Raw genomic sequence first — 133,506 nt, forward strand, 5'->3', positions numbered from 1 at the left:
ATTGTCCACCACTGAGGCTTCCATGCCTACACAACATGGATGCCTTCTGGTGGAACCCAAAGAATTCTTCTTGTAAACTATTTGCCTCAAATTTAGTCTTCTCATCATTTGAATCATATGGAAAATCAAAGGGGTTTTGTCTAGGCAACGAGCTGGATGGTGCAGACCCAGGAGTGGTGATAATCCCAAATCATGATTGGAGTCATAAGGAACACCAAATGGATTATACTTGGTAGTGATAGGTGGAATAATAGTAAAAGGAACATCAGCACTATCCAGGTCGATAAAATTTTTTTCGGTAATAAATCTCGAGTTTTTATGAGAGATTATCTTGAAATAGATTTCTTTGACACATGACATGTAAGTTGAAAATATTATCTTTTATTGAGAACAACGACTGATTTAAAAATATTTCAACAATATTAAAAATTAATTTGATCGAAACTAATTTGAACAAAAATAAATAGTATACGAAGTAAATCATCATTTTAGAATACATAAAAAATTACTTAAATACTACTATTCAAAATACTAAATACCATTAAAAAAAAATAAAAATGATGCAAACATATTTGTAACACACAATATCTATCACAAAAAAAAGTTTTTTATGAAGAAAAAAAATTATGTCAGATATTTACCGTACTGTAACTATTTCAACTAAAGAAAACTAATTGTCAAACTATTTTTTGCCCAGAAATATAATAATTGAGAATTAATCCGACTTAATTACTACAGTATCCACTAATGCATTAATAAGCTAAGTTCTTGGAAACATCATAAGCTTAAGTTCTTGGTCCCAATGAAGAAGAAAACATCATATGACCTTAGATCTTAACTGGGGAGGTACTAACATCATATATTAACAACCTCAAAGTCAAACACTGCCTTTCAAAGAGAAAAAGAAAAAGCATCAGTCCTCGGCATAATCAGTTGGATCTTACAGGTATTACCCCATTCTACTACAAAACATTCAAATATTATACCATCAACAACAAAGTACTTTGTATTTAGTAATTTAGCATTATCTATGTTGATAAGCAAAGAAGAAACACAGGATGGGGGGAAAATAATTATAAAGCTCAAACTTCATGGTTGCTGAGTTCTAACAAAAAGAGAAGAAGTTTCACAACCCTAAAGCAACTAAACTTCACATTCACACAGTAAGAAGTAGTCTGAACAGAATTTTTTTTTTATATATCCTTTGTACAAACCAACTAAAGGATATTCATGTAGCATAAGAATCTTCGTCATCTGCTGGAGTTTGGTCGTCATCATCAGGTGACTCCTTTTTGGCATCCCTCTCATTTCTCTCTGTCCATCTAGCCCATACCCACCTTAGGATAAGGAACCCACCAAGAGCATAAACCTGGAAAGGATATTTCTACTTTAATGGCAGAAAATAAAACAAAGGAGAGAAACTAAAGATATCAACCAAACGAATTTATAAATTCTTTAAAGATCTGAAACTTTAGTGCATAGAGGAACAACCAGAAAAATCTCAACATAATTTACAGACTTAGTATCCTCATTCTTGACTTCTCTCTGGTTCGCAGGATTTCCGAAACTTGCTCAGAGAAATGATGGCGTATAATAGAAGACCATTTTCCTAAAGCAAACAGTTGATGGATATAGCCATCGAGGGTTCGGCCAGGGGCAAGGAAAATAAGGAACTAGATTTTTGAACTGAGAAGAAAAAGGGTCCAGGACTCCAGGTCATAAAGGAAAATGATTAGCAAAAGACTGGGGATAAGTATTGCAATGTATCTTCATTAGTATAGTAACAAACACACAACAAGGAAAGGCCAAGAAGTTGCTATTATAATATAGAGAATCTTCCACATATATCATCACAGGTAAAAAGAGCCAAACTAGTATTATGAAAACAGTATATGATAATGGCACTGAAAGGACGATATCACAGACAAGTAACTGTAAACTATTGTGCAAATGAACATAAAAGAAAAAATGTCCACATGTGTGTATGGGAACCTAGATTTCCAGAAAGCAAAAGTGTCCTTGACAGCTAGTTTAGTGCATTTTTCCACAAGCTGGCTAGTGAAAATATCTTAATTGTGAAGCATCATTTTTTCAGTTAGCATCTTTGCACCTCTATGAAAAATTGGACTGAATAAATCAGTTAGAAACATTGTCATAACGGAAGAAACCCTTTTTATATAGAAACATTAAAATATGAAAATATGAAAAATTTGGTGACTAGAACTGAAAATAATATCACTGCAAATTAAATAAAAACAATATACAGAATAAAAACGAACTGCACCTATTAAGCAAGAAGTTTTGGACCAAAGTTCCTTTGGGTCAAGCATCTTATATGCAGACATGTATCTTTTATTAGCAAAATCGCAAGAAGTTTTGTATTAAAGTTCCTTTGATTCAAGCATCTTATATGCAGAAATGTATTTTTTCCAAGGTAAACGTAAATTTTATTAACCAAATCCTTGGGAAATAAAGATAATACACATACAACCAAAGCAAACAAGCAAAAGAGGCTACTGATGAGCTAGTTACGGAAAAAGAAGAAAATAATTGGCTCTGACTTTGCTAGACATTCATCAATGAAAGCTATAAAGAAAAAGAAAACCATAATAACTATAACCTCTGGCATCTAAATCTGATAATAAAATAATACTACCCCTCAAGTTGACAAAGCTGAAAAATCAAAATCTCTGAACATGTAAACATGCATTAGCATATATGCAATATGGATTAGCTAAGCTAGTGTAAATAGATGGTTATCTGCTAGGGCCCCTGCAACACTATGTCCTTTCTCCATTTCGATCAAAGCATCATTTTGCCCCTTTTAGGTACTTATTGCACTCACAGTTGGTGTTAAACTCTTTGCTTCTACCCCAACTCCAGCACCCAACCACTAGTTTTAAATTTTTCATAGAGGGTTCTTTGCAATGTAAGGCCGCAGGACATATGATAAAAAGCTCTTTTGCTTTCGCCGCTACCTCCGGTGACTCCAGAACCACTAGTCTTTTAAGTATTTTGTAGTAGGTGCCTTCGCACGGGCTTGACCCTCATCTCAATAAACACAAAACTCTTGCTTCTGCCATCCACCTCCAGTATTAAATCGCCAGTAACCCCTAGAACCACAAAGTCCTAAAGCTAATCTGCTGAAAATGCTAACTATGTGGAATAAGAATAAAAAAACAAATTTAGTAGACGAATAATATTTTCAATTCCATGTTTAATTAAAAATAGGAATAAAGCAAAGGGACGGTGAGTATTAGGAACCTTTGTATTGGTCTCCATCCTGATCTAAAACTATTTGCTCCTGCTCCCATTTCCAGCACCCAATGACCACTAAACACAAGCACTCTCACCCTACTCCAACTCCAACTTTACAACATTCTACTAGTACTACTTCTCATCTAATTACTTTCCTCTCATGTTTCTTTGTGTACAAAATTTCCACACTAGTAGCAGTAAAATTTTGGTTCGTAAGCTTCTCTTTCCATCTTATCCTAGCACCCGTAAATGTATTCAGTGGGACCAACGTGTATATTATTAAAATATGACTGAAAATAAGTTTAGAAAAGTGAGTTCTTCTGAGCAGATATTGCATTATCCCATCTTAAAAAACGAATAGGTTCACGTTAAACTCCCTAGAGATACAGAAAGTTATTTCATCATTAATCATTTACTGCCCTGTGATTACGATTCTTAATTAGACGCCTGAACTATACCAGATATCAGTGGTTCGATTACAGAATTGAAAAAGGAAAACAGGAAATCTTAGTTTATGCGCTTAACAGCACTCTACACCTAAACAAACTCCTTGTAGTTTCTCAACACCGAGCGTATCAAGATAATTACTTTTGACCTTTTCTGGTCACAGCTTGCTCAGGAACCAAACAGAAAAAATAAAACGTACCTGCCAGAGAACTACAGGATTAGAAGTCCTTCCCGCGCTCTCCTCGGCCTCCAACCCCAATGGTTCCGGAACTTTCGGGGCAACATTCGGGAAAGACACCCTCCCGACACTGGTCTTCCCACTCTCGCCCTCGCCATCGCCTGCTATTGGAGCTTTTGGCTGCTTCTCCTCTTTCAACTTAGCATCCGGGTTTGGAAGTAGGTTAAAGAACGGCAAAGTTTTGAAATCGATCTTGGGAAAGAAGGAAAACAAAGGTTTAGGCGATGTTGTTCTCGCGTCTGCTCCGGTGTCTTCAGCCATTTTTCTTGAGGTGGGAGTGTAGGAGATTTCTGCAGAGTTCTTCTTGTCTTGAACTGTTGGGTTTTTTGAAGGCTAAATTTTGAAATGAAGCTCTGTTGTCCTCTGGTTCGTTCGAGGGTTTTTTTTTTTTAATTATTATTTTTATTTGTTTTAAATAAAATAAAATAATAAATATTATTTATAAGATTGTAATTTCAAATAATTCATTTTAAATTTTTGGTAAATCATTTATTATTTTTTATATTTTTAATTAAAAATATTTGAAATTTGTAATGAATTATGAATATAATATTAATTTATTTATAAAATGATAAAAATAAATCTTCAAAAGACAAAAAATTAATGAAATTAAAATAGTGTATTGTTGGTGGACTAATTATCTTTTAAATATGAGAAAAATAAGTAAAAGAAAATATTTTAATAATATTTTCTATTCATTTTTAAATATTTTAATGTTTTATATTTTTAATAAAATAATATAAGAAAAAAATTATTTACTAATTAATTAAAATTAATGAATTAATTACTGTAGAAATATATGTAATAATTTATTAATTTAATTTAATTTATTTTTTAAATTGTTTTTAAAAATATTAAACATATTTAATTATTTTAATTTTTGCTATTATAAAATGTACTAGAAAACAAGCAAATATTATTAAAAATTAAAACATCATAAGTCCTTCAACGTACATAAATTATTGAATTAAGTTTGTCACATGAACATTTGGTGTTAAATATAAATTGTCTCATGCATTTATATTAGCTTATAATTACTAATAAATAAAAGGGTATAACCAATAATTATGTGCATATATATATATAAATAAAATAAAAATTATTATATTAATTATAATATTTAATAAATTGTACTATGTTCGTAAAGCATTATAATAATGCTTCAATAGATTATAAATAATTTATATATATTATATATATTTAATCTCAAACTTTTAATTTGGATTTTCTCACTTGACGACAAAAGACGAAGATATTTTAATAAGGTCATATTAAGAAAATTAACAAATTAATTAAGAGAAACAGAGAGTCAAAGATCATTGACTTTCACCTCGCTTTCTCTCTCTCTGTAATCCAATAATTTTCAAAGTGCTTGTCACAATTTTGCAGAAGAAGTTTCCTCTTCAGCGCTACCTTCACCATCACGTAATTGGGTTTTTTTTTTTTTAAATTTTTTTTTCTGGTGTTTGGACGTGAGGACAGAAAGGTGGGCAGTTGGTTGCCATTGACCCGTCAAAGGAGTCGCTATTGACTTTTCAACTAAACCCTAGAAGATCGATCCATCGAAATTCCCCTATTTAGCTTCCTTCTCTCCCTCTTTCTCTCGCTCATCTACGTTAATTTTGTAAAAACAAAACTCTGATCCATGGCATCGGCGTCGCAATCGTTATCTGGGATGGTTCCCAATTTGAAGCTCTCTAGGTAAGCTTTTCTAGTTCGGTTTTAAACCTGGAATTTTCATTTCCAGTTTTATGTTGTTGAGCTTGTATTGGGATCAGTTTTTGTTGCTATTGTTCTTCCAATCTTCTGTAGATTGATCTCAAGATATTTTAACCTTTGTTTTTTAACATTAAGGTCTGATTGTGGGGCATGTTTAAGGAGACGTGTAATTTTGGATGTGTGTCTTTGTTTGAAATGACGAGGGATCATAAAATCGTGCTTTGGATAACCAAGGGTTCTACATTGGATTTATGTTTGAATTTGACAGAAGAAGGAAAATCTATTGTTGCTTTGAAGAAATTGTTAATGGATAGCGCCAAGATAAACGAGAAAAGAAAAGTCAATGGTTGCTGGTTAAAGTTCTTTGGGTTGATAAATTCGATTCTACCATGCCTGTGAGGCAAGGTGTTGTGAGAGAGAATTATGAATGGATAAGGTTTTTCTAACAGTTGAAAACACGGAGGCACCATGCCTTGGAGGCATGGTAATAGCACTCATTTGGCCACCTTGCTTTGTCTGTATTGTTATATTATTTTCTGTAATGAGTTAATTTTATAGCATGTAATTATCCTAGGCTAGTGGCACAGAGCTTTCCTAATGTTCTTCTATTTATAGGTCACATCGCTTGCCATCACATTCATGTGAAGGATTACCTGCTCTCTGTAAACCTTCATACAAAGCAGTTGCAATTTCACATTCTGAATCAACCAGTAAAAGTAGTTTTATGGGCGGTTCACATATTTTTAGCCCTAGTGAGAAAAGAAACCAAATCGGTCAAACACATTGTTCGATGGGAGTATACACGTACGGTGAAAACTTTGTTGAATCATTCCCATTTGCTACTGATGATAAGGTTGGGGTGCTGCTTCTGAATCTTGGAGGTCCGGAGACACTTCATGATGTTCAGCCTTTCTTGTTTAATTTGTTTGCAGATCCGGTGCGTCATCTTATCATGTATTCTTTTTGTTTCCTTACCTTGTTTTCTAATTCTCTGTGTTTATTTGTAGGTTCTGACTCATAGCTAGGCACTAATGAATAGGTTTTTAATGGCGTAAATTGTTTTTGTGATACAGGATATTATACGTCTCCCAAGGTTGTTTCGGTTTCTTCAACAACCTTTGGCGAAACTGATATCTGTAATCCGTGCACCCAAAAGTAAAGAAGGGTATGCGGCTATTGGTGGTGGATCACCATTGCGTAAGATAACGGATGAGCAGGTAGAACACTATTTTCTGTTTTCCATTCAATGTTATTGCTTGAATACTTATGATCATTAGCGTGGAATCTGCAAATAATCTCTTTAACTCAAATTCTTGTGGTGTTTCTTCCTGCAAATAGTCTCTTTGCAGCTAGAACGCTACATTCATGTCCGCATGGGGATGCTAACCCTTTCCAAATAAACTGCCACCCTTTCTAGAGGGAACAAAACCCTCACATCAATTTTCTGTGCATCAATTTATTAGTCACTGTTAGAAATACTTTTGCAGGCAACTGCTCTCAAAATGGCTTTGGAAGCAAAGGACGTGCACGTCAATGTATATGTTGGGATGCGCTACTGGCACCCATTTACTGAGGAGGCGATTCAGCAGGTGAATAGGAATACTTTGCTTACCATCATCTCCTTAATGACTGATTATTCTTGCCATGTTTTCATTTGATATAGAATCGCGTTGTCAACCTTCAAACTATATTCTTTGGTTGGACACAAACTTTGAGTCATTGTTATTAAGTTTCTGAGTAAATTAAAAAAAAGTCAGGAAAAACAATGGAGGAAATTTGCTATATAGTTTTATTCTTTTTTCCTTCCTATCAAATAATTAGTAAAACAATTTCTTCAGCCTTTTCATTGTCAAAGTCATGATTATATATTCTTTCTTACATGCAACAGATTAAGAGAGACCAGATAACAAGGCTCGTTGTGCTGCCACTTTATCCTCAATATTCAATCTCGACAACTGGGTCCAGCATTCGTGTTCTTGAGAGTATGTTCAGGTGGGTGTCTTTGGGGACAGTTCCTATTTGTTCTGCATATTGGAAAACTTATTCTCTAAAAATCATTCATAATACCCTACAGGCAGGATGCATATCTATCAAGACTGCCTGTTTCAATTATACAGTCCTGGTATCAACGAGAAGGTTACATCAAGTCTATGTCTAACCTGATTGAAAAAGAGCTTGAGAAATTCTCCAAGCCAGAGGAGGTGGGTTTGATTTCTAAATTGGCCTTTGTTACCTTCTTTAATATTGATAAGAGCTACTCTACATCTGTTCCTTTCTTTTATCGGTATTGTAGGTCATGATATTCTTTAGCGCCCATGGAGTACCAGTAAGCTATGTTGAGGATGCTGGAGATCCATACAAGGATCAGATGGAGGAGTGCATATACTTAATCATGCAGGAGCTTAAGGCTAGAGGCATAGAAAATGATCATACTCTGGCTTACCAGGTTGGCTATAGAGCCCTAGTTTCCATTTTTCATCCTCAATTCAGCAAACCCTGGCTTTTATTAACTTACCTTTTCTCATGTGTTCATTGCTCCTCTTTTGATCAGAGTCGAGTTGGGCCTGTAGAATGGCTGAAACCATACACTGATAAAGTTCTTGTTCAACTTGGCCAGAAAGGTGTGAAGAGTCTCCTAGCTGTTCCAATAAGGTACATCATTAATAATTGTAATGCCATCTGCTATATGATGCTGGTTTCTATTTTTTATTGGTTGGGATGTCTAATAAGATCAATATTGATCTTAAGTTTATAAATCCTCTATACCTCTTTCTCCCAATTTGTTGAGGATATTTTATGATTGTCCTATTTCAATGCCTTCTGAATTATTTTCTCGAAGTTAAAGTTATGGCCAAATGTTTGCATATCTTTAATTTTGCATAGATATTTTGGTATGGACCTTACATTGATATAATTGTTTAATTACACACACGTGAACGATCTGAAATGTTCTAATATGAAATGCTAGAATTAGTTGGCCAAGTTAAATTGATGCACCAAAGTTTGAGTCGTGGTGTGGTTTTCGAACATGAATATGAGAATCTGGTTGAAGGCATTGCCAATGTTCCTCAAAACTGTGAATCCAGGGTTCTGACCATGCAGCAGCAAAAGGTGCTGCTTTTGCATCCATAAATTAAAACTCAATTTAAATGTAATGATATCTGGAAGTTGGAAAAGGATTTGGTATATTTTTCACTAGATTCGGTATTTTAACATCCAGGATAAGCGGGATAGAACATGTGCATTTTCTAGGTCTACGTGAATCGTACTCTGATAGTTGACATATAATTTGTAATTTATGTTGCATGATTTCTTGTACATAAGCTTTGTTTTTATTATTATATTGCTCGTGATGATAAGCTTGTACATTCTTGAAAAAGTATTTGCTCATGTTGAGTGATTTATAATCTTTGATTTCAGCTTTGTGAGCGAGCACATAGAGACTCTTGAAGAGATTGATATGGAGTACAAGGAGTTGGCTCTTGAATCCGGGATTGAGAATTGGGGTCGTGTTCCGGCTCTAGGTTGTACCTCTTCCTTCATCACCGACCTGGCAGATGCAGTATTAGAAGCAATGCCTTCAGCGAAAGCTATGTCAAGCCCAACCATCATCCATGATAAATCTGATGATGACCCTTTCAGATACCTTACCAAAATGTTCTTTGGTTCAATCTTGGCGTTTGCCTTGCTTTTGTCACCGAAGATGATACTAGCCTTCCGGAACCATCTCTTCTGAAGCCCGTCTCGGTATTTTCCTTTACGGCAGGGCCTCCTTTCCTCTTAAAGAGACTATTAAAACTAAAGGGGACCTGGTAGAAATTCGGTCAGACAGAGGTGATGCAGATGAAGAATGAAGGATTCGGAAAATGGGTTTCGGAGTTCTTTTTTTCAGCTTTCAAGTGTATACAGAATTGAGGTGTAGGAGCAGGGAACACTAAAATTGTGAGAAAATAATCATAGCGTATCGATACATATAGAATACATCTGATGCTAATAAAAAGGTTTCAGAGGCCTAACGTTGCGGCCATTTTCTTCTTATGGGTATTGTTTTACTTAATTACTTAAATTAATAATATATTAATGTAAATCTTTAAAAAAAAAAATTAAAATAGATTGAATATTTTAGAAAATAAATTAAAAAAATAAATTAATAATACTTAATTAACGTTTATTTTTCTTTTAATCAAAATAGATAAGATATGATTGGATGATTTAGAAAATAAATTAAAAGACTGATCTTAATTAATTACTCTAATTAATAAATTAATAATATTTATTTACATAATCAACTTAAAATTAAAAAAATAAATAAAATGAAAATATAAACAGCGTGATCCTCGCTTCCCATGCAACACATTTCATTTTCCATGGGCTTTAACTTTTTGTCTTGGGATAAAACAATTGGACCCCATCCAACGGTCACTTTTTAATCACGAAAACCATGGGCCCACATCTACCACCACCCCCCCCCCCCCCCCCCCCCCCCCCCGCGCCAACCCACGTGGTTTTCAACGTTGCTGGTTTTATTAAACAACAAAACTCCCCGGATTTCTCTCCCTTTTATTCTAAATTTAAATTTAATTCTTTTTCGAATAAAATAAAATTTAGATATTTAAATTAAAACCCAGTATAAAAAATTAAACTTCCTAATTTAATTATAAAAAAATAAATAAATATTATATATATATATATACGTATACGTATATGTATACGGTGGGGACATGTTACGGTGTAAGGGGGAAGTGACGGACGCGTGTATTTCCGACATCACTCCTTATTTTTCTTCTTCAGGATTTTTTCTTTGTTTTGTTTTTCTTTGGAGGAGTATTTATTAGTATGTACCAAATTCGCTTGCCTTACAATTCAATGGGCATCGACTTCACGGCCAAGTAGTTGTATAAAAGAACCAACTATACCATATGCTTGTTGGAGGAAAAGAAAACAGTTCATAATCTCTCTTGCTTTTCCTGATTTTTCTGTTGTCTGTAGTAAAATCCATCTGGGTTTCTCCTAGTTTTGGTTTTTTCGTTCTTTTTTGTTGCTGTGATCCAAAATGCCGACCAATAACTTGCTGCTTGAAGAACCCATAAGGATGGTTTCAATACTTGAGCCTTCAAAGCCTGTAAGTCACTTGTGCTGATCTTGTCCTTCGATGTTGGACTGTGGTTTGAATTGTTTTGGTATAATCGGTGTCAGTTAGTGGAAAGATTTTCTTGGTTTTGGGTTTTCTTGCTGCTGCTGAGAAGACTGTTGATGGAGTTGGAGTTGGTGTTTTGTCTGATCTAGGTGTTTGGTTGTTGAGAAAATGTAGTGAATGGGAAGAAAATTGAAGTGACGAACTAGAGAAAAAAGTTTTCAGTTTACTTGGTTTACTACGAGTAGCTGATTAAGTGTTGTTCTTAAGAGGGGTGAAGGTTGGCGGAAATGATTAAGTGTACATTCTTTTTGTATTTCTCTCTCTTTTTATCAGCAATCAAACAAGGTGTTAGGATTTGAATTTCTTTTTCTTTTTGGGTGGGGAGGGAGGGGAATGGTCGATAATTTGACTGGATGATAAGAAAGTGAAAGGCTAAGATTTGATTCTTGCGTTTTGGGCCTAATGCTACAACTAGAACATGTTTTAGGTACATTAATTTTTTTGCATGCTCGTTTTCTTAATTTTTAAAATTAAAAACATATTAACAATGTAAGATCCTACATTTGACAGGTAAGATGCCTAAGAAGGGTGTAGATGCTTCTCTCTTGTTTTTGATATGGATGTTATGGTCCATTTCTGATTCTAATGTGAATGCATTATGCAGACTTTCTTTCCAGCAATGGCAAAGATTGTTGGGACTCTTGGTCCGAAATCACGAAGTGTTGATATAATTTCTGGCTGCTTGAAGGCTGGAATGTCAGGTATTCTTTATCTGTTTCAATTTTTAGTGTAATTTATAATTTCTGGCTGCTTGAAGGCTGGAATGTCAGTTCTTCTTTACCTGTTTCAATTTTTAGTGTAATTTGAACGGAAGCTATGGAAGTTTATATTCTGTTATTTTCACCTGATTTTTTTTTTTTTTTTGAGATAATACTTTCACTTGATTGGCTGCTTGGTTGAATAAAAAATGGGTTATATAATGTTCTTTTCTTTTCTTTTTTTCTTGTTGGGTACCTTGAATTTGGAGCAATTGTTTAGCCTTTGAGGCTATGTTGACTGGAGTTTTTGTTTTATCAGGGATTTAAATGGTAGATGAATTTCTGGATTCTTTTGCGTTCCTTCACTCTCATAGGAACCAGAGACAGAAATTTGAAAATTGAAAATTTTTGAAGGCCTTCCTTCTTGTGATCTTTGAGGATGTATTTTTGAGTTGATTTTTACTTTTTGCAGTGGCAAGGTTTGATTTTTCTTGGGGTGATACTGAATATCACCAAGAGACATTGGACAATTTGAAGACAGCTGTCAAGAATACCAAGAAGCTTTGTGCTGTAAGTGTATTCACATTTGCAGCATTTGTAACTGTTTGCAACTCTCTGGCATGGTTTACAGATATAATTCAATTAGAAGGTTAAAAAAGAAGCTTATATTTTCTTTCTTTCTTTCCTTTATATATTTCTTCACAGGTTATGCTGGACACAGTGGGTCCAGAGTTGCAGGTGGTTAACAAAACTGATCGCCCAATTTCCCTTGAAGCAGATACTTTGGTTGTCCTAACACCAGATCAAGAAAAGGAAGCCTCCTCTAATCTGCTACCCATTAATTTTAGTGGTCTGTCAAAGGTAATTTATCTTCATGATGTCTATTCAATTTGCTTAGTTGAGAGTAGTTCTTGAAGATACGGTTCTTGAGGAAAGCAACGATGAAGCAGTATGGAACCTTTGTCCCAAGGGACTTTTCTCGGTCAAGTCATATTATCAATTTTTGACTAGCAGAGAGGAAGAGTCAGAGAGATTTCCTCGGAGATAGGTGTAGAAGGTGAAAGCAACTCCTATGGTGGCTTTTTTTTTTTGCTTGTGAAGCAATTCAAGAACGTATTCTTACTCTTGGTGAGTCGATCAAGAGAGGCAAAATTTTGGTGAATGGGTATTACTTGTGCAAGAATTGGGCAAAGACATGCAATCATTTCCTTCTTTAGTTCATAGCTTTTTGGGTCTGATTGAGTCATTGCAGGCACAGAGAGAGAGGTTCTTTGGCTGTGGAGAGGCATCCGAAGAGATAAGCAAACAATTAGACTTATCCATTTGGCTACCTTTTGGGTCATTTCGAAATAGAGGAATATAGAAGGCCTTTTGAGAGAATAGAAGGCAACGTTAATAGTATTAAAGATTCTTGGTTTCAGGGCCTAATTATTTTGATTGAGGGTCAACCTTTATATTTAAATGAGGATTTGGGAGACCTTGTTAAACTTGTAAATCTTTGTATGTGAATAGTAACACGTTTTCTATAAAAAAAAAGTCCCTACGTTTGGCCAACTTTTCTGGACATCTCTTTCCTCTATTAGCTGCCACTTTTCCCTTTTCCGTGGTCCCACGACTGTAGACAATCCCTATGAACCTCTTCTGGTTGTCAACAGCAGTGGCCATGGCAGACTTTCTGAACTCTGTAAACTTATCTTTCGTGAGCTTGCAAATGTTTGGCATAAAAATGGTTATTTGTTACAATTCTCTTCCTGATATTGACACTTCATTACTCATGAAATCTTTATGCTATTGGCATAACATTGGAATGCTGGATTTAAATTGGTTTCTTCTTCAACATCTAATTGGAATGGATCCTCTTTGATGCTAGCTGTACTTATAATTTATATTCATTTTCTATTAATCATACAGAAGTTAGTTGATTCAGAGGGGACGATTTATTGTTGAAATCTAAGATTTGGTTAACTTGATATAACTGCTGTGTAATTAGTGGCAAGTTGTTTAAAGCTCCTGTTGTAGCTTAGTTTTCCTACACACAGAAAAACATGAGTATTTAATTTGGAAATTTTAAACAGAAAATGATTTTGGGTAAACTCATTTGCTTATGATTTCTTTTTTTGCTAAGAATTTTCTTTTACTCATTTTTTGTATCCTGTGTCAAACCCACGCCCTTCCCAAGTTATTTTATGGAAGTAATGTAAGGATAACAGCACTTTGTCATGCTGTTGGACAATTTTTTTCTAGCTAATTGTTTGCTTCACCGAAGTTTAGTTTGGTTTTGCAGGCTGTGAAGAAGGGGGACACTATTTTTATTGGGCAATATCTGTTTACAGGAAGTGAAACTACTTCTGTGTGGTTAGAGGTAAGGAACAACTAAGGAAATAAGTTCATTAACTAGGTCAGTATTGGTACAGTTAGTCCCTTACTTGAAGTAATATATGCTTGTAAGTTGCCTCCTTTTGTGGTCATAAAGATCTGGCAAGACAAAGTTGACTTGCTATTTGACTGCCTCTTTCAAGTAGGTTTGATTAATAGAAGCAAGTCAGGTAATGATGGCATGGAAAATGAAGGCTGCTTGTTTTGAATTTGGATATGCTTCAGCACAATTTCAACTGTGTTTCTTTAATGCAGGTGACAGAGGTGACTGGTGAGGATGTGGTTTGCCTGATAAAAAATTCTGCTACCTTGTCTGGGCAATTGTATACTTTGCATGTCTCTCAAATCCATATCGATCTGCCAACTCTGACTGAGAAGGATAAGGAGGCAAGTTTCCCTTTTTCTTTTTTCTTTTAATGCAAACATGATGAGAATATTGTGGTTTGGTAGGTTTTTCTCTATTTTGCCTGTTATTTTAATTTAATAATCTCTGAGCCTTGCTTACTTGAGATAGACAACTCATGTTTAAATTTCCACTGCTTATTTTAGATACCACATGAGTAAGTGCATTTTTTGTATTCCTTTCTTGGAGCTTTTCTTGGTTGCTGAGCAAGTAAACAAATATCAGGTCATTAGCACGTGGGGTGTCAACAATAATATTGACTTCCTCTCGTTGTCATACACTCGACATGCTGAAGATATTCGTCATGTAATCATATTCCTTCTTGAAACTCATAGAATATATACTTTTTTAATCTCAATTAGATTGTTTAATGGTTTATGTGTTTGCTTGTAAACTGTTGTCTTTAGTTGAAGGTTTGCTAATGAGTACGTTCTATTTACTTTCCTTCTTATATTTAATATTGGCTATATGCAGGCCCGCAATTTTCTTTCTAAATTGGGTGATCTTAATCAAACTCAAGTTTTTGCAAAGATCGAAAATGTAGAGGTGAGATAATTGATCTGACTATCTTTCATTTTTTAAAGTTTTACTTTCCTATACTTATGATTTTGAGATGCATTTCTTTCGCATGTGTTTTTTGCAGGGGTTAAATCATTTTGATGAGATTTTACGTGAAGCTGATGGAATTATACTTTCTCGTGGAAATCTGGGGATAGATCTCCCACCAGAGAAGGTTTGCTCTTTTTTTTGCTAAATTGGACATGTGCATAACATTATAGTACTCAGGCTGATTGCATTCGGTGATCATGCTCTTCTACAGTGTATGTGATTGGAAAGTAGTCAAAAACATAGTACTCCTATAGAGGCTGCGCACCTCGGTGTCTTGCGAGCGATGCCATTCTTGTTCTTTTCTAAAATCAGATAGAAAAAAAACGTCAGAATGCTAGACAAGTCATTGAGGGATGTAGACTATAGAGTAAGAGTGCCTAAGAGCATTAGTTATTCATAGGTTTGATAAACCTCGAAGCCCTGATCACTTATCTTTATCATTTCTGTACTAAATTGTCCCATTTTTCTTGTGCTAATATGCATATACTGCTTCTCTTCTAGTTAGAAAACTCTTTGTATAAGAATACTCCTACATCTGAAGGTTGCTTCATCATGGTGCTGACCTAGCAATTGGAAATAGTGCAATAAAAATGGGTATATTACGTTGTCCCACTCATTTGTGTGTCTTCGTCATGTGTATACCTTTGTCTTTGTGTGGTTGAGTCTGCGTCACACACCTGTGCTCTTTTTTTTCTTTTTGCATTTTCCCTAAGTAATAGACTATTCCTATCAATAATCCATTTTGTTTCTTTTGTTAATCTTCATGTTGGATGTCATTAGGTATTTTTGTTTCAAAAGGCTGCTGTTTACAAGTGCAACATGGCTGGAAAACCTGCAGTGGTTACTCGTGTTGTGGACAGTATGACTGACAACTTGAGACCTACTCGTGCTGAAGCAACTGATGTAGCCAATGCAATATTGGATGGTAATTTTATTCCATGAAGTGGAGTTTTTGGTTGTTTTATGACCCTGCTAGATGATTTTTTTTAATGAACTTCCCTAAGTTTACGTCTTTACAGGGAGTATAACTTTTAATATGAGAGGCTACTTAGTTTCTGTTAAGCCTTATCGAGTAGTCACTGTTGATATCAGTCACCTGCTTGCTATGTATCTGCAATCTTGCTCATCTATGTGTTTGTTGTATTTTGTGATTGTTCAGGAAGTGATGCAATTCTTCTAGGTGCAGAAACCTTACGGGGACTGTACCCTGTAGAAACCATTTCTACTGTTGGGAAGATTTGTGCCGAGGTAAGTTTTGTTGACTTCTGTAATATTCCCTCTCACCTCTTTTTTTTCTATATTTAATCTTTTTTGTTATGTTTATACACCATATCAACTTGAATTTTCAAGTTTTACCTGCTAAATTTATGCCTAAGTTCTTGAACACTAGATTCTTTCATTCTTCATGCAGATGTATTAGGGTTGATATAGTGTTTTGAATATTACATTCTGTGCTTGAGGCTAAATCTACTAACAACTTGTCTATAACTTCTTTGTGCAATAAATTGTTGTAATATAATGGAGAGAATGTTTTCATGGAGTTCTCAATTGACACAAAGTATAATCTACCTTGTAAAATGCATCATTTTTTTTTTGCCATAATGGGGATTCTTTGTACTTTTTGGTCTTGATAGTGGTGGTTCAAAAACTGTAACTCTATTTCGTTTATTAGTCGAAGTTTGAGCCTTTATTAGTGTCTTTTATCAAAAGGAAGTTAATTGATTTTTCATTGGTGCTTTTCTGATGTATTTGAAATTATTCTATTTTCTTGTGAGTTGTGAGCTTGTATTATATTCTTGCGAAGCTCTTCCTTCTCTTCCCTCTGTGAAGAACTATTTCTGTGATCAGGTCTGGAAATTTCATTTCGTGATTCCATTTATATAGCTTTTGATGTAATCGTTGAGGTTTCCTTTTCTTGCCTGTTTGTGCTTTTAACCTGATGAATGTGTTCGAATATAAATCATAATGTTAATTTTTAACACCTCAGTCACCTAATATCTTGTTTTGGTATCATGTGAAACAAGTATGTGTTGAATCTTGGCTGTCTTGTTTTTATTTCAACACAAAACATAGTGAGTGTGCTTTCCCTGTGCTTTTAAACTTATGACCGTATGATGGACATGTTAGCATAAAAGTAAAGTTGGATACTTTTTCTTACAAGATTAAGCTCTTTGGGGTAATTTGTCATTCAGTATAAGCATGCATGACTATGAGTTAAGTTATAAAGGAGTATATATGCATGGGGGAAAGGTTGCTTACGTGGGGTTGTTTTTTGACCAACTCTCCTACTTCTTCATTCTTATTGATTGGCGGGTGTTTGACATTGAGTAATTGTGCTATGTTGTTTTTGTGATTGGGACAAGTCAAAGTTTTTTAACTGGAGACTTGTTCATATGCTTCTCTCCCGCTCTCCTTTATATGGTTCTATAAGATCACTTTGCTATTCAAATAGATTGCTGCTTGCAGGCAGAGAAGGTGTTCAATCATGATTTTTACTTCAAGAAAGCTGTCAAACATGTAGGAGAGCCAATGACTCATTTGGAATCTATTGCTTCGTCAGCGGTATTTTCTTGTGATGCTTTCTGATTTAATCTCTTTTTACTCAAAGAAGTATGCATCTGACTAAGGATTGGTTTGAAATTAATTTTATAAATTCCACCTAAGCATGATGCATTTCTTGTGATCCAGGTACGAGCAGCCATCAAGGTGAAGGCTTCAGTGATTATTTGCTTCACTTCGTCTGGAAGAGCTGCAAGGTGTTTGATTTCTTTGTTTGTGGATATTTTTCGTTTGTGTATGTTAGTGTATAAAAGATAAGGGTTCCTGTTCTCTCTCTCTCTATCTATCTGCATATATATATATATATATAATTGGGTTATACGAGATCAAAGTTGGGCCTGGGTTTTCTTCAGTATTTTTAATTAACGTGAAATCATACATAAAAATTATGGAATTTCAGAATCTTTTTGTGTTAGTGCAGGTTGATTGCAAAGTACAGGCCAACAATGCCTGTGATATCAGTTGTTATCCCACGGCTTAAGACTAATCAACTGCGTTGGACTTTCACTGGAGCTTTCGAGGTATTTTTCTGATTAATTATTTATGGATTCATTGCAGCAGAGACAGTTTGCTGTTTTTCTAGAGTGCTTAAATGAGGATTTGTAACATTTATATGGTGGACACACTAAGAGACTGTTTCTTCTCTTCTTCACTGTTCCTGATAAAACTTTTGACTATTTGATCCATGTCTTTCTGAGTTAGGTGTTTTTCCTTTTGGTCAATTGAACTCCATTGGCACATATGACGCTGGTTTCTGAAAAGAAGCCTGCTGCACAATCAATTCCTCACAAACAGTGATCACATATTTCCCTCTCTTTTCATTATTACGATTTCAGCAGTCTTTTCTTGTGTTAAAAATGCAATTTTTCCCTTGTGTTTATATTTCCTTAGATAGTTTCTGTAATCCTTCTTTCCACGCGTGCTCTTGGTTAAATGGCAGAAACTCTTACATCTTCTGAAGATTGAAACTGACCCCTCCTTACATAATGTTTACTGTCAACATAGAATTTCCGGTAGTTGCTTTAATGTAAGTGCATTTGCTAAACTTTTAAGACATTTCGTCAATATCTCCAGGCATTAGCTGTAAGTACAACTTACAAGCATAGTTTGTGAATTGTGGAGAAAACTTTTGCGTCAAAAGTTTTGATCATGCAAAGAGTATTACACTAGTTTTGATTGCCAAAGAATTGTTAGAAAGATAGTTTTAGAAAAAATTTATCCTCTCGCCTTCATGTTCAATCTTGTTATTTCAATAATTTTACGAATTGTTGCTATGAACAATCATTCTCACGGTTGCCTCTTCTTTTTTAATAACATCATTGGCAGGCAAGGCAGTCACTCATTGTCAGAGGCCTTTTTCCCATGCTTGCAGATCCTCGACATCAGGTAAGATTAGTTATACTTCAGTTTCAAGATTTTCCCTGGCATGCATTTTCGATATTAGGGGAGACATGGGTTTTAACAGTGGAACTTCGCCGAACATCTTCCCACTTGTTCCTTAAAATCTCATGTAACGCCTGTGATGTATGATTCTTTCTCTTTGTCGGCATGTTCATGGAAAAAGTGCAGTCTGATGAATTTGGTTTGGCAGGCTGAGTCTACAAGTGCCACAAACGAATCAGTGCTGAAGGTTGCTCTAGACCACGGGAAGGCTTCAGGTGTTATAAAACCACATGATCGTGTTGTGGTCTGCCAGAAAGTAGGCGATGCATCTGTTGTGAAGATCATTGAGCTCGAGGATTAGAAGTACTCATCATTGCGTCGATTTTAGAGAACTTTATGAGATCATTCCGCAAGCTTTTTGTTCGTTTATCTTAGGGGAGTTCTTGAGAATTTTACAGCTTTTTGCAATGTAAGTGGGTAAGAGAGTATACGGTAGAGTTGATTCTATCATGTTCCAGCTTGATTGAAAATTGAGACCTTCCATATACATTCAAGAAGGAATCTGCAGAGTTGAAGTTGGTTCCTCTGCCTTTTGTAATTTCATTACTGTCCAAAATTTGTGTTTATCCCAAAATTATGCTAAGCTACATAGAAGTTTTTGGATACTGAACTTAATTACAACTAGGTTTGTTAACTCAAAAAATATAAAATTTGGTTTTTATGTTTTAAACAAACTTTTAGATGTTAAAATTATTGTTAGAATGCAAATGTATGCTTAAAAATCAGAAAGCACTGTTAATTCTGTGGGTATTATAAATTCCCGGTCACCCGACAGCAAGAGCGCCCATGGCCTAATGGATAAGGCGCCTGACTTCTAATCAGGCGATTGTGGGTTCGAGTCCCACTGGGCGTGACTTTAAATTTTTGAATTTTGCCCTCCAGAAATTCCTATCCAACCTCACTCGCATACACCCTGGTTATTGAGGGCGGCCTTATATCTATAGTTCTATTTTTTTTTCTTCACTTTTTCCTCTTCAGTATTATCTCTTTTTAATGTTTTCACCCAGAGAGAGGAAAAAAAAAAAAACCTGTTCTTAACGGGAAGTGTAGAAGCATAAATAAAAGGCAAAGTTCAAATAGAATCAAAAGCTAAAAAGTTTAAAATCCAGAATACATCACCTAAAAAAGTCATGACTCTTCTCCATAACATTCACAAATATATAGAAAAAAGAGAAGTTTGGGTATACACAGGAAAAGGAAAAGAAAAAGAAAACAAAATCCAAATGGTACAACCATATTATGTTCTGCATTCCTGCTGCTTACTTTCAGGCACCATCTCAAATCGCCTCTGAGAAACGTAAATCTGCAGGCCCGGGGCCCAAAATCCCTTTTTGTTCACTTATCTTTCCAAGTCCCTGTGGCGGTTCTATGTTTCCGTTCTTCTCATCATCTCTCCACCCTATTAGCTGCTGCCACTCTCTCTGCAACATCAGATGCATCTAGGTGAAACTTATGCAATAGGGAACGAAGAATTCTTCTATCTTGTAGTGAGATTATACCCAGCCAAACATGATTAAGGAAGATTCCTATTTGTTACTTTAAAGCTATCAATTACACAACCGGAATAATATGTTACCTGTCTCTAAAACCCAATGAAAAATAAAGATGATGTTGGATTGTCAAATTTTACTTTTTTTTAAAAAAAAAACATTCAATTTGCTTGATAAACTCAGAAACACTTGCCTCCTCGTGACCGTAACTGCTGTCCTGTGGCTGTATTAAAGGAGTAGCAAGAGGAGGCACAACTTCTGGGTCGGGCTTTTGGAATATAAACGTTGTATAAAGACCTGCCAAGGCGAGATGAGAAAAGAATTGAAGAGCTGATGAAATTACAATGCATATGTGAGTTAAGACAAGAAATTGGCAAATGACAAAACACCTAAGATATCAAAAGATCGAGGAAGAAGTCTCCCCCGGGGATCAACAAAGTTTGGACCAGCACTTGTCAACATGCCTGCAAACTGTGCTCTTTTTTGCAGCAATTGTATAGAGAACAAAAAAAAAACAAAAATCACCATCAGTAATTTGAAACAATGCCAACAAAAGTAACTATCATGAAATATAGCTTGAAATGCTGAATCCTCGGACTTCGACTACCCACCCCTGTCATGAAGAATGGTAAGATGAAAGTCAATACCTGTTGTCATCATAAAATTCAGTTAAGTTTTGAATCTCGATGTACTCCAAACCAGCTTCTCTGGCCAATCTGAGTTTCATAGAAATAATTATCATTAGTTCATCTGAAAATGAGCACAAAAGGCAAAGCATGAACCAGCAGCCCATATATGAGTTTGCATTTTTGCTATCAGAGCATTTTAATATTGAAAATTATAATCTGAGGGGAAAAGCTTAATCCCATGATGCCATGTTAGCAGTTGGGTGTATGGAAAATAACTAAGCTGACCAACTTCAATCAAGGAAGAAGTTTGGTTCCAAAAGGAAATAGTAGGGATCGTCAGTAAGAGATAATCAGTACAATTACAACAGCAACTATGTTAAGAAAAAGAAATCAACCTGATCAAGCTCGGAAAGTGAACCAAGCAATGGGTTTCAGCGGACATATCACTAGCAAATTTCAGTTGGTATCTCTTCCCAAAAAATGGAAACCTAGGGAATGAAGTAGAAAGGTTGGAGCAGGACTGAAGAATGTAAAATAAGAAGTATGGGTCAAAAATATATCCAAATAGTGCTTACTTCTCTTCCTCAACTTCGAAAGTGATCATGTAGCTCTCTGATCGAATGCAATTGGGAACAAGATTAGGCTTCATGCCACTGCTTTTATTATGGTGTGCTTCAACATTCTTCTGGTATTTTGCCCTGCATGGAAGAAATTGTATGTTCTTTTTTCCTTTAGGGAAAATATCAAACAGAATGGATTAAGAGAAAGATACTAGGACCAAATTTGTTTACCAGAGAAAAGCAAGCCTAAGGTAGTATCGACTTTTTAAAGTTTGTGCTACAAACTACTAATCAAATGGGTCAAAAAATAAGCACAGAAACAGGGAAAAAAATCACAAGCAACAGGTCTTTAATAAAAATATTATCTCATACCATATTGTAGATGAGTCAGGAGTAATACCAAAAAAATAACCCCCGGGTTTAAGCACAGATGCTACATTTTGTAGAAGTCTCCTTGCAGTGTCCTCAGTTTCGAAACATAACTGCAACCAAATACACAAGAAATGCTTTTAAGATTCTCTTTTTCCTCTTGACCTTTCCTTTTACATCCTACCATTTACTGGAAGCAAGACCTAGTTCAAAATTACTAGTAAATAGATTAACCTGCAGATGCTGCAAACAGCAGACTAAATCAGTCTGAGTGTCCTTCTCCTGAAACTGAATTTCTAAATTGGCCTGCTAAAACACAAATATTGAAGGACACAGTAAACAGTAAGGGAATCTGAAGGAGAAGAAATTTACCTGAATTTAAAGCAATAAAATTTTAAACTTTCATTGACAACCGCAGATACGGGAAGTCGGAACAACAAATGGAAGGAAATGGTGGGGAGAAAACTCTCCTTTCCTAGTTTCAGAACCACTTCCAGAAAAAATCACCATATCAAATGAATCTCAGGATGCAAAACATCATTAAATTTATATAAGCTGATGCAATTTATTGCAAATAATTTAATAAAACGTCATCAAATTTATATAACATTTACAAATTTATTAACATATCAATAAGTTTCACTAAATCCTCCATAGTAACCAGAAGATGACCTTGTAAAGGAAAACCAAGGGTCCAGAATCATCTATTCTTTAAAATATCAAATTCATTAACATCCTCGACCCCCTCAAAAGCCCTCCTATCGCTCTCCTTCCAAATCTAAGAAATTAAGTTCATATGTCCACCGCCCTCTAATATCCTTCCACGCCCCCTTGGTGCCCATATTAATACATGTTACACTTTATATTTCAAAAAAATAAAATTAGTGCCAATAATGAACAGATATGTAAAGAACACTTATGGCAGTTCAGTTTATACCCTGCAAGGATCAGCCTCAATGAACTCTGCAGTGTAATTCTTCCTCTGACTCTCCCATGCTTCCCGTACTTCACTTATTCCTGACGATGATACATCTGCAGTAATAACCATCAACAAAATCACACATATTTTCTATTTGCGTGTATAATCTGCAGATATATACACACATATATATATATATGGAGGTCTGGCTACCGATTCCAATGTAATGACCAATTTGAGCTGCTTCCCACTTGTCTGTGTCGGTTCCTCCTCCACAGTATAGGTCACAGACCTTCATAAACACCAGATACACCGCCATTGATACTCATTCACACATATAATCACGCATAAACACGGATAATCACAGACGAGATAAATAGAGAGAGAAGTAAGGGTTAGGGCACGGACCGTCGCGTAAGGATGGACGAAGATCTTGATGAGAGCAGTTTTGGCGAACTCGTAGAGACGATGGTGAGCGGACTCGGTTCTTGGAACAGTAATGTGTGAAGAAGTCATTGCCTCGTGCTTTCCTAACACTGATTCCCTGGTATCCTTCCACCAAAACCAGGATTCAAGAGGATGAAAATACGAACTCTGCTGAAAAATTTAAAAACTTTTTATTAAAAATGGAAGCTTTATTTTAAAAAATGTGTTGTGCACTTTTTAGAATTTCATTTATAAAAAAAAAAATATTTTCTTAAAGCTTAAAATATAATCATGAATTGTGTTGTGATTTTTTTGGAATAGCTTTCAAATAGTAATTCCATATAAAAAATTTTAAATACTATATTTATTATTTAAGAAAATTAAAAAAAAAATAGTAGATTTTTAAATATATTTGGTAAAGTTATGAATTTATTTTAAATATAATCTAAATTATTTTTAGAAATTGTGTTTTTAATGCGGTGCTTTAAAAAAAAAATTTTAAATAAAAATTATCAATTCTTTAATAATAAAAATATTAAATTAATAGTTATATTATTTTAAAATATTTAAATTAATTCTTATATTATTTTTTTATTTTTTATATTTAAAAAAATTTAATTTAATCTATGACTATTAATATACATTAATATCACAAATATATTGGGCATAATTATTCATTTATTTAATTATATCATAATTAATACAACAAAACTTGCAAATATTAGGCTTTTCTTTTAACAACAAACTGCCACGCAAAATTGAACTCATTCCCAATTCTAAACCCTAATCCTCACTGGTAGTTAGAAACACAGAAATGTGTCTCGACGTAGAAGAAAGCGGGGAGACTCTGGTCGAAGCGGCGTTAAGAGTTCTGAACACAGCTGACCCATTGGAGAAAGCTCGACTCAGTGACTCGGTCGCGACTAGATGGCTGCAAGGGGCCATAACTCAGCCCTACGATCCATCCGTGGACCTGCCAGTACCAGACCGCCCCGCCAGACTCACCAACGTAACGATAACGCATAATTGCAAGTCCGGAATTTGATATTCCACTTCGCTGTTAATATTTTTGTTGAAATGCGTGATTGAAGATCCGGGTTTTCATCTTTTGTTTGCAGGTGAAGTTGGTGTCGCCAAGCTTAATGCCGAAGCTGGGGAAAGCAGGTAGCTTGCAGAGTAGGCAAGCCATTGTGCATAGTCTTGTGCATACTGAGAGTTGGGCCATTGATCTATCATGGGTATTTCTCTTTTCATTTATTAAGTTAATTGTTTCTTGCGTAGTCAGCATAGATGTGGGAAAATTATATTATAATAATCTCTTAGATTTTCGGCCATTATGTTATTGAAATATAGAAATGTTTTTGTATCCTTATTTTTTGTTTGTGTTCTATGTAATATTTCCTTTTCTGGCACATAGTTTGTATTTTCTGGGATTTGTAGGAATGTTCTTGGGATGTCATAATGAATTTAGTTTAATCCTTAAAAGTACAAAAACTATCACATAAGAAAATATATAAATCTTCAGTGTTATCTTTGTAAATAATGGAACGATATATATATAAGTTATTTAAACAAAATTCAACACATTTAGGTTTTTTTATTTAATTTACAATCGGACAACCTAGAACAATTAATTTAAAATGCACTTGGGCAAGAATTAGAAGCCGTGAGTGCACTTTAAGAATTTTAAAATTTATAAAAGAAAATGAGTGGATATGTAATTGGGATAGGCTGAAGCAAGTTGGGAAGCTGAAGCTAAAACTGGTTTGCCCGGCCCTGCTCCTGCATTAGAATCTTTCTCTCAGTGTTTTGAACCCCTTTTTACAAACGAATAAATGACCACAAACAGGGATTGGGAGTTCTGACTTTGCAGTTTATTACCGCTCAAACTGGCAATATAAAATCGTGAGAGACTTAGAACTTCACAAACTCAGTCCCTCTCGATTTTTACATATAAAGATAAAAGGTTTGCATGCATGTAAACATGTAATCTTGTGCATAAATAAAATAAACAAGCAAACAAGCAAGAAATAGATAATAGAAAGGTTTGGATGGATATATTAGAGGTGACTTGCAATCGCTAGAGATGTGGAAATTAGAGGAGGTGACTTGCAATCGCTAGAGATCTATATGATCTAATCATGATTCACACTTGGTCTGATTTCATATAGATGCTTTTCTTTTTTGAAACTAGAGGAGATGCTTTTTATCTTTTTACCTTATTAAGTTTTAACAAGGACTGTTATAAAGGGGTTATTATATATTTATATAGGTGGCTGCTTGCAGGTTAAGATAAACCTTGGGGTTATAATTTTCTTTACTATTAATGTTTGTGATACTTGACTATACAATCTAGGTTTAGGTTATGATTTACTTGAAAATATCAGAACCAAGTTTCATGCCCTCTGTTGATTGTGAATTTAGCGGCAAAAGAATTCTTTACAACATTAGTATTTTAGTAATCTGCTGCTTGATGCTGTTTTATCTTTTGTTTCTTTGCTGTAGGATATAATTGCACGTTTTGGTAAGCAAGAGGTAATGCCAAGAGATTTTTTTACAGATTTTGTGAAGGTGGCTCAGGATGAGGGGCGACACTTTACTCTGCTTGCTGCACGGCTGGTGGAACTAGGTTCTTTTTATGGAGCATTACCAGCACATGATGGTCTTTGGGACTCAGCAACTGCCACATCGAAAGACCTGTTGGCACGTCTGGCAATAGAGCATTGTGTTCATGAGGTGCATAGTTTTCTTGACCTCAAATTTCTGGTTTTGCAATTGAGATGGCATAAATAAACCAGCCCTACTTGCTTGGTTGGATATTTTGGGGTTGTTGCAAAAGAATGGAATCATTGTTACAGATTAGAAAATTCATGAATTTATGAATGATTTCCTCCCAACCAACCAGTGACTTATATACTATTAAATTAATTAGTGGGACATTAACAATTGAAAGCCCTCTAAAAATCCCTGGGGATGACTCTAAGTATGACTTATTGACTTGGAGTGTTAACATGACCAGAAACAGGAAGGAGAACATTTCAATTATATTGCAAATGGACTAGGTGATGAAATTTTAAACATGCTCTTATAAATAGCAGAAAAAGAAAGTGTCAGTGTTGCAATTACTCAATATGGTTATACTCTCTTCTCTAAAAACAGAAGAACTTTGAAACTGTAGAAATAATGGTCAATTTGTTCCTTAACTATGCAAGATAGGAAGTTTTTTTATTGTAATGGTGAATTAATTGATTGTTTTGAACTACAATGCAGGCTAGAGGACTTGATGTGCTACCCACAACCATCTCTCGATTCCGCTGTGGAGGTGATGATAGGACGGCAGATTTACTGGAGAAAGTCATTTATCCGGAAGAAATAACTCATTGTGCAGCTGGAGTGAAGTGGTTCAAGTATCTTTGCTTGAGGTCTGGAACAAGAAGTTCCGATCTGTTGTCTACTGAAAGTGAAATGGGAGAAAATGAAACTTCGTTAGAGGAGATAATTAAGAAGTTTCATGTAATAGTGAGGACACATTTCAGGGGACCATTGAAACCGCCTTTTAACAAGGAAGCGAGGAAAGCTGCAGGATTTGGTGCTCATTGGTATGAACCTCTTGCCATTAAGGAGGCTGCTCCTCCTTAGGGTGTGAATTGCAATCTGGCCGGAACAAGGCATTATTAGTATTTATTCCCAACTTCCATAGCTAATATATTATAATTATTTTTTATATGAAATCCACAGAGCTGTTTGTGATCGTCAGGGCTAGAATGACAATTTGAGTCTTGCGGAATCTAATTTGATTTCGCAGAATAGATGGGTTCTTTTACTTGTTTGAAAGATACAAGTAGTTCATGTCTGGGAAGAAGAATTCTTCCGCACGAATGCAGCTTTCTATTTCATGACTTATTCACTCTCAGCTTTTGCATGACCTAACTCAGCTGGAGCCAACATGGAACTTGTTATAAATAAAACTCTCTTTCTCTCTTTTTGTTCTCTCACTAAGTTCATATTTAACTGTGTCTTCACTGATAGGAGTATATAATAGTGACATATTTGTTAAAAAGTCAGTAATAGAAAATTCTCTTCATAAAATATCAAAAATACTTCAAAATATTGTATTTTCACTATAAGGTTTAGTATGTTTTAACTATAAATTAATTTATATGATTTTATGGCAAAATTTTGTACGCTTAAAAATATTATGAGGTGACTTAAATTAGCTAATTTGGGGTCAAAATGAAAAACAACAAAGAGGTGAATGCCTGAACTCTGAAAAGATCATTATCAAATCTTCACAAATTAGAGAACTAACCATGAGTATCCAAATTGGTGAGTGGTTTTGAATACAGTAGAGTATTTGAGAGAATCTCAAGTCCTTATTCCACTCATGGGCTCTCAAAATTAGTTCTACTCTTCTAAATCACCCTATAGTTTGAGTACTGCTCACAAGTCTCCAAATCATCATGAGTTCTTGAGAAACCAACCTCATGTCTTATATTAAGCCAAAAAAAAAGGTTGAAGACAATTATGCAGAACTAGATATGAAAATACATTGAAAAAATAGACAACTGAAAATATAGAGAAGCAAAACAAACTTCTACCAATAATATCCGAATTATGTTGCTTTAGTTTTGGACCAATAATTTCTTTTCCCCGAAAAGAAATAACTTTTATGAGAAATAGTAAAGTAACTGCAAGAGATGCCAAGTACAGAGACCAAGGAGTGAGTGTATTATATAATTGGCATGGAGAAATGGAAGGGGGTACACCAATCACATTGTCAAATCCTTCTCTGCAATCTCATTATAAACAAGACATTGCTCATGTAAAGAAATTTATTGCTTCTACTGTTGAAGCTTATTAATTCACATATGCTAACTTTTCATTTTTAAAAAATAGCCCTTGATTTATTTTTCCAAATAAAAAATATGAAAACCTGGAAAGCGGGATCCTATTGAGATGCAAGATCCCTTGTAGATTTGTACATTCCCCATCTTTTGCAGCCTATCCGGCTTGGGACAATACTCAAAACTGAGCAGGATGATTTCCAAAGGAAATGATACCAACTGGCCTAAGAGCTATCGGTCACAAATTGCGCTTAAAAACTTGTCTCTCTGTTCAAAAAGTTTATCAATGAATCCGCATAAATTAGGTAATCTTGGCTCAGCAATGGCAACAGTTATGGAATTTGGCATTGCACTGAAATTTCTAGCTAGATATGGTGACCTATCCTTAGAGAGGCTTATCTCTTGGAATCGAAACTAGTAATTGGACACAAATCACAGAAGAAGTCTTCGAATATCGCTGAAGTTTGAACACAGTGCTGTGAGAAATGCACCTGAAAAAAATAAATCTAATATGAGCTAAGAATAAATGAGGATAAAAAACTAAATAGCATGAGAAATGTGGGAAATATGGTGCAGTCTCAACCTAATCAACTATGGCTTTACCCTCCTTACCACTGGATTCATTAAAATACAACCAACTCCATGCTTAATAAATCTAATGACAAATAGAGACCAGATAACTTGGTTTCTGCAAGTGATCTTAAAATGATCCCTGAAAATGTAACCCTCATCAATTCCCTAGATGCTACCAATTATTAGGAAGTAAAAGAATCATGAATTTTAATACTGTTTATGGGGTTAGCAGCTCAGGCTAAACTGTCCTATGTGTCTTCCCAAGAATTGTCACTTCAGGAACTTCATTACCATCGGAAGGAAAATTCTCGTCTATTAGTGGAACTAGGTGTGTTTCATATAGAAGATTGTTCTTCAAGCACCAACCTAAATGACCAAATCACTAAAAAAGTGGGAGAATGATAATAATATTACCAGCCAGCCCATTTGGTTTAATTCATATTGCTCTACCATTCAATTAGCAAAACATATATAAAAGTATTGTAATTCAGTAAAGCAAATAGTAAAAGAAAATGGATTGAATTCGATCAAATGGGTCACTGCTGCTATTAGTACACAATTAATATTATGATGATTGTAATCATGATTGTTATTAATATTATTATTTTTTGATAAAAAACGATGCAGGTCAATTACCTAGAGGTGAACTTTGGGTCACAGCAGCAGGGAATTTCAAGTAAGTGTGTGTCAAAAGAAGGCAAATTCTCATGTAACGTTGATTGCTAATAGAATTGTCAAACTTATGGAGCTTTATCCATAAGTTGGATGGGGAAAAAGTACATTATCAAATGTCTTGGTTATTTATACCTTATGTTGAAGAGATTGAGTTTTGAGGAAGGTAGTGTCTATAGATTATTGCTTGCATTTCTTCATCTCCCTTTATAATTTTTTGTCGATTGAGGCCTGTTGGCATTTTTTTCAGACTCAAGAGGCTTGAGACAAGGGAATCATCTCTGTCCTCCCTCTCTTCATCATTTTCGTGCTCCCTCGATGAACTTATTGCCAGAGAGATCAATTGACTAACTACTTGCTGATGATACTTTTACTGTTTTACAGGTCTGATTCTAAGCTATCCTATTACCCAGGGTGGACTGGGCATTGGATCTTTCGTTTGTTTCAATAAGACCCTTGTTTGTAAATGGCGTTGGGGATTTATAAGCTCTAGAAGTAACCGTGGCAAAAGGTCTTAAAAGCGAAGTTCAGTCTTGATAGTGGGTTGGAGGGTAAGGCCATCTAATCATCCTCATGGGATAGGCTTATGGGAAAGAATCAATATGGACTGGCTGGAATCAATTCTGTGGGCGTTCAAGGTTTAAGGTGGCCTCAGGTAAAAGATTGAGGTTTTGGAATGTGAGTGGAGTGAAGGCACCCCCTGCTGATATAGTTTCCTGATGTGTTTTCTCTTGTTGGAAGGAAAGAAGCTATATTGTGTAAGTTCTTCTCTTTGGACACTGGCCATGGATTTGGAATTGTCTTTGTGCCTTGTCTACAATATCTCATATTTTCCTCTCTCCAGAAGCCAAGGTGACAGTGATTGATTGAGTGTCATGAATGAATAATGACTGAAATATAACATTTGGAAAGAACCAAATGCATTAAGAGGTCCGAAAGAGGTCAACTATGAATACATACCTCCAACTTTTCCATCAAATACACGATGATCGGCAGATAAAGTCAGGTTCATTTTTGTCAAAACTGCGGGTCTCTCGATTCCTGGAAGTGTTATACAGATGTAACATTAGTAATTGGAGGCCTGGAATTGCAAAAATAATAACATCTTACCATCATTTCCAATTACTGGTTCAACAACTTTGTTTCCTCTACCCACAGCAAGGATGCCAGCCTGCAGGGAATAAGAAAACTTTACAGCACCACAGTATGATATACCTATCCTGATATCTTTCAGCAAAATTCCAAACACTCTAAGTATGTGCATGTCTATATAATTTGAATTAAGACTATCCTTAAGATGAGTATAGTTTATCTATTGATTTCACCATCATTGCTATCCTTGCCATAAATTGATACCCTAGTGCGTAAGTCCTGATAAAAAAAATGGACATTCTCCATTCAATTGCTATGACTCTTCTATTTTGCTAAAGGATGAGGTGCACGAATGTGCACATCTTAGGAGGTAAATACCTGAGGCGGGTTGATAATTGCACAAAAGTGGTCTACTGGAAACATTCCCAGGTTTGAAATGCTGCAAAAAAGATTATGACCAAACAACTTTTAGTTAGGTCTCTCAACCACATTAAACAGAGAAATAATAGTTAACAAATATAAATCATTATTACCTGAAAGTTCCTCCCTGAAATTCAACAGGAAGAAGTTTCCCCGCCCGTGCCCTCTCTGCTAGCTCCTTGACCTGAAAAATGCCAAAGAAGAGATGTTTCATTTCCCGAGATTGAAAGCACCATTAATGAAAAACTACCAGCTTATCAGATATCTAATGTTTCACAAACAGTTGTCGAAAATAACATAAACTGAGGAAAAGAGTAACTTCTGAAAATACCTCTAAGGAGATTGCTGAAATGGATTTTTGATCAGCATTCCTAACAATTGGAGTCATTAAGCCCTGTAACATGTCAAATATAGTGAATCAAGGTGTTATCAAGATCTTCAAAATAACAAAGTATCGGAACCATACCTTCTCAGTAGCAACAGCAATTGATATGTCAACGGTATCACATAGAACAACTTCCCCTTTATCAGCATTCCAGTAAGCTGCCATTCATTGACATTTGGTACTTTTAGCAAAAAGTACATATCAATGTAAGTACCAGTATGTCTCCAAAAAAATTATATGTCCCAGTAGGATAAATATCCTATGACATTTAACTGATGTGCACTTTTATATTATAGTTTGTTTCTCTATAGAAAATGCCAGAACATTGTCTTACCACTACTGGAATGTGCTATAAATAGCACTTTTAAAATACATGGGAGATAATTTGTCCATAAACCGTCTATGGTATCAGAGCTAGAATAAGAAAAATCCAAATTTTCAACCCAGCTGCATAACTTCTCTCCCCTTTTTTTGAGAGAAAAAAGATAATAAGAATAAAGAGCACCAAGAGGGTGCAGCACAAATACAAAATTATAAAGAGAAAATGTCCAAAAGCTCAACATGAACTACAATCCAAAAAGGCAGGATCCTATACAAGAGCTTTAGAGTTTTAGGCCAGTGACCTTTGATGGATCCAAAAGAGTAGAATTGTGATTCAGAGCTCGTTGATTCCTCTCTTTCAAAAAATCCAAAAAATAGGAAGAATGACAAACATAACTCTCTGATGGAGGTGGGAATTAAGGGCACCAAGTTCATAGCTCATCCTTGACCAAAGCATTAACAGCTCAACAAAAATTTAGAAGGCTCAGAATAGAATCCAGAGCTTCTTTTATTTTTTTTTTAAAAGAATCCAGAGACTTCCAGGCACTAACACACAATCCTCAATCGTCATTCCATCTAATCTTCCATGTTAAGCAATTTGGCAAGCTCAAACTTGGCGAGATTCCTCTTCTCAAGCCGTTTGAAAAGTTAGAAGCCTGTTTGACATTATTCCATGACAAACTCCTATCATCACCTTGACCTTTGCCATAAACCCCTTTGAAACATCTTCTGACACCATAATCCTTAAACCTAAATTCACAAGAGAGAATGTCTTACCCTTTAGCCCCTTGACCAACTCAAGCCACTTGTTCCTCCATTTGATAATTATACCACCCGTGATGTAGGAAAATTAGATAGTTAGTTGGGAATAAAAACTCTGACATCACATCTAGAATTTCTTAGAAATCACATTTAAGAAGTCCTAAGATTCCATTTAAAGGTTTTGGATCACAACTAGAAAATTGAGGAACTCCCAAAGTATTTTATGGAATATTTGAATTTTGTCTCAATAAGTAAAATTAGAAAGATATTTATATGCTTCATAAATAACCTATGCTAAATAAGATTAAACTAAAAATACTAAAACTAATAAACTTATAAATATTACTACTAATAAGAAAGAAACAAATACTATTTGTAATAAAATATAAAATTCTACTAATACGAATAGGAAAACTAAATACTAATCAGAATAAAATTCTGAAATTACTAAAATTTTAATAATAGACTCCTAAAAAATATAGTAGTTTTCTATTTTAAATAATTATAATTTTCAATCTACTTAGATAATCTATAGCGACTACATTCTCCCTCAGCCTGCATTCCCTTAAGCCAGATGATCAAACCAACTAACATTTCTAGCCTCCTACAAACCTTTCATCACTCTATCCAATTCTCTTTCCAATTGGATTTCCTAGAAGAAAATCAAATCACCACATCACTTCTTAAAAGCCCCTTCATAATGTCCTCTTCATGGAATTGTAGATGTCTAACACATTCAGTGAAATCATCCTACTAATTGGAGAAGTTACCATGCTCAACTTGTCTGTTGCATTAGCATTCTTCTTCCCCTTCTCATAATTAACTGACCACTTTGATCTGCTTAACTCCCTTCTTTAGCCTCTTGTCTTCTCTTTTTCAACATTTCTAACCAAACTTGAGTTTAAATTTGAGCTCTTTGCCAAATTCCTCTCCTCCAATCTCCTAAAGAAACCAAAAGGCTAATCTTCCATACACTCAAAGGAGCCACATAGCAGCTTACCCTTTTTTTAACACTATCACAGACCCACTTAGAATCCGAAAAACTGGATTTGCTAGCTTCCCCCTCAACATTGCTCCTTTCCACTTCTCCACAATGTCCATGTGATGGCAGAGCTCAAATCTGCCCCAACTCCAACAGTGAGCACCTGCAAGAGAGCATTCACCAGCCTCCGGAGGTGTGCCTAAGGCATAAGAAGAGTAAATTTATGCATGAGCTGAATGTCCCGGTGCATGGTATGTAACCCTCAAATTACTAGAATTTTCCAGAATAAATTGAGGTAGCTACGGTTAGGTCATCCATTTTCTGTTATCGCTACTCTGTTAGTTTGGCATTCTGTTATTACCAGATGTAATTCCGGAGATAGAGATAGAAAAGGAATATAATCACAATCCTGCATATGAAAAATCAACCTAAGAAAACAATACTTAGTCAGCAGTCACTCAAATTCTCTCTCAAATGGTTCTCTATCTAATTCTTCCTTCTCTCTTCTTCTCTTTTCCATGTTCTATCTGTTTCCAATTCCAATCTCACCTACAAATCTTTTTCTCACACACCAATTACTCAGCCCTGAACTCACTTTGGAGTTTCTGACAAAGGACCCTGACAGTCCGCTGCTTTGCTTCTAATGATATCCATGGAGAAGGGGACTGGTAACACCAGCGCTGCTTTTTCTTGCACCAGTTCCAGTGGCTTCATTCAGGCAATCAGCACTGACTAAGCCTCACACCCTTGCAATGAGGTAGGTGCCCCTACCTCAAAGCAGCTGCACAGGCCTTTATAGGTAGCAGGAACTTTTTTTAAAAAAGAAAGAGAGATGAGAAACGACATTGCTGCTAACGACATTGCTTCTCTTTTTTCTGCACTTCTGGTGCTTATAGCAATATATTCTTAATACTTTTCATAAGAAAGAAAGAAGATTAAAAAACCAACTTGATCCAGGCTATCAAAAACAATAGGTTGGCCTTTTAAAGGACCTGCTATCTTGGCCAAATGGGCAAGTGCATGAACCTAGGCCTTCATTTTTTTTTTCCGGAATAAAAGAAGAATTTATTGAGATGGAGAGGGAATGTTTAAAATGATTATTAGACATCCTCAAGAAAACAAAGAAAAAATTCAAAGAAAGAAAGACATCCAACAAAAGAAACCAAAAAGGCAGCCAATCAAAATAGACTAGCTATCATGACTTATAATATCGCAATTGGGATGAAGATCAGAGATGCTGAGATCCTGAAAGTAACCATGTCCCTTAGTCCACAAGGAAGCCAAAAAAGCCACTCTATCCTAGAGATTGGAGTAGCAAGTCATTATGTTGTTAAAGATTCTGGAATTGCAGACAATCCAAGTACACCAAAGAACATCAAAGAGAGTGCCTTGCCACAAAGGTATGGCATCCTTCTTCAGCCCATGCCCATAAATAAACATTCACAGTAGGAGGCAGCACCCAGACAAGACCAAACAGCTTGAAGACATCTATCCACAATTTCCAAGCCACCTCACAATGAAGAAACAAATGATTATGTGTTTCTCTCCTGTTAAAGCACATAGTATAGATATCAGGACAGATAGCCCGATAAGGACAGCGGATTTGGAGCATATCATTTGTATTTAGCTTATAGTGAAGGGCAGTTCAAACAAAGACCTTCACCTTTGAGGGAGCAAGAGCCTTCCAGAAACCCTTGGCAATATGTGTGATATAGGTAATGGCGAAAGGTGGTGTGTTGGATGAAGATTGAATAGGGGAACTAGAACATGTTTAAAGACTTTGGATGAATGTTTTATTTATAACCCATATCTCAACCTGTGAGTTGAGAACCTGTGTTATCATATGACCAGTATAAATTCGTTTGTTGAATAACTGAACATAAACAAAATATCCAAACGTGTTTTCTTCCTGAGTGCAACTTTCATGATCATCTAATTTTTTTTTTTTAAAAAAGCCCTTTTGAGCTCCTATCAATACAAGAACGACATTCTTCATATTGTTTTAGATTCCCCAAACTAAACTCTAAAGCATATAGCACAAATTTATGTTCATGCAAGTTATGCTCTAAACCATGTATATCTTCAGCAATCAATAAAGATCCCTGTATGAAAAGCTTATCTTACCATTAGCTTCTGGTACAGATTTCAGGGCAGCTGCCACTGCTTTGATCACGATATCATTAACAGAAACTTTAATATCATGGTTCTCTGTAAACACCAAGCCCACAAGATGAGGAGTAGTTCACCAAGTTAGAAATTCAAAAGAAAAAAAAGTAACTATCAAGAGGTTTGTATTCCTTACCTTTAAGCTCCTTCCTAAATGAAAGAAGAGGATCCAATACAACATCTGATACACACATTTAAGAGTTTCAGATCCAAGAAGAAACTTAAAAAACAAAGGCGAAAAATGATATGTAATAAACCTGAGGACAGATACAAATGTGGTGTAGTCTGTTTTGATTCCAACAATCTTTTAGCAATAACCTGAAAAAGAATATAGCTTCAATTGAAGATGGAAAATGATATTCCAGTGTAGATTGCCAACCACATCAAGGAGAAACAGTAAAATAATATTTCAAATATCTAACATTTAAACATGTGCAAATATCAGTACTGTGCTAATTACAATTTACTGAATGGCTTTCGTCTACAATTAACATTGCTTTATAAATGTCCAAAAAGATGTGGGAGGGCTTGTATAAAATCTCCTTTGGTTATGAACAGATCTATCTTGGCTAAGTGGCTTTGGAAGTCTATGTCTATGCAGATTGGGTAGTGAAAGGAGGTTACCACAGCTAAATATGGCTTGGCAGGAAAAGGTTGGCAAATTGCAATGACCTATCAAACTTATGTAACCAGTCTATGGAAATGGATAAGGCTTGAATCAAGTGATAGATCATGTGCACTTCAGGATAGTGTGGGAGTGCTCCCTTGAAAGTTCAGTTCCCAAGACTCTTTGAACTTGCCAGAGATAAAGATGCATCAATTAGCATGCGGCATAACTGCTAGAATCCCTCCTGGAATATCTTGCTTTCCTACAACCTGAATGACTAGGAGATCAATGACTTTGTCACCTTATTCTATAAGTTGCATTGTTACCAAAGCTTCCTTGAAGCACCTAATAACCCGGTTGAGTTCATCTTGATGAGTGGATCTCTATCCAATCCTTCTGCTTTAATCTATTTAATAAGTTGCAGTTGTCTTCATTTTTCTTTAGAAGCATATATAGAAGAAAGATGCCTTGTATGGCATCCATCACTTTTGACAACTTACAAAAACAAAAGAGAATCATAGTAAATGGTGCCACTTTACCTATCAGAGAATAAATCCCATATCATCTTCTCCGTTGGTGTTCTAAGGCCAGAAGTTTCTCAACCTTTCTTGGGGCACCTGCAACTCAGTGGCGGATGAAATTTGAGCGTGGAATGGCATTTCTGTTGATAAGGATAGGAAGAACTGAATCTCGCTAATCCCATAGTTCACAATGTGGGTTATTAGGAAAAAAGGAAATGGTAGAGATTTTGGAGATAAAGTCCCTTCTTTTGTTGGTACTAGAGATCATTGGTTTCAGACCTTAATTTTTTAGTTTAGAGGACATTTTGTCCTTTCAAGAGAGAATCATGGAATCTTTATTGATATTTTCTGTTATGCTGTTCAAATATTTTGTATAGGGGGTGGCAACTCCTTGGTGTCCTTTTAGTATAATTCCCTTTTTTCTCTAAGAAAGGTTTAAGAGACAAAGAAAATCCCATAATCTTCTAGTCTCATGGCACGAGCATGAAAAAGATGACAAGGGAATTCCATCTCTTTCACACACAGCACACATCCATTCACAAGGGTTTAGCCTCCGCCGTGGAACTTGTTGAGTTGTGGCTCAAATCAAAGACTCAGTATTCACAATTAGGTCTCGATGAAAGTTTTAACTGAATTGTAAATATTTTGTACATGGGTGGCACCCCCTTGGTGCCATATACATAATAGACATTCTTTTTATTTCAAAAAAAAAAAAAACAATTAGGTCTTGGTGAAGGGTAGAAGGTTCGCTCAATACAAAGAACATTTTCGTAGGTGGCTCCATGGAGTAGGCACATCAATGAACCACATTAAAATTCAAAGTTCTTTCTTTCTCTATTGCTTTTACTTTAATCTGTTTGCATTGTATAAGTGTTTTAGACAACAAATGTTTTTTGTTTTTTCAAAATAGTGGTTTAGACAACAAAAAGTTTCTCATTTTCCTTTCTAGTAATACTTTTTTCATCAAAAACTATAATTTACAGTACTAACTATATTGAATCTTTCTTGTCCTACCACACATCTATCCTAGCATGTTATAAATGAGGAGTACTTTTCTAATCATTTTTTTACTCAGACCAAAGCATGATTGCTACCTACAGAAATTTAGTTTACGTGACAAATCGTAGTCTTGAACAGCAGTTAACTGCACTTTGCGAGCATTGAAACAGACATAAACAAGTTTCTTAAAGCAAAAAAAAGTCTTGGTTTCTCTCTTCTTTTATTTTTTTCCTTTTTTGAACTATATGATATTTTTTGGACCATAGCAGAAACAACTAGAAAGGGATGTAAAACCACAAACTGTTGCTCATTTCCTAAAGTCAATTCTCTGTAATTTGTCTTTTCAGAAAAGAAATGTGCACTTTACCTTGCGAATTTGACTGTTGGGAAAATCTTCATAGGAATCAACTTGCTTTATGCCAGACTTCGACTCAGGGGATGCTGTGGAAGAAGCTTGTTTATGGGTTTGAGGTGATGGATCTTTCTTCTCCTTAGCAGATGAAGCTTTTACAGGTCCTTTCCCAGACTTAATTGCCGCCAAAACATCCACTTTCAGTAGAGTCCCACGGGGCCCTGTAGCCTTCAATGACTTTGTATCAAGTCCATATTCTGAAATAAGCAACTTAGCAGAGGGACTGATCTTCGTAAAACTGGATTTCTGCTCTTGAACTTCTTTGGGTTCATGATAAGAAGATTTTACCCCTTTCACCTCAGAACCTCCTTTGAACTCAGAACCGAGAGAAGATTTAACAGTTTCAATATCTTCCAGATCTTCAACCTTGCAAAACAGCAAGTGTAAACGTATCCATATGCCTCAAAGAAACTACAATATCAAACTTGTGTTTACCAACTATGGCACCATATACTGCTTCGATTACAAATCATATTATAATCACATGAACTGAACCTTTTATCTGAAAAAAACAAAGCTAAATGAACTAAATCAAGCATAATTATGACTTACTGTAATTGCAATAGGTTCTCCAACAGCTACATCTTTTGAACCTTCAGGTGCTAGGATCTTGGCCAAATACCTACATCAATCCCCATATATTGAAGAATATAAGAAAACATATCACATGTACCTTAAGAGTGTGAATACTATTACTATTCTGTAAATACATTGTATATGGGTGGCACTCCCTTGGTACCTACTAATATATTCTTACACTTTTTATTTAGAAAAATGTACCCTAAAAGTGTGACTACAAATTAGAATCTTCATTTCTGTCCCTAAACAAATTGTTTGAGACAAAAAAAAAATCCTTAAGAATATGGTGCCTCCATTAGGTATAAATTTTGGATAATCTTTTCACATAAAACTTCATGAAGTGTAAGGAACTTCTCACAACAGCATAGAGCATGTTAAAAAATAATAATTATTGTGGGAGGATCTATGCAGAGGTGTATTACTACCAAGAATTTCACAGGAAGAGTTCAAGCAATGGTGCAACTCCAAAACCCTATTTCAGAATTAGTCTCTTCTCTGTTTCTTTTGAAAAGGAAGAACCGGACTTCATTTTTATGTCTTACAAACCAAGAGAAAGAAAATAGTTCAATGTAACATCTAAAACTGAGAACTTTTCTAGAAACCAATCTATACTTCGGACTATCCAGATTAAACCATCCACTGTTAAGACAGTTTCGAAAAGCTCTTTAAAGGATTGACAAATCCAAAATACCTGACAGCTCAAAATGTAAAGTAAGATTGAGACCACAAGCTTAAATAGTTTGGATATGCTAAGAGTTGAACCTTGCGTCCATTTATTAATATGACTAACTGCAATTCTCCAAGATCAACAATATGCATGCATCATGGCAATTTACACTTGGTCCTAGTAGTTTAATAACATGCTACTCATGAAAGTTCACAATAGAAAGTTCATCTCAATGTTCTGAGAGCTGTGCTAGAAAAGGGAGGACAAAACATTTACCTGATTTTCTCCTTCAAAAAGCCATGATTTAGAAAGTTTTCACATGCAACTAAATACATAAGTCAAATTAATTAACCCTGCAAAAGGCTACTTTCAAAGGGAAAGCACTTAAGCTGCAACATTTTTAACTCATGCCTAACATTTTCTTTTTTCTTACAGTGGTTAAGACAAAATAGCATACTCAACATGCAGCATTTTGAAGGCTATAAAGACTGGCATGGCACATTGTGATTTTTGTTTTCTACTTACAGCTATTAGATGTAATACAAGAACCAACAGGAATAGCAGAAACCAAGGCACACATGGAGGAGTATAATACAAGATAGTAAGAAAGATCTAGAGTATACATTGTCACTTGCAAGTGGCAACCAACAAGTTAAACTATTACTGTAAGTGCTTTTATTGAAAGATAAAGTTTCTAGTTACATTGACTGAAATAAACTTCAAAGTGGCGAGAACAATACCCCTCTTCAAGACTTTCAAATTCTAGAGTAGCTTTATCTGTTTCTATCTCACATATCACATCACCCACTTCTATCTGTTGATTAAAGAATTGCACAAAGGAGGGCATGTATATGTCACTAACATCTTCATTTTGACTGAATAAACTGTAGTTGTTACTTCGCTTAGAGTAGAAACGCTAACCTTGTCACCTTCCTTTTTCCTCCATTTGGCAAGATTACCTTGATTCTGCACCAGAACACCATACAAAAAACATTAATCTTGTATTGAAGAAAGAACCTAGCATTTAGTGAAGCAAGTTAGCTTTCGTCTTAAACCAAGCTTTCTTACCATTGTTGGGGAGAGTGCTGGCATTCCAAGAATAACATGAGAAGGAAGATCTGATGCACTGATTTTAGGGTTATTAGTTTCTTGTGTGCTACCTTTAGGTTTGGTGCCCTGATGAGTCGATTTTTCTTCTTTAACCTGTGATTTAGCCCCAACAGAAGCAGGGATATTTTGAATATCATCTGCATCCTCAACCTTGAGATTCAATCAAAATGAGTGTCAAAATAAACTTCAGATACAAAAATTACAAGTAGCAGCATAAAACATAAAATTATTGCTATTTTCAAAAAAAAAAACATAAAATTATTGCATGAAAGGTACCAGATATACAAAACTGGTTGAATTTGAAAGGATGAAAAGATGTACGGCATCTAGAAAAATGAAGAGGGGATAACTCCTTAAAATGAAGAAAATAAATTTCTTCAATGATGAAAAAGTTCAGCCACATTTTCCTATCTAACAAAATGTTTGACTCTGATCAAATCATATTCTTTTCCGTAAAGATAAGAGAGCAGTAAACTTTTAGGAAAAGCAACATTTTACCACTATGGCAATTGGTTGTCCAACAGGCACATCCTTCGACCCATCAGGCACCAGAATCTTAGCCATAAATCTGCAGCATAAAAAGGCCTTATGTCTTGTCATTAAAGAAACAGATCTTGAGTTTCAAAGCCCCTAAACCCACCTCCCAAAAAATCTACAGCAAAAGCATCCATCCATAAAGCCAACATAAAAGTAAGTGTATATCCTTGGTTAGCTAAAATCCATGCGTTCTTCATTCCAAGTAAAAATGGAAGATTAAAAAAAAAGAATAAAAATGTATATGATTACCCCTCCTCAAGGCTTTCGAACTCTAGTGTAGCTTTATCAGTCTCTATTTCACATAGCACGTCGCCCACTTCTATCTGTGACAACAGGTCAATAGTTGAGAAAAGAGAACATTGACATCACCACTTGTCTCCAACCTGTCATGAAAAAGAATCTAGTTTTCGGATAATGATACCTAAAAGTCTATAAATTAGGACGTAACTGACCTTATCTCCTTCCTTTTTCCTCCATTTTGCTATGTTACCTTGATTCTGCACAAGGACAAGAAGCAGAAAACCTTCACTTCTTGCAGATAAGAACAAAATCCAGAAAAATAATTTGAGGCATACATTTCAAACTCTAGCACCAAGATATCTTACCATTGTAGGGGACAAAGCCGGCATCCCAAGAACTGTATGTGGAGGAGGTTCTGCAGCAACAGACAACTGACAGTTAAAATACTAGCATTGACAGTCATGTATATAACTAGTCATGCAAGGAAAAAAGTCTCCCTCGGACAATAAATTAACAGGGAACAAGTAGAATTAGCATGTACCTAATAGCCTGGAAGTAATTTAAATTTTTTTTTTCATAAGTTTTATTAGAAAGAGGATAAAAAATACAACTACGGAGGATAAGATCCTAAAAGATCATTGAAAAAGATACATAAGAATCAATGCAACACTACTTGCCAATCTCGATGACGTTGCCAAAGAAATTTCCCTGAAAAAACCATGAGTCTTGGCCCAAGAAGCAAAAAAGATCAATTTGTTCCCAAAGAAAGATGGAGGTGAATAACAAGCACGATTAAAATCTAGCATTAAATTCCAGCCATGACACTCACAACCACCAAAGAGAGAACCATGGAAAAGCACCGTAGCTTCCTTCTTCAAACACCCCCCTTCTCCAAACCAAGTCCCTTAAGGAACATGGAAAGAAAACCCTCAAGAGAAGGGAGCAACCCATATGAAGCCACAAGTAGTAAAACACCTATACAAAGGCATCCAAGCGCTCCGGCAATGCAAAAGAAGACGGTGACAAAGGAAGATGGGGACAGGATTCAGCCTCCCTTAAGCACACAACAGACATATAGAGATACTACACAGGTAGGTCTCTGAAGATCTGTCCAGAACAGTAGTCCAGACACAAATATCTTAACCTTTGAGGAAACTTTAGCATTCCAAAATACGCTAGTAAAAACCTCATAGGACAGCTGGAGTTGTGGGTACGATGGGTTGAGAAGGGCTTAAGTACACACACTTGAAGAGTCCCAAGTCCAAATTCTATCATCAGGTTCTAGAGAGAGATTAATATGCTCAAGGACATTAAGCAAAGAAATTGTAAAATTATTTTTGGCTTTAACTTTTCTGATTGTATCTTTTGTTTTTTGTTTAATGTTTCCTGCTTAGGATATTAGGTGGCACTAATATTGCTTAATTTTTTTAAAAAAATATGAAGTATAATTAGTGTTAACGTAGGCACCAAGGGGTTGCCACTTATGTAAAAAATTTACAAATCTATTAGTGTATCAACAAGTTCTGCAAAATCCTTCATAGAACAAAGAGGATGACCCTGTAACAAAAAAACCAAAGATCTGGAACCATCTATTTTTAAGAATACCAAAGCCATTTAATTATTGTTACTTATTTATTTGTAAATATTTGTCAAGTTTCCCTCTTTATTAGGAGGGTATTTTCTGTATATAAATTGGTTAATGCAGCCATTGTACCATGGACATTTTTCAGTCAAAATGATCCCTAAACCACAAAAATATCCTCATGATCCCCTCTATATTTCCAATCACCTCTTTGAGGAGCTTAAACAAAGAAAGGTTAGTTCTTTCAGGAAAAAAAAGGAAAAGTTAGTATAGAGGAATAACAAATAAACAAGCTAGTATACGAGTAACCTCACCTCCTAGATAGAACAACCCACCTTTCAAACAATTGAGCCTTCTAAAACTCTACTCATCCTAGGATCCCAAAAAGACTCAATTCAAGAGTTATCTACTTAGGGAACACCTGAATTGGTGAGAGACCAAGACAACATAGTACATTACTCAATTCAGCAAGCTTACTAATAGGCCTATCTACAGCATTAATCCCCATAAGCCCACTCATAAAAAGGCTCATGTGGAGCCCTAAAATAAACTAAAAAATCCAAACTGATCATTATCCGATAGAAACAAAAAATGTATCATATGTAAATTGCAAGAGAGAGGTCTCAATATTCTCCTCCTTGAAAGACAAGCCGCTCACAAAACCCCTATCACAGCCAAAATTCAACATGGGACAGAGAACATCAACCAGAGCTGTGCAAAGAAACAAGAAAAGAGGATCCCTTTGTCTCACCCCACTTCCCCCATAACCTAGGTCTTACTCTCACTAATGAAAATGACCACATATAAAATTGAGCAGAAAAACTTTCTAACCCATCTTCACAATCTATCACAAAAATTCTCCCTCATCATGACTTTGTCCCAATGAGCCTATTGTAAGCCATTTCAAAATCCAATTTCAGAACGAGCCCTTTACCTTCAGACCTCTTAATATCCACAACTTCATTAACAATCAAGGAAGCATCAAAAATTACCTCCCACTCATAAAGGTGCTCTGGTTAGTGAAGATAGAAACACCCTCTTGCCAAAACATACAGCAAGTTGAGGTGCACTTAGCAGGTCGACCAAGGTGATAGACCATTATTGGGCGCACCAGCATTGATGATGTCACCACGGAGGGTGGCCTTAGGGAGAGTGAAGGCGGAGCTGGCAAAGAAAAGAAATATGAAATACATATATCAAGAGAGAAGTGTTGGAGGTGAAGAGAATGGAGATAGTAGAACCAGAGGATCAGTCCCGCAAGCTGATTATTGGAAGCAGTCTATCAAAGGCTTTGCCATTAACTAGGTAGGCCGAAATAAAACTAAGGGCACCCTTTCCATGATCACAGCGATTACATACATATATGGATTTACATATAAACCACTGTTTAGTCATATGTTTGTTTCTGGGTTGTAGATGTAACTAGTTTGTGGTGCAGTATATGCTTGCAAAACCTTGGTAATGACCTTATAAATACTAATTACAAGGCTAATGGGGAGAAACTTTAAAACTCTTTCAGAGCTATCTTTATCCGATGCTAGAGTGATAAAGGTCATGCTAACACCAAGATTTCATCCAATCACTCTTCACGCAATTCCAACAATTTAAAAAGAGGCAATGGAAAAACATTTAGGGCCAGACAACTCTTTTGACCTCTTCATCAATAAACATTTATCCACCTGTTCTGCTTTTAGGGCTCCAAACAATACCCTTGAAAAAAGGCCAATTACTATCCTCCTTTTAGAGATTCCTATAAAACTCTTTGATCTCTCTCTATAAAAATTTAATCTTTCATAATCTTATCGTTCGCAAGCTCCAATTCCTTAATGCAATTTTTCCTTCACCCATTTGCATGCCTATGAAAAAGACCTATATTAGCATTAATTTCCTTCATCCACATCACTCTAGATTTCTCTTTGCCAACTAAGCTCCTCTCCAATGATAACCTCCTCAGTCATTCTTCTACAAAGACAATATGCCCAACTACTTGTTAGAAATGGCATCATCAAGAGTAGCTTATCAAGAAATGGAAGTTTTTAAAAGATATCTCTCTTCTTGGCTCTAAATCACTAAAAACCTCCTTATTTCCCATCTTAAGTAGCTCTTTTAGATATTGGAGTTTCGTCAAAAACATAAAACCCTCCAAGACCAACCATCCACACCAGCTTCAACTCACCACTTCTACACATTTCTAACAAAATCACCAAACTGCAGCCACATATTCTCAAGCCAAAAAGAAGCAGCATCCCACCTCAGGCGAGCGGAATCCAAAAATTACAGGGGCATGATCTAAACAGAGAGAATCTAGACCCCTGAATAATTAGAAAAACTATCTTCCCAGCTAGTTGTCACCAAAAGTTAATCCAAGCGAGAAGACATAATCCTACCCGTATTCACAGGCCATATAAATTGAGCATTAGAGAGTGAATACTCTCAAAGTTTACAATCTTGAACAAAGGTATTGAAATGCTTCATGGTAGTAGTGAACCTAAACCCATTGAATTTCTTGCTAGGAAACCTACAAAGTAATTGGTAGTAGTGAACCTAAACCCGTCTGATTTCTTGCTATGAGACCTGCCAAGTAATTTAGGTAATTTTTTTATTAAACCTATTCATAAGAAGATGACAACAAAATGATCTGAAGATAGCACATTGCACTTCTAGAATTGTCTAGTATGAATCCAATTTCTCTACCATCGGACTGGGACAACAAACTACATAAGCCCCCTCATAATTCCAAATCTTAGAGTTAATACTTTGTGGTATTCAAAATGTTTATAAAAGCAGGCTTTACAATGTTTGAATGTCACACTATGTAACAGTTTTATTTCGCAATATTTTCCATCAGTTGAAAGAGATTTTCGACTGTGATTGTTCTCTATCGCTAGGCTCAATTTAGTTGCAATTAGCGACAACTTACAGCATGAGTCCGTCCATATCAATTGCTTTGACTGTCCAATTTATAGTCCCAGTGAATAGCTAGAAATCTAAGTACAATAGGAAATGCTGGAAAGCTTGAGCTTAGGATGTTATGAAATCCTCTTATATCAGTTTGATTTCTGAATCAAAGGCAAATTTTCATTTCATTAGATCCTCACTGATACATTTTATTTATTTATTTATTTTTTAATAACTCACTGATAGATTTTATGAGTAATCCCACATACTAAAGTTTTTTTTTTTTAAACCTCTGAACCTGTATTTCCCACCCATCAGAAGGTGTGAGTATAAAAGTAACTTACTTTTGCATAAACAATCTTCAGATAGAAATATATAACAAAATAAGTAGGTGCAACATCAGTGCCATAGACAAGACAGTATGAGCATCTCAGAAGAAAACTTGATAAAAAACTAAACAAGTTACAAGTTCAACAAACTGACAAAAACATAGAGAAATGGAGGGAAAAAAAAGTGAACACATGAAGATGACAGATACCTGCAGATGAAAACTGCCGAATGCCCATTTGCAACTGTAAAATGGCAGAAAATAAGGAAAAACCAAAAACTTTTTTGGATTTGGGCATGCATTATTTGAAAGCTGACCTTGAGCTTTAAGGACCCATCATGTGCTCCAGGGCACCTAGGAAAGGAAGTAGGCCTGGAAGACAAATTTAAGCATTTAGAAAAAAGAACCAGTCATGAAATAAGGGGGTAGAAAAAGAGTGAATGTTCTAAGCAATGTTGATTCAAGTGAAAATGAACAAATCAAGCCAGAACAACAAACTACAGTGACTTTTTATAAATTCAAGTGTCTGGTGATTGAGAATCAAAGTATATGAAATCACTATGCATCAAACCAGATGCACGCCCTAATTACATGTTGCTCAAAGCACGAACTGCTCACAAAAAATCTGTATGTCCTGCTCATGATCGAGACAAATGGCCCGAGCAACAAGTTGCTCAAAGAATTGGTACTCTTCTAAAGCTACTGTTTGGAAAAGTTAGAGACTTCACCAACCTTGTTACTCTGAACTGGAAGCCAACAGTACAGTTTGCATCGATGGTCACCGTACTGCTTAAATTCTTCCAAGCTAACTCCAGGTGATTCCTTTCTAACTTAAGGAACTAGAGTTGTCCACCTCATTGAAGATGGAGAGGTTCTAACCCAACTTTCTCCTCCTCGGCTTTTCATTGATGATGTATGAAATGCTCACAGCAATTAAACCATCCTAAAGTATCCTTTATGCCATCACAAGGGAAATCAAGCTTGCAGTATGTTGGAATACCTTGCACCCCAACCAACGCCTCTCAACTCCCAAATATGTGACCAGGCCTTCCTCCGTTGCCCCTCACCCCAATCACAATTATCCAAACGAGTCCCAAACTAGGCTTTGAGAGAATTCCTCTAAGTAAGTCGCGGCGTCTTGCTATTTGGCCTCATTATATGCCTAATCTTGTTCAACTCTCCATTTTGTTTCATGCTCGCGCTTCTTGATACTTCTTAAATTGCAACTGAAAGGCACAAAAATCTCGCATAGCAATTGACTTCTATACCAAGTTGATAGTGTCCCAACTTTGGAATAGTTACCGGTCCGTTCACAGGAAATTCTCTGTGAAAATTCCTACAGAGTGTTTGAAGGATTTTCTTCCTTTATTACCTATTTTGGTTGCTAAAAATGGTAAGCTTGTCAGAGAGAATCATCTGATCCCTGGAGTTTGAGGAAATCAAATTCGAGGGAAAAAAAATCGAGCCCTTTGCTTCCATTCACAGAGCATTTTGTAGTACAAGAGAATACATTTGGTACCCTCCATGGCTATGAACAAATTCCATAGAGGAAAATAAGGAAAATAACAAAAAATAACAAACTAGAAATCCTCACTACTCCATAGCCTTTGTATTTTTTAAGCCCACGAGTAAACCATCATAAACCCACTAAAAGGCACCACATGGACCAAGTATTCTGCATTAACATGTTAGCTAATTGACTGTAAGCTCACAGCAAATTACCTCAAATATAAACAAAAGGTTGACTTAATAGACATTTCAGCTATTCTTCCAGAACTTGTCTAAATTTATTTTTGACTCTGATCACGTGGAAAAAGTTTTAACTCATTATTTAATGAAACAAACTATGCCCAATTCACCAAGATACAACAATCACACAAAATATTCTTATACTAAAGCTAGATATATGTATCATTAATAAATAAATAAAAAAAGAGTAGCAAGATATGCTGGTGAAAAATGCTGGTGAAAAATGAGATCGTTAATATATACAAACCTTAAAAGAGAGTCATTGATGTCCCAAAAAGAGTTTTGCCCGCTCGAAGTGCTGCAAGTGTAAGTCCGTGATAAGGACACATGAAAAGGCATGAAACTTCATGCAAATATTGCCATAAGAAGCATATATCAAGGTGATAATATATATCATGCATACAAAAGGTTATGTGTTATCACATGACTCTCACTGTTTTGGAACATAAAATCATGGAGTCAATTTGACTTGCTGAGAAAGGGCCACAGTTGGCAACAATCAACAAAAAAATCTAACCACAAGTAGGTTGTTGGTGCCATGGAAACTTGGAAATTAATTATTTTTCTGATCCAATAATAAATTAAAATGTTATAGAACCTGCACACCTCCTTTAAGAATACCTAATTGTATGCGGTTTCAACTATCCAGATTTTGAGCATATTAAAAGTGAATACTGGCAAGAACTACAAGTAGCGTGTTTAAAAAAATTACTTATAACATTGATCTTGACCAAACAACCCTCTCTTGTAAAACAACTAACCAATAAATAACCTACACAAACTTTAATTACAGTCTCATATTATCAGGTAAACATTTTGGGATTTTGAAGCTTAAGTGACGTGCATTAAAAGTATCATCTCCAAGGTCATAGCAGTCAACCTCCTAAACTTTCTTTTTTCTTAATAAAAAGTGTGTAATATGTATTAATATTGGCACCAAGAGGGTGCCCACCCATGTACAAAAATTTACAATTCAACCAAGGTGTAATCTCCTAAACTCTATTCACTTTCTTCCTAAACATGGTATCTTGCTTTTCTAATTAAAAGAATGTCATGTAGTCAACTAAATATAGTATCTTGCTTTTCTGATTGAAAGAATGTCATGTGTCAATAATCTCATAAACTGTATTCAATTTCTTCCTAAATACAGTATCTTGCTTTTCTGATTAAAAGAATGTCATGTAGTCAATTAAATCCTGTAGCTACCGTATGTGCTTGTGATGCAGAACAAACTAGGAATAGTACACCTACTTTAGAAACATGGGTTAAACCTAGAGATTGGATCCAGGGTTCCACTCCCAAGATTTGATTGCATGGCACAAAACAAAATCTTCTGCAATGTTGTCTTCATTATAAACGAGATTACATACTTTTCATGGACTAACATCTCATTATAGAAATCCTAATATATAGACTTGAAACCAATATTGAACTCGGTAAAGAAAATACCACTCAGCAAACATTTAAATTAAAGTAAAAAAATGAGGAAGAAGACTGCAGAGAATGTAAATTGGTTTCGCTGTGTGTACTTAACGAAATAAACTGTGAAAATTTTTCTCTGTTATCTTTTCTTCATATAATGGAAAGAGAAAATACAAATTACAAGATATCTCCCAGCAAACCCACAATATATGCAAGATGATGAGTAATCATTATTTGGGTTATCACGAACCATCTCATATTTACATTTAAACAATAATCTCTAGGAATGTGCCCAAAACAAGCACACCATTGAATTCGAATACTAATAGAAGTATAATAACAAACTCCCTTTTTTTGCAATAAAAGCACTATTATAACAATCTCCTACCTATATTGTTTATCAAATACAAGAAAATTACTAAAAATGTATCTTAAATAAAATAAAATATGCACCAAGATTATGATTTTCATTATTACTGGTACTGATAAGAGGTCAACATAGCCAATTACAACCAACTCTTACATTTTATATATGCATGGGCTACTCAAAAGAGAAATTTGTTAAATGATTATCTTCATTAGGGCCTATTTCAAAATCACAAAAATGATGAAAGACATATCTCATTACGTTTCTAGATGTATCCTTCTTAGCAACTTTTAACAATTCTACAGGCTATCCTCTAGACTGAAATAAGACTAAATCGATGGCTAGTATTTTCAAACTAATGATAAACTAGCAAGTGCAATTTATAAATCCATTTGCTAGAGACACATGAAGGACTCAATAAAAATAAAAAATAAAAAATACAAAGTGGAAAAGGAAAGGAAAAACTGACACTATTCTATCCCAAGAAAGCTTTCGTAAGGGACCTTGAAATTTTTATTGAACCACAATTGGAATTTGCCAATCCAGATTTATTGGCATAACCCATATTACCTTTTCAAAGAGTTTTCGACCGTTGTAGTGCAATGTATTAATTTCTCCATAAAAAGGCTTTAAGAAGAAATTTTTTTCTTTTTAAATAAAAGATGAAAATGTTTTTATTCAAAAAGGTATTGAGGGAGTACCACCCATGTAGATAGTAATTACATATCAATTAAATGGTCAATGACACACCCCATATCTTCCCACCCTAATATGTTAGGCTTAAGGAGAAATATATATGCCATGATATGCCAAACCTTAAATAATTATACATCCCATTTCAGCCACCAAATAACACTTACTCAAAAGAGATAGCATCGATATTCAAACATCTAAAATTACTAAAACTTTCCACTTTATATGACAAAAGAACTGAATTTTCGGATAGTCCCACCAACCCAACAAAACCCAGCTTTCAAATCCGATAAATTACAAATCACAAATGTAATTCACCAAAAAGCAAAGGATGCCAATGAAGATACAAGGATCATGCAAAACAATATGCCTTCCACAAATTCATCCAGAATAATAGAGTACGAACATTCAACCAAAGGAGTATTCAGGATTGGCAATAGCTGAACATTGCAGCCATCAGAGTTCAAGCTAAGTATGGTTGTCGTAGAACCTACGGGCTTAGCTGCCAGGACAAAGAGAATAAAAATAAATAAGGATGCCTGGTTTCCTAACTTTAGTCCAGCCTTGGACAAAGAGCAAAGAAGTGATCTGTTCGCTGAGCTATTCAGCTAGCCAAACCGCACTATTGCAATCCATTCGCGATACTATCCTATAGAGCAGATAATCACGATGTAAAAGCCGACACATGTCATCAATACACATGCATGCGTGCTTATACATCTACTTTTACATACCGATGGAATGACCCGGAGGAGCCATAAGAAGAAAGGAGTCGAGCTCTGATGATCGACGGAGCCCGCGAGATCACCGGATGTCGGAGACGTGAAAGCGCCATACAAACCCAAACAAGTATCCAGATAAACTATACAGGTAATTAATGAGAAAATGTTGTGGTTTTCCGTCGCTGAAAGGATTTGATTGATGGCGATGACGAGCGAGCAAAAGAATGATTTCGCTCGCTGACTAACAGTCTCAATTAATGCCCTCCGATGATTGTAGATTGACTATCGATATGAGCCGATTAGCGGTGCAGCAAACTGGACATCATAGAAATGGGATGATCGGTAGTGATTTGTTAGCGATGGAGGGAAAGAGAGAAACGGAGGTGGATTTATGAGTTTTGATCTGAACAAATGAAGTGATCGAACAAGAAAGAAACAAAAAAAAATTCGCAGTCGTCTGCCCTTTTTTATTATAATTATTCAAAGAATAATACTATTTTATTTGTACCTAAAAAATTACAGGGATTTCTCAGGGCAGCGAGACCTACCATTTTAATATTATTATTATATTTACATAATTACAGTACTGTATATAATAATAACAATAATAATATTGATTTTAGTTTTATTTTAAATAACAATTTAATAATTAACTATTAGTATTATATAGTTACTCTCAAAATATAAAAAGATTATAGTTACTAATTTCGTAAAAATTTAATAAAAATATTACATTTAATAAAATAATTTATTTATTTCTTGAATACTTAGCCAAATTGAGATTTCGTGTACTTATTACACAATAAATAATTTAAATATGTTAATAAATATTTAAAATATTCGAAACTTTATTTTTAATTAATTAATATATACTTTTTTTTTTCTAGAAAATAATGTGAAACTTTGCAGACAAAAAAATGTTGATCGGAGTTGGCATTTAACGGATGAAAGAGGAGTTGTCGTAACAAAACGTCTCTATTTTTGACGAACCGTTACCATTTGCGAACGGCAGTTCTCCACAATGACTCACGTCGTCATATTCCCTCTTTAAATCATCCGTCACCTAACGCTCCGTCACGTAACCACCCTTAACGTCGTCTCTGTTCCGCTCTCCGATTCGAAACCCTAGCCCTATTTTCTATCCTCCTCGGATGGCGTCGCGAGACTTCCCTCTCATCGATCCCCACGCGCCAACGCGCCACCACCAGGAAGACCCCGTTAGCACCGAGTATTACCACCATCCCTTTATCGACGCGGAATCTGATCCGGAGAAATCCGATTCTGGAAATCCCGCGAAACCGAACCCTTATTATTACAGCGGCATCGCCGGAAACAAGAGGCAGAAACCGAACGGAAGCTTGAACGCCGGAGAATCTGGATCCGCATCCACGCCGGAGTCCCGGTCGGATTACAGGAAAGACCGTGAGGAATGGAGCGACGTGGCGATCGATTGTCTCCTGGATGCTTATACTGAGAAGTTCAACCAGCTGAACAGAGGAAACTTGCGCGGAAGGGACTGGGAGGAGGTTGCAGAGGCGGTGAGCGAGGGTTCTGGCGGAGGAGATGAGAAGATTGGGCAGCGTCAGAAGATGTGGAAGAGCGTGGAGCAGTGTAAAAATAAGATTGATAATCTGAAAAAGAGGTACAAGGCGGAGTTGCAGAGGATGAGCAGTAGCGGAATGTCTACCAGTCATTGGCATTGGTTCAAGAAGATCGAGGCCATCATGGGCAATCCCGGTACCAACAGAGTCGCCGAGAGTGAGGAGAGAGGAGGAGCTGCCGCAAGCTGTAATTTGAATAGGCAAGCTAAAAGGTAAGTGATCAGATGAGACAATTTGATCCAATCATCTAATCGAACCTTCTAATGTTTCTTATCACAGATGCGTTCCTATCAATTCTTCTTTCACAAATAATCTGAAACCGAAATCGCTACAAGCCCTAAAATGGCGTAGAGTAGTGTTTAAGATCAGTGGTAGTGCATTAGCTGGGAACTGCCAGAGTATAGACCCCAAGGTGCTAATTTATTTCATTATACAAGAAGTATGGTAATAGTCATTAGGGTTCATAGTTATATCTCTGAACTTTTATCATCCTAATGTACTTTACCTGGTTTTTTCTATTGTCAGGTAGCAATGCAGGTTGCAAGGGAAGTAGCAACAGCTTGCCGCCAAGGGGTGGAGGTATACTCTCAACTCTGTTACTGTTAAACTTCCTCTTCTTCAGAAGTTCTTCTCAGCTTTCCTTTCTCTCTTGTAGCAATTAAATATGTTATGGTGGGTGAAAAGCCTTGTGATTTTATAGGTTGCAATTGTCGTTGGTGGCCGCAACTTCTTTTGTGGAGATTCATGGGTGTCTGCTACTGGATTGGATAGACCAACAGCCTACCAGATCGGGTAAAGTTATATCTATGTTTCGATGCCATAAGTGCTCCTAATAGTATTTCCTGCGAGGTACTTTGTTTTTCCAGGCTAATGAAGATTTAGTTTTGCTGTTTATATGATCGACAAACTATTTCAATATATAATATAGTTGGTTAGCTTTAACTAATGAATTCTGTAATTATGCTAAACTAGGATTAGATAGGGATTAGAGAAGGTCCTCAATTACCAAGGTCTGCAATTAATGGGTCTAATCCTCGTATGCAGTATGGGAGTTGGAACTAGATAATTTTTCTTAAACTCTGAAAAATTTGTTTGTTGTTAATACTGGAATCTGTTGTTTGTATTTTTCATGCTAAGGTCGATTGTGTCAAATTATTTGCAAACAGAATAATAGAGTGGTGACTTATTGCTGAACCCTTTTTTGACTCTGGTTTCATATCAGGATGATGGCAACAGTTATGAATTCAATCTTGCTTCAATCAGCTTTTGAGAAATTGGGTGTTCAAACACGTGTGCAAAGTGCATTCTCACTGCCAGAGGTTGCTGAACTATATAGCAGGCAAAGGACCATTCAACATCTTGAGAAAGGAAGAGTCGTGATATTTGGTGGGGTTGGTGCTGGCACTGGAAATCCACTCTTTACCACTGATACCGCAGCAGCGCTCAGAGCTTTTGAAAGTATGATCCCTTTGCTGTCTTATTTCTGGTTGTTGCCATAAGCTTGTTCTCTTTTTACCTTGCTCTCTCTCTTGATTATGAACTTTGTCTGAAAGAAATTGTGATTTCAACGCCACATTTCTGTGCAGTAAATGCGGATGTGGTGCTAAAAGGTACAAATTATAATGGCATATATGATTGCCAGTCTGGTAATGGCAATATAGTGTTGGATCACATATCCTTCAGGGAGGCAGCTACAAGAGGTATTACATCCATCGACACGATGGCTGTTACGTACTGTGAAGATAACGGAATTCCTGGTTGGTTACTGGTTTTAGGTTATTCTTGCTTACAGCTGCAGTGATAATCTTTTTTGTTTTTTCGTATTTCTCAGTTTATTTGTATTCTCTCTTGTAGTTGTCGTCTTCAATATGCATGAGCCTGGGAATATATCAAGAGCATTATGCGGAGAGCCAGTTGGAACGTTAATCGACCAAGCTGGGCAGATTGCTTAGCTAACCTGGAAGCCAGTTTTCCGGTTATCGAAATTTTATAGGTGCTGGTTAAAAGAGCAATGAGACTTAGCATCGTGGAGATCCTCTTCTCCTTTGAATCTCTGTCAGGTGGTGCAACTTTTATGACTGCGACATAACAAATATACCCAATTTTGTATGCACTTATATACATCAGCTGTAAATTGGTTTGTCTTTTCATTACTTTCTTAGTCGGGGGATTGGAGATTCGTATAGGTGAGGAACTTCATATATTTCTAATTGAATTTTTCTTTGCTGAGTTGGAAGGAAATGGTGAAGCCTGTTGTATATTTGAGATAAATGTCATACAAAGTGTAGATCACATTTGCAGATATACCTTCATATGTCTAAAATGTCGTGTAAATTTTAATTTGAACATGAATTTCGAGAGCCCTGCAACCTTGCGTCTGGTTTGATGTTGATTAAGAGTACAGAATTTTCTTTAACAACAAAGGGAAAATTTTAAGGGCAAATAAAATCAAAAGAACAAAGAGACTTAATAAGGACAACCTGTAATGCGCGGGTGATAGAATTTTATTAGAAATAGCAGTCGAAACCGCTTCTCATCAGGGCAACTGCAGCTTCATTATAGTATTTCCTCATAAACAAACCACTCGATAAATGTTGTCAAAATAGTACCAAGCATAAGAGAGGCTATGCATGATGAATTCACCTTAATTTCCTCCCATTATAAATTGCTATTTTCTAAATTTCAGGTCTGAATCAGTTTAAAACAAAATCTTGTAGCAGATACAAAAACCAACTTCACATGTCCTGACAATTTGGGTGGCAGCCAATTAGCAGCACCATCAACTAATATCAAGAATCACTACCTTGAGACAGGAGAATTGATGCCCTATCGATCACCATGGTATCAGGGATATCAGAAAATGAAGAAACATGGAGATACAGGTGTGAATTTGATTATCTTGTCTCCATGTTTTTAAGTGCAAACTTCACTTGAGGAGAGATCTTGTTAAATGTTCACGAGCAGTTGCCAGTGCTTGACTAATGGTCTGGCAAAATAAAAATAACATCAAAATAAACTTTAAATGAGTATAAATGACCGATGGTTTGGAAAAAACCTGCTTTCCCCTAAGAACTGAGAACTAGTTTTACAATACCTGCTCAGACAAAGGTGCACCAGAATCTATACTATGACTTGCAACCTTCCCCGCAATAACATTTGCATCAGTTTCGAGAATAATACTATAAAGGACAAAAATGAGCAAGTTAGGGTGACAGTGTGTGATAAAAAAAATGTAGACAAGGAATTAAATCAAGTTACCAACTTCTATTTATTTATCAATTTTGTTGATCTCCTTATTATGTGGAATTACACCTTAGTTCCACATTCAAAGCAAACAGTTTCAATCTACACTCTAACAAGAAAAAGCAACCTACTTTACTAAATGTCTGGATGTAAGTATCTGCAGATTCTAAATCTTCCTTCTATATGTTCGAAGGTGCATCATTTCTAAGCATACGACACTCGACTGCTTGTTTAATAAGCTTTTCCAAGAACCAACTCAAGCCCAAAACTGACCACTATCAAGCAGCTCAAGGCATTGATCAACAGACAAAAATTTGGTCACAAATATTCCTATAAAACTAAATTGCTGTTGAGGTTGCGATGCAGTGTGCTACATTATTTGCTCCAATCAAGTTAGTGGGCAACAAGCTAAAATGTGGACAAATGTGCTATTCAACTAAATTCCACCTAGGTCAACCACATCAAAATTGCCAGTACCATTATTTTATAAATCAATATCAAAATACTAAACTGAAAAAAAAAACCAGTGAGAGATGGGCAAGGAGGTTATTCTCATTTTTATGATCAGAAATATGGGTGATTTTCCTGGTAATAATAGAAGCATTACAGGAATCAAGAAAAAATCAAAAACTGGGAGCATGTTAAGTACCCGCCATCGACAATTTCATCAATGCATAACAAGATGAGATCCAGATTCTCCAGTGCCTCTCTCTTCTCCACATTGCCTCTGGTGAAAGGAAAATATATGTGAAACTTTTGTTGATCTGTAAAACAATATATATATATATATATATATATATATACTCCTGTATGAAGATGGGGTAATAGTTATTGGACAAACCTAAGGAGAAGACCAACTGCATCAAAAAATCCCTGAAGAACTGAGGCTAAGATGAGTTCATTTTCATCTTCACCCCCAGTAACAAAGAAGTGAAGATCTTGAACAAATTTGTAGACAACAATGTTATTCTCAAACATTGCTACCTCCGCTGTAAATGCAAAAAACAGCAACATATTAATATAGAAGCAGCAAGATCAAAAGCTAGAAAGTTCATAGTCAAGTATAAACTTGGAGAAACAGCCAAAGAAGGAAGCTAGATACAATAAGATTTCCTTTTCTTTTTAAGGAGATTCCTAGAAAAAGCCAATGATGTAAACACGACTCTTATATTCTCACTGTTTTAATACTGAGGTGGCCAGTTTACCATTGTCAACATGACCAATTTGTTGCATGTAAGCCTACAACAGATACAGGACAGGTATCAAACTGTAATTACTGAAAAATAAACAAAGGCTGTAACCTTCAGTTCTGGCATTTGTCTTTTGGGTCTTAGTAAATACAGATTTCTCAAATGCTTCTTTTGAACTGTTTGTTGGCCAGTCATCTGAAAAATATTTAACAGCCACACGTTTCCCTTCAGAATCCAGGAGGAGGATATTCTTCACTGAAGGGCACGATTCCTACACAATAGTAGAAGAACAGAAAGATAAGAAGTTACTGACTTTTTTCTTTGTAAAATGGAATTACATTCAAAGAGAGAGAAGGTACAAAGCGGGAAGAGAAGGTATTCTCCAAACAAATAAATAAGAAAAAAACCAGGAAGATAAAGGAAGAAGTTTAGTAAATAATGACAGAATAACACAGTTCATTCTCTTCTGTGAGATGGAAAAAGAGACCCCTAAAACATGCATACATTTAGTTACTGCAAACAACCATATTAGCACATTAGATGTTATTACTTCTATTTCCCCTAAAGGTCTCTGGAAGAATCCACAAAGACATCCTTTACAGGGTCAGGCATCCTATTTATCCCTAAAGAAGATGGAAATGACCTTGGAGCAAAAGAAACCAAACAAGCAAATAGCTAGGAAAAAGCGCAATAATTTTAGAATTTCAGAATGTTGCAAATAACATGTTTGTTCTTAAAACAAGATAATGAAGTTCATGAATTAACACCAATAGGATCTATAACTTACATGCTTCATAAATTATTGACATGACAGAAAATAGCAAATAACCAATTCCTTTGGGAAAATGAATATAGTTCCCATCTCAGGTACTTCTTCTCTTTTGAGAACAAAAAGAAAGTAGAATAGACAACCAAAATCATCTCTCATGTTACAATAAAAGATATGCATTGACAACGTAAGCTTAATTGCATTCCTATCTTTCTACAATATTCAGATCCTCAGACGATATTTCTTTAGATGTCTTTGCTTGACTGCAGATTTAAGTATCAATTGTAAATGAAAAAGAAAAACAAAGCCTCAAAATCCATTTCTACCAATTCACTAAAAGGCAACAAATTTGATTCAGACAGAAGTATGCCAATGTAGATCTGCAATAACATATTAGATGCTCAAACATAATTCGACCATATTGCTACTAGTAAATCAAATATGAAATTACTCACACCCAATGAAAGGCCTTTTTTTTTAATAGAATAAAAGATCTGTTCTTTTCAGGCATAGTTTTAAAGAAAATCATGGGCAAGTTAACCAGACACATGTTAAAATTGCAAGGCTAGGGTTACACCAAAGGATGCGTTCTTCTACTTCTTATTTTTAAATAAGGTATATTATTTTTAAAAAATATTGCAAGGCTAGGGCCGTAAAATAATCTCAACTTTCTTCTACCCTTTGTTACTGAACCATGGAGATAAATACTAAGTAACCTTGCATAAAGCTAACCAATAACAAAGAATTTCATAAGTGCACAACATCCAAAAGGACAGAAACTTCATTTTGCGAGACAACCTTTACTCAACAAAATCTCCCAGTCAATCAACAAGCATTAGTCAACTTGCCTAAATTCCCATGTACACTAATGTAGCCAGACCATTAAGATAAGATTATCAAATTTTTCTAGTTAGATCCAAATCTGGCATGACCTCGAAGGAACACTAAAGCAGCAACGAGAGAAACACCGCATATCACAATACCTCGTGAAATGACAAACAAATCTATAAGCATCTTCATTAATTTGCTCAACTGAAATCAACCAGCAATTACGAGAAGCATAAATAATTTCCATTAGCAAATGAAAACACTAAACATCGATCCAAACGAAAGCCTTAAATCTGCTAGATCAGTAATATACACACTTCCCAGAAACATATCAAAATTTAACAAAAGATCAAAACGAAATGGAATTTACTATATCGAAGAGAAACCGAGAAAGTAAAACCCTATAGATCAACGTTTACCATTGACGAGAGCTCTACTGAGACCGAGATCTCCTCCTGCAAAGAAGCAAAAGATGCACGAGAGACTTGGGCTGGGTTCTCGTCGCACAGCGATACACGATCTCCGAAGCTTTAAAGCTCTATTTATATTTATATTATTTATTATTTTAATTTCATACTTACTCTTTTATATATATATATTTTTTAATTTCTTAAAAAAATTAAGTTGTATTTTTATTTCATTATATCTATTTAATTAATAAAATATAATTTTATAAATATTTTTTTTATTTAAAAATATAATAAATTCGTTAAAATTTAATTTAATTATCGTAATTCTCTCGGTACATTAATAAATTAAATAATCAATCCTATTAAATTAAATATTATAAATTAATTTATAATATATTATTTAAATAATTAATTTTATATTTTTATTTAAATTAGTGATCTTAAAATAAAATATAAATATTTTAATTATTATACTTAATTCTTTTAATTTTGTTAATCTTTTTTATTGATCCTTAAATTTTAAAATCTTAAATATTAAAAACTTAATATATTGTTATTGAAAATTTGGGGATTAACATACTTGTTTACTAGATTAATAATTGCCAAACAAGATACATTTTTTTTTTTTTTCAAAAATCATAAAAAATAATAATAATAAGAATAATAACCAAATCTCACAAGACCATATTATAAATCTATACAAACACTTCTCCTCTCCAACTATGAACAAATAAATCTATATACATTTTATAATCCATATACAAGTTGTAAACATAAAAATAAGAAACTTTCAAATAAACTTCTTTTTCTTTATGAAATGAATTTATTGAAAAACATAATTTAATGAGAAACTAAAGAATAAATAGCAAGAAGGGAAAGAACTAGAATACCCAAAATTTATTAGGGATACAAAATCAATCAATGGCTAATTACAAATATTTGTTCTGTATACATGGCTCTCATATAGGAACAGGAACAGCAAGCTAAATCTCTGAAGGAAAGAATGGCAGGGTGGGTGAGAAACTATACTCAGGACCATATGCAAAACTTCTTAATTGAACGAATTGCCTAAACCCTTCTATTTTATTCCTCAACAAAGAGAACCTACAAATGGTCACAGCTACCTCTATATTTTGCTGTACAGACGATCCCAAGACCCATCGTCCAAAATACTGTGGGTCTGTGTATATGTATTGCCCGGGTGATTTCATTTATGAACCAGAAGAAAAATCTCGGCTTTTTAGCCGATGATGAACTACATTTACCTTGCTACCTGTAGGATGCGCTCCAAGCTTTGTACTATGTTACCCAGAGCTCATTTAACAATTCTTTCATTCAGACTTGAAGTAACTATCATAAATGGATAGCTTATCAAATGCATCAAAGTTTGCTTTTAATCCAACAAACTGGCTACCGAGCTGAGCACAACCAGCATCTGGCCATCGGCATCCTCCATCTCGTGTTCGTAATGGACATAAAGCTTCACACACTCGTCCGAGTGGATTGCCCGAGACATTATCATCTGCCATGACTGTAATAGACACGGACAGGTCTGATTTCTCATCATGCATCGAAGTACCATCAGATTCTTTACGGGAAGGAGAATATAAAAGTTTCTGCTGAGTTTCTGTTGGACTTCTTTCAATATCAACGATACGATCGCTGCCGCTTGCAAACTGGACCTTGCAACCCAACGATTGCACGGCTCGTTTGATGGCAGCACTTTCCTTGGCGGCTCTCTTTGCCAACTCCATGGCTGAGCTACTAAGCTGCTTTTCATTTCGTAACTCTGCACTTAATGATTCCATGGCAACTGAGATGTCCTTGGCTTTTCTTTCTGCTGCCTCTTTTCCCTGTTTGACATTTTCATCCACCCAAGAAACATTCAGGAAAATCCCCGTGAAAATACACATAATACAACAAAAAAATTGGATAACTTCCAATAGTATCATGTTTGGGACGATCTGCATCAATTGCATGAGAATAATACCTTCTGCAGTTCAGAAAATTTTATTATCATGTTTCTACACTGTGCCTCAACCTCACCAGCTTTTGCTTCAGAGGGGCAAGCCCAACGAAGATGAAATTGAGGCCACAAAGTTGGGGCCAAAGCTGCTGCAGGAGGTAACAATGGACCATCATGTTTTAGAGGATCATAAAATAGGTTATAGTGCACATGCGAATTTCCTTCTGAAGAACGCAAATCAGCCAAATAAACCCACAAGCATCCACAAGCTTCAGAGACCCCACACTGCTGCCTTTCCTTCTCACTGAAATTTCAGATTAGAGAATTTGCATGAATTGTACACCTAGAACTATCATAATAGTAGTTCAGAAAAGTTAAAGCTCCTTATCACATGTTTTTGTTCAGAAGAAAAGATCCTGGATCATATGCCTTCATGATTGTTTACAACTTGGAAAGTACTAATTTGGATCATTTAGGCTTACAAGTTTATAGAACAGAAAATAAATCATTCTCAAATCAGTGCAAACATCCATGCATGTGGAAAAGAAAGAAGAGATGAATGACTGAAAAGCAGAATTACCAAATAAAAAATCACATTGTAGACCTAATTGAAGCACTGTATCAATTAACATCATCTATCACTCTGGTATAAACCAACGTAACACAGCTTTACTTTGGTAATACTAACTACTGTAACTATTGTAACGGCCCCGGAAAATATTAAAATGAAATGAGTATTTAAATATATCGAATGCGGAAGCGAGATCAAAATTTCATTTAACATCCCTTACACGAAAAACCAAAAACGTACTTAAAATATAAAAGATTAAACTAACTAAGAAAGAAACTCGAAAATAAAACTATGCGTATGACTACAGAGTCTCTAGGCATCCCCTTCGTCGTCCTCCTGCGGAACGGGCTCGGGAACCATGTCTTCCTGATCTGAAATGGTTAATTAAGGAGTGAGCTACACTAGTCCAGTAAGAACATCACGATATCTCACCGTCACGGAGATAAAGGTGGGTAAAAAACCACAAAAAGACCAATGGAGCATAATTTACAATAAACTCGTTTATTAACAACAAAACCTTTTATCAATAATAAAACTTTGACCATCCACTTACCTTGGTGGAATTTATGAAAACAATATGAGAAAAACAATAACATTATCATAATCATTGAATAATTTAAGCTGTAAAACATAACACTTATCACGCCTCTTGTAATTCAATCATTGTACAACATATCTTTTTCTCATTTACCAGCCTACTAGTATCCGTGGGGGTCCATAGGGGTTCCGCTACCCGTTAACCTTTAACATTCATAATCAGTTTCCAGGACCGTCCCCATACCCCGTCCGGTATGGGCGCCAAAACCATAAACCTCAATACCCCGTCCGGTATGAGGGTGAAACGGGCCGTCCCCATACCCCGTCCGGTATGGGCGCCAAAACCATAAACCTCAATACCCCGTCCGGTATGAGGGTGAAACGGGCCGTCCCCATACCCCGTCCGGTATGGGCGCCAAAATCATAAGATCTCCATACCCCGTCCGGCATGTGAGACCACAATCCCGGTAGGGTTCCCTACGGACCCGGTCCGTCCACCATCTCCCAGGATATCTAGTCAGGCTGACCCCATCATACAATTATCAGTCTACACAATCTTTCATTTTCCTTTTCCTCAATAAGCATCATCAATTCACATACAAACAAGCAAACAGTAGTTCATGCCAAACAGACAACATACAGTATCAGTTCTTCAGTCATTCAACCCATAATTAATAAAACAGTAATATATGCATTCGAAATTATAAAATGAACACATCAAACCCCATAATGCATTTAAAGCTGTAAAACAGTGTAAAACATGCCAAACAACAGTAAATCATTAATCACACTAGACTCGGGCTCCATTAGCAACCTTAAGCAATTTCACACATGCGTTAATTCAAGAAATACCGTTTTATCATTTTGAACTTTAATACCGTGATAGGAAATAGAGTGAGGGGTCCTTACCTGTTTTCGGGATCCGAATACGATTCACAGTGCGCCTGCAGGCTGTCCCTAATTTTCCCCTGAATTTTTCCCGGGGAACTGAAACACGCTCACAGTACCTGCACGGGTTCCAAAAAAAATCCAAATTAGGCCCAGGGCCTCTTTCGGCCCAAATCGCAACTCCGGCACGGCGGCTCCGCCGTGCTCCGGCGACGGCGCCGCCGCTGGCGGCGGCGAGTCGCCTCGGGTTGACTGTTTTCGGCCGTTTTTGGCCGAATTCGGCCACACTCGCATTGGTCCTTGTCAGAAAACAACCCTAGGGCCCTCGGGGGGCCAAAAAATTACGGAAAAACGGAGCTTACTGGCGGCGGCGCTCTCGGGTACGGCGACTCTCCGGCGAAGTTCGTGTTTTGGTGATTTGGCTTCGGTCAACCTGTAGAGAAAAGAATGGTGATCACGGTGATATAAAAATTGCATCGAACGGAGGCCGGGAAGGGCCTCGTCGGAGGCAAAAACCGAGAGGGGGCGCGGCGGTGCCGCTGGGCTTCGGCCGCGTATTCCGGCCGTTTGGCCGGGATTTCGGCTTCGATTTGGCCATAGGAGGAATCAGTGGGGAAAAACGAGTCGGGGGTATGAAATTTACCTCGATCGGCGGTCGGAAATTTCCCCGGTGCGGCGGCGAGTGGCGGCGGGTGGCGGCGGTCGGCCTCTGGTTCGTCTTCTCCGGCGAGCGGCTGGCGGCTAGGGTTTGTGGTCTGGTGTGGAGGTTCTATTTATAACCCCTTGCCTTTTGATCACAGCCGTTCATTTTGTTTTAATCTGGGCCGTTCGTTTTTGATTGAATCTGGGCCGTCCGATCGCGTGATTGATCTGGGCCGTCGGATCGCACCCACGCGGATCGCCAGCGTGGCTCCTTTTGGAGTGACGCGGTCTTGCCACGTGGCAGGCCCTGGTTGGCCGGGACTGCTGACCGGGCCTGCTGACGTGGCTGCTGACGTGGCCGCCCTTTTTTTTTTTTTTTTTTTTTTTTTTTTTTTTCTCCTCCTTTCCGGGTGCTACAACTATTCATTCAGCAACAAAAAGAAAAATAAGAACAAAATCCTTTTTAAGCTTGGTTAGGTGCCTTTTGGCCGAGCTGATCACATAGAGTATAAAATTTACAAGCTAACAACTAGTAACATGGGCTTATGTGCATGTGTACTGCTAGAATTTTCACGTCAGACAAAAATCACTAATGCTATTAAAGGTTACATTCTGTGTGGATATTTATGTGTTCTTTCTGTACTTTTAGTGTTAGCAGTCTGTTAACCATGTTCATGGTACAAGGGGTTACAACATGGAGAAGATAGCGGCAGGCTAGTAGTCAAGGTTATGTGGTGACTAGTGACTGCAACAATATGCTGAAGGAGGTGAAAGTTGATTACATGACAGTGGTGAAAGCACAATCTTCGGGTGTCACCAATGAAGAACTAACAAAGTGGCTTGTGATGGCCGTCCAGACCTAAAATTCTAACGGTTGAAAAAAAAAAAACAAGTTCTGCATGATGAGAATTCAGTTTTATTATTATAAGTACAAGTTATTTCAAAAAAAAATTTATTGCAAGTACGAAACATTTTCTGAGTGAAAACTTTGTTACTGCATCTAGGTGAATGCTATTAAAGAGCAAATTACCTATTGCACAAGAAATTTCCAAAACGACATGACAGCACACAGTCCAAGAAATCCACCAGGAAAGCCTGTATAAACACATGGAATGATAGTAAATACATTCTCCACTATATTACTAATTTAGGGAAAAATTAATAAATTTCAAGCACATATTGGCTATTTTTATACATACCGAAGAGAACTCAAAAGCAAAAGGATACATTCGCAACAGTTGTGAAACACAATCAACCCACTGTGCACAAGTTCAAATACATGAAACAAATTAATAAACTAAAAAGCTAGCAAAATAAAATATTTGAAGTAATTTTCTTTAGCCACATAGGGATCATGCATAACATGATTAGGTACTAACAAAACCACAAATTAAACGAAATATGGTACTTAAGACCAGTGACGAGGCAAAGAACATCACCCTCTCCCAAAGAAACCATAATGTTTGAAAGTAATTGTTTGAAAATTCTAGCATTAATTCCAACCATGAGATCCATAACCAAGCAAAAGGCTTCCCCTCTATAAAACCTTATGCTCCTATTCCTCCCCTCACAAATTTGTATTATAGAAAACATATTCCATATTATTCCTTCCCTATTCAATGCTCTATATGCGTGCAAGGATTCATATTGCATTACTGGTATATTGGCTATTAAAAAACAAAAGTAGATACAGGCCTTAGTACGCTACATTATCCTTGGGTAATATTTGACAAAGATGAAGATATAATGAACTCTTCCCAACCACACATGGACATTATGGCCAAGTGGTTTCCTTTGTACCTCACTCTAAACTCAAATCCTAGTTCAAAAAGTAAGTGATATTGAATTCTAAAAATAAGGGAAAAAAGTAGTTTATAACATCAAAAAGAAAGGGAGACTATTTATAAAGAGGACAGTAGGGTTGGAGCTCTAAAAGTGACAGTTTGATGCACATACCTGCAAAAATATGGGAGAATAATTGTTTTGTGCATGAGATGAAGTAGGAGCTTGAGAAGATGACCCTGATGATTGCCTCATGGGTGACGTCGAAAAGCTCCCAGCAGAAGACTGTCTAGACAATTCAAAGCCAGTTCCAGATATAGTTGGCATTCCTACACGATCGGAAAATGGGTGGCCAAATGCTAACCAATCTTTCTCAACAAGAGCCTGTATCAAGACAAAATGGTCTACAATTTAGTGATCATATCAAAAAGACTATCAAAATAGGTGTCAGCACTGGATACGGATGATGCACAGTGTGGCAGTAAGTTATAAAAAAAGTAAAAGGAACAAATGCATAATTTCATAACATGCACATCATTTCCCCATATACTATATAATCCATGAATTGAAAGTCAGTGGAACGAAAAAGAAATTTTTTTCCACTGCAATTAGAGAAATCCATAAAGGAGACAAAATAGTTATATGACTTCCTCTTGAAATACCTGAAACCCCAAGAATGTGCGGTAGTAAGGGTCAAGCAGCAAATTTGCAAGTGCAACTAGCTGAGTAGTTCTATCCCATCCATCACTGCATGATAAAACTGCCACGTATGACTTAAAAGTAACATGAAATAAACAACATACATACATATATATATGTGTGTATACACACGAAAAGAGAGAGATGGAACTTTTTCATTAATTTGAAAATAAAGAAGCTGATAAATTGCTAAATTAGAAATCAATCCATTTTTTTAATAAAAAGTAAATGAAGTATATTAAATAAGTGCACCAAGGGAATATCACCCATTTGCAAAATATCTACAGTTCTCATAATATATTTATGATATTTCCAAAATTCTCTAATCTATATGTCATGACCAAACATTTCTTTTTTGAAAAAAAAATATACAAAGTAAATGTCAAGACCAAATATCAAAGAGCCAAAATAAAGTAATCATCTATCCCTAATCCTAGATATCTCACATTCTATCCCCTCAAAATCTCTACTACTTCTCTCTTTCCAAATCACCCAGAAAATAGTCAATAGAATAAACTACAAATTATTTCTTTTTACATATCCCCTCCCAAGCCCAAATCTCATCTCTCACCGATTCTGCCATAACTCAGTTTATCCCTAACAAACCATAAACCATTGTCCACAAGTCATATGCCACAAGATACCAAAGAGAATATGATCCCAAGACTCTAGCTTTCTTACACAAATAAAAACCGTTCACCATTATTTTATCTTCCTCATAAGCTTATCAATGGTCAAAATGCATTATCTTCCCGTTTCCCAAGCCAAGAAAGCAATTCTTGGAAGTGCCTTCACTTTCCAATTGGGATCTAATATTATCCCTTCCTTCACGCCCTGATCATAGAATCTGGTCTTTGGAACCCTCAGTTCTCAATTCTTGCAATGCTAATATGTTTTTTTTTTACTCAAAACCCTGCTTCCTATAATGATATTTCTAAAAATTGTTTCTAAAAGGTTCTTGCTTCCTCTAAGGTTAAAGTTTTTGTTTGGATTGTAGCTTTCGCAAGCCAATATTAATGATTTTCTCCAAACTCATTGATCGAAATGTGCTTTATCCCTAGGGATATCATATATGTGTCATCTGTTTCAGCAGCAGACACTCACAATCATCTGTTCGTACACTGTTATGTGGCCTAAGGATTTTGGAGTCATTTGTTTGATATATTTGGTATTTCTTGGGCGTTATCAGACACATCTGAAATCTTCCTATCTCCTATCCTTTTAGGTCCAAATTCGAAGAAAGAGGTCAAATTAGGATTTATTGACCCTCTTCCTCCCCTCCACTCTCAATCCTTAGTCTAAATATAATTCAATCTTAAGTCCTTGTACACAAGAAGTGACTAAATTACATTCACCAATGCTGACTACCTTCCAAAATCCGAACAAAGGAACATATATCTATAGGGCTCGGAGGCGGAAGACAACATCATTAGTGTGAACTGACAACAGATTATAAACAATGGATATAAACTTTTCAAAGATTAGATGACAATATGATACAAGGCTACAGACCTGCAGTGAACAAGAACTGATGCAGACTCCAAAGCAACACGTGCAGCAATCCAAGCTGAACCAGCCAAGACACTCTGGACATGTATTAACCAACCACTGTCTCCAAGGGTGGATACTGATGCAGACATACTACTGAGATTACCTCCACCCCATGTCCAACCACCATGTCTCTGTTTAAAAAAGCTGGTATAAACAAATATTCCACACAATTTAAAAAATGACATCCATTCTGAAGTTTAGTGGAAATGTCATATCGCCACTTGAAACACCTCATTTAAAATCTGGAGTTTGTAGATGACATCCATATGATTGACACCTAGGCAGATCTAACAATTCAAGACAAAAGTACTGTATACAGTTAAGGGCATAATAGGATGACAAAGATAGATGCTCTAAATTAAACGAATGCCTCAAAGTTCTGGTAACTGAATATTTTACACAAGATAATTTAATTGGCAACACCAATTCTGTAGTCACCTGAAGCATACGAACTTAACTATCCATACAATATAACCTCAAATACCAATCACCACTCAAATCTCCATTTGGTAAATAGCTGTATCTTAGTAGAATTGCAGGACTAACCAAGAATGATGACATTCCATCTGAAGATGCAGCACCATGGGTATCCAGATAGTCTCTAAGCCGAGCAAAGCTATCTCTCATTGCATGTATATTGTCAATCCCAAAAAATACTATCTGACAAAAGAGAATACAAGTAAAAATATTTAATTTCATATAAGATAAATGAGCCAGTAAAAGAATAAATGGACATTTCAAATCTTCTTCAGACCTCAGACTGGAAATAATTTGAAGATGATTCCGAGCCACCTCCCATTGCTCCATTTGCTAAAGCATTTTTCCTAGGTCTTGCATCAGCAATATAAAGCTTTCTGAAACAGAAAGAAGAAAGATAAGAAAACTAATGTCTTTCTAAAAGAGCACTACTGCATTACATAGAATTAACAGTGAACATAGAAAATTTATAATAATGAACTTCAGTAGAAAAAGAGTTATTCATATGACATTTTTTTCAATAGATTTCTGAAAGAAAAATAAAAAGGCGCTACAAAGAGGGCAATCAATCAAGGAAAGGATAACAGAATTATAATATAGACAAGAAACAAGGTGAAAGTAGGTCTAGATCAGGCTTCAACATAAAAGCCTCAAGAAGCTCAGATAATGCAGACATGTTAACCCTTGGAACAGAGAATTCTCCTTAGCTTTCTAATCTCTCTCCCTTTCTAAAAATATTTCTTTTTCTAAAATAATACAATAATAAAGAGATAGAAACAGGGAAAGAAAATATATCAAAACAAGTTTAAGACTATAGTTTACAAATTCAAGAAAATGTTTCAATGAAGAACTAATGACTTCTAGTAGATTGCTCAATCCCCGAATTCTCATCTTTGTATCAGCAATGGATTGCTCAATTGCTTCATGAGTTCTATAATTGCAAACATTGTGTATTCTGTAGAAAACAAAATTTACAAACAGTGTCGAAGCACCAGACAAGGCATTCCAAAACATGATCTTAGTAATTCCTCAACAGTACTTGGCGAAATCCAGTCCAAACACATAAAATCTAGAACCAACATAACCACTTGAAAATGCAAACAGCAAATGGTCACTGTTGCAATAAATGTTATGATATACAAAAACAACACTGTTGGAAGGAATGTTGAAAAGATTCCCAAGGCTTTGAGTAACAACAAACAATGAACATATATTTCCATCCCGTCCTCCTGTGAACTCCTACAACACAAAGCCACACTTCATGTAACTGAACATATATTTCCTATGAGACAGAGGCAGAGGCAGAGACTTCAATTGAGTACTGCCAATATCAGCTAACATGTCAAAAGAGATAGACACAGTTCCTTACTTTACGGTACTATCCTCCTAGATGATCTGTAAATTTTTTGTAAATGGGCGGTGCCTCCTTGGCACCTTTACTTCAATACAACATACTTTTATTTCAAAAAAAAAACTATCCTCCTAGATAGCATTTTATCCACTCTCTGACCATTTAGACTGCTCAATCTGGCGAAATTTACCCCTACATTTCAAACATCAACCCCTTCTGAGACTTTTTTTTTTAATGCATTCTTAGTCAGTGATGATCTTGATTTGAAATTAATTTAAGATTATATAATTTCTTCGTAATTCTCATTATCATTTAATACCTCATTTATTTAGGCTATTAGATAGACTTAAGCTTATCAGGAATTAGAAACTTTGATTTCCTCTTTTATTGTTTTCCTTATTAGTTGTAACTAATGCCTATAAAAAAATCATTGGCTATAAAACAATTAGATCATAGACAATAATGAACAAGAATTTGTGCGCTAGGATTTTTTTTTTTTTTTGAAAGTAAAAGTATAATATGTATTGTTATAAGCCCCGACTGGTGCAGATCATGTACAATTATTTACAGCTTAATCCTCCAAACAGAAAGTATTCCTAAACATTTGGACCATAATCGGAGGATGACCCGAAAGCAAAAATTCTAGGGTCCTAAGCCATCTATTTTTCAGTACATCAAAACCTTTTGTATCTTCAATTCCTTCAAAAGCTCTACAATTCCTAACTTTCCATACAACCCACAAAATACTAAGAGGAATAATGTCTGCAAAAAAACAGCAGCTTTTCAAACTCTCCCAAGCCCCAATCTCGTCCCTTGTGTGCTAGGATTTTATTTCCTGCTATCTCTCTTTGTTCTGTCTATTGGTTATTATTCCGTCTAACTCATCATATTCTGTCTTAGCTCTCTATGTTTTTCAGTTGATTTCTAATTTGCACTTTGTTTTTCACCTAAATTTCCTATATTTCTAGATTACCTCAGGACAAACCCGTTTGAAGGGTACTTGTCCTACATCACTCAACTTATCTTTTTATAGCATACAGCAAAAACATTTACCCAACAAGACCTGACAAAAGAATCAACACTCATTGTATGAAAATCCTAGAATCTGAACAAGCTAGCGTACCTTTCCTACATCAAGTGATTCAATCACAAGGTGCATAACTGATAAAGGTGCACAAAATTCTATTTCTTGATGAATTATGCATATGCATACACCATCAGAATAATCAAGAAACAGAGTTCAAGTTATTCACTATTACCTTAAACTTTTAAAATATTTGGTCACCCTACCATTCACATGATATTAAGGCCTAAGTTCAAAGTTTAATCTTGAAGCAAGGAACCTCACTACAACCTTCTTATTTACTTGTTTGTTGCCCATTATTTCTTTATATAAAATAAGAAATTGCATTAGAAATAAAGTACTCAAAGTAAATGCTAAACGGATGAGGTATCCAGCAAAGAACAGAAAAGAAACAGATTTGAACACAAAAATAGCAGTCAAATTCTTGTGCAAACAACTATAGAGACATGTGAGGAAGAAGCATGAGCCTTAGACAACTTGAAGCCAAAAACATCAATTCCCATTTAATGTGGAGATTGAAAGTGATCACTAGAAACTCTAGCGTTCCTTCTCCCGGCACCATACAACGGAAGGAGGTACACCAAAAAAAAACATTGAAAATTTATTTATAAGAAAAGAACTCCGAAACATTCAGGCCACAATGCAAATGCAAAACTAGATGGCTAGGACCCAAGCTTATGAAATCGCATCACACAAATATCCAGAGATAACACTTGATAAGATTTGTTTCCCATAATGACTCTTCATGCAAGGTCATTAATTAATCTGTTGCCTCTATGTTTGCTTGGGTTCATTTTCATATTAGACACTGCATATCCCACTTTGTATAGGAGACTAATAGAATATGCATTTTAAAAACAATACTTTTTATCAGTCTAATTTTTTTTAAATAGATGATTATTCAGCCAATTATTCACACATTAACAATAATTGGAAAAAAGTTTAACATTGTGAAATCTGGCAAACAGTATAAAGCTATAATCACAAAGAAATCTGGCAAATAGTGGAATATCTAAAAGCATAACTATATCATTCTATTCTGCACAGCATTATGCAGCCAGCAACAAAGAGGAAAAGTAAAGGAATGTGATCCAAATGTTATAGCAAAGAACACTAGGGAAAACATCAAACAAAATATAAGCAAAATGAAGACACCTTACCTCCGTTCCCCCTTTCCACCACCTAGTTTAGCACAAAATGCCGCAACAATCTTCTCATCAGCATTGCTGTTGAATCATACACAAAAATGAATGAAGAAGACAATCAGGAAAAGAAAAAGGAAAAATATAATTCAATTCCTTGAACAGAAAATCCACATATTCACAATATGTTTGTCACAAATATCAGTACTTTTCATAGATTCAAATGATAATTACAATATACCTCCTCATATTCATCATCAGACCAACTAAAGGCTGGGATGAACGTGCGAGCACTGCTCCAGTTCCTATTATTCACACCACATAACACAATTAAATATGAATATTTTAACAGAATAGGTCTACAAAAATCAGAAAGAAATCCCACCAGGATGACACCAAGAGACTACAGGCAAGCGACACCTTGCCCGAAAAGTGGAGGCCTGAATCACTTCTTCATCGCTTCCATCAGCAGCCATGCAAAATGAGTTGCACAATTAGGTCATAAAGACAAGAAAATGAACTGATACAGTTTATACAAAAAATACAAAACAAAAAAATAGAATTTGGCTTTCTTTCCTCTGTTGCAGGAAAATATTTCAGTGTGTTACCTAATACATTTTGGAAGAATCAAAGCAAATGGGTAAGTCGAACACAAGGAATAGTTGGCATTTATATCACTTATCCTCCATAACTCATTAGACAATGTAAATACCCCGTCTTCAATCATATTTATCGATGCTCGTTTTGACGTTCTTCCGATAAGACGAAAATACTCATTCAACAACCGCACTTTTGGGTTTGTATTATGGAATCTGGAAGCCCCAGAAGTAAAAGCGTAGAGGTCCCAGATTCTAAGTGGCTTTGTGCACCTCAGTAATGCATCAAACACAGCGCGCCTCTATAACAAAAAATAATTCCTACATCAGGTTTCTACCATATGCATCACTAAAGCTCCACCAAAAGGAATATCCATTATAAATAAATTATTCATTTGAATTTGAATTGTCAAAGACAAAAGAACCCTTTTCCGAGGACAGTGCTAATTCTCTCTTAAAAAGAATATTTAACCAAGAAATATGAGAACTACACTTCATCAGAGATAAAGAGGTAACAAACAAATGTATATGCACACACAAGTTAGTAATATAATAAGACTTTAACCAGATCCAATACAACCATCCCATTCCTCGACAAATTGAATGCAACTTTTCAATAACTACAAACATTTCCCTTTATCCATGAGATCAATAAGCATGACTCCATCCTATTGATTTTGAGCAGTATTTAGGATTTTACCAGTCAAACATCAAATCTTGAGAAGAGTGACCAGACAGGAAAGAGAATGTTTTTCAACCTCTCAAAAATAATCTTACACCCTCAAAGTATTTTCTTTCATCCGAAATGCATCTCAAAAGGAAGCTTAAGCCCCACCATAGGTATAGAAATAACCAAGTGATATCTTTCTCGGCCTTTTGGCTAAGATCAAGTATAGTATCTGTTTTTATCATAAAATAACCAAGTGTTCATGTATAAAAGATTGGTTGTTATCTTTCTTTCTAGGAACCTATTCTTCATGGAACTACCACATTTCTTTGAGACCCATCCCAGATGAACATTGCAGATATGTACATAGAAACCAGGGAGACTTGATCTGCATCAGCATAGACAACTGATATTACACAGGTGGCATCTTTTCCCTAACACCAAATCCTCACTGAATATTTTTTTTCTGGGGAGAAGAAAAAGCCCTATGATGTACGAAAGGCATAAACAGGGCCACCCATGCAGAAGAGAGTAGAATATTCAATCAATATATTTATAAGCCCCCCTAAATCTCAGTGAAGATGATGAATGTCCTCTTATGTCGAAACACAAGTTTAGAAGCCTTGGACATGTATTTCCCATTTTGTTTATATCACCAAAATAATTCACAGCTACATGTACAGGATTTTTCTTAACATCAGAAGACCTGGAACATCTAACATATGATCAAGAGTTTGAGGCATACTGATACGGTATGAGTTAACTTTAATTCTTCTAACTAGATTAGAAATTATAACACCATTAAATATAAGAATCCTATATTATTTAGAAGTTCATTATTATAGTTTTTGCAACTCTAGGATTTTATTCTTATTACTATTTAGTTTTCCTATTCATATTGGTAGTACTTTCTATTCTTATTAGGAGTAGTATTTCCAATCTTATTTGCTTCATTATTTTTTAGTTTAATCTTATTTAACAAAAGTACATTAAAAGCATTATCCATATCTGGAGATAGAATTAAGTTATTCAATAAAATATTTCAAAGCGTCTCAATTTTCTGATTGTATAATGCAACTAAACTCTTAAACATGATATCTAAGACTTTTTAAATGTGATGTTTAACAAAACCTTACGTGTAATGTCAGGATTTTGTTCCCCATATCTCTAAGTGACAAATCAATCATATCAATGTAGTATCATAATCAAAAGAATCTTACACCTAAAATATCAAAACATACACCATCTGAGGAAAAAAAAAACAGAAAATTACCTCTCAAAAAAATCCCAAAATCACAAAACATTAGGGGCAACGTCTAGGTTTTAACCCTAGATCCTTAAGTGAACAATTTACCCCTATTTTTCCTACATCACATCCTCTGTTGGAAGAAAAACTAACCTGCTTTGTTCGAGGGCGAAAACCAAAGACAATAACCCTCATATCTTTTCCTGCAAGACAAAATATACTTCTTCAAGTCTTTGTGAAGGATTCAAAGTAAGCCTAATTTCAAAAGCCTAATGCAATTTCAAGTATAATATACAAGATCCATAAAAAACCAAAAAAATCTTGTAAAGGGGAAGGGATGGGATCAGGGGTGCGGCTTAGTAATTTTAAAAGGTATAAATTAATTGACCTATATAAATTATAGATTTCTTTTATTTTCTATTGGGCTGGAGACCTAAAAATTCAATTTCCAAACCTTGCCCAAATGTCATTGGGCCTCTTTTTAGCACAGGCCTTACTACATGCAGCAAATCATGTCTACGCCCATAAAAGTTGTGGGCCGGCTTGCAGGCTTGGAAGGGTTTGGGACAATGAATACTTCTACGTACAGGTTAGGTGTTAAACCTAGATATCTTAAGTCAATAGACCAAAGAATTATCAGAAAATCTAAGCTACAGAGAAAACCAAATTTTCTGAATAATTGTATTGAAAAAACAATGATTCATCAAAGAGATTACAAGATCCTCCAATCTAACCTAACTCCACAAACAACAAGAAAACTAGACAAAATTCAACTCATAAGCAAATCCTTTTTTCTTTGAGATAAAAAGAATGTGTATTAAACATACGACACCAAGGGGATGTAACCATGTATAAAATAACTCATGAACAAATCCTACGAGTGCTAGAATGCAAAGAGCTATAAACAAAAATCATAAATTAAATTTTTAGCTATGGAGGAGCACCGTGTAGAGATGATGGAGGGGGAGGGGAATGGAAGAGAAAAGTGTCGCTTTCTTAACTATTTGTGACAGAGTTTTGAAAAAGCCATAAATGTTTTTTAATATACTTCCCTCATCTACATTTCTATGGGTAATGTACCGAATAAATATTTGAGATATCTGCATCTCCATAAGTTAGATTCACCAAAAGCATACCAACTATCTGGAGAAGCCGTTGTGATGGAGTCTTGTCAGTTTGACGAGCAGTTGATTGCACCTTCACGACCTATATGGATTCCGCCAAATCAATTATAAAAAGTACAAGTTCCACACCATCAAACTCCTTGCTTCTAGCTAGCAGCCTACCACAATATAAAAGTTTGCTGGAAGAATAAAGATACAAACCCAAAGAACTAACCATTTTGTTGAACTTCTCAATAGTTGCCAAAGGAATTGTACCAAGTGGGATGATATCTCTGGTTCCTTCACTCTTGAAAGGAAAGAAAAAGTATAGATTAGTCATATGAAAAGATATATCATCAAATCAGAAAAACAAAAGGCAAAAAGGCCATGTAATAAAATGCATGCAAAAAATACATATATAAAGAAACAAAAATGTAAAACTAAAATGATGAACATGTAACCATACCTATAAAAGGCAATATGTTTTAACTGAGTTACTGAAATTTCCAAGCTACAGATGGTATAAGGGTTAATAATGTGATTGAATTTGAGCTAAATATTGAACAGCCAGGAAGTACGAAATCCAGTTTTTTTTCTTTTGAAATAAAACGTGTAACAAGTATATTAACCAAAATCCAGTTTTTGTTTTCATCAATAACATCTTATAGCACTGCCCAAACAAGGGGCGTGGGTGGAAATCATATTAAATACACGTCAATTCTGTGAGCTCCAGTTTCTGATTTTTTTAGAAGAGGAAGAAGAGTATTTCGTTACGTGAAGAACAGAACACAAAGAGAGGGAACAAGGTATTTTCCTAGGAAGAGAAAACAACATTACAGAACAGATAATAAAGGGAAAACAACAAGATAGAAGGCCATCCCAATCCCCCATACTAGATCCAGTTCCTAAATTCTGCAGGACTCCAATGTTTTAATTTGAATTTTGCAGCCCAGATTCCAACATTTATTTGTTGAATTTGCATTTCAAATTCCAATTTCAAACATAGAATTGTTGAGACCAGTGTGTTGCCACATGAAAGAAAAGAAGAGAGAATGGAATTACTTTCTCAAGAACCTGTGTATAAGTTTGAGCCTCAAAAAGCCAAACAACTCCGAACAATGATACAGTTACCAATAGCATGCTCATATTAAGCAGTCACATTATAGCAAAATGATATGGTGAAATATGATAGCAATACCCCTGAGGATACAATATAAACTAACTTGCAATAACTTTAAAAACAACGGAAAAATTATGCACCCGGGGAGGAGAATAACAATGCTTACCAGAAAGAGAAGACGAAAGTTAGTAACTAACAAGGTTCCAGCCTCATCCGTATTAACAAGAACAACACCATATCCCTGAAAGAGAAACCCCAGCATATTAAATATAAAAATATAAGGAAAGTAGGTTGCCATTTGAACTGTTATCCAAAGTTTCCATTTCCAATGGGAAGAAAAGTAATTGCTTAAAAGGAAAAACTCTTTTTTGTCCTGAGCATATAAATAGGAATTCCAGTATGTTCAAGTTACCAAAAAAGTTAACGGGAAGGAAACTGAAATTGCTCAACCTTGATCATATTTATGTAATAAAGTTGAGAACGAAAAATGCAAATAAATCTTACATTATTCTCATTGCAAATCATAAATTTCTGAGCAACAATTATATGAACATTATAGAACTGAAAACACATGTTATTCTGGAAAGTATTGTATTATCTCAAAAAGAAAAAAGAAAGTTTCTGGAAAGTATAGTATACAACCTCTCACAGTCCCAAAAACTCACAGTTAGTCCACCAAGTAAACTCATTACAAAAGGCACCAAAAATTTCATGTATATATATATATATGCAAAGTGTAAAACAAAAATTAAACAAAAGTGCGATTTAATATATGTCTAATAAACCACAAATTCCCAATACTCTCTAAAAACTGAGTTCACAAAAATGGAAAATCAAGAAAAAAGAAACCCTAAGAACCCATCCTTATTGAGGAAGGAAATATAAGTATCCAAAAAAAAAATTAGGAATATTTAATCTTACAGGTTTTCCTAATATTTTATACTTTCTCATAAAAGAAGAAATTTACTAGAAGAGAACAAGGATAAGCTATCCTCCAAAAGAAAAGATAGATGAAAAAGAATAGCAGAAACAAGAACAAAAGATGCCAACAGACAATAGCATCCGGATCTTTTCCTATCATGGTTTCATATTGATCGTTACCTCGATTTTCTTTTTAAGTTGGGTTTCTGTATCAGTTAGATTTCCTTTCAGAATTAACCTCAGTGATCAAAGCGAAGTAGTTAATACCATAACAGCACTAGGAATATCTTACAAGAAAAAACATAATATCTTATGTTTTAATATAGTACGTAATTATGTAAGCATATATATTTTAAAAAAATATATATGAGAGTATATATGTCAGCATATATCTATTTTTTGAATATATATATATATATATATATGAAAGTATATATGTATTTTTTCGAAATATTTTTTTTTGAAATAAAAAATACATATACATTTTTTTGAAACATACATATATGAGTAAACCCATATTTGCATAACAGACTAAGAAATGGCTAATATCTTATCCTCCTCCTTTTTACTCTCTCTCTGTCTAGTAAAATCTTCTTTTCTTATAAAAAAAGGGTAATATTGAAAAATTCAATGATTTTGATCCATCTTGATTGCACTACCAAAGTATGGTATCTGATCGCTGCCAATATAAAGGGCAAATGGCCAAATTGGGCTTCTCAAAGTGAGTTGGGCAATCCAAGATGGAATAACCAATAACATAACAAATTAGGTCTTTGTTTGAAAAGAAGTTCCTAAATGACTCCATTTACCTGATCAAGTTTTTCTTTATCCATTATTCAAGTCTACTTTCATTTGATTTTTTTCCTTTTTTTTCTGTCAAGTTGCTCCCTCTTTGTTTTCCTTTTTTTTTTTACAGTAATATATCGGGTATGATCTCTCACGACAGTTGCTCCCAAAACCAAGTTGATGATAGATTCTTTTTGGGAACAACTGTTGAAAAAAAAGCTTCACCATGACTTTACTTTTGTTTGGGGTTAACTCTCTGTAGATAAAATTTGATGAAGGGCAGTATTTTGGTTAAATGGTGCTCTTTCATGAGAATGAGTTCTGTTTCCATTTATCTTTTGGTGTCCAAAGGCTGTGAAATTCAACCCTTATCCTCTTCAACACCAGTTGAACAATTGTCAGTTGATAATGAAAGAGCTTTCAGCATTGACCTTGGAGCGGCAAGAAAGAAAGGAAGTAGTCTCCCTCACCCCATTGACTATCCTTCGGTTTAGAAAGAAAGGAAATGGAAGGTTTGTTTGTAGTGTTCTCTCCTTCTGGTAGAATCAACAGTAACTTTTGTATTTTGTTTATAAGGATCATGTCCTCATTATTTGAAGAAAAGGATCATGTCCCATTGATGGAGAATATCTTGGGGACCTTATATAAATGCGTAACTGGCTTTTGTGCACTGGTCCCAACCCCTTGGTGCCTTTTGGATTCTGTTTAAGCAACATCCTCTCAGTTGATGGAGAAAGATATTTGGGAACCCTTAGATATTTTGACAAATAATTTTGTGTGAATTGCTTTTGTATATAGGTGGGACGCCTTGGTGCCTTCTGAATACAATAAGTAGTCTTAAAAAAGCACAATTAATAATTTTCAAACTTAAGCTAATTAACATTTAAAATGCTAAGAAAAGTTAAATCGTTTAGCTTTTACCACATATTTTCATTAAAGATTTTTGTTAATACATACGAGTCAAAAAAGAGCAGCAACCACGAAATAAAACACTAGAATACATCTGTCACAATTGAACTGTTCAAGAAAGAAAATTGAAGTGCTTGTCAATATGGTATTGACAACCTAAGTTTTATCATATTATCCGGATTTATCCGGAGAATTTGCTTTCTGCATTCTATCATGGAAACACTGATCTCTCCAACGATTAGTTTGACTTGGTTGTCGTCCTCTTAACAATCCTGTCTCCCTAATTTATTTGGTATGATTTTTATTTACATTGTTCTGAGTAGTTAAATATCAGATCCTTGCTTTTATGTTTTCCAATGATTTTTATATCTCGTTATAGTTTAAGTTTTCCTAATTAGGTCAACTTCCTTCTAGGATTAATCCTACAGGTAAAATTCTAAGTATGAGTAGAATTAGTAGAAACCTATATATATATATATATCGATATAATATCTTCTTATGTTGATTTGTACTATTTAACTTCATCTAGAGAATTTTCTCTATATTTGGTCTTTGAACCAGGAGTTTATCGTGCTACTTTTTTGAGTTATTTGTATTCTTGTTGCTATTCCTTATCCCCATTGACTACCCCATCTCACTGTTCATCCCTTGTTATCGGAAAACAGTCCCTCATCAATTGAAATCCAACTAAAGATTACTGAATGTTTGAACTGCATTCATTGGCAAAGAATAATATATAATTGTCCCATAATCAAACACCTATCGTTGGCCTGAAATCCCTAAGTAGGACAGAAACCGATACCAATAACTTCTACTACCTTGCAGCATGAGCTATTCAGTCATTTCCCAGCGTCCCGAGTAAAGCTCATTCAGAATTCAACGCATAAACTCACTTCTAAATATTCATTAACATACGTCAATCAAAACAACAACGAAAATGAAGTTAAAAATCGAGTCATGAACAGTTTGCCCTTCGAGCCACAAATTACAGTAAAACACATGTTCTAATTCAAAATCCTTCATTAAAGAACATTTTAGGTTCCACGAACAATGCAAGAACTCAGTCAGTATGCGAATACATACAAAACAAGAAAATCACTCAGAAAACAAGAATCCAACAACTCGAAACCGTACCTCAACTATGACCACCTCCGCTTCCAGCAAACAATCCAAGTTCACATGAGTAACCGACCGCGAAACCGGCTGCCACCATTAATAACAGAAGAATAAGAAGAGCACAATTCAATTCAAACGCACCAGACAACACGCCAATGCATGCAGACAACCTTATGCTATACAAAGAAAGACAGAAAACCCTACAATTCATCAGATGGATAGAAAGATAAACAAAGAAACCTCAATTTTGGTCCATTCAAGAGCGTCCCAGCTGCCGGTGCCTTCCAACTTCTCGGACTCGGAAGAATCCCTGAGAGACGTCGATCGAGCAGACCGCGGCTTCGCCGCTGCCATGGCTGGCTATTTTCAAGAAACAGTTGAAAATTCGGGAGGGTTTTCAGAGTTAGAGTCTCGATCGAGCGAGAGAGAGAGAGAGAGAGAGAGAGAGAGAGAGAAAGGTAGCGACGAGGGAGAAGGCGGTTTCACCCGCCTGACGACATCAAACACAACCTGAGCTACCCACCCACCTACGCGTTCAATCATCCACGTCAAAATCTCAGATTTCAATACTACTACCAACCGCAAAAAGTATCCCGAATTTTACAGACGAAATCAAAAATCAAAAATAAAATTAAAATTAAAATTAATAATTGAGGAAATGATTTTTTTTTTAATTTTTTTAATCATGGAAATATCATTGACTAATTTATAATTATATAATATGGATTTCTTTTCATTCGATACGTATACTAGACTGGTGTAATGATTTCTTTTCCTCTTTTAAGTAAATAATAATATTCTTTTCTTTAAATAAAATTCAAAAAAAAAAAAGCTCTTAGATTATTTTTCATATTTATATACATATATATATTTTTTCATCAAATAACTTATTAAAATTTTAATTTTATAAAAAATATTTTATGTTAAAATTAAAAAAAAATTAATTAGTTCACATTTTACATATTTAATTCTTAACATTATTCAAAACATATATATATATATATTATATACACTATATACATGGGATTGGTGTATATGATTGAAATTTATTATTGAATTAAAGAAATAAATTCATTAACTTTATTAGTTGACTTGTAATCATTTTGAAACATAATTTATAAAAGTTTGTGAATAGTTAGAAAAATAAATCATATTTTCTTGCTAATGATTTATGAATTATTTGACTTCGTCATTCATGGAATTTACTAAATATATTTTAAATTTTGAAGTAATTATCAATTATTCTTTACCGATTGACTCTAAATTTTAATTTTATAATCTTTTAATAATAATTTAATTATATTTATAAAATATGTTAATCGATACGTATTTTAATTTATTAATATTTATTTTTTTAGTCAAAATTTAACTTAAAAAAATTTTAAAAAAAAAATTCGTAATATATAACATATTTATAATGCGAAGAGATTGATAAAATATAAAATTTATAAAAATAATCAAATCAGATTATATTAAAAGAGATAACATATATGACAATAATAATTTATAATTCTATTTTAACAATTAGTAATAACTTTCTTTACTCTTTTAGAACGAGATATGATTTTGTATCAATAAATACCACTAAGAATTGATTAAAATAAATGTGGATTAAGCAATTAGGGTTTTATCATAAGTAATTATAATTCTTTTTAGGGTTCTGTTTAATATTTTAATTTTTTTTTCTTTAATTATCTTTGCACGTGCACGCGTTTGTTTTTAGTTAGTCAATAAAAAAAAAATTAACAATACGTCGATTAATATTTCATACACTTGTATTTTACTTAAATGTCACGAGCTTGAACTTTATTGAAAGTATAAAATTTATTATTTTATGAATGTATTATGAGTCGACAATGACCAGCGTATAAAATATGATTCAATAGAATTAATAACTTAGTTTATTAATGCATCAATATAATTGTAATAATTAAGTTGAACTATACCTTAACAAATTTATCGTGGTTCTGAATAAAAAGAATATTCTGCAGTTGTTAGATTTTTTTTAGTTGGGTTAGTTACAACAAGTTAAAAACTTAATTTAACTTTTTACAACCGAAAAATGAGCAAAATAAAAAAAAAAAACCAATACAAAGATAAGATGTCAAAATCTATTTTGTATTTTTTTTATAATTTAGATAAGTTATAAATATCCTACAAGTTTCTACTGGTTGATTTTTTTCATCTAAGTTCTTTTTTTTTTTTTTGTCTATTTTAGTCACATATTTTTAAATTTTTACTGAATCTACTATCAGTAATAATTAAAGTTTGAAGTCATTAAATTCAAGATACGTGACTAATGATGTGTCAAAATTGTAATATATAAACGACAATGTGACACATGACATGGTAGACATGTTAAATTAAAAATCTCAAAATTTTGTCTGATTCTTTAAAAGTTTATTTTTTACATCTATCCCCCTCTTCAATTATGTGAAGAGCATTTAAAAAACTCATACGAAATCTTGAGATTTTTAATTTAACATGGTTGTCATGTCGTGTGCCACTTCATTGCTTACATGTCAAATTTTGACATGTAATTAACCATGTGTTATGGATTTAATAGCTCATGAACGATAGTTAGTGATGATGATAGATTTGAGTAAAAATTGAAAATGCAAGGTCAAAATAGACAAATAAAACAATATAAGAACCTATATAGAAAAAATCAACTACTACAAAGGTTGATAGAGTATTATTGTCATTTAGACAAGTTTATGAACTAAGATATTAAATCCAACAAAAAAGAAGTCATCAACATGATGATTTAGCAATTAAGATCATTGTGTTATATTTAAAGTTCGTAAATTAGAATCTCACTAAAAACGTAAAATTTGTTCTTTTTTGGGTGTATAATGAGTTACATATGATCAGTTCATAATGGTTCGTTCAGGGGGTCCGAAAGCTGACTAAATGAACATTTTATGGTAATTAAGTTTCTTTTATTGTGGTACTATAATAAATTTAAAAAATATGATCTAACCTTATTTCTAATTGAAAAAATATGACAAAAAAAAAGATTAAATTGTGATATAAACTATAAAGAAAATGAAACAAACTATATAATTTTTTTAATTACAAAAAGTTTTCGAGGATCTAAATAGAATTTTGATATTTTTAATCTGACGTTATTATTACATCATGTGTCACTTCATAATTCACTGAGTTCTAATTTTGACATGTTATCGTCTACGTATACTAAATTTAACAGTTCATAAATAGTAATCAGTATTGCAGGTGGATTTAATAAAAATTTGAAATTATAAGGTTAAAATAGAAAAAAGAGATACACGGTGTTAAATAAGAAAATCAACTAAATAGAAAAATCAGCGTTGAGACTGATACAGTCTAAATGAGTTTAAAAACTAAAATATTAAACTTAGCAAAAAAAGAACTATCAGTGTAGTGATTTAGCAGTTAAGATTATCTGTGTCATATTTTAAATTCATGAATTTGAACCTCAATGAAAATATATAACTCCTACATCATAGATGTATTATGAAATAACTATGATTAATCCAAAAATTTTGCCACGACATGCTAAGAAGCGACTAAAAAAATATTTTTTGACAACTAAATTTCTATAGACGGGGTACCATAACAGGCGAAAAGAACTCAACCTAACCCATAAAGAAAATGAAACAAGCCATATAATTTTTGTGATCACACTACTGAGTATACTTTATATCTATTTTCAAAAAGTACAAAAAATTTCTTTGAAGGATAAAAAAGGTTCGGTTAGTTACTTGCCCCACATAGTGGGTTTGGTCATGTAATGATGGAAAGCAGTAACCAACTCAATTGGAGTAAGCAGATGCTTCTTACCTACAATTTCCATGTCAAAACCTATTTACAGGCCAACCCAAGACAGCAAGCTGAAACACAGTACTAAAGAATGACATTTCAGGACTTTCTTAAGGGGAAGGAAGAGATGAACTTTGTCAATTCTCACATACGAACGGCTGTGCTTGGTGATGGTCGTGAATAACGACAAACGAAATATGTTCATCAAGACAAGAAGCAAATATCATGCCGTGTTCAAAATAAACAGCCACTAGGTATAAATTTAGTTGAATCCTTTCTTTTCCGCTGACTTACATCGTTCTCACGTACCGAGAAACTCAAGATCGATGCATTAATAAAGGCAGCCCAAGGCCCAGACAGCTCTATATTTAAGTAAAAGCCAGGTATGCAAATATACATAAATTAGGCAGGGGTATTACTAATCCAGTATAAACATTTAATGGAATTGGTAGCTTAGTTACAAACTGTAAGAAGGCATTATAATGAAGGGAATATACCAAAACCCATTTGCAGCACCAAGGAAAAGATCATTAGCACTGAACAAAAAAATGGTGTGTTTGGGAGCTCAAACTATAGCTTGTTTGATTAAGAATCTCATTCTGCAGCCGTGTATAAGGGTTGTCCTCTGTTCAATATTCGCAATCAATCAATATCACCAAATAGGATCCAGAGGGCAATCATAAACTAGCCAGGTGATGAAATCTTGCCACAGCCAACCTGAACCCACTCAGTGTGAGATAAGTGAGGCTCTCTGATGGCACTAGCCATAAGATGAAGATAAGATTACTTTTCCAGCTCCAAACATTCGTCAAAAATTCTGCTGCTGGCACACTCATGCAAAGCTTTTGCATTTAGTTCCCTACCGAATCTCCAGATGTAATTAAGACCAACAAGAAGCTCAGTTATTGTTGCTTCTGTCTTCTCTTGATTTGCAAAATAGAGAGTCTGTACCAGGAGCACATTTGTCCTTGAAACAAAGCTCTGCTGCTCATAACTCCGCTCTGACTGCCATCTTATCATGTTATGAGCTAGTGGCGCCAACCATTCAAGAATTGCTGTCATTGCCTCAGTCCACTCTCCTGCAAGTTCTGTGTCATAAACAGAAGAAGCCAATTCCTTGGTATACGGCTTTAGTCTTTCCCTCAGACCAGCCCTCACGCTTGCAGGTAGCATATTGTATAGGTCATCTCTTGCATCATGACCAATCAAGTGAGGAGATGCCGCTAGCTTCTCAATTACAATAATAACATTTGCATAGTGCAGTGCTAAAGCAGCAGCACCAAGGGTGTCTGCGGGAGCATCTAACAACTTACACCTACCATTGCCAGAGGGAATTTGCTCCACATTACTATATCTGGCACCATTAAAAATTTCTGAACGAATGCCACTGAAACCTGAGTAGTTGTTGGTGACAGCACGCCCGTTTGAAGCATTTGAGCCTCCTTTGAAAGGACCTACTTGAGTCAACCGGTTCAGCTTTACAAGGGATTTCTTCCCACTAACAATGTTTGAGCTCTCTCGAGTCTGCCACATCTTGCTAGTTTTATCTGTTCCAAAAATAGGGCCTGACTTTGTTGTTGACTTCCCCAGAGGACCTGAATAGAAGTTGAATTTTTTCTTCTGTCTTGAAATAAGGCCCAATTTAGGGGTTGAGCCGACAAGAGGGCCTGAATAGAAATTACTCAAGTTGGTTGCTTTTGGAACAGGACCTGATTTAGTAATAAACCTCCCAAGGGGCCCTGAAGAGAACCTAGGAAGACTCGTCTCGGATGGATGAACTGAAGAATGCATTAACCCAGAAACTGAGTGGCTGCGATGAATAAAGTCAGAATTCATTCCTTTGGAATCATCGGCATCAGATACCTGACTAATTCCAAACACATGCTTAATCCTATAAAATATCGTGAACAGAGATCTTGCCAAAAGATGGATGGTATAATCATAAGTCCGATTCCATAGAGAGATCTCCTGCAGATTCTTTACTTCATGTTTCTTCCATCCAACCTTCTTCTGAAACTCAAGCAAATTCTCTGGCTCTGCATCTCCACCAGCCTTCAGTCTCCTAAAACTCTGTTCAAGATCAGCAAGTATTTCCATCTCCTGATACAACGTTGCATTAGCTGAAATGAAGCGCTCCATTTTTTTAACTTTCCTTTCCATCTTCTTCCATGTAAACTGCCATCCACATGGATCAGCACAAGTCTTCATCAATTCGTCAAAAGCATTCTCAAAGCTCTTCAAAGCTGGATCACTGCATTTCTTTGCAAGCCTAGCCACTGATTTCGCAACATGCTCCATATTCTCCGTCATTTCAGAACAGATCAAACAGACAATAAAATCCTCATCTTCAGAGACAAGCTTTTTGATACCTACAGAATTTGTGATCTCTTCTCGCAGCCTAATAACCTGTTTATCGCTTAGAGACTGCCATAGATGAACCAGCTTTGACATCAAGCTTGCAACTTCAAAGGCTAATACTCCAATAACTGCCTTCTCAGAACCTGCCTCGCGCTTCCTTGGAAATTTCCACAAACTACGGAACCACGAATCGGCAACCATTTTTTATCCCCAAAAATCTATTTAACAACAACTAAAAAACGCAAAGGAAAAATCAATAAAACAAGGAAATAATGTTCCCCTGATCTGATAAAACTGAGATCAAACAATTCAAACATCAGTCAACAAGAGATAGATCACTAAAACCCTGTTTCCAATGAAAAAAAAAAAAAGTAAAGCCTCCACTGAAGTAAACCGGATTTTTTTTTTTAAGAAAAAAAACTCAACTGAAATTCTGAGTCATCTACCATTCTGTTCATCTGTAAAAATCATGTACCAAAAGGCACCTGCTGTTAAATTCCTCCTAACTTCCATGTTCATTGTAACTTATTTTCCTCAGCAGTCACACACCAATAATTGCAATCAACCAAAAGCATCGAGCGAAAAACACGTAGGAACAAACTTTTTTGATGGAGAATAATTCGTATGAACATATACTAAAAGTCAAAAAAGAACTAAAACGACACCAACCTAACCCTAAATTGATTATCCACAGAGACCCCAGAAACTCTACTTCCTTACGCACAAAAACATCAGACTTTTCATCTTCAAACATCAACCCATTAAAATTCCCACGAAAACCCCGTTAACACTCGGAACGAGACAAACAATTACGCCCGCATTCTGAATACCAGAAACAAACAAACAAAATTAAAGCAGTATAATTAACTGAAAAGAGGAAAAAAAAAAAAAAAAAAGAAGTCAATAACTTACTTTTCACATGAAGAAGAAACTGAAACAGATCATCCTTAGAGTAGCGACTGCAGAATGAGAGAAACACAGAGAAAGAGAGAGAGAGAGAGAGAAACAGAGAGAGAGAGAGGAAGCAACAAGGAAGCTTCAGTGAACACTAGTAGAGGCTAGGGCCACATGAAGAGAAAAGCTAGAAACTTTAGAGAGAGAGAGGGAGGGAGAGAGAGAGAGAGAGAGAGAGAGAGATTGAAAGACAGAACAGAAAGGGAAAGAGCGAAAAACGAGTGAAATTAAATATTAAAAAAATCTTATTGGCCTTTTTCTGTAAAATCCTAAAACAACACCCCCCTCATATTTACCTTATTTTCATTATCACCCCAATTCCATACTTTTTCTTACATTTACACCCTCGTTTTTTTCTAATATTGCATTATTATTTACACCTTCGAAAATTCATAAAGTTTGGTTAAACCAAATGCAAGATGCACGTGTATGAATAAAGTTTGAATACTTTATTAAAAAATGAATCCATAAAAGAAGTCAAAAGAAGTCTTAAATCGATAGGGTTATGCCTTTTTAAGAGTTGAATTCATTTCAACTTTGGTTTAGCTTTGTCAAAAAGTTGCAAAAGCCAAATTCATCGAGCCTCATATATATATATATATATATGTATGCATACAATGTTCTAGTGACATGGGTTTTGATTTTTTTTCAATAAAAACAATTTGCAATATGTATGTATGTATGTATACAATGTTCTTGTGAGATGGGTTTTGAATTTTTTTTTATTCCAATAAAAACAATTTGCGAAAACGTGATAAGCACTAATGCCGTACCGTAATCAACTAAGTTTGGTTCTAATGTAAATGACACTAATTTTTCTTTTTTATCAAACATGTTATTAGTCTTATTTTTTAGTTACCAACTTTTCTATATTGATTTATATTTTAATACATTTTATATTAATGTATTAAATTAAAATATTTAATTTTATTAGTAGGATTTAAATTAAAATATTTAAAAATGAATTTTTGTATTGGGTGTTGTATTGGGACATTTATATTTAACTTAAATATATTTTTTAAAAAATTATTAGATAATAATTTATTCAATAAATATTTTAATCCGAATAAATATTATTTATTTTTAAGAATTTAATATTAGTACTTAAAGATTAACTCGTAAATATTATTGCATACTAAAATATATGTGAAACACATTGAGTAAAAAAATAATATAAACTAAGATATTAGAGTAAATGACTCTTTTTTAATAACAATTATATGATCATAAATGTTTAAAAATTATTACTAAATTAAAAAAAAAATATTAATCTTGATTTTATAGTAGTCTGCAATTAAACTTCCATAACAATAAATAATTAATTAAACACTGAAACTTTTAAAAAAATATAAAATTGTAAAAGTTTGATAATATTAGTTTTGAATTAATTATCTGTTATATTAAAAATTATAAAACATTATCTACTAAATTTATTTTAATTATTTTATTTAGAGAATAACTAAAATTTAATAAAAAATGATTAAAACTTGATGGAATTAAAAAAATATATTTTTTTTACTTTCTTCTTTGTAATTATGAATTGCTTTTTTTTATAGTAAATAAATTCATAAGATTTAATTGAATAGATTTGGGATTAGGGTTTAGATGAACAAGACATAAATATAAACCCACTTTAAAAAAAAGGCAAAAAACAAAATAAAGTTAAAGATTGAGGGCATGGATGCAAAAAGATGACAAGAACGGTAGATGCGTCGCAATCATTAATGGGAGGCACGCGGAAACAGGTGGTTTTGACGGAATTAACCCCGGATCCGGGTAAGCCGACATTTGGGCCGGATTCAATCATGCAAGACGACCCGACAAAAAGACAATAGCCGCGAAATGGGTCCAACCCGGGGACAGGATCCACGGATCAAGCGGGTAGGGTTAATTTAAGTGACGGGATTAATATATTAAATTGGGATTTTCCTAAGAATGATGATGGGTTTGATTCTATTTTGACTCAATTGATGATGATCGTTACTTTGACTAAAATGTAAAGCAATAGGGTTTAATAAGATGCCATTATTTTATTATTATTATTATTTAGGCAAATCTTCATTTCTCATTAAGTGATTATTACATTAATTATCAAATTTTAAATTTTATCACACTTTAATCTTTGATATTTTTGTTTTTAACACATTTTGATTTTTTAGATAATAATTTCCTCAAAATATAAATATAGATTTTAATGGCAAATATATACGTACATACTTCCAAATAGACTATGCACGTGCGAACTGACCAAGTGACAAGTTCTAAAACATAAAAACTAGAAATCCTTCCATTAAATTTAATTCTGTTATGTTTTAAGAGTAAACTCTCAATAAAACACTTGTCTCAGCTTCAACCGGGGGAGGAGGCTTGCCTGCCGAGCCACAGCGTCAGAAACCAGTTAAGACCGACCAAACACGCGGAGACTGAGATTTTTTATTAGGGGACCCGAACACAAAACAACTTCCAAAAAATAAGACTACACCAACCCATATTTACTTCTACAGAATCCGAGCGCTTCTAAAACCCTCGTACAAGAAGATAAAATGCAAAGTCATACCAAAAACTCAGTATCCATATACTCCAGATGTTACCGAATAGTAACACCCTGGAAACTGTGGACTCAGACAAATGAGAGTCTGCTTGCATCACTGAATCATTCACTTTTCCCATTCTGCTGCGAAGCAACAAAATTGCGAATCACTTCTATGGCTAATTGATGAGCACTCTTGCTCTGCAACTTAGCAAGTTCATCCACGGCTTCATATGTTTCCTTATCAGCAAAAAGCTTTAGGTTGTGTCGAGATGCTGATTGAATCGGGCCTTCCCATTTGTCAACCAGCTCTTGTAGTTTCTCAAATCCCTGAAATAGAGCACACAAATCACCATCAATCATCATTTACCATCTCTTCCCTTCAAGCTTCAAACATAGGAGTAAAATTTTTCATAAGATGTCCAACATCTCTCCAATTATTACTAGAAAGATTATAAATGGTGAGACACTAGTTTCTTAATCTCACCATTCGAGTTGTGAATTCGCCAAATGATTCCTTGGATTGTCTTTTGCGTTTCCAATGATAGAATAAAGGTTCCAGTATCTTTTCAAGATCTTGAACCTTAACCTTATTCATAAAAGTCCTCGCCAAAGAGGTTTGGTTCGGCGTTCCTCCAAGCCAAATCTGTATTTAATAGAATGAAAATGGAATAAGCACGTGATGGTTACAATAGGAAATAAAAAAAGGACCAAAGCATGTGTAGAATACCTGATAACTGTTAGGACCATCACCGACCAACCCAAGTTCAGCCATGTATGGTCTAGCACAGCCATTTGGGCAGCCAGTTATCCTTACTACCACAGACTCATTGTACTTAAGACCAACCTAAAATAACAAAATTCTTATCCGTTAACAAAAACGCTAGTCATTATCAACACAAAATCACTCTCCTATATGTATGAACAACTTGATAATTATTACTTTATACTTATCTGTTCAGGAAAATACCTTCTCAAATACAGCTCGAACTCGCTTTAGAATATCAGGGATTCCCCTTTCAGCTTCAGTTATTGCCAGAGGGCACAGTGGAAAAGCCGGGCAGGCCATTGCAGTTATGTTGAGGGGGTCTACATATCTTGGTTGCTGTCCACAAGCAAAAAGGATTGAGCTATCGAAACAATAGAAGTTCATGGTCCCATCAAAAGATCAACAAGTAACAAGAAATATCTGGAGGAAACCTTAAAAGTATATAATGTTGGAATAACAACTTGAAAAGCATCTGATGTAGGGGAAGATGAAGATGCTAAATATTCACATAAACAATGTGAATATTTCAGTATATTCTTTTACAGAAACTACAAGGTCCATTTTCTAGATATTTAACAATATAAATTTAAACATGGTTGGGTAACCGAATAAGCAGGATGATGCTGAATACATGCACGAGAAGAAGTCGTTGAAAAACTCATTCCCGTTTAAATATTTAATAAGCCTATAACCTAGGTTAAGATGTAAAAATATAACAGTACCTTGGTATACTGCATCCCGCCATTCTCATTTAGGATGGAAACTACCAGTTTCCTTAGCAGGCAAATATCAGGAGGAAAGTGAAAGAAAACAAAAGCAGCCAGAAGTATTTGAATGCTAAATATTTTCACAATGAAACCTGAGAAGAAAGCTCAATTCTCAGTGCATAGGACATGAACCTACTCTCCTATTCTTTATTACCATTTAAGAGTGGATAATAGCAAATTATGGAAATATATGACAAGTCTTCCTTCAGCTCCAGGTAACAAATATATACAGCATTAATTCCAAAAAAAAAATTCAAAAAATTCTCTCAAGATCTTTTTCTTCAACATCTCAAAATAAAAAGTCTCATTTTTTCAAACTCATTTCCTTTTCTTGGCCTTTTCCCTTTTTAATACCAGGCTAAATGTATAATCTGTGACATCTTTTAATATCATAATTCTTTCTATCATGTGGCTCTAACACCTTGGGCTTTGGAAAAAAACATCTAGCACAGGTTCATTGCATCTCCCTGCTGCTAATTATAATTAATCCGAATTTTGCTCGATAAACAAGCCAAATTGTAAGTCCTTTTGATTCAATCGCAACAAACAACTTCAATAGACTACAAACTAAGTTGCAAGAAGATCATAAAGAAGCCACAAAGCCCCTGTCAATAATATCTTACCAGCAGACCACCCTGTGCAAGAACTGTTGTAATGGGACGCTTCCAAGCACTGCGAATATCACACAGGATTATGTTCTGGTTCGGGGTGATGCGAACATTTAGGTTATACTTCTCTATTACTTCTCTTAAAGTCTTCTTCATTTTCCCTCCAAGACGACCACTATCTACATGGAGCCCACAGAACAAACCACCATCACCCTGCCAATTATTTAAAACATTGTCATAAAACAGAACAAATACTGATAAGAATGGACTAAGCCGAGAGGCAGAAAATGAATACAAGAAAAATGAGGAAATAATTAGGCATCGCATAGTACCATGAGATACACGGAACACATTAGAAATGAATATCTTTATAATGACTCCATAACCAACCTGTTCATGCCATCCTAAATAACTTTTGAACTGCCACTCAGGCAACTCCCGAAAAGGCTCAAATTTCTTCCCATAATATTGCTCTACGACACTTCTAAATTTTTCAATACCCCAGGAGCTGAGCAAATATTTCATTCTACTAAACTTACGATCATCTCTTCTCCCATTTTCACGTTGTGTAACAACAATAGCTTTTACGGCGTATAGAATATCTTCTTTTGGCACATAACCCAATGGATCTGCTATACGGGGAAATGTGGTCTCCATCCTATGTGTTCTTCCCATACCACCACCAACCTGAAACAAAATTCAAATGAAAAACATAATCAGCAACCTGAAACAGATCTTAGGAAAAACATTTAAACAGAACATGTTACTGTTAGATCATAAATCTCACATAAATGTTGAACCCTTGAGGCTCCCCGTCTTCGTCAGAAACAACAACAATACCAATGTCATTTGTGAGAATGTCCACTGAGTTATCAGTAGGCACAGTTACCGCAATTTTGAACTTTCTTGGCAAGAACTGAGTTCCATAGATGGGCTCGGGTGAATCAGGGAAATTCGTTCCATGAGAATTATCGTTGCGAGCCTTCACTACTTCTGGAGGCTCGGCGGACATTATCTTCTCTCCATCCACCCACATGTCATAATAGAAACCAGATTGTGGAGTCAGAAGGGCAGCAATATTCTCTGCAGTTTTCTGAGCAAATAGATAGTCTTTTCTGGCAAATGGCGCAGCAGGTGCAAGAACATTCCTGTTGAGATCTCCACATGCACCAAGAGTTGAACCCATGTTTTTAATGATGGTACTCATTACTGTCTTCAGGTCCTTCTTAAGAACACCGTGAAGCTGAAATGTTTGCCTAGTGGTCAAACGAAGTGTTCCAATTCCAAACTGATCTGCAAGGTCATCCATGGTCAAGTAAAGTTGGTTGGAGACTTTCCCACAAGGGTTCTTAGTACGAAGCATAAACGAGTAGGACCTTCCTCCACGTTCTTCTCGGTTATACTGCTGATAGCTACCGTGAAACTTGATTATTTGGGTGGCAGCCTCGTTGATATTCTGGGCATCCGTCAGCAACTCCTCGTTAAGAGGATATCTAATAAAATTGCTGTGTTCTTTGATTATTTCAACCTTGCTACGCTTCAGCTCAGTAGCAGAGCTTGGCTTAACTGGCTGGAAGAGGATCATACAACTAGTTAGAAGCTAAAACTTGTGATTGATTACTATGCAACACCTTTTATTATGAATAATTAATAATCATAACATCAACATAACCATAAAATCAAGTTCTTCAAAGACGCCATGTGCCCTTTCACAATAAAGAAACAAAAACGACCAGAATTCCCATACTCTCCATTAATGGCAAAAATACAAAATCAAATTCAAGCTAACAAGTCCCAGAAAATTCATCACGTAAATTCAGAATTTCCATGTAAAAAATAAAGGCCTCAGAACACATTACTGTTATTGGATAAGAATTAAGATTAAAGTTTCCACATAAAACATTTTTCTTCTATTTTCCCGCACGATTGCATTTCTTCTAGCCCAATCAAGGGATTATCCAACAGAAGAAACTCTTGTTCCCTTTTCGAATACACTATATGAAAATAATTAAAGGAAGAACAGGTAAATGAACCCCCTGCCCCAACTCCCCGCCGAAGAAACACTTAATAAAAGAGAAATCAGAAAGGAAATGAATCTGACCGTAGAAACAGCTCTAATAAGCGAGGAACTCGCAGACGGAAGCGAAACAACGCGTTTAACTTGGCTCAAATCAACCAAAGGCGAAGATCGCAAACCGCTGAAGCTACCAATCCGAATCTTCGGATCGTTCTGTATCACCGTAGTACTCGCCGCTGCTGTTCCAAACGACGTCGTCATAGCTCCCCAATCGAACCTCAAAAACAACACCAGCAAAACCCTAGCTCTAGATTGTTTCTCTCAAATGAAAAAGAAAAAAAATCAATGCACACTAGTACGGTTCAGTGAACGAGACGAGAGAGAAATGGATGATGAAAATGAAACGAGAGAAAATAAAGCGCAGAATCGGTACGCACCCCCTAACATATATCCAACTAAGTATCAGAGTGACCCGTGCTAACGTGCGCGCCGTCACATGCCTGGCACGGGATTCTAATCCATGTACCTCTCACGCGCTTCACAGATCCATAGCGAGACGCACCGTTTCGTGTATGGCTCAATAGAAGAGCGCGTGCGTCATAACTTTTACGACAGAGAATGGGGAGTTCTTCCCGGAACATACCAAAACTAAATTTGAACCCGAGAATGAACTTGTATCCGGACGGAATTGCGGGTTAGGGAACGGTCCAAGCAGAAATAGTAATTTAGGCGGCGGGGATTCCCTGTGTTGTGATCTATGGTAAGCTTGTGGAATCTAGTGACGTGGCAAATAATGATTTGTTGGAGGGGATGACGCGTGCGCAAGAGAATAGCTCAGCACTCAACTACCTGGGCGTTTGTACAGTGTGAAACGTGTAAAATATGCAAAAGTAAGGATTAGTAGAATTATATAAAAAAATAAAAATGATTATAAGGTTTTTATTTAATTTAACTTTTTTAAAAAATGAAATTTTATTTAATTCAACTTAATTTTAATATTTCCTGTCACGTACTTTTATTTATTTATATTAATGTTTTTGTATTTGTTAATACATTATGTTATATATATATATATGTCTCGTTCTTAATATATATATATATATATACACACATTATATAATTGTCATTTTTATATACCACATGCAAGACCAAGGGGACCATTGTCGTCAACTAAAATATTATTTTTTAAAAAAATTATTATAACTATTCCTTGATACTTTACTCCACTAACATTAAGATTTTTATATTAATTTATAGATTTTTTTAATTAAAAAACTATATTAATTAAAATTGTGAAAGTTGGTGTCATGCGATGTGACTCGTATTTTTTTAATGAAACTTTATTGTAAATAAAATAAAAGTACTGAAATAAATAGTAATTATTTAATAAAATAAGATCAAATTGTATTTTCAATTTCAATTATTTCAGTACTTTAGTTCTTATTTCATTTCTATTCTAATTATAAGAGTAAAATTACCATTTCCATTTAATTATAACTTAATGTTAAATTGAAAATTAAATAAAACGGTGTATTTTAAATATTAATCGTATATTATTAAGGAACAATAAAATTAACAAAATTTTGAATATGATATATAACGATCGAACAAAGTGTATGATTTTTTAAACTATAATGTTATTCTACAATTTTTTTTTTTAAATGAGTCATTTGCATAACATAGTTAATTCCATTATAAATACCTTTTTCAATTTTAATAAAAAATGATTATGTACATCCCCTCACATGAAAAAAATAAAAAAAGCATATATAATTATTTACCATATAGCTTTGTGAACAACGTTTTACCCTAAGAAAATATTAATTTACCAAAACTCTTATATTAATTATAAAAATTATCATTTAATTGAATGATTAATATTTTTTTATTATTTTTAGGAACGTATGAGTTCAAATCATAGTTTTTTATGTATGTTTTTGTTATTTTTATAAATATTAATTTATCAAATTCTTAGAATAATTACGATAATTATTAATTTCGATTTGTTATACGAATATATGAGTTCGTATCGATAATTTCTATATTTATATTTTTTATAAAATATATTTTTTTATTTTGTTTTACAATTAATAGATTGGTTAATTTTTTGTTAGTATATAGATGCTATAAAATTATTGAAATGTGTAATTAAAATAATTAATTTGCCAAAATTTCTCACGTTAACTATCAAATAAGGTAAAATACTAGTGAGGAAACTAATAAGTACAAACAGGATAATGATTAAGCTAAAATAAATTATTATTTTTTTATTTTATAATCTATCATACTTAATTTTTATATTTTCACATTTTTAATAAAATATTGTAGACTTATGTATAAAATATTATCAAATTAATTAAGTATGTCTAAAAAAATAATTTATTAAGTTTAAACGAATTTTAGAATTTAATGCATCAAATAAATTGTGAACTTTTTATGTGTAAGTATCAAATTTATAATTTATAATACTGTGATGAGTTAAATTATGAATAAAAAAAAATCATCAAACAAGTTTGTTTATAAATATACGGATACAGTTTTCAAATTACACATAATATTTTATTTATTATAACATTTCATTACTAAAAATAAAAATAATTAAATAATTCTAAATAATTATATGATAATTGAAAAAATATACCGCAGTTTTATATTTAAATCTATTTGATTTGATACGAACATTATAATTTTATTCAAATTCAATTTTAGATATATTTTATTTTTTACAATATTTTTTATCGTCACATTATTCTTATTCTCTTATTAATTAAATTAAAAAATATTGCAAGAAATTTTCTTAATAAGAAGCTCTTGAGAAACTTTTAAAAAATTTAAGTATAAAATTTATTTTCAAAATAATTTAATACACGATAAGAAACTGTTAATTTTAATTGTATTTGAAGTTGATTTATATTATCGACATATATCAATAAACAGTTTTTAATAACTATACATTTGTATTTCACAATTGTAATTAGAGATGAGATTTTTTCGATCTAAATTTTTAAAAACATATTAGATTAAATTATTTAATATGATATTCGATCCAATAATAATATGATAAATAAATCAGTATATTATGATTTTTTTATTCCGATTATATAAACTCAAATTTTGAGAAAATTAAAAAAAAAATTTAAGTAGCAGATTAAAAAAAAAATCCAGTCAAATTTCCATAAATTCATTCTTCTTTGGCGATGTCGGGCCGTTCAAACCATATAAACCCGGAAAATGTTCGGGCCGCTCCGAACCGTAAGCCCGTAGATAAGTTTACTCTTTAAGAAGACCCGCGAGGCCCAAACGATGCAAATGGTCAAAATTACCATCGTCTTCTAAAGGAAATCACGATTGTGCCATTGACAACGGAATTGTATATCCTAGCAGTTCATTTTTTGGCTGCAAACGCCGCACACGCCGCACTAAATATACCTCAACTTCAAGAGCGTATGCACATATATACACTCTACTGGTACATATAATATACATAAGCAAATACATCTTTCGTTCTTGGAGTTTTGTAGGTTGTTTATAGAGATGGTGAAGGGAGATGATGTTGTGAAGAGGAAGAAGAACAAAGCAAATAGAAAGAAGCTCAATAAACAGCAGAATGACTCTTCTAAAGTCGCTGCTCGGATCGCTTCTATTATAGCAGCCAAGAAGCGGCGAAAGTCTGGTAAACGCCGCATGTGTCAGGTAGTGGTTTCTTTTGAAAGTATAGCGAAATCGTTGATTTATTTTTTCTTGTAAAAATTTGCGGAATATTGTTATTTTGATTATTCTGTCACTCTGAAAGGGCAGAGGAATGAATTTTGTCTATGGAGTATGTATAGGGGAGAAGATGAATACACTTACCTGATATCTAGGAGGTGGAAAGGATTGTTTGTGAATGAGAAAACCTTCATGTTATGATTGTTCAAATGATATGATACCTCGTTCGCTGTTGTTACAGGAAGCATTAGTTGTATTGGTAACAAATTATCTTTTTCCTTTTCCGTTTCTTGAAAGTGAAAATGTTGTCAGAAAATAATCATTATTTGTTGTTTAGGACATAACATCCGAATGCTTTGATGATCTTGGTTCTATAGTCGATTTGTAAATTTTTTGTAAATGGGGGTTGCTCACTTGACAATTTACTTCAATACAACTTCATACTTTTATTTTTTTTAAAAAAGCATTATTTGTTGTCACTGAATGCACTCTTAGTTTTTCAATCTAATTGACAACCACATTTTCATAGTTGATTATGGATTCTATGTAGATTCAATAAGGTTGTTGGAAGGTCTCTGGGTTCTGCTATTAGTTTCTCGCAAGTAGGATTAGAGCATTTTTGGAAATTGGCATGGATGCTTACCTTATTTGTATGATGTGGTGTTATGTATTAACTGTCCTGAACTGAAAAGGCATGTAATATTGTAATCCAGGTTTGGTTCTTTTCATATCTCATGGCTACAGTATATGGGTGGGGTTGTTTGGGGTTAACTAAGGAAAGCAGTAAGAATTGAACTTCAGCTCAGTTTAATTTGTTTTCTGTTACGATAAGTTCATATCTAGTCAGCAAGTTAGTGGGAAGTTTCTACACACGTTTCACTAATACTAAACACAGAAAATGAGGAAAGTAGGCAATTATGGTTAGATAAAAGTTCGTTTTCACAAATTTTTCCTATTTTTCCCTCTAAGTTTTATTATACTGGTTAATTCTTTTTTAAGGGCAGTTATCTTTTCCACTCACTAGTTCGTTCCTTTTTTTTTGGGCAGTTACCATTTCGACTCACAAGGCAGTTCCTGTTTTTATCAGCAGTTACCATTACCACTTTGTGGCTATCTGCATTTTTTTTTTAATAATTCAGAGGAGAAGAAAATTATAAGCTTTTTATGAAAGTTTGAATTTCTCTTTCAAAACTAAGAAATCATTGCATACCCTAACAAGCCCATAATGGTTTCTAAGGTAGGTGTCGGAAGGAAAGCGTTAAACAATCTAAACCCATTTTGATTTTTCTGTTTTCAAACTCATAACTAGATCCCAAACCCAGGACTGTAAGATTCTCTTTACGTTAACCATCTAGCTCAGACTGACGAGTAAATGTGACACATGTTCTGTCCGCCTAAGGTTGAAGATGATTGTATTTTCACTCAATTTCTTGTGTTATTAGATGTTTCTGGAGCTTCATATTTTGTTTGTCTGATCTGTTACAGTCATCAGTTTTCTTGCTCCCTTGGTTGCATCAAGAAAGAGATGTTTGTAAAATTTATGATGCTTGGTTTCCTGATAATGTGATTCTAACTATTTATGACATCATACAGGGAATGTGCTTTAGTCTCCCAACCCCAGATGATCCGTTTAATGATAAGCAAGGTAAAATTGACTTTAAAAAGAAGGAAAAAAGGAAGGTTGTTAAGGGCAAGACCACAGTTCCAAACAAAGAATCTTTTGGTAAGAGAAATACAGAAGACAATCATTTAGAACAGACTGATGAAATGAGTAAGCTGTCAAGAGGTGCAACTAGAACATCACTTTCTGGAAACACGGGGCAGGAAGGACGTACTGACCTAGAAAGAAGCAAAATTCAGCTCGTTGGGGAAGTTGGTGCCCATGGTCATCAAAAGCCTGATCAGGAGATCTTAGAATATCCATCAAAGTTTCTTATGATGTGCTTGAATGAGATAGAGAATGCGCTGCATAAGAGTGGTATCCTTGATAGTGAAAAGGAGAAGCCTTTCTTTTTTAATACATGGGGAGTTGAGTTCTGGAAACAATATTCAGTTGGAAACGACATTTTGGACACGAGTGGATCATCTCCAAATATGGAGCAAATTGCATGGCTGGCTTCTATTGCTGCTGATGCTATTGCAAGAAAGGAGAAGGATGGTGTGGTGTTCAACAGCCCCTTTCTTCTATTCCTTGTATCATCCCAAGACAAAGCTGCTAAGGTCTGTGATACTTTCATTATATTGTTTGTGATTTTTAAATTGTATCTTCACTATGATTCTGGCTTATTTTTCTTATGCTCAGGTAACATAATTGAATCCTCCATATTTTGTTTCTGACATTTCGTAAAATAAATTTGAAATAGGTGCTTATGATGCATATTAATTTTTGTCATGTTCACTTGGTTTAACTGATCCAATCTTACAGAATTTCTATTTATTAATACATGATAGAAAAAGTATCTTTCCTTTGATGCTCATGTAGTGTAGTGAGTGAGCCTTGCTAAGCCATTGGTTTGGATGGGTAACAGGTGCGTTCAGTGTGCAAGCCTTTGAAAGCTCTTGGAATCCATACAGTGAATTTACACCCTGGTGCCTCATTAGACCATCAAATTAATGGGTAAAGATTGCTGATTTTTGGTTTTTATTTTGTAAGAGATTGATGAAATACAAGGAAACAAGGGCCCATGCAGCAGGTCACTTTGTGCTGTGTGCTGTGCATTAAGGAGTTAAGATTCATGCAAGCCTGCAAGATTGATAATCTTTTCATATAAATTAATGTGTATCAGTTCAGTGAAGTTGAACATGGTACCCAGCTAAGGATTTGCGAGGCTTATTTTCAATTAAGTGGGATCATGATTTACTCCATGTCAAGGATGTCTTGTCTACTGCTTCACCCTCCTTCCCTCTCTTCCACTCTTTCTTCTTCACTATGCTTAATTTATACATTGAAATGAGCATACCATTGTGCAAACTGATCCTGTCTCTTTATTTCATTACTAGTCTATTGTCATTTGAGTAATTTGGACTTTAGCTTGTCTTTTTCTATATCTTTCAAGAATAATGTACTCTGTATTGTAGGTTAAAGAGTTGTGAGCCTGAGTTCCTTATATCTACACCTGAGAGACTTTTGGAGCTTGTTTCTTTGAAGGCCATTGATGCATCTGGGCTCTCCTTGTTGGTACTTTATTAACCTATTTGATTATGTTTACGTGAATTTTATTTTGGTTTATATTGAGAAAAAAAAAATTATTTTGGTTAAATTAGAGGAACTGTCTTACTCAGTGCAGTAAAAGAAACTTATTTCTATATTTATACTCAGGGTTTATGCTTTTCTTTAAAATTTTAATTTTTTTAAAATTTTAGGCAGTTAGTTTATCAATTACGGTAGCAAATGTTGTAAAAGATAGTGGGCTAATTAGTGCCTCATGCAAACACACATGCTGACATGCATGCAAACACACATGCTGACATGTATGCAAACACACATATTGCTGGATATTGTCATCTATTATATTGCTACTTTGCCTGAAAAGGTCGACTTTATTGGCTTTAATGCTTGAACATGGACTTGAAAGCTGTTCTCCTTTGTCCATGATATGTTTCGTATTCGAGAGATGCTTGTTTTTGCATATAAAGTATGTTATTTAATGTACTTGTTAATGGGCTGGTTAATGTCTCTAGTTGATTATGTATTATATCTTTGTGGTTGTTAGCCTCTCTATAGTATTGTGGTTTTCATACCTGCTGTATGTTGTCATTTTAGAAGTTTCAACCTGTCATAATGTCACTTTCCTTTACACTATATATAGAACAAATCTAAGATTTTGTAGAATTTATTTGTAAATCTACATTTAGTCCAACCAGGAGTTGTGAAAATCCTCTTTAAGGAGATTAAATTGATCAATTATCAAATTCCATGTTGAAAGAAAAAATTCATTATAAAATTCCATCAACTTCAATGGAATTTAAAATGCCTTGTTTTAGTTCTATGCGGAATTCCAAATGAGATTAACCTTTTTCATCTACTGATGGAATTTACATTCTTGAGGGTGAATTCGCAACAGATATATTCCATAGAATTTCTGGATGTGTTCCAATCAAAATTTTTGCAAAAAATTGTGACAAATATATTCCATAAAGTTTCTGGATTTGTTACATGCATAAGTTCATCAAAAATTGGTATTGTCTAAAACTCACATGTGAAAAGGTTTTAAAATGCATGACTTGTTATGGATTATACAGATAATAATTTCTTGACACATAACTCCGAGTGTGATTTAGTGGGTCTATGAATTATTGGCTGGTTCTCGTTATGAATTTTAGCTAAGAGTTGGTCATTTTGTTCCATCAGTTTACATAATACATTTTTTAGTTTATGACCTTGATATCAAAAGTTTATTTATTTGTGAGTTTTAGAATTCCCTTCATTTCTGATTGCTATTTTGGTGCTTTTGTAGGTTGTGGATCAACTTCAATCTCTTTATAGAGATGGTTGTCTTGATGCTTTAAAATCCATCAAGCAGGCTATTTCTGGAAGACCTCAAACTGTTGTTTTCAGTGACGGCTTTAACCATAGATGTATTTCAGCTGTTCAGATTCTTTTGAACGAATCAATTTGTAGGTTATCCCTCAACGATTCTGTTGCCAGTCAAGGTGCATGTATCATTCAATCTGTAAATGTTTGTGCCTCGAATGAAGAAAGATTAGTTAAGGTATGTGCTTTGACATGTTGTTAACTGTTTGAAAGAAGGAACAGAGGATAAGGTAAATAATGGTTGCTTTCCTGCCAAGGTGCCAGTTTTAGGATAAGGCCAATGGTTGTACCACAGCAATGTTGATTCAGAAACATGCTTTTTCATCTGAACAAGACCCTTTCTCATTGCCATTTCCCATGGGATTGGACCCAATCTCCATTGCCATTTCGCAGTGAATGAATGGAGTCCTTTCTTGCCATTTTCTCTTGTACCTATTTTGCTCAGACAAGTCTTTAAAACTCTGATATTCCTTTTTATTGTTTTCCTCTACCATATGAGTCTACTTCACTTTTAGATCTGTAAAAGTTAATCAGAAAATAACCGTCAAATTAATTTTGATGTTTCGTGTTCAGTTTATATTTTAATAGTTTCATTCATTTTGTTTTACATCAGCAATTTTCTCTATATAATTTACCCTTTGTTACCTTCCGGAATTATTAAGATTTTTTTTCAGAAAATAATACATGATCATTTTCCAAGGATATAATGCTACATGCTATTCAAGTACGTGTAGCAATTTCACATCTTGTCTCCTATTGACAATAGATATAGGATAGACTTTTAAGTTTCTACTTGAAAATGTTAATTTAGTAGTTTATTTCAATAATAAAATTGTTTTTTTGGGAATAATTTGTTGAGCTCATGCTTCTTTTTGGCAGTGCGTTGAAGTTTTGGATAAAGCATATGGTGAGAACCTCCAGTTACTTAAGGTGCTATGCATTGTTAAGAAAAATGGGAAATTCAAGAAGTTAGGGCCTGCCCTCAAGCTGAAAGGTTATTGCCTCTCAACTCAAGAATATGATCTTACTTCAGAAGTCAAGCGCAGGTATATGTTTCTTTAAGATGCTGTTATACAATTTACTTTTCTTGTTCCTTGTTTTGTCAATTTATTTTCCGGGATGACAGTTGGTAGGAGATCTCCTATATAGGTAGATCAATCTTGCAGCATGAGCATAGTTATAAAATTGTAAATAATGGGTCTTTCACTTCAGAATTTTGCTAGACTGCTTGATTAGTATTTTTTTTAATAAATTACTGTGGTGATGGCTTGGTCCTCCTTTTGAATGAATTCTGTTTTTCCTGAAAATACCTTAAAATTGTGCTTGTCTTGTATGGCTGCTAAAAATCACGGAAAATTTATATGTCCTGTAAATTACATGTCCTTTTAGGGAAATATACAATTCAGTTATGTTTTGTGCCATTCATACTGACCATTCTTTTTTCTTTTCCCCGTTCAGTCTGGATTCTGATGACCGAGTGAGACCTGTGGTGTCCATGATTAATACAGACCAGATCAGTAGTACCAGTTTAGAGGAATATGATATCATTATACTTCCTGAGTTTGTTCCAGCAATCCAAAATTATGTTCAAATTCTCACGAGGATGGCCCGCTGTACTGTGAAGGGTGCATTACATAGCTTTTTAACGGAAGATGATGCACTGCAGGCTGGTCCATTGGTTGAAATCCTCGAAAAATGTGGGCAAGCAGTACCTGAAGCCCTAAGGAAGTTATGTTGTACACAGCCCGTGTTCGAATCTTGAAGTTTGGAAGCGGAACACGAACCACTTTCCGCTATTCCAGGTTTTTCTTCCTCAGCAAAATGAAGGTTTAGGGTAAAGTTAGCTTAAGTTTCTATTGTGTTCTACCTTTGCATAATCTTGGTCGACAGTGGAAGGCTCTGCATCCGAGCCTCATTGAACTCAGCAGAAGTGTGAGGTATGGGCGAAGATAGTAGAAGAGATGAAGTCCATTCCATATCCTAGTTCATATCTCTTTATAGTTAATTGTTAGTTTCTGTTATTTCCAAGTCCTCCCATCCCTATTATTTAGTGAACGTGATCGGTGAAAAGCCTATCGATTATTGACAGCTTTTCACGACTGCTGCAACAACTGTATTAGAATTTTGCAGGGCGTATAGAATCTACAGACACTGAAGCAGAAACAGACGAAACAACGGTATTTATTAGTATTTGATAGATTAAATACATGATTTCTTTTGGCTTCATTATATATCTACATTTTCTTTCTGGGTTGGAACTGCATGAACTATCATTTTTATAGGGCATGCAGATTTGTTATATTTTTTCTTCATTTTTGTTTGCCAACATGACAACTTGAAAAGCATGGTTTAGGCCTGTTGCCTGATCAGCTGACTGACTTTTTTTTTTACATTAGAAAATTTTTATGGGGGTGAAAATTTAAAATTCCTATAAATATATATATATATATATATATATATTATGTGTGTGTGTGTGTGTGACGTCAGCAATCGTCAGGCATTGTGGAGAAAGCAATGTTGCACATGGGGTTAGATATTGCATCACATTAGAATGATTTTTCATTCTAGGTTTTCGGTGGGCAAATGTGAATGTGAAGTGTGGTGGATGCAGTAATAATCACCAAGTAGCCAAACCAGGTATACTCATGCCACAATGATTATATATATATATATATAATTCATTGAAACATTAGATTTAGATCATCCATATAAATATTTATATGTATAGGATTGCATATAAAGTAAATTTTGTATTAATTCGATATTATATATGTGTGAAGTTGTTTCAAATTTGGAGACTACCTAACCAAAAAAGAAGAAGACAACGAAAATGTGATGTTGGGTAAGTATAATAATTAAATAAGGGGAATGGATTTGGGAATTGGTATGTCTTCATCTATATGAATATAATGCCTGTATACATATATTTATATATACATATATATATATATGCGCGTGTATGGTTTTTGACAAGTGCTAATATATTGACCAAGTATTAGTTTATACTTTGAATTTTCTTACACAAAAACTGCCTAGTATTCTTAATTGTTGGTGGCAATTAATCTTTATTAACAGAAAACCAAGTCTAAATTGATGTTGATTCATATTATACTGAATTAATAGTGCATGCCCATTTAATATAATTGACATATATATATATATATGTAGGTAAGATGTATATAAGTGTGTTTATATATATATATATATATATATATCTCTTTGTATGTATGGATGCTTATATTACATAAATGTAGGCGGGTTTAGAGTTGAGAAGTAGTAATCAGAAGCTGTGTGAAGTAAAATTGAACAAGAGCCTTCTGCTTTTCAGAAAGTGACCCCTCACTTTGTTTTCAATGTTCCATAAAACCCTTTTTGACTGTTAAATACATCCCTAGAGACTAAGAGCAATTTTTGTCATCCTAAGTTAAATCATTGATTTACAAATCGAATATTATAAGTCCGACTACTTATTAATAATACAATCATAAAATAACAAGTTATATATTTTTAACGAGATTCAAATTTACAGAATTCAAATAAAATGAAAAATTTTAAGTATTAAATTAGCGCATTCGTATTCATATCCAAAAATTTTATGCTTTTGGTGTTCTTACTATTTCGTTTATAACATTTTTTATAATTGAAAAGTAATTGTAACTAATCTTTTTTATGTATTTTAACATTACATATAATTGAGTTTATAATATAAAAGATTGAGTTTACAAATGAATTCAATTTAGTGTTTATATTTTATTCTTGTATCAGACTCGAGAAATTATTTGGGGTTCGCCGGAAAATATAATTTGGAATAAAATCACTTGTTGAATTGATTTAAATACATATTTATTTTAGAGGAATTTATTCAAATAATATTAGAAAATTAATTTTTTTTAATAAAATTTTTGAGAAATATATATTTTATAAATTTTTTAATAAAATAATTATATTTCATATATTTTACAACTCAAATTTATTTCTAGAACATTTATTTATCTCCCCACCATATTCTCTTTTCCTATTACCCAAAATTGATTGCTAAAATATTTTTGTCCACCCACTAGAAACTTTATATAAATATATATATATATGTTAAAAAAAAGCTAACCTAGTTAAGTTAGTGTCACATTTACTTAAAATAATGAACAGAAAAAAAAAGAATTAATTAGGTGCAAAATTTAAAGTTAATACATAAAGAAGCTCTGATTTTGTGAGTCTTAATCCAAATATTTCCAAGAACAGTGAAGGAAAAGCCGCAGGAATTTGAAACTTGATTGCTTGTTTAAGATCCCCTGTCCTTTTCCATTTGACCATTGTTATATATAAACACAATATATACATACATATATATATATATGTATATTCTCCTTCTATTTTTCCATTGTTATATTACTTACACTAATTTTTTCTTTTATAAATACAGAGGCCAGCTTTAACCCATTACTCACCCTTTTCTCTTCCTACAACCATCTATATCAGCTTTCAGCTAGCTAGAAAATCAAGTGACTCCAAATACATTTTGGATCTCATTTTCTGTCTCTCTTTTTTCACAGTTTCATCCTTTTTCAAAGATTTATATATATATATTTATATATATGTACACACGCATAGATATATAGATACACATGATGTGTATATGTTCTTGATTTCTTTCCTATGATTTACGAAATGGGTTCACCTAATATTTTGTGATCATATTGCCAGACTCCTTTTTTTTTTTCTTTCCCCTTCTCCTCTTTAAAATTCACTGACAACATTACCACATTGCCTAACCTTAACTCACAAGCAAAAATCAACCAAAAGAAATTTCAAACCCAAAACCATTTCTCTCCCTTTTCCCACCATATAAACACTAACCCACATTTCCTCACTCACATCCTAACTCACCCACAACAAAAAAACACACACAACCACAATGGATAATATTCCCTCTGCCCTCATCTTTCCCAACACTTTTCGTGGCGCTGGCTATGGCTTTTCGGGCCAAATTGGGTTGGTTTGGGAGCAGGCGAAGGCGCCATTGATCGTGCCGGTGTTGAAACTCTTGGTGTATACATGTTTGGCTATGTCCGTAATGCTTTTTATTGAAAGAGTGTACATGGGGATTGTTGTAGTGTTTGTAAAGTTGGTTGGTAGAAAACCACAGAAGATGTATAAATGGGAGAAAATGAAGGATGATATTGAGCTTGGTAATTCTACTTACCCTATGGTTTTAGTCCAAATCCCAATGTACAATGAAAAAGAGGTAATACTTTTCTCACTTCCCTTTCCATTTCTTTACTCTAAACTTCCTACTTAACTTAGTTACATATATACAAATTTATATATATTGATATGTAGTGTTACATTGTATAATGAACATGCAGGTTTATCAGTTATCAATTGGAGCTGCATGTGGGCTTTCATGGCCATCTGATAGAATCATAATTCAAGTGCTTGATGATTCAACGGACCCTGCCATTAAGGTTTTGCCACCATAACTCTTTCTTTCTTCTACTCAAAATTTTAGCATCTGGGTAATCTTATAAATTAGCTTTTTCTGATCTGGGTTTCTCAAGAAATCAAGAAAAATTACTTTTCAATCTTTTCCCATTAAAGAAAATTTAAATTCTCTGTAATCTCCAAAGACAAAAAATGAAAAGAATTTAATATTTTTGTTGGGTTTTTTTGGGCATTGGATTAAACAGGCACTGGTAGAATTAGAGTGCCAGAGATGGGCAAGCAAAGGAATAAATATAAACTATGAGATTAGAGACAACAGAAATGGATACAAAGCAGGGGCTCTGAGAGAAGGGATGAAGCACAGTTATGTGAAGTTGTGTGATTTTGTAGCCATTTTTGATGCTGATTTCCAGCCTGAACCCGATTTCCTTTGGCGCAGTATTCCATTCCTGGTTCATAATCCTGAAATTGCACTGGTTCAAGCTCGCTGGAAATTTGGTAATTAATTTTAATTAAACCCAATTTTTTTTACTTTCTTTTAATAATTTTTTTTGTTCTTCATAATTTCAGAGTTTATATATACATATATAACTATATTTTATTCTTAGTATTTACAAATGTCATATTTCTAGTTTATACATGCTTTAAGCATTTATTTCAGTAGGTTGGCTTTTCATTTCTTGTTTCTGAGATGACTTAGTTCTTACAGTTTTCAACTTTAGATCTATCAATATATACCATTATGTCCTTTTCTCTTTGCTTTTTTTCTTTTCATATTTTTTTTGGGGGTATAATGATAACATTTTTAAACCTATCCAATTTGGATTGTATATATCAATACATCACATATATGTACGTTAAACCGAAAATGAAATGAAATTATATATTAATATTCAATCGGGTTGGATTCTGACGAGAACGAATTTTTCCTATTAAACTCAAATTTGACTCGATCATGATTTAATTTAAAATTTAACTACAGCCTACTGGATTTTTTCGAGATAAAAAATAAGAGTAAATTCGGACCTAGAAGGTCAATTTAGGTCGTAAAGGGTCACGATTTTTCTTTGTCATCCCTAATTTTTACTTGTTCATCATCTGGCATAATGATTCCTGTGATTGGTTTAATATTGCAGTAAATGCTGATGAATGTTTGATGACAAGGATGCAAGAGATGTCACTGGATTACCATTTTACAGTGGAGCAAGAAGTGGGATCTTCAACACATGCTTTCTTTGGCTTCAATGGTAATTTTTTTTTTTTAACCTTTTCAAAGTTTTTACAGCAGATGTTAGGTTAAAAAATTTCATGGTGTAACAGGAAAAATTGGATCATGAAAATGCAGGTACAGCTGGTGTTTGGAGAATTTCAGCACTGAATGAGGCTGGAGGATGGAAGGATAGAACAACAGTGGAGGACATGGATTTGGCTGTAAGAGCTAGTCTCAAAGGATGGAAGTTTGTATATGTAGCTGATCTCAAGGTATATATCCAAATATATATATACCCACATACATACATACATACATACATACAATTCAATTCAGTTGTATAAATGCCAACGTTCATACTATTATCAGTATAGTTTACTTGCCAGGATGTAAATTCTTCACCAGAAAATATCAATTGATCCATATATATATATCTATATATATACAAATATATAGTTCACACAAATGAAAGAGTACATAACTGAAATTTTAACTTTCCACATACAATTTTAGGTGAAGAATGAATTGCCTAGCACATTCAAGGCCTACCGATATCAGCAGCACAGATGGTCTTGTGGCCCAGCTAACCTCTTCAAGAAAATGGCTATGGAAATAGTAAGAAACAAGGTACTTTCTTTCATACATCAATTAAATATGTGTACATATGATGATTTATAAACTTTTTGGGTCATAATATTATATGATTTTGAATTAGAATATGATAATCCTACTGATTTTTTTGCAGAAAGTTTCCTTGTGGAAGAAGTTATATGTGATATACAGCTTTTTCTTCGTCCGGAAAATCGTGGCACACATTGTGACATTCATATTCTATTGCGTAGTTTTGCCTGCAACTGTTTTGGTTCCGGAAGTTGAAGTTCCCAAATGGGGAGCTGTCTATATTCCTTCCACCATAACCCTCCTCAACGCGGTTGGGACTCCGAGGTCTCTCCTATCTTTCTCTCCATCACCTAATTTCAATCTCCATTGATTCCTTTCGTTAGTTATTTGTTAAAAAAATCTACAATATGCAGGTCACTTCACTTGCTGGTGTTCTGGATCTTATTTGAAAATGTCATGTCCTTGCATCGTACCAAGGCTACATTCATAGGTTTGCTCGAAGCAGGGAGAGTGAACGAATGGGTTGTCACTGAGAAACTAGGAGATGGTCTTAAAGTCAAATCAGGCACCAAAGTTCCTAAGAAATTCCGGATCAAGATAGGAGAAAGGTAGTCTTGAATTCTAAAAATTCTACTCGCATTTTAGAACCCGTAACTTGATTTAGTTTTATACATCAAATTTTATCAGATAAATATATTATATATTTTTTAAGATCATTCATTCTTGTACTGAGAAATCAAGTTACAACGTAATATAAAATATAGACGAAAAATCTAAATCTAACACAAAATGTGGAGTTTATATTTTTTTTATAGCTTTTGACAAAAACAAAAGGGAAATCCTTTTAATTTGGGAATTTCGTCATGGGGATTCTGTCTCTATGATATAAGCATGTATATACATATGTATATGTAAGCATGAACATATAAAGGTAACATGTGGGTGTGTTTGGTGAACAGAATCCATGGATTGGAGCTTGGAGTAGGAGCTTACCTCTTCTTCTGTGGATGCTACGATGTTGCTTTTGGGAGAAATCAGTACTTCATATATCTCTTCCTCCAATCCTTAGCATTCTTTGTTGCAGGAGTTGGTTATGTTGGCACCTTCCTCCCCAACTCTTAGTTAGTTTTTCATGATCATCAACAAAGTCAAGATAATTTATTATTCATTTTCTATACATGTTTTTTTTTTTTTCACTTGATCAAATTGTTAAAATCAAATTTTTTGGAATTATGAGATGCACAAATTCAAGGTGCTTTAAAGTTTAAATAGGTGATGTAAACATACATACATATATATATATACATATATGAAGATAGGCTTGCTATTTACATAGTGATTTGGGGATATTCTCTCTCTCTCATATCTCAAATATTTGTTATTCAAAATAATTTCTTAAGCAATTCATATCTTTTAAATAAAATTTACAGACTAATTTAAAGAAGATGAAATAATAAGGGTGATCATTCTCGCAAATTTGGTGCATTATATGGTACTTTTTAAGGGTATATTATATTGTAAATTTCTATAGTAGTACATTTTAGTAAATATATAGTTATTATAAAAAATTAATTTTAATAAATTTGACGATAAAAAAATTTAATTTATGATAATTGTATGTATATGCATTAAGAGAGGGGAAATTATTTGGGGTGAAAATATAAAAGCCCGTAATAGGAGTAGGAAACAAAAAGAAAAACATGAAGATGCTGGCTATGGGGTTCGAACCCATGCGCACTTATGTGCAGAAGATCTTAAGTCTTCCCCCTTAACCTCTCGGGCAAACCAGCTTCTTGTTGTCGTTCCTCCCTTTATTAATTTTAATAAAATAGTATTAATTTTTTTATTTTGAAAATTATACCAACTTATTAAAATAAAAATAATTAAAAAACTATCACGTTGTAAACTATAAGATTTTTAAAATGGATTTCTTCAAATCTTCATTCTGAGTGTCTCCACCAAAAAAAAAAGATAAATTACTACTCTTTTTTTTTTATTTTTTTTCTTCCTTTTATTTTGAATAAAACACAGATTCTATCACATTTGTTCGTCTATAAAATTATTTTAAATAATATAAAGATTATATTATCTTTTCTAATGACACCCAAAAATAATTAAAAAACGATCACCTTGTAAACTATAAAATTTTTAAAATGGATTTATTCCAATCTTCGTTTTGAGTGTCTCTATACCAAAAAAAAGAAAAAAAAAGGATTTGTTTAGAATAAATTTGTAACTTACATAGAATTAAAAAATATATTAAAACTTTTTTTTAATTTTTGAGGAAATATAAAAATGTACAGTAAACTTTAAAAAAAAATTTGCATGTACAGTTCTAGCATTACGTGAAATTTTATACAGTCAAATTTTTTTTTTTATTATTCTAAAAAAACTTATCTACTCTTGTAGTTAAGAAATTATGTAGGTACTTAATTTTTCAAAACAATATGGTAAACTATAATTTTCCCCAATGCTCAATCCAACCAAAATTTTGAAGAGTGTACAGAGAATTCAGTGCAGGACCTCCACTAAGTTGCCCAGAAGGGCTTTGCCAATTCCTTCAATAAAAGAATAAGAGCAAAGAGTATACACTTGGAATATTATCCAACTCAGCCACCTAACAAGAGATTGTCCTATTCAATTATGGACTATGGTCCCTAAACACTCTGCTAGGGTACCAAACCACCAGAAAATCAGATGTAACAGCAACCATTTTCAGTTAACATACGAGCACCCTTTATAAAATTCTAAATAAACACCAAAAAAAAAAAAAGGTTTTTATACCTCCTTGTATAATCAAATAGGTTATCTAGGGCATATGTATATATTATAGCCTATACATAAAATTCAAACAAACTTAAAAAAGAGGTGTTTATTATTCCTAGTTGTGTAATCAAATAGGCTATATAGGTTATCAGCATACGAACCAAGCAGCGACCATGATTGAGAAGTATGTAAAGCCTGCCTTTATTAGGGAATGGGGTAATGGGGCGCCACTCCTACATATTGGAAGACTTTCTATTGGAGACAAGTATGTGAAATCTTCCTGCCAACATTTTGATTTTCTATTGACCCCAGCAAGGGGCCACTAATCTTCCATGTCTTCCCTTCTCTTCATTTTAATTTGATCATACCTTCTGTAAAAGGATGTACTGTTTAAGGACCCTGCAAAGGATCTCACCATTGCCGCCCAAATCAACTTTCTCCAAAAGAAGTTCCAAAGAACATATATATATATGTATTGGTATCTCTCTAAACATGTATAGCACTGACGAAACAAGAGGTGATCCACATTTTGAGGTGAAGGGACCGGGTAAAGTAAATTACTTGAGAAAGAAGATCATTAGATTGGGTAAAAATTCTGAGAAAACTGAAGTCAGCGGAGCAAAAACATAATTAAATATGAAAATACATCTAGTTTCTGCAGGAATTATACTAATGATAGCAGACTAATGAAGTGTAATCTTGCATGTACTTTGTGATACCCGCTTGCATATCTGTACTTTTGTTAGAAATCTTGAATAGTGCAGGCTTTCACAGAATAAATTCTTCTAGAGTAACTAAATCTAAATCTAAATAGTCATCAACCTAACCTATATCGGAATGCATAAAACAGTCGGCGACAAATCCATCCAGAATGAAGAAAATCAGAAGTAACTTCAAAAGATCCCCACAGATCAAATTCCTCGACATCTGTGAATTCTTAAATTTCACATCTGCTGCTTTCAAGCTGAAGGCAACAAACTCAATATACTTAGAATGGGAGATAGAGTTTGATAGCAAACTACAGTTTCCTCAAGCCCAAGCCTGATGTGAACAAAATTTACTAGTTTCCCACTACAGGATGAATGGAAACAGAAAACATCAGTGATTCTATAAGAAACATCAATCAGAGCAACCAAAAGAAATGGGCAGTTGGACATTTTGCTTGCATTTTAAATTTGTAAAAACAAACAGGGAATCTACAAAACTCAACAAGCCTGTAAATTGAAATGAGGTGCCACAGCAAATCTATGATTCTCTGAGACAGATTCTTATCTGGATGGAGTACACCCACCAGAAAAAAAAAAGAGCTCCTCATGAGATTATTATGTTTAATATGAAACAAAAAGGAATAAGCCATTCCCAAAACTTCTGTGTGTTTATTTTCTGCTAGCTACATTAAGAAAAAGTCTCCAGCAAATCATAGTGACCATATCCATGAAACAACACATTAATGGGACTCTCGTTATCCTTCTGATAATCTTGGCCATAGTTTGCTATGCTTACCAGCTTACCTGAGCTTCTGTCCTTCATGAAGACTGATATCAGTGTCCTGGGTGCATAAAGGACGCATGTCAAATACAAGGGTTAAGTTGACATGAAAATGCATAGAAGGACAGGCCACAGCAAGTTCAAAATGAAGGCAAGTCCAACAGATAATATGAAATGAGCAAAGGAATGCTGCATGAAGAAAAAGATAGCCTGTTTGGTTTGACATCCTTTAGTCGAACCTCCGTTTGGTTTGAGATAATCAATTAAATGAAGCAGTGATATTGAGCTCCGAGGTAAGAGCAGGGTACTAAGAAAAAATGGATTCAAACACATTCTCTTCACAATAACATAAACAATATTTACATTAATAACTTAATTCAACAATGAAATGAAACAATTCCAAGGGAATTCTTTTTCCTTTTTCACCACTCCACTTCCAACAAAAACTGCAGCATAATGGTGGCAAAATTTTCCAAATTGAAAGGAAAAAGCTAGGAAGAGAGAACTTATATCCATATGCAAGAAGGTCAGGAAGCCATTAAATACATTGAATTTTATTCATTCATGAGCCAAAATATTTTCCTTAAAAGAATGTTCAAAGATTAATTTGAACTTAAAGGAGGATTTAGCAGCAAAGATGATGAATTAGACAAAAACTTACTTCAGAACATGGGAAGCCATCAGTAACTCAGGTTCTCCCCCCCACACGTAAGGCTGTTGAATTTCTTTAACATATGCATCGAAATCCCCCTCGATAAACCTTAAAGAGTACGAAGATACCGTAATACAAAAATATCATTAATGTGAAGTTTCCAAATCTAACAGATCATTTTATAAAATACTTTCACAACACATGTCCAAGTACAGTGAAACATTTTAGGATCTCAAAGTTTACCATTCTGTTTCCTCACGTCTCTTTAAAAGCTCATCAACAACCTGCCAAATTTAACTTTGTAAGTACCGAAAATACAAAAAAGGAATTCAAATTTGAATCAACCATTAACTGTGAAAAATCAAAGAGTCAACGCTGCAGAAGGTATTAATCTTCACCTTAGTTCTTAATTCATCAGCAAGTTGTCTTTGGTGATTCTCATCAGGGGCTTCCTCTCCATTTCTCAAACAGGCTCCATGAGCAATTGCTCTAAACAAGCACCGACCATCCGCCAAAACTCCTGCGGTGCCATAACTCAACATCATCACATCAATCAATTTGTTTCAATACTTAAAACTTATTTTCCTTTGAATTAATTTCATGTTGTAGCTTACGGAAGATTGTAGAACAACTGAACCCATAGAAGTTTGATGAATATATATATTTAAACATTTCATAAATAAATAATTAAACATATATCTGAATCTACGACCATTTTCTCATAATTCTCGTACAAGATATCAATAATGAAATGAAAAAAGTAAAAAATTCCAACTGAAAACATTTTACACAAAAATGATAATCCAAATTATATAAAGCAAAGCAAATTGTTGCCATTAATGTTTAAACAAACAAATAAATAACCTAACCTGTTCTTAATCATTGTACCTGTAAATAATATTAAGAGACTGAAGCAAGATAACAACCCTGGAAGAAATTAAATGTGAAATTAGTTAAAACAGTTCAACTAACCTGTGACCTTATAATCGGGACAGCTCTCGGGGATTTTATCATCGGAGGCAGCACAGCTCAAATCAGAACTCTCGATTTTCTCCTCAACGGCTACTTCATCGTTTTTCTCCTCGGTCCAATTAATTGGCGCGAGGCATGCACAGACTCCGAACAACAGCCACGCCGAGTCCGGCGGATGGAGCCAGCGAGCGGGCCGCGCGTCCCACAAGACATTCCACGAGCCCTCCCCCTTCCTCTCATGAATCCGCCTAAGACGTCGACAGCACTGGAGTCCACTTCCGCCGCTTCCACCTGCGGAAGGGAGGATCGCATGCCATATGGACGCGACACCGCCGACGGAACCAGCTAGATTACAAGCTGTTGAGTGATGGCGCCGGCGATTTTTGTCGGCTAATTCACCGAAATGTATCGGAGTTTGCAGGAAGCGGCTCTGATGATAGCTGTGAAGGTGGTGGTGCGCGGCGGAGCCGTGAGTAATGAGAGAAAGAGAGTTGAGGATCCAAGGCTTGGGGCGCGCGCACAGTATACCAAGCATCACCGTCTTCACATAAACCCACGCCCACTACAAGGTTAAGCTACACACCCATCAGCGACGCTCCCTCTTTTTATGTACACTCCCTTACATCTGCACCCACGTACCCGACTTCTCTAATTTTTTTTCTTTAAATCGGCGAAGCATTTTAGGGAAGAGAGTGTGGGGTCCACTCCACAATATGAAATGACTAAACTACCCCCAAAATGAAATTCAACCTCCAGGGGTATATTAGTAATCTCACACGCGTGCACGTGCTCACCATAACTAATTTGTATAGACGGTCACGTGCTCGGTTGGAAATTGGGGGAGTAGTAGCGAGGGCAATCACGAGGCGTGGTAGGTTACGCATTTTAAAATGGCCACGTGTTCAAATAAAAATCAATAGTTTTTTTAGTTGTAAATTTAAAATTATTTAATTAAAAAAAAGAAAATAATATTATATATTAATAATATTGAGACAGCATTTATTTATTATTTAAAATTTTTAAAGAATAAAAAATTAATTATTAACAAAAAAAAAATGTGTTGTTTTGTTTAATTTTTACACTATACTAAATTTCATGGTATTTTATTATATTTTATTAGTTAAAAAAATAAATATATATTTGTTAGATTTTTAAATAAATAATAAATATTATGATGGGTGACGGTTGTTCGTTTGGTTGGTGGGATAAATATAAACAATGAGAATGCGTGTCAAAATTGTGCACGAAGTTCTTTTATTTTCTTGAATTAATTATTTGATTTCTTAATTTTTTAAATGTTTCCCCAAAAACTTGCACCACTTTAATTATGTAGTTTTATATTAAATATCTTAAAAATAAATATTTTTTTTTAAAAAATTATTTTTTAATAAATTGTATTTTATTTATTTATTCATTATTGACATTATAAATTATTTTTTTGTTCCATAGTTTGTATTTTTTTATTTTTTAAAAATTAAGAATTCAATATAAATTGTGCTATCTTATATTTCCGTTAAGTGGGTACATTACAATTGATATATATCTAATCATATAATTAATAAAATATATAAATTTTTAGTTGATATTTTTAATATATGAAATATTTTTTTAATTTTCATAAAATACAAATTATATGAAAAAAAAAATATTGATTTTAAGTTTTGACCTTTTTAAAAAAAGTATTCGGAATTTATTTGGTTCTCCGATTAAAACAAAAGAGAAATAATAAATTAATTTGCAAATATTTAATTAGGTTATAAATAATGAAATTGAGGGGGAGAAAAAAAGTAGCCGGCATGCAACATGCGAATTAGTGTAAATTATAAAAATATGTGGATGGTGTATGTAACGTCTATGCTATGCACATATACATACACACATACATACATACACACATACATACATACATATATATATATATATGTATAGTTATGGTTTTTGTAGTGCTCATGAGGTTGTGGAAGGTGAAGGTGAAGGTGAAGGAGAAAAACGATGCAAGTGGGCAATCAAGGTGCTAAAAAGACAAAAGTTCTTTTAGCAAAATCCAAAGAGGCCAAAATTATTGTATCCTTTTTTCACTTTTTTAAAAGTATTATGCCAAAGTTTTTATATCACACTAAATTTAATTATTACATAATATTTATTTTATTTACCTACGTTATAATAATTTTATTAATATATTATTAAATTAAATTTTTAATCTCGTTAAATTAAATATTATAAGTTAATTGACACATAAAATTTAAATTCGTGATTATTAAAAAAATATAAAAAATTTAACTACTAAGTCACTGACGACTTTTATTTTTGTACAGTCACTATATTAATACACATTTAATAGTTCTTTTTTACTTTCTTAATCTTTCACGAAATTGTTTGGTGGGTTAATCCATAATATTTAATTTGATTTGCATTCAAACTTGATTTATTGAAATGATTGAGTCATAATCTTATCCTAAGAAATTGTTAGATAGTCTTCATGTATTCCACATCGAGAATTATCTTTGATTTTGATTTTTTTTTTTAAAGAGAAGACTATTGAAAGTTGAGTTTAAATCAAATATCATTTTCATACAATAACAAATTATATTAGAAAATTTAAAACAAAATAGTATTCTAATTTCAACCGATTTCATGCTCAATTACATTTTTTATTTTAAAACAAGTTATATTCTATTTTAATTTATAGATTTTAGTTACTTCATATGTAACACCCAAATTTTTATTTTTATTATTATTGGAATTATTTTGATTTTTATTTTATTTTAATAATTAATTTATTAGGTAATAATTATATGATTTTAATTTAATTTAATTTAATTTAATAGAAATAAAAATAATAATAATGACGTCAGCAGCCACGTCAGTAGCCGGTCAGCAGCCCCGGCCAACCAGGACACGCCGCATGGCAGGGACGCTGACGCGGGAGGCCACGCGGGACGGAGCCACGTGGGCAATCCGCGTGCACGCGATCGGACGGCCTAGATCCGTTCCCGCGCGCACGAACAGCCCAGATCAAAAGCGCGGAGAAGACAGCCCAGCCACCGGAGGAATCGACCGCCGTCGCACCGGAGCACTTTTCGGCCGCCAAACGATGTAAAATTTATCTCATTGGCTCGAATTTCGATGCTGAACCCCCCTGTGGCCAAATTGGAGCCAAACCACCGGCCAATTGGTCGAAAAATACCGCCGAAGTCCAGCGGCACCGCCGCGAGTTTTCTCAATTTTTGCCTCCGATGAGGCCCTTTCCGATTCCCGTTCAATGTAATTTTTACACCACTATGACCATCGTCATTTCCTCTACAGGTTGACCGGAGCAAAACACCAAACCGCGACTCGCGCTAGAGGAGCTGCCGCACCCAAGAGCTCCGCCGCTGGTAAGTCTCAGTTTTCTGGATTTTTTTGGCCCACCGAAAGCCCTAGGGGTGTTTTATCACAGGAACCAATGCAAGCTGAATTCAGTTGAAAACGGCCAGAAACGGCCAACCCTAGATGGATCGCCGCCGTGGGCAGCGACACCGTCACCGGAGCACTGCGGAGCCGCCGTGCCGGAATTCTGAAATTGGCCGAATAGGCCCTGGGTCTTATTTGGGATTTTTGGGGACATGTGCAGGTACCGGAAGTGTATTTCAGTTTTAGGGAAAAAATTCAGGGAATCTAAGGACTGCCCATAGGCGCAGTAAGAAACCGATTTCAGACTCCGAAACAAGTAAGGATTCATCACCTTAATTCCTATCACGGGATTAAAGCTTAATAAATGATAAAATAGTATTTTATGAATTAATAGACATGTATAATTAATTAAGACTGCTAATGGGTCCCGAACCTGATGTATTTGTCGGTCGGTTCCTGTTTGAAGTATTTTACAGTTTAAATGCAGTATATTATTTGATTGTTTATTCTGTGATTTCGTATGCATGAATCACTGTTTAATCTATTATGGTTTGAATTATTGTGAACCCGATGTTGTGTTGCCTTGCTTGGTGTGCGTTACTGGTTTATGTATTCATGTTGATTGGGTAATTGAGACTAAGAAAAATAAAAAGGGTATGTGAATTTATAAATGGATAAGTCGACAGCCTCACTAGATATCCTAAGAGATGGTGGACGGACCAGGTCCATAGGGAACCCTACCGGGAACGTGGTCTCTCATATCGGACGGGGTATGGAGACTTTAAATGTTTTGGCGCTCATACCAAACAGGGTATGGGGACGGCCCGCTTCACCCTCATACCGGACGGAGTATTGAGGTTTATAGTTTTGGCACTCATACAAAACAGAGTATGAGGACGACCCTGGAATTAAGGTGAATGGTTCACGTGTAGCGGGGACCCCTATGGATCCCCATGGATACTAGTAGGCTGATAAAAGAGAAAATTTGTTACCTGATGATTGAAATACAAAAGTATGATATGTGTTATATTACAGAGTGTGCATGATCTTATATGTTTATAATGTTATTATTTTCATAAGTTATTTTCATGAATCTCACCGAGGTAAGTGGACAGTAAAAAAGTTTTATTATTGATAAATGAATTTGTTATAAATTATGTTTCATTGGTCGTTTTTGTTTTCTACCAACCTTTACTTATGTGACAGTGAGATAGTGTGACATCTTTATTGGGCTAGTGTAGCTCATTCCTTACTTAACCATTTAAGATCAGGAGGACTTGGTTTCTGAGCCTGTTTCGAAGGAAGACGACGAGTAGAAGCCTAAAGATTTATTAGTTTTCCTTATAGTATTCATTCATAGTATTTTCTTTAGTTAGTTTATTTTTTCATATCTTTAGTACGTTTTGATTATTGTGTAAGGGATGTTAATTATAATCTATTTTATTTCACTTCCGCACTGAGAATAAATATATACATTTCCTTTTAATTTTCGGGGCCGTTACATCATATGTATTATTAGTTCATAATTTATAAATTTGATAACAGATTATATTCTAATTTAATTTATAAATTTTAGTTACTTCATACATATTATTTATTCATAATTTACATATTTTATGTAAATGTCCGGAACTTAAAGGAAACGAATTCATACTTTAAATGTGGAAACAAACAATAATTAGGATTTACATTTCCTATACAGTAATTATAGATGCCCAATAGAGTTACATGAATGTTCATTTTACAATAGTTCGTAAAAGAGCAAAATAAATAATTAAAAATAGTAAATAAATGTCATAGGAGGTTAACCTCCACTAGCACTCGATGGAGTCTGTAGAAAACCTACTCACAACCCTCCTGCTAACAAAGATCTGTATCTTGGTCTTCTTGATCTGAAGTAATTAATAGAATGGTAAGCTGCACTAACCTAGTAAGAATATCACACTAATCACTAATATGGAAACCGAGGGTTGGTAAAGAAAAACATAAAATAACTAATGGAGCCCGTAATTTAAATAAATTCATTTAATATAAAGAAAATCGTTTATTCTATACTTACCGTTACGAGTTTTTCAAAATCAACATAGAAAGATAATTACTCAGATAACATTATGATTTCATTTACTAAGTGAGTAAGAATTGCAATTTTCCTTTTTACCTGCTTACTGGAACCTATGGGGTCTATAGGGATATTCCTCTACTCGTGAACTCAATATCCAGATTTGTCAACTAACCCGGTTGTCCCCCATACCCAGTTCGCTAATGGGCGTCAAACACTATCGCCTCAATATTCCGTCCGGTATGAGGGTGAACCAGTTTTTTCAAACCTTTCAGGTATGGGACTTCTCAACTCCATTCGACTGAGACAATATCCACTATAAGGTTCCCTATGTACCGGGTCCGTCCACTATTTTCCAGTGTACCCATTAAGCATTTCTTACATAGATTCAAAACATAAACTGATTATCAATTACATACCAATAACTTATATTTATAGATCAACAGTAGGGCATACAAATAGGCGATATGTATATCAAGAAACATAACTAAAATATTATTGTAAAATAAACTAACAAATAGAGGAATATGCAGTGAAGTAAACCAAATAACTGAAAGAGAAATTAAGTTTATCAATTTAATTCACAAAATATAATAATAAGCATTTTAAGCAGTACAAGTAAAATAAATAGTAAATCATGGTAAATATGAACTGAATGGTTCCGCATCCATTAATGACCTATAATTATTCTTAAGATTTTTTAATTTTCATAAAACAAGTATTATCGATTATTAACCTTCAATTTGTCTAACAAAAAATAGGGTGAGAGATTTTTACCTCTGATCAGTGTTCAAAATGCTGTGCTATATACTGTACCTCCTAGCGGTCCTAATATTTTCAAAATTTTTCTTGTGAAAATTAAAACACCCATCAAGTATTCAAAAATGCTCGGTTTAGTAGGGGTCTTCCTCTCTTCATCTCTCTGTACCTGCATTTTACAAGGAACGGTTGAGTGATAATCCATTAGTTTGGTGTTTCTCTAAGTATCATTGTGTAAGGAACGGGTCCGAGGAACGCAGCTCTGATACCAACTGTAACGGCCCTGAAAATCCAAAAAGAAATATATAATAATTTAAGTGTGGAAGTGAAATAAAAGGTTAAGGTTTACATCCCTTACACAAGAACTTAAAAGTACTAAACCAACATTACGGAATGAATTCTCTGAAAGAAACACGAGAAATAAGAAAGTAATGAAAAATAAAAAGTATCTAGCATCTAATCGCAATCTTTTTGCGGATCGGGCTCTGAAACCAGGTTCTCCTTATCTGAAATGTTTAAATAAAGGATGAGCTACACTAGCCCAGTAAAGATATCACACTATATCACCGGCACAAAAATGAAGGTTGGTAGAAAATCAAAACACTAATGGAGCACTAAATTTAGCAAATTCATTTATCAATCATAAAATCATTTACCGTTAATCTACCATTGTGGAATTTATGAAAACAACCTATAGAGACAATAATACCATAGAGATCATAACTTCATGAACAATCAGCAACATAGAACATATCATAAATTCATATCCATTAACAATAAATCAAATCATAACTGTTTCTTATTTCACCAGTTTACTAGCATCCATGGAGGTTCATAGGGGTGTCCCCGCGACACGTGAACCTTTTTCCTTAACAGTCTCAATTACAGGGCCGTCCCCATACCCTATTCGGTATGAGCTTCAAAGATATTAAACCTCAATACTCCGTCCGGTATGAGGGTGAAGCAGGCTGTCCCCATACTCCGTCCGATATGAGTGCCAAGTTACCAAGTCTCCATATCCTATCCGGTATGAAACAACGTTCACGGTAGGGTTCCTTATGTACCTGGTTCGTCTACCATCTCCCAGGATATCTAGTAAGGCTGTCATTCTATCTGTTTATTTGATCACATCCCTTTCCTGTTTTTTCTTAGTCTCCATTACCAAATCAAACATAATCACATAAACAAATAAACATGCATTCGGTAATGCAATCATGTCTCAAATCCTAAAATCAAACAGTGGTCAAGTAAGACAGTAATACGTGCATTTAAACCATAAAATAGATAAATCAGATACTATCATACTTTTAGACTGTAAAATAAATCATATAGAACAATGTCCGGTTCGAGCTCCATTAACGATCTGTAATTAATTATGCACATCTATTTAATTTGTACAAAATACCGTATTATTTTTTATTTAAACTTCAATTCTATGATAGGAAATAGGGTGAGGGGTCCTCACTTGATTTGACGCCAAAAAGGTAAATGATTTACTGCGCCTACGAGCGGTCCCTGGGTTCTCTAAATTTTTTTTCGGGAACTAAAACGCGCTTATGGTACCTATAAATGTCTCAAATAAACCTAAAAATCAGTCGTCAGCTCCCTGGCGGCTGGGTTGTCTTCTCCGGCGAAGGGTTCTGGCAGCTAGGGTTAGGGTTTGGGTACGGATGGAGTTATTTATATCTATCCGCTTTTAATTTAGACCGTCCAATCGCGATTAAATAGGGAGTGAATCTGGATCGTTCAACACGATCCAATTTAGGCCGCCCATGCATGATTCACTATGGGTCGTCCGTGCGAGCGGGAATGGACCTCAGTCATTCAATCGCGTGCACGTGGATCGCCCACGTGACTCTCCTTGCGTGGCCTCCTGCATCAGCGCCTCTGCCACTTGGCGCGTCCTGATTGGTCGGGGCTGCTGACCGGGCGTATGACGTGGTGTAATTTTTTTAAATTACGTTTTGATCACCGATTTTCGATTTTTTTTTTCAAAAATACCCCCAGAAATCAAATTTTCACATATCTTTTTCAAAATTATTTTCAATTTAATCCTTTATTAATTTACTCAATTTTTTTCGTTAAATCAACATAAAAAGACAATTACTCAAACAATATTATAATTTTATTTATAAGTGAGTAAGAACTGCAGTTTTCCTTTTCACCTACTTAATGGAACCCCTGGGGGTCCATAGGGATATTCCCCTATTAGTGAACCCAATATCCAGATTTGTCAATTAACTCGACCATCCCCATATCCCGTCCGGTAATGGACGTCAAATACACCATTGCTTTGATACCCCGTCCGGTATGAGGGTGAACCAATTTTTCCAAACCCTTCTGGTATGGGACTTCTCAGTCCCATCTTATTGAAACAATGTCCATCGTAGGGTTCTTCATGTACCGAGTTCGTCCACTCTTTTTCAAGGTACTCAGTAAGCTTTTTTTACATATATTCAAACCATAAACTGATTACTAATTACATACCAATAACTTATATTTACAGATCAATAGTAGGTTATACAAATAAACGATACGTACATTAAGAAACATAATTGACACATTTATTACAAAATGAACTAACAGATAAGGGGGTATGCAGTGAGGTAAACCAAATAACCGAGAGAATAATTAAGTCTATCAATTTAATTCATACAATATAATAATAAGTATTTTAAGCAGTATAGGTAAAATAAACAATAAACTAGGATAAATATGAACTGATCGGTTCTGTCTCCATTAGTGATCTATAATTATTCATAGGATTTTCTAATTTTCACAAAATACAGTATTATCGGCTACTAAGCTTCAATTTGCATAACAAGGAATAGTGTAACGGCCCCGGAAATTTAAAATGAAATATGTGTATTAAAAATGTCAAATGCGGAAGCGAAGTCAAAATTTTGATTAACATCCCTTACACTAAAACCAAAAACGTGCTCAAAATATAAAAGATAAAACTAACTAAAAGAGAAATTTGAAAGTAAAAGTTATGAATATGACTATGGAGTCTTTAGGCGTCCCCTTCGTCATCTTCCTGCGGAATGGGCTCAGGAACAATGTCTTCATGATCTGAAATGATTAAATAAGGAATGAGCTACACTAGCCCAGTAAAGACATCACGATATCTCACCGTCACGGAGGTAAAGGTGGGTAGAAAACACAAGAAGACCAATGGAGCATGATTTACAACAAATCCTTTTATTAATAATAAAACCTTTACCATCCACTTCCCTCGGTGAAATTCATAAAATAATATACGAAAGCAATAACATTATCATCATCATGAAATCATATAAATTGTATAACATAATACTTATCACGCCTTTTGTAATTCAATCATTACACAACATATTTTTCCTTATTTACCAGCCTACTAGTATCCATGGGGATCCATAGGGGTCCCGCTACCCGTGAACCTTTAACACTTGTAATCAGATTCCAGGGCCGTCCCCATACCCCGTCCGGTATGGGCACCAAAACTATAAACCTCAATACCCCATCCGGTAAGAGGGTGAAACGGTCCATCCCCATACCCCGTCCGGTATGGGCGCCAAAACACATAAGGTCTCCATACCCCGTCCGGTATGAGAGACCACAATCCCGGTAGGGTTCCCTACGGACCCGGTCCGTCCACGATCTCCCAGGATATCTAGTCAGGCTGACCACATTATACAATTATCAATTTACATAACCTTTCATTCCCCTTTTCCTCAGTCAGCATCATCAATTCACACACAAACAATGCAAACCAGTAATTTATGCCAAACAAGACAACATACAACATCGGGTTCTCAGTCATTCAACCCATAATCAATAAAACAGTAATATATGCACACGAAACTATGAAATGAAAACATCAGACCTCATACTGCATTTAAAACCGTAAAATAGGCCAAACAACAGCTAACAGACAAACACACCAGACTCGGGCTCCATTAGCGACCTTAAACAATTTCACACATCTGTTGATTCATGAAATACCATTTTATCATTTATTGAACTTTAATACCGTGATAGGAAATAGGGTAAGGGGTCCTTACTCGTTTCGGGGTCCGAACACGGCTTCACAGTGCCCCTTTTTGGCCAATATCGCAATTCCGGCATGACGACTCCGTCGTGCTCCGGCGACGGCAAGTGGCGGCGATTCGCCTCGGGTTGGCCATTTTCGGCCGAATTCAGCCACACTTGCATCGGTCCCTGCGATAAAACAACCTTAGGGCCCTCGGGGGGCCAAAAAATTACGAAAAACTGAAGCTTACCGGCAGCGGTGCTCTCGGGTGCGGTGGCTCTCCGGTGAGGCTCGTGTTTTGGTGATTCAGCTCCGATCAACCTGTAGAGAAAAGAATGGTGATCACGGTGATATAAAAATTACATCAAACGGAGGCCGGGAAGGGCCTCATCGGAGGCAAAAACCGAGGAGGGGCGCGGCGGCACCACTGGGTTTCGGTCGTGTTTTCTGGCCGTTTGGCCAGGATTTTGGCTCCGATTTGGCCACAGGAGAAATCAGCGTGGAAAAACGAGTCGGGAGTATGAAATTTACCTCGATCGGCAGTCGGAAATCTCTTCGGTGCGGCGGCGGGTGGCGGTGGCCGACTTCTCCGGCGTCTGGTTCGTCTTCTCCGTCGAGGGCAGGCGGCTAGGGTTTTTGTGGTCAGGTGTGGGGGTTCTATTTATACCCTTTTGCCTTTTGATCTCAGCCGTCCATTTTGATTTAATCTGAGCCGTCCGTGCGCACGCTTGATCTGGACCGTCCGATCGCGCGTACGCAGATCGCTAACGTGGCCCGTCTCCGGGTCGACGTGGTCTTGCCACGTGGCAGGTCCTGGTTGGCCAGGACTGCTGACGTGGCTGCTGACGTGGCGCTCTTTTTTTTTAATAAACTTAATAAAAAAATTACAAAAATACCCATGTTTGGGCGTTACAAATAGACTGAGAGATTCTTACCCCAGATCGGTGTTTAAAATACCGTGCTATCTAATGCACCTCCTGACAGTCCTCGGGTTTCTTGAATTTTTTCTGTAAAAATTAAAACACTCGTCAAGTATTCAAAAATACCTCGAAAGGCCATAATAGGCATTTTAAAATATTTTCAGTAAACTTTTAGGGTTCCAGCACGGCGATGCTGACTCTGCTGCCCACGGTGGCAATTTACCTCAGCCTGGCCAGTTTCGACCGGGTTAGGTCAATTTTGGCTGATTTTACGCATAAACCTGTGAAAAAATAGGTTAGGAAGCCTTGGTTAGCCAGAAAAGGCAAAAAACTGAAACTTACCAGCGGGGGGTCCTTAGGTGCGGTGGCTTCGTCTATTCTCCTTCACGGCTGGGGTTCTTCTTCGGCAAACTTGCACTAGAAAAGGACGATGGACACGGTGGTCAAAAAAATATGTGAAACGAGAAACGAGAAATGAGAAGGGATCATCGGAGAAGGTTTTGAGTTTTGATTGCAGTGGCTCAACCGAGCTTTGCCTGCGATTTTCAATTCACCCATCGACTCTTTAGCTCCAATTTGGGCATAGGGAGACTCGAGATCAAATTCCAAGTTGGAAAGGGGAAAAAATACCTATTTTGGGGTCGGCAGCGATGGTGGTCAGCCTCCTTCTCCATCGTCTGGTTCTTCCCCTGAGCGCTCTTCTTCTTCTTCTCCAGTCATCGGTTTTGATTACATGCGAAGAGAAGTTTAAATACTCTTGTCCATTCGATCCAGGTCGCTCATTTAAGTAGATGTGGAGCGATGAGGACTGTTCGATGATTTTTTTATTTAGGTTGATTGTGTGGACGAATCTAAGTCGTCCATCACGATCAACCTCATTCGTCCGATCGTGCCTGCAGAGGAAATACATCTGGACCGTACGTGCGCACGGTGTAACACCCCAACCCTTTTTTTTTTCTTTTTTTTATTATTATTTTATTTTAATTTTTGAAATTATTATATAATGTAATGATTTATTATGTAATAATATATTATTTTATTTTTATTTTATTTTATTTAAATAGAATTAATAATAATAATAATAATAAAAGGGGTAGAATTATTTAGGGATTTAATTGAAAATAATTTTGGAAAAAAATGGTGAAAATTTGGGTTCTGTGGGTATTTTTAAAAAGAAAATTGAAAACTGGGGTTCAAAACGCAATTTAGAAAAATTGCACCACGTCAGCAGCCCCAACCAACCAGGACACGCCGCGTGGCAGAGACGCTGACGCGGGAGGCCACGCGGAAGGGAGCCACGTGGGCAATTCGCGTGCGCACAGCTGAGATCTGTTCCGGGCGCACGGACGGCCCAGATAAAAAATGCGCACAGACGGCCCATATTGCACGCGCACGGACGGCCCAAATTGCACGCACATGGACAGCCCAGATTGAATCACGCATGGACGGCCCAGATTGCATCGTGATGAACGGTCCAAATTCATTTTCTATTTAATCACGATTGGACAGTCCAGATTAAATCGCGATAGACGGCTCAGATTAAAAGCGGATGGTTATAAACAATCTTATCCGCACCTAAACCCTAACCCTAGCTGCCAGAGCCCCTCTCCGGAGAAGACAGCCCAACCACCAGGGAGCTGACCATCGCCACCCGCCGCCGCACCTGAGTAATTTTCGGCCGCCAAACGAGGTAATAATTTTTTCTTTGGCTGAGAATTTGATACTGAACCCACCTATGAGCAAATCAGAGCAAAAATACTGGCCAATTGGCTAAAAAATGCCGCCGAAGCCCAGCGGCGCTGCCGCAAGTTTTCTCAGTTTTTGCCTCCCATGAGGCCCTTCCCGATTCTCGTTCGATGTAATTTTTCCACCATTATGACCACCGTTCCTTCTTCTACAAGTTAACCGGAGCAAAATACCAAATCACGACTCAAGCCGGAGTAGCCGCCGCACCGGAAGCCCCACCGCCGGTAAGTTTTCAATTTTTGGTATTTTTTCGACCCATCGAGGGCCCTAAGGGTGTTTTCTCACAGGAACCAATGCAATTTTGCCCGTATTCGGCCGAAAATAGCCAACCCGAGACGGATCGCCGCCTCTCGCGGCGGTGCATTCGCCGGAGCACGACCGGAATTCTGAAATTGGCCGAATAGGCATTGGGTCTGATTTTTTGAGTTATTTGGGACATGTATAGGTACCGTAAGCGCGCTTCAGTTCCCAGAGAAAAATTTAGGGAATCTAGGGGCTACCGGTAGGCGCAGTGAAAATCCAATTTTCGACGTCGAATCAGGTAAGGACCCCTCACCCTATTTCCTATCACGTGATTAAAGTCTAATAAATGATAAAACTGTATTTGTATAAATTAAATAGATATGCATAATTAATTCCGATTGCTAATGGAGCTTGAACCGGACATATTTCTCTATCAGTTCCTGTTTGATTTATTTTACAGTCTAAATGCAGTATGATATTTGATTTATTTATTCTATGATTTTAAATACATGAATCACTGCTTACTTCATTTCGGCATGATTTTGTGAATCTAATGATATGCTTGCCTTATTGGATGCACGTTAATTACTTTAGTATTCATGTTTATGTGGAAAATGGAAAACTAAAAAAAATAAGAAAGATGTGTGAATTGATGAATGGATAAGTTGACAGCCTCATTAGATATCTTGGGAGATGGTGGACGGACCGGGTCCATATGGAACCATACGGGGAATGTTGTTTCATACCGGATGGAGTATGGAGACTTTAAATGTTTTGACGCTCATACTAGACGGGGTATGGGGACGATCCGTTTTACCCTCATACTGGACGGGCTATTGAGGTTTATTATTTGGCACCCATACCGAACGAGGTATGGGGACGACCTTAGAAATTAAGTTTGTTAAGGAAATGGTTCACGTGTAGCGGGTACCCCTATAGATCCTCAGGGATACTAGTAGGCTGATAAAAAGGAGACAACTGTTGTTTAATGATTGAAATATAAAAGTATGACATGTGCTATGTTACAAATTATGTATGAATTCATGATATCTATGATGTTGATAAAAATGGTTTGATTATTGATAAATAAATTTATTCAAAATTTGTGCTCCATTGGTTGTTTTTTGTTTTCTACCAATCTTTACTTATGTGACAGTGATATAGTGTGATGTCTTTACTAGGATAGTGTAGTTCATTCCTTACTTAACTATTTCAGATTAAAAGGACTTAGTTCCCGAGCCCGATCCACAAGAAAATGGCAAGTAGATGCCTAGATGTTTATTAATTTTATTTTATAGTCTTTCATTTCCAGTATTTTTCTTTAGATGACTTATTTTCGGTATTGTAACGCCCACTAATTTTAATTTTTATTATTATTATTATTAATTTTATTTAGTTTATTTTATAATTTTATTATTTTAATTGATTTATTTTATTTAATTTAATTTTTTTAATAAAAATAAAAAATAATAATAATGATAAAATTGGATAAAAATATTATTTGTATTTAATTGAAATTGATTTTGGGAAAAAGGGGTGAAAATTAGGATTATGGGGGTATTTTTGAAAAGAAAATCGGAAACCGGGGGTCAAAACGTAATTTAAAAAAATTGTGCCCCGTCAGCGCCACGTCAGCAGCCACGTCAGCGGCCCAGTCAACAACCCTGGCCAACTAGGACCTGCCGCGTGGCAAGACCACGTCGACCCGGGAACGGGCCACATGGGCGATCCGCGTGCGCGCGATCGGACGGCCCAGATGCGTCCCCGCGCGCACGGACGGCCCAGATCAAGCGTGTGCACGGACGACCCAGATGCACGCGCACGGACGGCCCAAATGCACGCGCACGGACGGCTCAGATTCAATCAAGTACGAACGGCCCAGATTTAATCAAAATGGACGGCTGTGATTAAAAGGCAAAAGGGTATAAATAAAACCCCCACCCTGACCACAAAAACCCTAGCTGCCTGCCCTCCCCGGAGAAGACGAACCAGACGCCGGAGGAGCCGGCCGCGGCCACCCGCCGCCGCACCGGGGAGTTTTTCGACCGCCGATCGAGGTAAATTTCATACTCCTGGCTCGTTTTTCAATGCTGAGTTCCCCTGTGGCCAAATCGAAGCCAAAATCTCGGCCAAACGGCCGAAAAACACGGCCGAAACCCAGCGACCCCGCCGCGCTTCTCCTCGGTTTTTGCCTCCGATGAGGCCCTTCCTGGCCTCCGTTTGATACAATTTTTATATCACCGTGATCACCATTCTTTTCTCTACAGGTTGATCGGAGCCAAATCACCAAAACACGAACCTCGCCGGAGAGCCGCCGCACCCGAGAGCACCGCCGCCAGTAAGCTTCAGTTTTTCGTAATTTTTTGGCCCCTCGAGGGCCCTAGGGTTGTTTTATCGCAGGGACCGATGCAAGTGTAGCCGAATTCGGCCGAAAACGGCCAACCCGAGCCGCTGCGCCGGAATTGTGATATTGGCTGAAAGGAGCCCTGGGTCTAATTTGGAATTTTTTGGGACACGTGCAGGTACTAGTAGTGCGTTTCAGTTCCCCGGAAAAAATTCAGGAAAAATTAGGGACAGCTTGCAGGCGCACTGTAGAGCCGTATTCGGACCCCGAAACAAGTAAGGATCCCTCACCCTATTTCCTATCACGGTATTAAAGTTCAATAAATGATAAAACGGTATTTCATGAATCAACAGATGTGTGAAATTGTTTAAGGTCACTAATGGAGCCCGAGTCTGGTGTGTTTGTCGGTTAGCTGTTGTTTGGCCTATTTTACGGTTTTAAATGCAGTATGAGGTCTGATGTTTTCATTTCATAGTTTCGTGTGCATATGTTACTGTTTTATTGATTATGGGTTGAATGACTGAGAACCCGATGTTGTATGTTGTCTTATTTGGCATAAATTACTGGTTTGCTTGTTTGTGTGTGAATTGATGATGCTGACTGGGAAAAAGGGGAATGAAATGTTATGTAAATTGATAATTGCATAATGTGGTCAGCCTGACTAGATATCCTGGGAGATGGTGGACGGACCGGGTCCGTAGGGAACCCTACCGGGATTGTGGTCTCTCATACCAGACAGGGTATGGAGACCTTATGTGTTTTGGCGCCCATACCGGGCGGGGTATGGGGACGGCCCGTTTCACCCTCATACCGGACGGGGTATTGAGGTTTATAGTTTTGGCGCCCATACCGGACGGGATATGAGGACGGCCCTGGAATCTGATTACAAGTGTTAAGGGTTCACGGGTAGCGGGACCCCTATGGATGCCCATGGATACTAGTAGGCTGGTAAATGAGGAAAAATATATTGTGTAATGATTGAATTGCAAAAGGTGTGATAAGTATTATGTTATACAGCTCATATAATTTCATGATGATGATAATGTTATTGCTTTCGTATATTGTTTTATAAATTCACCGAGGTAAGTGGATAGTAAAGGATTTTATTATTGATAAAAGAATTTGTTGTAAATTATGCTCCATTGGTCTTTTTGTGTTTTCTACCCACCTTTACCTCCGTGATGGTGAGATAGTGTGATGTCTTTACTGGGCTAGTGTAGCTTATTCCTTATTTAATCATTTCAGATCAGGAAGACATTGTTCCCGAGCCCGTTCCGCAGAAAGACGGCGAAGGGGACGCCTGAAGACTCCGTAGTTATATTTATAGATTTTATTTTCGAGTTTCTCTTTTAGTTAGTTTGTTCTTTTATACTTTGAGCACGTTTTTGGTTTTAGTGTAAGGGATGTTAATCAAAATTTTTATTACGCTTCCGCATTTGACCTTTTTAATACACATATTTCATTTTAAAATTCCGGGGCCGTTACAGGTATTATTAGTACGTTTAAGTTAATGTATAAGGGATATTAACCAGAACCTTTTATTTTACTTCCCCACTTATATTCTTTATATCATTTCCTTTTAAATTTTCAGGGTCGTTATAAGTCCCTCATGGCCAAACCTTTTTTTTTTGCGATTTTATCCCCTGTTTTCAAATTTTCTTGCAAAAACACCCCTCTTATTCTTAATTACACATCTTTTCTCCAAAGTTGCTTTCAATTTCATCCTTAATTCATTTTTTTTTTCAAAAATTTAATAAACTTGAATTAAAATAAATTTTTTAATAATTTCTATATAGTTTGTAAATGAGAAAAATTACTCCGGAACAAATTTTGGGTTCATATATTATATTTTTTATCTAATTACAATTGTATTCCACAATGTGAATTTATACTCCTACCTATTAAATAAATAACTATAAAATTATTGAATTCAAATTTGATAAGAAATTGACTTTAAATTGTAAGATTCTTACACAATAAAGTTGAAATTGAAAATGCATTAATGGATGGTCAATATTCTTGTGTTCTACTTGACGATTACGACTTTAAATCTTACTAAACGCAGATTTGTCATTTTGTGAATATATTATATATTGACAGTAATCGGCCTATAGTATTTAATTCAATGAGATTAATAACTTAACTCACTCGTATATTAGTGGAATTATGATTACTAAGTTAAATTAAGTTTCAACAAATATATTATGTTTATAGATAAAATAAATGTTATATTGTAATTAGATTTTATTAGTTGAGATAGTTATAATAAGTTAAAATTTTAATATATTTTTATTTTGTATAAAATATGTTTAATATGTTATAATTATTTAAATTAAGAAAAATTAACTGTTTTAAAATATATTTTTATTCGTTTAAAATAATAGACTCGCTAAAGTTAAGTTCAAATTGGTTACTACAATAACATCAATACACTAGCGAATTAAGTACTCAACATGATTAGATCAGAGATAATATAAATTGAACATTGTCAGCTCATAATACATCTATAAAATAGTGATATTGTACGTTTTAAATGAAGTTCGAACTCTTAATTTTTAAACAAAAGACAATAATAATGACTATTAGACCAATTTATTGTTTGGTAGTAAAGTTTTTACTTTATCATAAACCTTTTGAACTTGTAATGA

The 133,506-nt window shown here is 35.0% G+C and overlaps 14 protein-coding genes, 2 non-coding genes and 1 pseudogene across 22 annotated transcripts; 8 read left to right on the plus strand and 9 right to left on the minus strand.

The window, feature by feature from the left end:
- Positions 1-1,059: 1,059 nt before the first annotated feature.
- LOC110809191 (uncharacterized) lies at positions 1,060-4,316 on the minus strand. The gene is made up of 2 exons (XM_022034947.2): positions 3,905-4,316; positions 1,060-1,369 (listed from the first exon to the last, which is right to left on the minus strand). Exons 1-2 carry the CDS (start codon positions 4,202-4,204, stop codon positions 1,229-1,231), a joined length of 441 nt encoding a protein of 146 aa, XP_021890639.1. The 5' UTR covers positions 4,205-4,316; the 3' UTR covers positions 1,060-1,228.
- Positions 4,317-5,456: 1,140 nt separating this feature from the next.
- On the plus strand, positions 5,457-9,700 carry LOC110809148 (ferrochelatase 1). 2 transcript variants are annotated; one of them, XM_022034880.2, is made up of 9 exons: positions 5,457-5,644; positions 6,278-6,599; positions 6,736-6,879; positions 7,150-7,251; positions 7,551-7,654; positions 7,737-7,863; positions 7,956-8,108; positions 8,214-8,314; positions 9,083-9,700. In XM_022034880.2, the coding sequence occupies exons 1-9, from the start codon at positions 5,589-5,591 to the stop codon at positions 9,396-9,398; spliced, it is 1,425 nt and encodes a 474-aa protein (XP_021890572.1). In that variant the 5' UTR covers positions 5,457-5,588; the 3' UTR covers positions 9,399-9,700. The 2 variants fall into 2 exon arrangements, with proteins under 2 accessions (XP_021890572.1, XP_088068662.1); XM_088212536.1 differs by lacking the exon at positions 5,457-5,644 and adding an exon at positions 6,007-6,146.
- An 875-nt stretch (positions 9,701-10,575) lies between these two features.
- On the plus strand, positions 10,576-19,485 carry LOC110809145 (pyruvate kinase 1, cytosolic-like). 4 transcript variants are annotated; one of them, XM_088212537.1, is made up of 16 exons: positions 10,576-10,784; positions 11,464-11,560; positions 12,030-12,127; positions 12,263-12,418; positions 13,842-13,919; positions 14,189-14,320; positions 14,562-14,642; positions 14,811-14,882; positions 14,980-15,069; positions 15,726-15,870; positions 16,105-16,193; positions 17,412-17,507; positions 17,634-17,701; positions 17,926-18,025; positions 18,831-18,890; positions 19,096-19,485. In XM_088212537.1, exons 1-16 carry the CDS (start codon positions 10,716-10,718, stop codon positions 19,246-19,248), a joined length of 1,584 nt encoding a protein of 527 aa, XP_088068663.1. In that variant the 5' UTR covers positions 10,576-10,715; the 3' UTR covers positions 19,249-19,485. The 4 variants fall into 4 exon arrangements, with proteins under 4 accessions (XP_088068663.1, XP_088068664.1, XP_088068665.1 ...); XM_088212539.1 differs by lacking the exon at positions 10,576-10,784 and adding an exon at positions 11,268-11,286; XM_088212538.1 differs by lacking the exon at positions 14,562-14,642.
- A 242-nt stretch (positions 19,486-19,727) lies between these two features.
- On the plus strand, positions 19,728-19,800 carry TRNAR-UCU (transfer RNA arginine (anticodon UCU)). The gene has a single exon. It is a non-coding gene; the product is annotated as a tRNA-Arg (tRNA).
- A 196-nt stretch (positions 19,801-19,996) lies between these two features.
- On the minus strand, positions 19,997-23,608 carry LOC110809131 (S-adenosyl-L-methionine-dependent methyltransferases superfamily protein). Of its 2 annotated transcripts, none has more exons than XM_088212541.1 (11): positions 23,323-23,608; positions 23,128-23,206; positions 22,933-23,027; positions 22,230-22,304; positions 21,999-22,108; positions 21,642-21,764; positions 21,462-21,554; positions 21,085-21,153; positions 20,827-20,915; positions 20,631-20,734; positions 19,997-20,368 (listed from the first exon to the last, which is right to left on the minus strand). In XM_088212541.1, exons 1-11 carry the CDS (start codon positions 23,428-23,430, stop codon positions 20,225-20,227), a joined length of 1,089 nt encoding a protein of 362 aa, XP_088068667.1. In that variant the 5' UTR covers positions 23,431-23,608; the 3' UTR covers positions 19,997-20,224. The 2 variants fall into 2 exon arrangements, with proteins under 2 accessions (XP_088068667.1, XP_088068668.1); XM_088212542.1 differs by having other exon boundaries at positions 22,230-22,301; positions 23,323-23,603.
- Positions 23,609-24,072: 464 nt separating this feature from the next.
- On the plus strand, positions 24,073-27,335 carry LOC110809106 (3-oxoacyl-acyl-carrier synthase-like protein (Protein of unknown function DUF455)). Its single transcript, XM_022034829.2, has 4 exons — positions 24,073-24,349; positions 24,459-24,578; positions 25,846-26,076; positions 26,611-27,335. Exons 1-4 carry the CDS (start codon positions 24,155-24,157, stop codon positions 26,977-26,979), a joined length of 915 nt encoding a protein of 304 aa, XP_021890521.2. The 5' UTR covers positions 24,073-24,154; the 3' UTR covers positions 26,980-27,335.
- Positions 27,336-28,049: 714 nt separating this feature from the next.
- Positions 28,050-51,481, minus strand: LTA3 (Dihydrolipoamide acetyltransferase, long form protein). The gene is made up of 23 exons (XM_022034940.2): positions 51,003-51,481; positions 48,034-48,084; positions 46,355-46,409; positions 46,248-46,281; positions 41,595-41,644; positions 41,442-41,486; positions 41,239-41,312; positions 40,951-41,020; positions 40,411-40,602; positions 40,264-40,308; positions 40,083-40,156; positions 38,649-38,718; positions 38,052-38,462; positions 35,815-35,875; positions 35,694-35,738; positions 35,516-35,599; positions 31,408-31,484; positions 31,273-31,335; positions 31,055-31,125; positions 30,900-30,960; positions 30,540-30,600; positions 30,390-30,470; positions 28,050-28,675 (listed from the first exon to the last, which is right to left on the minus strand). Exons 1-23 carry the CDS (start codon positions 51,101-51,103, stop codon positions 28,617-28,619), a joined length of 1,935 nt encoding a protein of 644 aa, XP_021890632.1. The 5' UTR covers positions 51,104-51,481; the 3' UTR covers positions 28,050-28,616.
- Positions 51,482-51,880: 399 nt separating this feature from the next.
- Positions 51,881-54,895, plus strand: LOC110809186 (uridylate kinase PUMPKIN, chloroplastic-like). The gene is made up of 7 exons (XM_022034943.2): positions 51,881-52,803; positions 52,871-53,003; positions 53,117-53,170; positions 53,292-53,383; positions 53,814-54,049; positions 54,178-54,348; positions 54,446-54,895. The coding sequence occupies exons 1-7, from the start codon at positions 52,142-52,144 to the stop codon at positions 54,541-54,543; spliced, it is 1,446 nt and encodes a 481-aa protein (XP_021890635.1). The 5' UTR covers positions 51,881-52,141; the 3' UTR covers positions 54,544-54,895.
- Positions 54,896-55,222: 327 nt separating this feature from the next.
- LOC110809181 (coatomer subunit zeta-2-like) lies at positions 55,223-59,174 on the minus strand. Its single transcript, XM_022034936.2, has 6 exons — positions 59,041-59,174; positions 57,136-57,295; positions 56,676-56,823; positions 56,484-56,561; positions 55,686-55,770; positions 55,223-55,577 (listed from the first exon to the last, which is right to left on the minus strand). Exons 1-6 carry the CDS (start codon positions 59,041-59,043, stop codon positions 55,518-55,520), a joined length of 534 nt encoding a protein of 177 aa, XP_021890628.1. The 5' UTR covers positions 59,044-59,174; the 3' UTR covers positions 55,223-55,517.
- Positions 59,175-59,909: 735 nt separating this feature from the next.
- Positions 59,910-80,798, minus strand: MTM2 (Myotubularin-like phosphatases II superfamily). The gene is made up of 19 exons (XM_088212543.1): positions 80,426-80,798; positions 80,204-80,272; positions 76,620-76,694; positions 75,569-75,640; positions 75,367-75,436; positions 74,384-74,433; positions 72,330-72,619; positions 72,107-72,180; positions 71,963-72,026; positions 71,740-71,805; positions 68,422-68,521; positions 68,214-68,327; positions 67,629-67,798; positions 66,080-66,164; positions 65,592-65,801; positions 64,835-64,894; positions 64,666-64,730; positions 61,022-61,301; positions 59,910-60,884 (listed from the first exon to the last, which is right to left on the minus strand). The coding sequence occupies exons 1-19, from the start codon at positions 80,537-80,539 to the stop codon at positions 60,363-60,365; spliced, it is 2,550 nt and encodes an 849-aa protein (XP_088068669.1). The 5' UTR covers positions 80,540-80,798; the 3' UTR covers positions 59,910-60,362.
- Positions 73,177-73,289, plus strand: LOC148268653 (U2 spliceosomal RNA; annotated as a pseudogene).
- Positions 80,799-84,295: 3,497 nt separating the features above from the next.
- LOC110815054 (type-1 restriction enzyme mjaxp r protein (DUF668)) lies at positions 84,296-87,494 on the minus strand. Of its 2 annotated transcripts, none has more exons than XM_022042711.2 (2): positions 87,260-87,494; positions 84,296-87,169 (listed from the first exon to the last, which is right to left on the minus strand). In XM_022042711.2, exon 2 carries the CDS (start codon positions 86,546-86,548, stop codon positions 84,773-84,775), a length of 1,776 nt encoding a protein of 591 aa, XP_021898403.1. In that variant the 5' UTR covers positions 86,549-87,169; positions 87,260-87,494; the 3' UTR covers positions 84,296-84,772. The 2 variants fall into 2 exon arrangements, with proteins under 2 accessions (XP_021898403.1, XP_021898394.1); XM_022042702.2 differs by having other exon boundaries at positions 84,296-86,579; positions 87,260-87,493.
- A 2,066-nt stretch (positions 87,495-89,560) lies between these two features.
- SIR (sulfite reductase) lies at positions 89,561-94,390 on the minus strand. Its single transcript, XM_088212544.1, has 8 exons — positions 94,077-94,390; positions 92,763-93,545; positions 92,366-92,662; positions 91,991-92,188; positions 90,802-90,936; positions 90,562-90,678; positions 90,319-90,477; positions 89,561-90,161 (listed from the first exon to the last, which is right to left on the minus strand). The coding sequence occupies exons 1-8, from the start codon at positions 94,251-94,253 to the stop codon at positions 89,955-89,957; spliced, it is 2,073 nt and encodes a 690-aa protein (XP_088068670.1). The 5' UTR covers positions 94,254-94,390; the 3' UTR covers positions 89,561-89,954.
- Positions 94,391-97,375: 2,985 nt separating this feature from the next.
- Positions 97,376-104,460, plus strand: LOC110817756 (P-loop containing nucleoside triphosphate hydrolases superfamily protein). The gene is made up of 7 exons (XM_088212545.1): positions 97,376-97,685; positions 99,294-99,920; positions 100,229-100,317; positions 100,779-100,878; positions 102,158-102,412; positions 103,114-103,280; positions 103,693-104,460. Exons 1-7 carry the CDS (start codon positions 97,527-97,529, stop codon positions 103,994-103,996), a joined length of 1,701 nt encoding a protein of 566 aa, XP_088068671.1. The 5' UTR covers positions 97,376-97,526; the 3' UTR covers positions 103,997-104,460.
- Positions 104,272-110,851, plus strand: LOC110817729 (glucomannan 4-beta-mannosyltransferase 9-like). Its single transcript, XM_022046392.2, has 11 exons — positions 104,272-104,411; positions 104,803-104,871; positions 106,655-107,476; positions 107,598-107,696; positions 107,919-108,171; positions 108,810-108,920; positions 109,019-109,155; positions 109,397-109,510; positions 109,629-109,828; positions 109,918-110,112; positions 110,464-110,851. The coding sequence occupies exons 3-11, from the start codon at positions 107,147-107,149 to the stop codon at positions 110,624-110,626; spliced, it is 1,602 nt and encodes a 533-aa protein (XP_021902084.2). The 5' UTR covers positions 104,272-104,411; positions 104,803-104,871; positions 106,655-107,146; the 3' UTR covers positions 110,627-110,851.
- A 360-nt stretch (positions 110,852-111,211) lies between these two features.
- Positions 111,212-111,294, minus strand: TRNAL-UAA (transfer RNA leucine (anticodon UAA)). Its single transcript has one exon. It is a non-coding gene; the product is annotated as a tRNA-Leu (tRNA).
- Positions 111,295-113,412: 2,118 nt separating this feature from the next.
- LOC110817745 (uncharacterized) lies at positions 113,413-116,031 on the minus strand. The gene is made up of 5 exons (XM_022046411.2): positions 115,383-116,031; positions 114,809-114,930; positions 114,654-114,694; positions 114,420-114,518; positions 113,413-113,819 (listed from the first exon to the last, which is right to left on the minus strand). Exons 1-5 carry the CDS (start codon positions 115,915-115,917, stop codon positions 113,666-113,668), a joined length of 951 nt encoding a protein of 316 aa, XP_021902103.1. The 5' UTR covers positions 115,918-116,031; the 3' UTR covers positions 113,413-113,665.
- Positions 116,032-133,506: the final 17,475 nt, after the last annotated feature.

Source organism: Carica papaya, chromosome 2 (genome assembly GCF_054855325.1).
Source record: "Carica papaya isolate Zhongbai chromosome 2, ASM5485532v1, whole genome shotgun sequence".
Lineage (NCBI taxonomy): Eukaryota > Viridiplantae > Streptophyta > Magnoliopsida > Brassicales > Caricaceae > Carica > Carica papaya.

Excerpts from the sequence above, each read along its gene's own strand:
- SIR (XM_088212544.1), bottom strand. The coding sequence starts at position 94,253 with ATGACGACGTCGTTTGGAACAGCAGCGGCGAGTACTACGGTGATACAG. Across the intron at positions 92,663-92,762 it reads CTCAAGGGTTCAACATTTAT|GTTGGTGGTGGTATGGGAAG; the intron begins GTGAGATTTATG and ends ATTTTGTTTCAG. Across the intron at positions 90,162-90,318 it reads GCGAATTCACAACTCGAATG|GGATTTGAGAAACTACAAGA; the intron begins GTGAGATTAAGA and ends GCTCTATTTCAG.
- LOC110809186 (XM_022034943.2), top strand. The coding sequence starts at position 52,142 with ATGGCGTCGCGAGACTTCCCTCTCATCGATCCCCACGCGCCAACGCGC. Across the intron at positions 53,004-53,116 it reads GCCAGAGTATAGACCCCAAG|GTAGCAATGCAGGTTGCAAG; the intron begins GTGCTAATTTAT and ends TTCTATTGTCAG. Across the intron at positions 54,349-54,445 it reads TGAAGATAACGGAATTCCTG|TTGTCGTCTTCAATATGCAT; the intron begins GTTGGTTACTGG and ends TCTCTCTTGTAG.
- LOC110809148 (XM_022034880.2), top strand. The coding sequence starts at position 5,589 with ATGGCATCGGCGTCGCAATCGTTATCTGGGATGGTTCCCAATTTGAAG. Across the intron at positions 6,880-7,149 it reads GTAAGATAACGGATGAGCAG|GCAACTGCTCTCAAAATGGC; the intron begins GTAGAACACTAT and ends ATACTTTTGCAG. Across the intron at positions 8,315-9,082 it reads CTCCTAGCTGTTCCAATAAG|CTTTGTGAGCGAGCACATAG; the intron begins GTACATCATTAA and ends CTTTGATTTCAG.
- LOC110815054 (XM_022042711.2), bottom strand. The coding sequence starts at position 86,548 with ATGGTTGCCGATTCGTGGTTCCGTAGTTTGTGGAAATTTCCAAGGAAG.
- LOC110809145 (XM_088212537.1), top strand. The coding sequence starts at position 10,716 with ATGCCGACCAATAACTTGCTGCTTGAAGAACCCATAAGGATGGTTTCA. Across the intron at positions 11,561-12,029 it reads CTTGAAGGCTGGAATGTCAG|TGGCAAGGTTTGATTTTTCT; the intron begins GTATTCTTTATC and ends TACTTTTTGCAG. Across the intron at positions 18,891-19,095 it reads TTGCAGATCCTCGACATCAG|GCTGAGTCTACAAGTGCCAC; the intron begins GTAAGATTAGTT and ends TTGGTTTGGCAG.
- LOC110809191 (XM_022034947.2), bottom strand. The coding sequence starts at position 4,204 with ATGGCTGAAGACACCGGAGCAGACGCGAGAACAACATCGCCTAAACCT. Across the intron at positions 1,370-3,904 it reads ATCCTGTAGTTCTCTGGCAG|GTTTATGCTCTTGGTGGGTT; the intron begins GTACGTTTTATT and ends TATCCTTTCCAG.
- MTM2 (XM_088212543.1), bottom strand. The coding sequence starts at position 80,539 with ATGGCAGCGGCGAAGCCGCGGTCTGCTCGATCGACGTCTCTCAGGGAT. Across the intron at positions 74,434-75,366 it reads ACGGCTTCTCCAGATAGTTG|GAAAAGATATGAGGGTTATT; the intron begins GTATGCTTTTGG and ends TTTGTCTTGCAG. Across the intron at positions 64,895-65,591 it reads ATTCTCCCATATTTTTGCAG|TGGGTTGATTGTGTTTCACA; the intron begins GTATGTGCATCA and ends ACTTGTGCACAG.
- LOC110809106 (XM_022034829.2), top strand. The coding sequence starts at position 24,155 with ATGTGTCTCGACGTAGAAGAAAGCGGGGAGACTCTGGTCGAAGCGGCG. Across the intron at positions 24,579-25,845 it reads GGGCCATTGATCTATCATGG|GATATAATTGCACGTTTTGG; the intron begins GTATTTCTCTTT and ends TCTTTGCTGTAG. Across the intron at positions 26,077-26,610 it reads TAGAGCATTGTGTTCATGAG|GCTAGAGGACTTGATGTGCT; the intron begins GTGCATAGTTTT and ends ACTACAATGCAG.
- LOC110809181 (XM_022034936.2), bottom strand. Across the intron at positions 56,824-57,135 it reads GACAAATGCCAGAACTGAAG|CGGAGGTAGCAATGTTTGAG; the intron begins GTTACAGCCTTT and ends TTGCATTTACAG. Across the intron at positions 55,578-55,685 it reads GTGCACCTTTGTCTGAGCAG|ACCATTAGTCAAGCACTGGC; the intron begins GTATTGTAAAAC and ends TTATTTTGCCAG.
- LTA3 (XM_022034940.2), bottom strand. The coding sequence starts at position 51,103 with ATGGCGCTTTCACGTCTCCGACATCCGGTGATCTCGCGGGCTCCGTCG. Across the intron at positions 31,336-31,407 it reads TTGCTGTTGCTACTGAGAAG|GGCTTAATGACTCCAATTGT; the intron begins GTATGGTTCCGA and ends GACATGTTACAG. Across the intron at positions 30,961-31,054 it reads TTTCAGGGAGGAACTTTCAG|CATTTCAAACCTGGGAATGT; the intron begins GTAATAATGATT and ends TCTTTTTTGCAG.
- LOC110817729 (XM_022046392.2), top strand. The coding sequence starts at position 107,147 with ATGGATAATATTCCCTCTGCCCTCATCTTTCCCAACACTTTTCGTGGC. Across the intron at positions 107,477-107,597 it reads CAATGTACAATGAAAAAGAG|GTTTATCAGTTATCAATTGG; the intron begins GTAATACTTTTC and ends ATGAACATGCAG. Across the intron at positions 109,829-109,917 it reads AACGCGGTTGGGACTCCGAG|GTCACTTCACTTGCTGGTGT; the intron begins GTCTCTCCTATC and ends TACAATATGCAG.
- LOC110817756 (XM_088212545.1), top strand. The coding sequence starts at position 97,527 with ATGGTGAAGGGAGATGATGTTGTGAAGAGGAAGAAGAACAAAGCAAAT. Across the intron at positions 97,686-99,293 it reads GTAAACGCCGCATGTGTCAG|GGAATGTGCTTTAGTCTCCC; the intron begins GTAGTGGTTTCT and ends GACATCATACAG. Across the intron at positions 103,281-103,692 it reads ACTTCAGAAGTCAAGCGCAG|TCTGGATTCTGATGACCGAG; the intron begins GTATATGTTTCT and ends TTCCCCGTTCAG.
- LOC110817745 (XM_022046411.2), bottom strand. The coding sequence starts at position 115,917 with ATGCTTGGTATACTGTGCGCGCGCCCCAAGCCTTGGATCCTCAACTCT. Across the intron at positions 114,931-115,382 it reads TCCCGATTATAAGGTCACAG|GAGTTTTGGCGGATGGTCGG; the intron begins GTTAGTTGAACT and ends ATGGCACCGCAG. Across the intron at positions 113,820-114,419 it reads ATGGCTTCCCATGTTCTGAA|GACACTGATATCAGTCTTCA; the intron begins GTAAGTTTTTGT and ends TTATGCACCCAG.
- LOC110809131 (XM_088212541.1), bottom strand. The coding sequence starts at position 23,430 with ATGACTTCTTCACACATTACTGTTCCAAGAACCGAGTCCGCTCACCAT. Across the intron at positions 22,305-22,932 it reads TTGAGGCTGATCCTTGCAGG|CAGGCCAATTTAGAAATTCA; the intron begins GTATAAACTGAA and ends TTTGTGTTTTAG. Across the intron at positions 22,109-22,229 it reads GCTGTTTGCAGCATCTGCAG|TTATGTTTCGAAACTGAGGA; the intron begins GTTAATCTATTT and ends ATTTGGTTGCAG.